Genomic DNA, 130193 nt, shown 5'->3' with positions numbered 1-130193 from the left:
AAAATTGTTTTTGGGGTCTTATTACACATGCAAATATGGAGTTACAATTTTGTTGATCCTTCTCGTGCTTCTCTGCATCGTTTGGAATTATTGGAATTACTGTTAGGATGATGTTCTTACTTGCATTGTCGAGGTATTCTTTGGAAATAAACACAAAACACAACGGGAACAAAATGTCTGGTAGTATACTCGGGTAGAACTCTAATACAATCAGATAGAACTAATAAAGACAGACCGAATTATTAAATTAATTAAACAAAGAGAAGCTATGCACAGCTATCGACTAATTTTAGTGAAATTATACAACCTTACATCAACCAATGTGTCTGAAAAGAAAAGCGTGAAGCACTTAGATTACTTTACGCAAGTACTTCCTTCGTAAATAAATTGGAACGTACTCACCATTATTATTATTATTATAAAATCTGTCGCTATATACCCACTCTGCCAAATCACACAGGTTTAATATTTTTAAATAGAAAAAATAAGCGGCAATTATCCGATATTGTAATTTGCATCAACAAAGTAAATTTAATGTCAGACATTTTAAATCGTTGAAATAAAAAAATATATATTTATCCTTATCTCAGAATAGCGTAATAGCTTAAAAAATATAATCAAATGTGGTCCGGCATGCTGTTTCTTAATTTAGCGCGATCTACATCCTTACACTTCATTTAAATATTTTTTGAAGTAAAACTTCATTACGCACGCTTGACTTGAAGAGTAAACTGGTAAATGCGTGACGAGAGAGTTACGTAAAGTGTGATCGGGCGAGGCGAACGGAGCAAGAGAGAGCGGTGCGAGCACACATTTTATTTCTCTCTTTCTCTAATAGTCAGTTGCGTTTCGTATATCTAAGACACAGTCCAGGCATATTGTGCAGAAGTTTTACTTCAGTCGTGTGGTCTAAAGTACACTCGTTTTTTTTAAACGATCCGAATATGATATAAGATAAGTTTACAATGTGTCTGTTATAATTATGCTTAAGAGTTTATTTAATTATGGCTACCGATACTCTTAAGGTTGTTGCAATGTGTTTAAAAAGTACTGTGACACAAAGACATGAAATTATCGAACTTAAAGATTGTTTATGGAAAAATTACGATTGCAATGCGATTTTCAATTAGTAAACATATGTCATCCGTATAGTCCAGATCGTCAAGCTGTTTTGTCAGACTCCACTCTATGCCTCGACGCTTGCCATTGTTCGCTCTATGCATGATGCTATCCAGTACGATTAGGAACAGTAATGGCGAAAGGAGACAACCCTATCTGACTCCTGCGTAGACTTCAATGTCAGCGGACACGAGACCGTCATGAGCTATCACTAAGGCCTTGGACATCATCATCATCATCATTACAGCCTATACAGTCCACTGCTGGACATAGGCCTCCACAAGTTTACGCCAAAAATAACGTGAACTCATGGGTTTTGTCCATAGTCACCACGCTGGGCAGGCGGGTTGGTGACCGCAGTACTGGCTTTGTCGCACCGAAGACGCTGCTGCCCGTCTTCGGCCTGTGTATTTCAAAGCCAGCAGTTGGATGGTTATCCCGCCACCGGTCGGCTTTTTAAGTTCCAAGGTGGTAGCGGAACCGTGTTATCCCTCAGTCGCCTCTTACGACACCCACGGGAAGAGAGGGGGTGGCCATATTCTTTAGTACCGTAGCCACACAGTACCTTGGTACTAGCAGTTAATTGTTTTCTTTTAGACTTGTGAACAGAGATGAATCCCACTTTTTATTTTAGGAAACAGAAGTAATAAGTATCAAAAGACAAAACGAACACACAAAATAATACGATCAAACTATTATACAATTAATTTTAATTATCAAGTAACAAGAGGGCTGGTGCATTTTTGCCCAGAGAATCGGTATAGCGATTCAACGGGGACATGCTGCCAACTATCTGTAAATATTTAGTTCTTAAGTTGTGAATTGTAAATATGTATTATTGTTAATATTTTATTGTCAAACAATTGTCAGTATTATAAAGAAGTTTCACACTTTACTTATTGATTTACAATGCAAATTTACAAATTAAAATTGCATCACAGCGATGATTGAGTCGCCAGACAAAACGCCGACTTCTTACTCAATTCCTTTACAATACGTGCTACAATGCTTTGGAATCGTTTACCGAAAACGCTCCAAGAAAGCACTTCAATTTATCCTTTCAAGGACAAGCTAAGGAATAATCTTTTCTCCGAAATCATTATATCCGAAGTCAAGGTTCATACCTCTCATAATTTTTGTACTCTCAATTTATGTACTTATGTATGTATTATATATGACTATGTACATGTAAGTGTGTATGTAGTTTAAATGTATTTGTTAAATATGTTTGTAAAGTAAGTATAAATGAATTTTATATTACTAATTTTTAATACATGTATTACAGAACAAGCTTTATTATTGTTATTATTAATCACTCTTGCACTATTGTCCCCGCAGTAACATCGTTTCTCAAGTACAGTTCATCGTTCTCAACATGATTTATACTGATATGAATGCATGCAATATCAATGCATATATATATATATATATATATATATATACATGCACAATAAAAATGATTATTACAGATATGTGTATATACGTAAATATAGACACATATGGGCACCTACGTTTAGTTTGAGTATGTAATACATCTATTCATCATATGTAATACATAGAGTGATCAGCATAATAAATTTTTATTATTTCGTACTTTCCAAACATTACCGACAAGATGTTTGGAATTTATAATCTGTAGTAAGACGATTTACGATGAGGCACGAAAAGTATAAACCGCGGCTATAAGGCGGTCGTCCCGAACTTTGTGGCCTTTTGTTCCCACTGGTCGACTCTCGGGCCCACACGTCATTAGCTCTAGTCCTTACCTCGGCTGTACTAGTAAACTCATTGTTGTAATGAAGTGATTAATCTGCGGTTAATTGTTTTCTTTGTAGTTGTTCTGTTTGTAACTGTTTTCTTTCAATAAGTAAAACTTCTTGATAATAAAATTATTAGTTAAATTGTTTCATCGTATTACTTTGTGTGTTCGCTTTGTCTTTTAATACTTGTCACTTCTGGTTCCTGAAATATATACATAATATACACACGCATACACACGCAATACATACACGATGAAACAATTTAACAATTAATTTTATTATCAAAAAGTTACACATTTTACTTATTGATTATATCTATACATATAAGCATTTAGACCCATTGGCTTTGTAATTCGTATATTATTTTCTTCTCAGGCACAAACATTATTAAAGCTTGTCGGACGTGTAATAAGTGTTAATATCGACTTGTTCCGTGGGAGTATCAGTACCATAAAAATGTCGATTGTTAGAATTATGATGAAATCTGAGCACACTGGTAACCAGCAGGGCTATTCTGTAAATAACCATTTCGATATCGAGCTTCACCTGAGTGACAGCGCTCACTTCGAAAGCGAACCCACTTGACCTTGGTTTGGAATTCTGTAAACATTCGGTACGCACAAGTGAAGTGAAGTGAGTGTCGAATCGAAGAGCGGCAATTTAGAGCTGTGTTTATTTTATCGATATTCTTTTCTTATGACTTTATTTTAGAATATGTGCATGAAGTCAAGTGTCGAATCAAATCTCGAATTGTGATGTGTGAAGCAGTAAATCCCCTTACAGAATACCGATGTCATACTATTAAATGTCAACGTTCCCACGCAACAGGGTTCGACTCGTCGCCGCACAAGTGTGGCGCTACGGGACTGTCGAGTTTTAATGAATACGAATTTGATATCTCACCGCGGATTCCGCTGTCGAGACACGAAAATGTTCTTACAGAATAGCACTACAGTGCCGGATTTATATTTTTTATGAGTGTAGGCCACTTTATTTCTGCCGCCCCATGTCCTTTTTAAAATAATAATTTAAAGGCCTTCTACACGGTCGGGATCGACCGCCCAACATCGTGTCCTTGGTCGGGTTGATATAAAAATGGATAGTGTGGAATACGGTTGACCCGACCAATATTTGGTTGATGTCAACGGCCTTGGTCGCGAGCGCATCTCTCGCGACAGGCTACGTTCGTGGTCGGTCCCGACCATGTCCCGACCGTGTGGAACGCTGTCGGCCGACGCGAGCGCTTCAGTTTGCGCTTGTCAGTCGTCACGGGTAGCTAGTTTAAGTGTATTAACTATGGTCACGGGCGCATGTCATCACGTATTGCAATGGATTCGCAAAACGAACGCCACGAACGAGAGGTTCTGACCGAATTTATATCTTTATATATTGATTTGCCATGTCTTTGGGACATTGGATCCGATTTATACAAAGAAAAGAACCGAAAAACTTCACTTCACTTTATCATAAAAAAGTTATTGCTAAACCCACCTTCTGTTGCTTTATAATTGTATTTGCTCGCAAACGAAAAAAAAAAACGACTTCAATTACATCGACGAGTAATACAACGTAGATCGACGAAAAAATAGTCAAGTAACTACGCGTTATCAATGATTACTCATAAAGTAGTTATCAGATCTCGATAAAATTTATATGTGACCCCATGATAAATATCAGCTTTCGATTAAATTAAAAATTATCAAAATCGGTACACCCAGTAAAAAGTTATTGCAAATTTTCGAGAGTTTCCCTCGATTTCTCTAGGATTCCATCATCAGATCCTGGTTTCCTTATCATGGTACCAAACTAGGAATATCCCCTTTCCAACAAAAAAAGAATTATAAAAATCGGTACATCAAGTAGAAAGTTATGTGGTATAATAATACAATGTAGGTCGACAAAAAAAGCGTCAAGTAAAAACGAATTATTAGATATAACTCGAAAAGTAGTTGTTAGATCTCAAATAAATTTAAATGGGACCAAATGACACAAACCACCTTTCGATCAAAATAAAATTTGTCGAAATTGCTCCACCCAGTCAAAAGTTCTGAAGTAACATACATAAAAAAAAAAATACAGTCGAATTGAGAACCTCCTCCTTTGTGTGAGTGTTTTGGAAGTCGGTTAAAAATGCAAGGAGCCATCGCTTCAAATACCAGAGAAGAACTAACAAGTTGAGTCAACCACCGACCGTGTAGAATGAATACAAAAATTGGTTGACCCGACCAAGGACACGACGGTCGGCGGTCGATCCCGACCGTGTAGAACGCCTTTTAACTAACTTGTCTTCTTTAGCTTTATATAGACTACTCTTTCTAGAAACTGTCTATTCTGTATTAGTTATAGTTATATTAAGCTGTAAGCTATCCTAATAAAATAAAAATAAAATATATATAAACATCTAAGCTCTAAAACTAAAGCACTATTTTAAACAAATATTTTACGATTTTTTTTTCTTTTTTAAACTGTGATAAGATAGTCTGTGTCGATACTTGAAATCTTTTGTGATGACCCTAGAAGTGTGTTGATCTTAAATTGGTTATTACTAGCAGTATCAGTTGCGCACGACCACTTATGTGTGAATCGGCAGCGATAAGAAGTTTTTTATATTTTCTAATAACATGAATCTACTGCTAGCAACTCTTTTAAATTTAATAGCTTTTTCGGCAGTTTTCGGAGGTGAGTTTTGAATTTTTAGTAAAGACTGATTTTAATTTTAATTGTTCTAAATTTAATATCAAAGTGGTTATTATACGTAAACGTGTTGGTCACATTATGTTTATATTATGTTTTATTTGTATTAGATATACCATGTGCGGAGAGACATATTCCAAACGAGTCTGTTGTGTGCGTTTGCAATTCTTCCTATTGCGATGACATTACACGGGAAGTCCCATCGGGTACAACGTACTTTTTTTACACTTCTTCGAAGGTAATAAGTTTTTATATGTATATCTCTCAATTTATGTATGTATGTGTGTATGTAGTTAAGTATACATGTATTTTATATTGTAAAATCCTAAAGAAAATATAATGTTTTTAAACTATATATACGTAAATATGGTTCAATAAGGTTTATATATTGTTTTATATAGTTTTATATCGTAATTCCAAACTTATAAACCGACTACAAAAAGTAAACGATTGTTTCAGTTAAATCAGAAACATATAAAACTGAACCTAATACGGTTCAGTTTTATATGTTTGTTATGTTGTTTTATATAAAACTGAACCTAATACGGTTCAGTATTATATGTTTCAAATTTTATTTTCTGTGAGGTGTATAAAATAATATATGAGGGATTTAACAGACAATCAAAAAATAGGGCTTACACGCGAAAGCCGAACCAGAAAATGCGCAAACAAAAAAAAGGCTTGGTATGCTATCCCTATATATATATTATACGAGTTATTAAATTAATATGATACTAGATAATTAAAAAAATTAAGAATGAAAACACAATCCTCCGCTGCTCATATACAACAGTAATGACAACTTTTATAGAACAGAATAAGGAGTCGAAAGTTTTCTAAACAACACTGGGAAGGTCTTTTTGCGAAACTTAAAACACAGAATGGCAGAATCGTTTATTCTAGCCTTCAAATAAGAGGAGAAGTCGAGAAATTTTATAGACAGCTGTACTCGTCGAGCCACGCCAAAGATAAAAATGGGCCATTGTGCGCAATTTTCCGAAGATTCGATCGAAATCGACAAAATTCGCGCTCGGGAAACATTAAAACGGAAGGGCTCCAGGGTATGACAGAATTACAAGTGAGCTCAAAAAGACCGCAGGCCGACGTGCTCTAAAAGCCTTGATGAGATTCTTTAACACCGTCACTCACCGGGGTACCACGTCAGAAGTGTGATTCAGAAGTGTGGTTGTGATGTTCTTCGAGACATGTGATTGTTCTCTCTTGAAGAATTACAGACCGACCGCACTTCTTAGCCACGTCTATAAGCTGTTTCGAGAGTTGTTGCGAATCTTTTTGCTATAAGACTCGACAAATTCCAACCACCAACAGGGTGGATTTCGAAATGGCTACAGCACCGTAAACTACCTCTATACTGTTCGATAGATTATAAAAAAGACCAAAGTAGCCTCTAGCCTCTGTATAAAAAATGTATAAAGCCTCTGTATATGGCATTTGTGGACTACGAGAAATCCTTTGACTATGTCGAGACCTTGGCTGTCCTGGATTCTCTGCAGAAATGTCATACCGACTAGCGATATATTGAGGTACTGAGATTTATGAACGATGGTGATGCTGACCGTCCATATCCATAATCAACGGAAATATATATGTATACCTACTACAAATAATTTTAATCAGCTATTTGTGTAGACTTTGATTATAATATTGTTGTACCTAAATGTTAGACATATTATAAGTAGGTCTGTTCTTAAAAGTATAGTAGTAACACTGAAACAACAACAACAAGGAAAGTGTTCCTTCCTTGTAAACACATCTGCTTGCATCAAGGTCATGACTACACGTTAGCATATTTACAGTTAATTGATAAACGTGTGTACTTAGGCTTATTTTTAAAAAAAATATTTTCCTGTCTGGTATCAAGTTGTTGTAAATGTATAATAAGAAGTGAAAAAATAATTGTTTTATTACGTTAAGTAATCATGTTCGAAATATAACTTAAAATTAATGATTTAATTAAAATCATAACTTACTTTTTGCATAATAGCCGCTATAGTCTGTTTTTTTAACAAACGAGTAGTGTGCATGTCTCTCGCACATTCATGATATTGACAGAGTGAAATGGGTCATTGTTAGGGGGTGGAGCATTTGTCCTTGTTTTGAAATTGTAAAGACGCGTTCATATTGAATACTTATAAAAATTTACTGTAGAGAAAATTAAATTTTATAATTAATTTCATAAACACATAACAATAAAACTATAATCGATATATCCATTAATACTATGGTATAAATTTATTATGCACATGAATTTATATATAAAATAATTAAGTAATATATAATTCTTGTAATCTTAAAAAATAACGGCATCATTTCCTGCTGATGATTTTTTTATAGACACTAAAATATTTTCTACAACATTGTCGACTTTGTATATTTTTGTTTCGATCTAGGTAGACACATAGCGAGCATTTTTGGCTATCCACTTTAGCTACTCCTTGTAACAGAAAAGAACAAACTTCTTGAATTTTATAATTTTTGCTATTTGCTGCCACTTAGTCCTTCACTTGAGCCCAAACAAACTCAATTGGGTTGAGCTCACATAAACGCATAACGTGGCGATTTTTGAACTTAGCCTTCTCGTCTGCGACTATTTTTTCTAAACGATATTTATTTGCCTAACTAAATCTGAAAGTTACAACTTTAACATTTAAACGTCACATACAATATTTTTCAATTCGTCATCATCATCATTTCAGCCTATTGCAGTCCACTGCTGGACTTAGGCCTCCACAAGTTCACGCCGAAAATGGCGTGAACTCACGTGTGTTACCCATAGTCACCATGCTCGGCAGGCGGGTTAGTGACTGCAGAGCTGGCTTTGTCACACCGAAGACGCTGCTGCCCGTCTACGGTCTGTGTATTTCAAAGCCAACAGTTGGATGGTTATCCTGTTTTATAGGATATGTACATTTATAAAATAATGTTAGAAAAAAAATACCAATAATTATCTGACGGATTTTCCAATCCTGCTGATAGCCCACGTAAGAATGGTAGTCACTTTTGATTTTGAGTGACCGGCATTTACCCACGTCTTATCTAAATAATATATAGTAGTTGCATTTTGTCTGGCTGCCTTTACTACGTCTGATTATTATCGTCGCCATTAAACTATATCTGACCATTCCACTAAAATACTGTTTGTACCTCTTTTACTATAGGAATATCCTAAATTTTTTAGCCTTTTGTACAATGTCGATCTTGACATAGACTGGAAATCAGAATCTATTTTTATAATGTTCAGGATCTTATCTATCGTAGATATTTCATTTTAAAAATAAAGTTTGTGGGCCACATTCCGAACACGCAAGTGATTTCTTTTCTTTTTCGGTCATTTTGGTGGTCCATCTGATTTTATATCTCCAATATCCTTAAAAATTATACTCCGGAACAGATCTAATAATATATACAATATAATGTTTTATTTTTAACCGACTTCCAAAAAAGGAGGAGGTTCTCAATTCGACTGTATTTTTTTTTTTTTATGTATGTTACATCAGAACTTTTGACCGGGTAGACCGATTTCGACAAATTTTGTTTTAATCGAAAGGTGGTGTGTGCCAATTGGTCCCATTTAAATTTATTTGAGATCTAATAACTACTTTTTGAGTTATATCCAATAATGCGTTTTTACTTGACGCTTTTTTCGTCGACCTACGCTCTATTATACCACATAACTTTCTACTGGATGTACCGATTTTGATCATTCTTTTTTGTTGGAAAGGGGATATCCCCAGTTTGGTACCGTCATAAGGAAACCAGGATCTGATGATGGGATCCCAGAGAAATCGAGGGAAAATCTCGAAAATCCACAATAACTTTTTACTGGGTATACCGATTTTGATAATTTTTAATTTAATCAAAAGCTGATGTTTATTATCAGTCTAGCGTCATCGTTCGCGTAAGCAAGATGTCTAGCTTAGTGAAATGTACGAAATGTAATATAGTTATAAACGAAGTGCTTTCTTTTGTGTGCAATAAAATAGATGTTATGGACGAGGACAGTATTTGTAGAATATGTGTGAGTGCTTTTTCACCCAATGAAATTACGACAGCGAAAGATCTGTTGTTTGATTCTGTTGTTCCGAAGTCAAAAAAGAAAATCCGTAAGAAAGAAGGTAAAACGCAAAGAGAGATTGAGGACATCATATGCTTGTTGAAGGATACAGACCCAGAGTGTATTCCTATCTTCGTGGCCAGGGACTTGCAAAAACTACCCCCGGTTTCGTTCGATCATGTAGATGTTACAAGTCTATTGAAAGATATCGTAAAAATTAAGTCAGATATCACACAGGTTAAGGAAAGTTATGTAACGAGTGAAGAAATAACGTTGCTAAAATCGCAAATAGATGCTCTAAAAAATGCGCCAATAGTGAATGATCATCATAAAAATGTCACCATGAAACGTGGAGCCTGCTTAATGAATAGTTACGTTTATGATAGTGGACCCATGGGATTACCGCCCATGCCACTAAATACATTACCACAAAACGTGTCTACAGATTTTGCACAGGGCGAGAGCTCATCACCAAGAATCTCCTCGCAGCCACCTATAAATAATATTGTTGAGGGTATGTCGGGTGCGAGTAAGCTAAAACCTACCCGCACATTTGAAGAGGCGATCAACGGTCGTTTACCCGAAGCGGTGAGTCACTCGCCTACCGAGGTACTAGTGAGCGGACACACGGCACTCGCGGCCGGTCGTAAATCAATGGCCGATATTGTCCGTAGCGGTGAATGGAAAGAGTGTTCTCGTAGTGAAGAATGGAAAGTGGTTCAAAAAAAGAAATTGCGGAATCGATTTATAGGGAAAACTGGGAAAGCTGAAACCGAAATTAATGAAAAATTCAAAGCGGCAGAAATCAGTGTACCAATTTATATTTACAATGTTTCAAAGGAGGTGGCCGTGTGTCACATCCAAGAATACATTGAAAAGAAATCAAATGTTCATGTTACCATAGAAAAAATGAACATGAAAACGAGAAAAGAATATGATTCCTACAAAATTTTTGTACCTAAACACAAATTAGATTTGTTTTTGAGTGATGAATTTTGGCCGATTGGAGTATCGTATCGGCAATTCATCAACTTCGGGCATATAAAACGGGTATTACATAAACCAAATAATGACGGAAAACAACCAAAGGATAATGCATAGTAAACCGGCACATGAAATAATTAGTTTTAATTGCAAATGTTTTAAGAGGTCTATTGAAGGCATAAGATCGCTTTGCCAGTCGTGTGACATCATAACCCTGCAAGAGACGTGGTTGTTGCCCCATGACCTGCCCTTACTTAATACGGTGGACGTGAACTTTGGGTGCACCGGAACGTCGGCGGTTGACGCATCGACTGGACTGCTCAGCGGCCGTCCTCACGGCGGTGTGGCGATCTTGTGGCGTAAAAGTGCGTTTGAAAAGGTATCTGTATTAGATTGTGATAACGTTAGGATTGCCGCCGTTAAATTAACTGTAAGTACTCGATCTATAGTTGTTTTTAGTGTCTATATGCCGACCTGTTCTCATGAAAATTTACCGATTTTTACGGAGTGTTTAAGTGCAATAAGATCTATAATGGAAACAGAGGAGAACTCGGGTGTTGAATCTTTTTATATTTTAGGAGACTTTAATGCTCACCCTAACGAGTTGTTTTTTAATGAGATGATTAATTTCTGTGCTGAGCAAAAGTGGTTATGTGCGGATGTTAAAAATCTAGGAATAGACTCAAATTCTTATACCTTTATAAGCGATGTGCATGGTAGTGTAAGGTGGTTGGATCATTGTATAGTCACAGAGTCAGCTAGTAAGACAATAAATAATATATATATTAAATATGACGTCTACTGGTCGGACCACTTTCCACTTGTGCTAGAATGTGATTTATTTTGTGTAAAACCTAAAATAATGTTACCAAATTGTCGGCCCAATGGCAACAGGGCTAAAGTATTGTGGGGGGAAAGGAATATTTCTCAAATACAAAATTATAGTGAGATTTGTAACTCTAAGCTTAGAGAAATTAACTTTCCGGAAGAAATTACTAATTGTTGTGATAGGTATTGTAATAATTCTGAGCATAGGGCTATTATTGACAAAATATACGACACCGTAATCAACATTCTGTCTGATGCTGCCGCAGCGACGTATCGCAGCAGGTGTCCCAGAAAGAATGGTTACATAGCCGGGTGGAATAGGTATGTCGCAGACTCACACAGAGTGGCACGGCTTAAATTTAGAATTTGGGTGGAACAGGGAAAACCGCGTGTGGGAAAAATTTATGAAGAAATGTTAGAAAGTAGGAAACATTTTAAAAGCAAATTAAGGTGGTGTCAAGGCAGGCAAGAACAAATAAAAATGGATGTCTTGGCATCAGATTTATCGGAAAAGAATTTTGGAAAATTTTGGAGGGATACAAATAAATTAAATATTAGGCCCAGTATCCCCGTAAGCGTAGGGGGTAAACATAATTTAAAAGATATTGCGAATGTTTTTAAAAAACATTTCACGGTGACATCACTCTTGGACTCTGTATCGGGTAGCAATATAAACACCGTGTCTGGGAAATCTGTTCAGTTTTTAGCAAAAGATCTGTCTAAAATTATTACTAAAATGACGAGAGGAAGGTCTCCTGGGCACGATGGCCTAAGTATAGAACACTATAAGTATGCCGGCGAGCATCTGCCTCGTATACTTGCGATGCTTTTTAACTGTAGTCTGGGACATACCTATTTACCAGAAGCGTTAATGCGTACAATTGTAGTACCTGTTGTTAAAAATAAGACGGGTGACACATCTGACACGAGCAACTACCGGCCTATATCGCTTGCAACTACAGCTGCAAAAATGCTTGACAGTTTGCTTAACGGCTGCCTCGGTAGGTATGTGGAACTTGACGATGCTCAATTCGGGTTCAGGCAAGGTGTCTCTACAGAAAGTGCTATTTTTAGTCTTAAGCATACTGTCAAGTATTATACTCAGAGGAAAACGCCGGTGTATGCTTGCTTTTTAGACCTATCCAAAGCTTTCGATTTAGTAAATTATGAGCTCCTGTGGGAGAAGCTGAGGGGCACGGGTATGCCGGCGAAATGTACAGAACTCTTGAAATTTTGGTATAAGCACCAAAAAAATCAGGTTAGGTGGGCGGGGGCCGTTTCGGATGAGTATACCCTTTCGTGTGGTGTGAGACAGGGTGGACTTAGTTCTCCCACCCTTTTTAATCTCTACATCAATCAGCTGATTGAGGGTCTCAGCAGCGTTCATGTAGGATGTTATATCGATGGACAATGCGTCAATAATTTAAGCTACGCGGACGACATGGTGCTGCTGAGTCCATCAATCGGAGAGTTAAGAAAATTACTAGAGATTTGCGAGTCGTATGCGAGGGCTCACGGCTTAGTGTACAATGCTAAGAAAAGTAAGATCCTCGTGTTTAAGGCTGGTAAACGGTTACCGGGTCATGTACCGACAATTACCTTAAACGGGGCAGCATTAAGCAGAGTCAACAAATTTAAATATTTAGGCCACATAATCACTGCTGATTTGAATGATGATGACGATATTGAGAGAGAGCGTAGGGCGCTGGCGGTGAGAAGCAATATGCTCGCACGCAGGTTCGCACGTGGTACTGCGGGTGTCAAGATTACCCTATTCCGGGCTTTTTGTCAGTCCTTTTACTCGGGTGGTCTGTGGGTGACCTACACGCGTCGAACCTACAACGCACTACGTGTTCAGTATAATAATGCCTTCAGAGTGCTGTTGCGGCTACCGCGGTTTTGCAGCGCCTCAGGAATGTTCGCGGATGCACGGGTTGATGGATTTCACGCGATTATGCGTAAAAAAGCATCGTCTCTGCTGCGGCGCATGAGGGCCAGCAACAACAGCATCCTGAGGACAATCACGGCTCGCCCTGATTGTTCTATTCAAAAATACTGGATAGAAACAATGACGGGCCAACTAAAATGATTATTTTATTTTATTTTATTATCATCTTACTAACAATAACTAACATAGATTATAAGTAAATATTGTTACTAACACACTAATATACTATGGATGTACACGTTTTTTTTTTTTTTTTTTTTTTTTATAGAAGAGGGGGCAAACGGACAGTTGGCTCACCTGATGGTAAGTGAAAACAACATCCACAAACACCCGCTACATCAAAGGATTAGCAGGCGCGTTGCCGGCCTTTAAAAAAGGAATATGCTCTTCTTTTGAAGGTCCCTAGGTCGTATTTGTTCGGAAATACCGTAGGTGGTAGCTGGTTCCAAAGAGGGGTCGTGCGTGGCAGAAAATGGCGCAAAAATCGGGCTGTCGTAGACTTCCAGACATCGAGGTGATGTGGATGAAATTTTGAATTTTGACGCGATGTCCGGTGGTGGAATTCTGCTGTAGGTATTAGTCCGAACAATTCCTCAGAACACTCCCCGTGGTAAATACGGTAGAAGATGCACAGTGACCCGACATCTCTACGCAGCGCCAAAGAATCGAGCCGATCGGAGAGAATCTTGTCGCCAACGATTCGAGCCGCTCGGCGTTGAACACGGTCAAATGGAAGGAGCTGGTACTGGGGCGCCCCAGCCCATAGGTGAGAGCAGTATTCCATGTGGGGCCGGATCTGTGCCTTATATAATTGTAGGCGGTGGCAGGGCATGAAATACTGCTTCGCCCTACTGAGCACACCAAGTTTTTTCGAGGCTAGTTTAGCCTTTCCTTCCAGATGACCACGAAATTGCACATTGCTCGATATGTCGACGCCTAGTATCCCAATACTGGCTGAGGCTGTTAGGGGAGTGCCTTCAAATTCGAGAGGAACGACGAAGGGTGATTTTTTTGCGGTAAACGCGCAAACTTGTGTCTTAATGGGGTTGAACTGGACCAGATTATGTCGTCCCCATTGCGAGACTTTGGCTAAAAGAGACTCGATTTCAGACACAAGTTTGTTCCGACACTCATCGACTTGTTCCCGAGAAATATTAGGACGGCCTGTGTATAAGGCGTCCCCGGTGCTGTCGTCCGCATAACAATGAATGCCACTAGTTTGTAACAGGTCATTGATATGCAGGAGGAACAAAGTAGGTGATAGTACACAGCCTTGGGGAACGCCAGCATTGACAGACTTGAGGTCCGAGCATGCACCGTCAACAACGACCTTGATGTTCCTGTCTGTCAAAAAACTGGTGATCCATTTACATAGTTTCTCGGGAAGCCCATAGGATGGTAGCTTTGTTAGAAGTGCCCTATGCCACACCCGATCGAAGGCCTTCGCTATGTCCAAACTAACCGCCAGCGCTTCTCCCTTGCTCTCAACCGCCTCCGCCCATCGGTGAGTTAAGAATATTAGAAGATCACCAGCCGAGCGACTCCGTTGAAAGCCATATTGGCGATCGCTAATCAGCTGGTGCTCCTCTAAATACCGTCGGAGCTGGCAGTTGATTAAGGATTCCATAATCTTTGAGAACAAGGAAGTTATAGCAATTGGTCTATAATTGGACGGATCTGAGCGGTCCCCTTTCTTAGGGATCGGGTGCACCAAAGCCATCTTCCACGAGCGTGGGACAACGCCTAATGAATAAGAGTGCCGGAAAAGACGCGTGAGGACGGGTGCCAACTCAGGAGCACAAGTTCGTAGCACTAACGGAGGGACGCCATCGGGCCCACTCGATTTATTGATGTCCAACGAAAAAAGGGCTTTGCGTACGGAGCTCTGTTGGAAAATTATTTCCGGCATTATTGTATCACACCGAGGGATCGTCGGTGGTATTTTTCCGCTATCATCCAAAGTCGAGTTGGACGCAAAAAGAGAGCCTAAAAGATCGGCCTTCTCCTTCGCGGTGTGGGCCAACGAGTCGTCCCTCCTGTGCAATGATGGTAGGGATGGCTTACAAAAATTCCCTTGGACAGCTTTGGCGAGTGACCAGAATGCACGAGTTCCCGAAGGAAGTCGAACCAATCTCTCCCCAATTCTGCCCACGTACTCCGCTTTTGCCTCAGCGATGACTCTTTTGAAGGACCTGGAGGCAAAGTTATACTCCTTTTTTAATGCGCTGGTCTTTACATCCTGGGACATCGACGCATTAGCCCAAGCTCGGTAGCTTTCCCGCTTATGGCGTGCAGCTATTTTGCAAGGTCGACCAAACCAGGGCTTGAATTTGCCGCCTATAGGCACCGCAGAGAACGGAATAAAAAGTTCCATGGCTTGCAGAACCACTTCGGCGACAGAATCAGCAACGATGTCTGGATCATCCAGCGAAAAGCAGATTCGCCCCCATGGGTAGGATGCGAAGAAGGACCGCATTCCATCCCAATCAGCTGACCTATAGTGCCAAACGCGTCGGCTGCCCGCAAAGCGGGGCCATGGTGGGCGTGTGACTGGCACAGAACTCCGGACCAGACAGTGGTCCGACGAGCCAAGTGGAGAGTCCACGGAAACTACATAGTTGTCCGGGTGAGACGTCAGCAGAAGGTCCAACAGGGAAGGCGTATGATCTTCCACATCAGGGATACGCGTTGGTGATGCTACTAATTGTGTCAGATCATATGCTGAGGCAAAGTCGTAAACAGATCTTCCCGCATGATCGGTTGTACGCGACCCGAGCCACTCGGTGTGATGGGCGTTGAAATCACCAAGTATCACGATCTCTGCGGATGGGATCTGTTGTAGCACGGTGTCTGTAGCCATTTGTATGTGCTCCATGAGTCGATCAGTTTCGTCGTTACCGCTGTGGGACCTATATAGGCAGGCATAGACGCGGGGATGGTCGTCGCTGTCTATGCGCAACCACAGGATGGAGAGGTCCCCACCTTCAAGACTGCCGAGGCGACGAGAGCAGACATCCTCTCTGACGTACGCGCAAACTCCAGCCCGCGGTACAAAAAAGTGTTCTAATTTGTACCCCGGACAGGAGAGATAGGAGGTATCAGCTGGAGAGGTTATCTGCGTCTCTGTCAAAAAGAGCAAGGCCGGCTTCGCCGTCTGGAGGTGGTAGTGGACGGCGTTAAGATTAGTATGAAGCCCTCTGATGTTACAGAAATCCACAGTCATAGTGGTAGGGGACTTCTGCCGTCTGCTCCGTTTACCCCAGGCAGTTAATGTTTTGAGCACAGATTTGCCCCCCCCAGAATTCGCGGGGCTGCCTAGGCTTCTGGAATCAGGTGCAGGTCCTGAGCCCAGAAGTCCAGAGAGGGATTCTCCGGTGCTATTGCGACCGGTACCCTCCTGAGGTAGTCTTTGCGTAGTCTGTGCTGCCATCATGTATAGGGGGGGGGGGAGGGAGGAGCTCTGGTCACCTTACTCACCAACAGGAACACAACACTGCTTGAAAACAGTGTTATTTAGCTGTGATTTTCTGTAAGGTCGAGGTACTACCCCAGTCGGGCTGCTCCATATTTTGAGCAGGAAATTCCTGCTGTGCCCTACCTCAGTTGACACGTCTGAAATAAACGCTTATTATTATTATTATTATTATTATTATTATGTGATCACATATAAATTTTATCGAGATCTGATAACTACTTTTGAGTAATCTTTGATAACGCGTAGTTGCTTGACTATTTTTTCGTCGATCTGCGTTGTATTACTTGTCGATGTAATTGAAGTCGGTTTTTTTTTTTCGTTTGCGCGCAAACACAATTATTAATTATGTAGTTATACCAGTCGGCTGTCTCCTGTATACCTATATAACACGAGCATTAAGTTGCTTACTTTAGGAACAGACGACCGTGGTGTATTGTGTAGATATTTATTTATTTATAACCTAACATTTTGATTAAGTAAAAATGTTTACCTTGTACTCCGTATCAATTCCTATTAAACTTGATATTGTCAGGGTAATTTCAATATGTGATCTTTTCTCTTCAATATGTTACGGAGAGATGCATATCCAGCCCCCGAGCTAGTGGGGCTGAAACTCTTAAGAATAGAGAGGCTCTGGTTGAACATATAAATTTGGCTTTGAAAGAGGTATCCGATTGAGGTTGGCTCTGCCAAATACCAGCTTGCTGCTTTGGATTCTGTGGCTCGACGCGCCAAAAGACTCAGCGGTGACGAACCGCTAGTTAACTCTAGACTTCAAAGTCTGGAACATCAGCTACCATCGGCTATCGGTTACCTGTTTGTCGGTATTTTACAGGATATATTTCGTAGACTGTGCTCAAGAACTATAAAATTTGGTTCCACCATCACCTTACCACCACCGATTTGCAAGGCATCCCATGAGTCTACACCGCTAAGTGGTTGAAATCCCACGATCTTGCACTAAGAGCTTTGCTTTCTCATTCTTAATACGCACTGCAAAAATTTGGAATGCCCTTCCGACTTCCGTTTTTTCAACTAATTATAACTTGGGTATCTTCAAATCAAGAGTAAATAGGCATCTTCTAGGTATGCGCGCACCAACTTAGCTGCATCTTCACTTACCATCAGGTGAGATCGCAGTCAAGCGCTAGTCTATATATTTAAAAGAAGAAATCTATTACAATAAGAATCTTGAAATGATTTAAATTTTAAAATTGAATGTAATTTTGTTTTTCTGGTCATTGCAAAGGGCGCTTAGTACCCTTAAATACTGTATGTCTGCCATGACTCACGCACAAACAATAATATCTTCTGGTTTACTTATTAAAACACGTGCTACGCGCAGGTAGTCGCTGAGTCAAATGAGTGTGCAATGTGCATATAAGAACAGCGTTTGTGTGAAACGGACACTATGTTGATTGCGTGGACCAATAACAACCAAGACAAAAATTTTGAAACTCGTTTGTTTAAAAAAACAGAACGTAGTTTCAGCAGTTTAGCCTATCCGATATAGCTTGTTAAAATATAATCAATGTAACTAATGGTGAGTGATAAAGGATTTTTTTGGTGAAAGAAATTTTAAAATTGGTTCAGTAGTTTTAATGTGTATCCAATAAAAAAAACCTTGGCTCATTTTTAATTTTAAATCAAACAAGTCTGCGCTCTTTTTTTTTTTTCATTTAAACATACACCGTTACATTGACCCCTGTATGCGGCTTTTGGTGGCCCCTTAAATCCGAAGTCCGGATGCACTGTGCCAACTGCACTATAGGTAAAGCCGCCTCTGATCGTAGTATAAATATAGATTTTGTATCTCTTTTTAATTACAGGATGGCTTACGTTTTAAAAAGGGTAGCGGAGATTGGGCATATAATAGTTCCGGTAAGTTTCTTTCAGCGACTGACGAATCAAAAATATAAATAGCTGCAAAAAATAATAATAGGAACTATGTACATAAGTATGTTAAATGTAAGTTCGGTATACTGTATTGTTTTGACAAAAAATGCAATAATCAATTTAAATACTTGAATTTCAGAATTTTTATATTCATATTATCCTGATATTTTTTTTTTTTTTACGTTATTGCTATAGCTTATAAAATATATTCTTTCCGTTTGGATACGCATCATTTTGATTAGTTTTATAGGTACTTAACACACTATTCATACTAAGCAAAAGGTAAGTTGATAACGACACAATTTCATGCGACAAAGTTGTGTAAAAAAAATTTAACTAAGTAGTCGTTAACTGTTCAGACAGAAAAGTTAAAAGCATAGTTATAGAATTTAACAAAATTATGGACATGAACAATAGCTTTCTGTTTCGTACTTTTACTACTTGAATTTTGTATCTCTTTTTTATGATGAAGTTCATGTCCTCATAATAACGAATAAAAAAAAAGGGTTTTCCAGTGGGGTGCAGTCATTATGAAGTTATGCGCAACAACATATGTTTCGGCGATTTATTTTTATGTATATGATTTTTTTTACCACTATTTAGATATGTTGGGATAGGTTAAACAGTCTCGATATACTTATACACAGTTTAGTGATTATCACCGGAAATTAACATACTTTTGTAACTGATAAAGATATAGTAGGTACGTTTGATAAAAGTTATGTAATGTACACTTTTTTATCAGAACCGTGCTGTACGACGACATTGGAACTATTTCCAAATACTACGTATCAGACAATTGAAGGCTTCGGAGGTGCAGTAACTGACTCGGCTGCGATTAACTACAAAAGTCTATCTCCCGTTTTACAAGAATATCTTCTCCGGTAATCATGATGGATACTTACTTGTAAGGTTTATTAATTGTAGCACGTGAAGCGAGTTTTCCCCTAGTGGAACATCGAATTGTAATTTTTGGTGTAACAATTTAATATATTTAAATTATCTAGAAACATTTTGTTATGGTTTTCCAAAGGTAATATAAAGTACTTACGAAATAGTTTCATAAAAAAAATTTATGTTAAGATTTTGTCTTTACTTATTTAAAAAAGAAACTCAAGTACTTAATTATGTAAATACACCTACATACAATCGTCTTTAAAACAGTTATATACCTAGACCTAAAAACTCACAATCCTAGACTTTTGTCTAACTCAAAATCACTAATATACCCGTTAAATAAGTAAAGCAATATTCTGTTGTGTAAGTGATAATTACGTACTTAAAATTAATATAATAATATATGGAGTAATATATCATTACCTACATAGTATAAAACAAAGTCGCTTCCCGCTGTCTTTATGCTTAGATCTTTATAATTACACAACGTATTTTGATGCAGTTTATTTTAGTAGAGTGATTCTAGACGAAGGTTTATACGTGCATAATATAGTAGAGGAACAATGATAGTTTTTGCAACCGGGGCAGGTCGCTAGTATAATATTATTAGATATCGTACTTTCATTCTGCATGCTACTTATTTCTATCATTCGTCCACCTTCTTTCACTGGTTAAATTACCAGCTAAACTACTACTCTAACTATGCCTTATTAGGCTGGACAGGGTAACCCCTGCTATACTGCTTATAGACGGAATATTTTCGAATTAGTTTCTAGGTAAATTATTAATGGCCCTTTATCGCTTTCCTTTAAGTTCTTACTTCAGCAAGAATGGTATCGAGTACAACATGCTAAGAGTACCCATTGGAGGCACAGACTTCTCCACCCATACATATGCCTACAACGAGTTGCCTGAAAATGATACACATCTTACTAATTACACGCTGGCTCCTGAAGACACCATGTATAAGGTACACAACGAACTACTTGTAAAGTACTCTCAGTCATTACTGCACGTTTTTCTTATAAAATAATAATAATGATTTAACGTGAACCTAAAATCATTATAAAAATGATTGTTTAATGATTTGTTTTATTCAAAAATAATCAAGAGCACTTTTAGATCATCTAATATTAATTAATCTAATCTGTACTATTAGTGTACTAGGTACAATAATTCGACGTTTATTTGTTTTAGCACGGTAATGAAAGTAAAGTATAACTATGAAATGAATTTCAGATACCAATGATAAAATCTATTATGAATATCTCAACGGCTCCCGTACACATCGTGGCCACGACCTGGTCACCCCCACTCTGGATGAAAACTCGCCACGAGTATGGTGGTTTCAGCCGGCTTAAGGTTGAGTATTATCAGACGTATGCGGATTATCATTTAAAGTAAGTACTGCTATATCCGTTGTCAACTGTTTAGTAAGTTTTATTTTACTATTACCATCTATACTATTATTAGGTCAGTAAAAAAGTTTCTACGTATTTCGAAATTCAAAGTAATCTATAATATATATAAAAGCGAAAGGTCACTCACTCATCACGAAATCTTCGAAACTATAACACCTACAAACTTGAAATTTGGCAGGTAGACTCCTTATAGGACGTAGACATCCGCTAAGAACGGATTTTACGAAAGTCGACCCCTAAAGGGGTAAAACGGGGGTTGGAAATTTGTATGAAAGTCCTATGTTTTTAAAGTAAGAGACTTGAAATTTAAAATGTATGCTCTATAGATGATAAGAAGGTGTCCAAATAATGTATCTTTAGAAATCAACTCCCTTTTGGGGTTAAAACAGGGGATGGTAGGTTGACTCACTCATCACGAAATCTCCGAAACTATAAAAGCTAAAAACTTGAAATTTGACTGGTAAGTTCCTTATAGGGTGTAGACATCCAATAAGAACGAATTTTATGATACTCGATCCCTAAGGGGATAAAACGGGCGTTGGAAGTTTGTATGAAAGTCCTATGTTTTTGAAGTAAGAGACTTGAAATTTAAAATGTATGCTGTTTAGATGATGAGAAGGTGTTCAAATAATGTATCTTTAGAAATCAACTCCCTTTTGGGGTTAAAACAGGGGATGGTAGGTTGACTCCCTCATCACGAAATCTCCAAAACTATAACAGCTACAACCTTGAAATTTGGCAGGTAGGTTCCTTATAGGGCGTAAACATCCGCTAAGAGCTGATTTTACGAAATTCGACCCCTAAGAGCGTAAAACGGGGATTAGAAGTTTGTGTGAAAGTGTCATGTTTTTGAAGTAAGAGACTTGAAATTTAAAATATATGCTTTGTAGATGATGATAAGATGTTCAAATAATGTATCTTTAGAAATCAACTCCTTTTTGGGGTTAAAACGGGGATGGTAGGTTTACTCACTCACCACGAAATCTCCGAAACTAGAACACCTACAAATTTGAAATTTGGCATATAGGTTCCTTATAGGGCGTAACATCCGCTAAAACGGGTTTTACGAAATTCGACCCCTAAGGGTATAAAACGGGGGTTGGAAGTTTGTATGAAAGTCCTATGTTTTTGAAGTAAGAGACTTGAAATTTAAAATTTATGCTCTATAGATAGTGAGAAGGTGTCCAAACAATGTATCTTTAGAAAGCAACTCCATTTTGGGGTTAAAACGGGGGATGGTAGATTGACTCACTCATCACGAAATCTCCTAAACTATACTGCTACAAACTTGAAATTTGGCAGGTAGGTTCCTTATACGGTGTAGACATCTGTTAAGAACGAATTTTACGAAAGTCGACTCCTAAGGGGGTAAAATGGGGGTTGGTAGTTTGTATGAAAGTCCTATGTTTTTGAAGTAAGATACTTGAAATTTAAAACGTATGCTCTAAAAATGGTGAGGAGGTGTCCAAATAATGCATCGTAATCTATATATATAAAAGAGAAAGGTCACTGACTCACTCATCACGAGAACTCAAAAACCGCTGGATGGTCCAACCATCCAGGATGGAAAAGATGAAATTTGGCAGGGAGGTAGATTATAGTTAGCAGACGTCCGCTAAGAACGGATTTTACTATATTCCACTGCTAAGGGGGTTTAATTGGGGTTAATAGTTTGTATGAAACATATACAGCCTGAAAATAATACTTAAAATGTGGTGTATAGAGAGGTTTAATAAAAATAACTATTAAATTATACAAAATTATGCCTTTTAAAAAGTTACTTAGTGTGAAAAGCATTTCAAGTGACTAAAATAAAAAAATAATTTGTGTTAAACATCTTGATAGTAATACATATCTTCATAACCACGCGGACGTAGTCGCGGGCAACAGTTAGTGTAATATAAAACAAAGTCCCTAAAAGTGTATGTGATCGATTCGCTCAAAATCTACTGAACGGATTTTCATGCGGTTTCACCATGAGGAAGGTTTACGAAACGGCTAAGCCGATTTTGATGAGAGTTTCACTGGAAGTTTGCCGGGAAAAATTTGTGACACACTAATTTCAACGCGGGCGAAGCCGCGGGCACAGCTAGTATTTTATAAAATTTATTAATATAAATTATAATTTATATCTGCCATTTTCTTTAATAACTTGCCGCTATCTTGTATGTAGTACTGAAACAGATGAAAATCTGAGGGTGCAAGATCAGAGTTATATGGTTTATGCATTAAAACTTCCCAGTCAAACTGTTTTAATTTTTGTTGAGAGGCTAAAGACGTATGTGGTCAGGCGTTGTCGTGATGAAAGACCACACCTCTGATCAATTCTGACCGCTTTTTCTCAATTCATTGCTTAAATATCAGCTGCTTACAGTAGAAATCCGAATTGATAGTCTAGTCCAGCGGTAGAAGCTCATGATCCCACAATACACTCAGTCAGTCAGTCAGTCAATTCAGTCTACTGTAGTCCACTGTTGGACATAGGCCTCCCCAAGTTCGCGCCAGATATCCCAGAATCAGAAGAAGAAATGCATCTTTATCATCAAAATTTCCTGACTGAAAAGGCAATTTTGTGCTACTCTTACTGACACCGTATTAGGTCCATAAACGTCACAAATTTTTTTTCGCAGCTTGAGTCACATTTTTCCCTTTTTTATTAAATAAAATTTTAAAATGTATTAAATTTCTTGATTGGATTCGCCCATTTTAGCGGACAGAAAAGCAAATGAAAAATAACGGGAAATTGTTTTTTACTTTCTAATTTCATTATTAAAATTTCACCTTTTCATCGTATAAAAACGAGCCAGTAGCAAACAATACAACTAAAAAGATTTTATTGCAATTTTTAGGACTTTTTTCCCAACCTACGAGTATTATTATAAAGCTCAAGAGTTTGTGTTCGTTCGTTCGTTTGTTTGTTTGTTTGTTAGTTGCGTGCACTTTTTAAATTATAAATATAACGATTTTAAAAGCTTACTAACAATGAAACGACTACAACCAGTTAAAACAAGCACCACTCGTAATTTTGTGGATAAAAATATAATTAATAAATACTAACTACATACATGTATTTTTTTAATAATAAAACTAAACAATTTTCTTTTATTTTCTTAATATTTGATTTTAATTTTAATACTTTTTAATATACAATTAAATCATTTTCCTCATATTATGTAGAATATAAAAAAAGTTACGCCACTAAAATAAAGTGGTTGTGCATTTTAATTTTATTATTTGTGTAGGTACGTTGCGCAAAGCGGTTACTATTAACCACTATACCTTTAATAGCCTTGCGAAAGCATTTTACTGTACATTACTAAGAAAACACAGCCTACTACAATACGTTAATCACACTGTTATATTTTTTTACAGATTTATTGAAAAATATGATCAGTCGGGGATACCTGTGTGGGGCATAACAACAACAAACGAGCCCATTAATGGCGTCTTCTCATTTGTTAAGTTTAATTCACTCGGATGGGATCTGACGGAAATGGTAAAACGAAAAAATATTAACTTCAGTCATTAGTTTTTTATTTCTTGAAAAAACTTCACTGAAAACGATCTCCAATCTAACAATATGGTTACAAAATGGAAGGATTTACAGAAAATAGCAGATTAAGAAAATTATATTATTATCAAATTTAAAAAAAAAACTTCTACTATCAACATATAATGTCATTACATAATTTATATCCTAATCTGCTCAGATCCTCATTGTATTTGGGGTGGCGTGGGTCGGAGAATGGATTTCATCAAGCGGGTCCGCTCTTTGCGTACGACTATATTTAGAGTGCCCTGTACCAACCGGTGATCGCTGCCGGTGTTAAACGTATTAACCACTGAGACATTTCTGAATATTTGCCTCTGCCATGTCCACCGCCCTCGGGACTTTTTCTCGAAAAAGGAGTTCATCAAAAAGAGACCCTCTGATTCGAGGAAGTTGACAAGCTTCTGCACCCTGCGATTCTTGCATCCTAATCCCTGTGGTCCGATAATCAATTCGTTACGGTCTTGTACACCCACTTTAGCGTTGAAATCTCCCATAACCACGTTGTAGAAGACCGAAGTAGTGGCATGTATAACTTTTGATATATCCTCATACAAGGGTTCGATCTCATCGTCTCATCGTGTGCCGAGGTCAGCGAATATACCTATATAACTTTCAGGGAGTATAACCTGTCAGTGAGTTTAAGTACAAAATTTATCAAGCTTTTTATAGATTTATATATGTATTTGTGTATGTATATGTATGTGTACTCGTAAATGTGTATGTATATATATGGGTATATCTATATGTACGTATGTGAATATAATATGTTCATGTCTATGTTACATAACATTTTTGCGCCCCATCCCACACTTCTTATTTAGTCCTCTGCCCAAAGGTTGCCTGGAAGAGATCGCTGTATTAACGATAAGGTCGCCTGTTGCAACTGATGCAAATTCTATTTTTATACATCATTTGTAATACTGTTAAAACCTTGTATTGGTGTGCGAAAGTGTAAATAAAAAAAAGTGTTGGTAAAAATATCTTTATTTAGTGACGTCAGAGTAACGTTATCGGTATCGTTACCAAGCCCTGGTTTTACATGTTAAAAACTTACGGTCTGCAGTATTATCTCTGTGAACCCATTAATTTGTAGGTGAGATCTAAACTTACCTACTTATAGTATTAAAATGTGTACACCTATGAATTAAATATTATTTGTATCACACCAAAAATAAATATATATGTATGAATAATTCCCTTTCATCTTCTACATTTAAGTCTACCTGATCGATGACACTTTCCTCGTATTGTACTAATAAAGATGAAGTTACTGTAAAGAATGTCAATTAGTATCTCCGTTGTAAAAACATTCTTTATTTAATTTTTATGCTTAGGGTAAATGGATAACGAATAATTTGGGGCCTACAATACGAAATTCGAAGTATAAGAACATCAAAATAATTGCTGGCGATGACCAACGAATTACAGTTTATTACTGGTTCAATTTGGTAAGCATATATTTGTTCCCAACATAATATATATTTTTATAATTAATTCAACATCAAGCTCAAGCTGTAATAAAGCCAATAAAGCTGTTGTAATAAAGCCGCTCAAGTAGTAATTCACGGCTAATTGAGTGACATAACCCAATTAAATAAAAATAGGTAAAAAAACTTTTTAAGTTAAACGGTTTTATGTTAAACATACATTGCAATGTTTAAGATAAATGTACTAAAAACCAAAAAATAATAAAATAGATACAGTCGTGGGAATTATAAACATATGCATAGACTAGACTAAAATAAAACCGTGGGGCACGTCAATTGTCTACAAATTATCGACTTAATGTGCGATAGAAGAATCGTTTAATTCGTCGTTAAAATAGGCAGTTGGCCCGCAGACGGTGAGGAAATTACTTACTATTTTCTTGCTCATGGAAATTCCAATAGTTATACACTCCATGTCTCAATTGACGTGCCCCACGGTTTTATTTTAGTCTAGTCTATGCATATGTTTATAATTCCCACGACTGTATCTATTTTATTATTTTTTGGTTTTTAGTACATTTATCTTAAACATTGCAATGTATGTTTAACATAAAACCGTTTAACTTAAAAAGTTTTTTTACCTATTTTTATTTTCTAGTTTTTAGTTTTTATTTCGCATTCTGTTTAATTCATTTAGTGCTTCATTATTGCAAGGCCCATCTTAAATATTGAGGTTGTATAGTGCACTGTATTCTTCTTGTCAAGCCCTTTTATTTGATACCCATATTGGTGGGATTGATAAAAAATTGTTATCAGACATTTGGTAGCGGCGGCCAGCTTAGATTTCAATTTTGCATAGTAAATTGTATTCTACTTGTTGAGACCTTTCATTTGATACCCATGTTGATGGGATTGATAAAATCTAAGGTATCCGCCATTTTGTAGAGGCCGCCATCTTGGATTTTAATTTTATATAGTACATTGATTATACTGGTTGAGCACTTTCATTTGATACCCATATTGATGGGATCGATAAAACCTACGTTATCCGCCATTTTGTAGCGGCCGCCATCTTGTATTTCAATTTTTTATAGTATATTGTATTCTGCTTGTTGAGCCCTTTCATTTGATACCCATATTGATGGGATTGATAAAACCTACGTTATCCGCCATTTTGTAGCGGCCGCCATCTTGGATTTCAATTTTTTATAGTATATTGTATTCTGCTTGTTGAGCCCTTTCATTTGATATCTATATTGATGGGATTAATAAAACATAAATTATCCGCCATTTTGTAGCGGCGGCCATCTTGAATTTATAATGATAATGAATAAACATAATTGTATTGTCACCAAAATCCAAAGTGTATACAAAATTTCAGATTAATCGGTTGACAGGAAGAGGGTGAAATTTGAATTACTAAATTTGACCCAAGAATAAATAATAAATAAAAAATAAAACAAACGGGGTGAGCTAAATAAAACCGTTTAAAAATGACACAGTTCATACGATATACCTCTTTGATGGGGACTACATTGATCAAATCCAGTAACAATTTCCAAATATTTTCTTATTTAACAAAAAAAAAAATTAATACACAAATAATCTCATTAAAATGTCTATTGTTCATTTTTAAACGTTTATTTGACCAGTAAATTTATGTATATAAATACAATTCTTTACAGATGATGAAATATTATCCGAAAGTTCTTGATTACGTTGATGGAATCGGTGTTCACTACTACACAGACAAGTTCGTACCAGCATTTGTATTCGAAACAGTAACGAAAACACACCCTGAGAAATTCATTTTGGGTACTGAAGCTTGCGAAGGTATACATATTACTGGATGATTATAAAACTGTTAGTCATGTTAAAAAGGTACACCGCGGCCTGTTGACCTGACCTGACGACGTGTTGGCGCAACGGTCACGCCACTGGTTTGTGTCGTTTGCACTGGTGGTTGCGGAATCGATCCCCGCACATGACAAACATTTGTATTAGTCATACACATGTTTGCCGTTGTCTGGGTGTATGTGCAGTCATTTTGATCCCCTCACCGTGCCTCTGAGAGCACGTTAAGCCGTCGGTCCCGGTTGTTATCATGTACACCTGATAGCGATCTTTACTTATAGTAGGGAATACATCCCCCAACCCGCATTGGAGCAGCGTGGTGGATTAAGCTCTGATCCTTCTCCTACATGGGGAAAGAGACCTATGCCCAATAGTGGGATATTACAGGCTGAAGCGACATAGGTACACTTACGTGACCAATTGCCGCGGCAAATGTTGAGCTTGAATAATTCAAGCTCAACATCGAGTGAACTCGAGTGAACTCAGAATTTAGCACCCATTCAGATATTAAAGTTGAGGACGGTGCATCACACAAATTCACTTTGTCTCTCATTTCACATTTTTAATGGGATATTTCTTACGATCATTGCTACATCAGTTACCATAATACGTATCTTTTCATATATGTGTGAAAGGTATCTGTTGTACATTTAAAAAAGAATAGGTGCCCGTAGATAGTGTGTATAATTTTTTTAAAATTTATTTCATATGAAGCGATGAATATACAGCTATGGAAATTGTGTGAAACAATAGTGAGACCTGCCCTTAAAGTGAGGTTTTACTGCGCAATTCCCTTTAAAGGAGAAAGAGATAAATATATTTTAAAAGATCACTGTAATTGTTCTTAAGGTATAAACTAGTAAACTCCAGTCGCATCTCGGAGTCGGCGCACACCTTAGGTGCGTTTTGTTAAAATCATTTTTAGAAGGAAAAAAATTTTATACATTTGTCACGTCATATTTTTTTTTTACATTTTAAAGGTTCTGCGCCGTGGCAACTGCAGAAAGTAATACTTGGTTCGTGGACCAGAGCGAAATCGTACATAGAGGATATTTTAGAAGTATGTATGTATGAGGACATTTGGTAACCAATGACAGTATAAAAATCAACTACCAGTTGTTTAATACAATAGTTTTTCCCAAACATGCGTGCATTACATTAAATATGCTATCATTATAAATACTTATTGTACGTTCTTAGTACGTATATGTATGTAAAATCTGCTATTTAACAAGTTTAATGTTTTTCGAATTTCCGTTATTTTGGTATGTAGGTACTGTATCTCTATCCCATGATAATATCGTTTGCAAGAAACATCCTGTTTTACATCTTACAAAATATCATTAGTATCTAGCAATGAAATTTATATTATATGGCGTAGTTATTACTTTTTGACTATTATTTTTAGGATCTGAACTACAATTTAGTGGGATGGATAGATTGGAACTTGTGTCTTGATTTGAAAGGGGGACCTAATTGGGAAGGAAATAACGTCGATTCTCCAATAATAGTAGATAAAGAGAAACAAGAATTCGTGAAGCAGCCTATGTACTACGCTATGGGACATTTCTCAAAATTTATACCACGCGGTTCATTGAGAATAAAAGTTGTAGAGAAGAAACAGCTGCTAAGTTCGTCGTTGCGTCATGTTGCTTTCCTAACTCCGAAGAATACTACTGTAGTTGTCGTTTATAATAAGTAAGTATCAAATATTATTCTAAAGGGACTTGTGTATATTTATAAACAGCAAAAAATAAGTAGATACATCATGTAGTTAGCCCCAGAGCTACATATTTTTAAACGTAAACAGAAACTCGATAGGACTTTTTTAGAGTTTTGCACCCTTGTCAAACTTTTTTACGCCAGTCTTTTGCCTAAGGGTTGGCCTAAATAGTCCCTATGTTAGCGAAAACTTGATTGTTGAAACTTGATTCTCTTTGATGCAAGTAAATTGCTTGCAGTTTAAACGTTTAAATTTCATTTATTTTAACTATTTTGTAGAAAATGAATAAATAAAAGTATTTTTAAAAATTATATTTTTTATACCTACACATAAATCAATTTTATATACAACCTATTCTTAGTTTTGAATAGTAAACAGTTATATCGCGTACGGAAAACACTTCAACTTAGTTATTACTATAATTTAATTTGGCTAGACTACTAGACTAGATTTTGATGCAGTTTGTAGAGGCCCTGTTTTCTACTCCGAGGGCTAAAGGCTCGATTCCCGCCTGAGTTTGGTTTATTATTTATATTTATATATATTTATAGATAGATTTTTATAACACAAGGATTAATTTGTTTACCTTAGGAACAGAGGATCATGTGCGTGCGTGCGTGAGTGCGTGTGTGCGTGCGTGCGTGCGTGTGTGTGTGTGTGTGTGTGTGTGTGTGTGTGTGTTATCTAAAGATATATATTTTAAGTAGAAATTATGTATTAGTGTGAATATTGTAAATAGAAAAATTGTACTTTAAAATGCAAAGTGTAAACATTGAATAGTAAATACTTTTATACTTTTTTAATTATCATTGATCAAATAATGTTGCTTTTTTTCAGCGGTCAAGCTAGATCAGTTAATCTGAAAAATGGCCTCAAACAAAACATATTATATTTGCCAGCACATTCTATTACTACCATAGAATACGCTAATAATTAATTCGTTTGAATACTGTTAAACTTATTAATACAACTATTGATTGTTTGTTTTTATTAAATCATGAGTTTTAACCAATTTTCTTTTTTAATTAAAAACTTCTGTGGTTGTTTTAAAAAGAATGCAATTTTATGTTCTTAAAAATATCGACACTATATATATATATATATATATATTTTTAATCGTTTATTAATTCTCGTGCACTTAATTTGACGTAAAAATAAAATTGATTTAAATTAAAAGTTTTTTATTTATTAACTTAGACATTTAAATGGCGAACATGGCGAATATTCACTATTTCTATTTCCAAAAAATATAAATTTCATAAATAAAGACTAACGATTGGTTATGATATTTGCACAAGAAAGTAGTATGAGATAATATTGGGACTACCCTTCCTTTTACATGAATTACTATACATAACTGAAGCAGGGCACAGCAGAAAATATCGTGCTCAAAATCTGGTGCAGCCCGACCGGGAAACTATCTCGACAGCCTCGACCTTACAGAAGATCACAGCTAAATAATACTGCTTTCAACGAGTGTTGTCTTTCTGAGGTGAGTAAGGTGATCAGAGCTCCTAGGGTGATTGGGTGTAGGGTCGGGAACGCGCTTGCAATGCTTCTGGTGTTTGCAGGCATAGGCTACGGTACAGGTTTATAAGCTATGGTAATCGTTAACCATCAGGTGAGCCGTACACTTGTTTGCCGGTCTAATTGTATTTAAAAAAATTGAAAGTACAAATTTGTAACAGTTTTAATTTAACTTGTGTCTCGTATCAATAGAATAGAATTTTATCCTAATACATTAAATTGGTTGTAAATAATAACAATATATAACGAATATATTAGTTTTTTTTAACTACCTACGTTGATGGTGTTCTCATTTTAATTATCATTGCGGTGAAAAAGATTTATTATATCCAAGAAGCTTATATAAGCTTCTTGCTTGTATCATTTTTGTTTTATATAAGCTTCTTGTATCATTGTTAATTATCTATAAAAATTGAAGTTGTTTTTTTTCCAACAACACTTTTTCAAAGTGACAAATCACTGTCAAGCTGTCAGAATAGTTCGAATGTCAAAATCATATTTTTCCAATTTCAGCTGGTTAAAAATCATCTACCATTGAAAGCTTCTATAAACAATCATCTCTAACAATGGCAAATTCAAAGGACGAGCCGGCTTTCCTTGCTCATCAATGTTACCTAAAAAAAGACTATACAGGTGCATTGAAATATTTAAATGATTTGGAAATTCTCGTGGGAAACAACAACAGTCTCTTGAAACGAGTGCAACATAACAAAGCTGTGGTGGAATTTGCCATAAGTGATATGAAAAATACTGACAAATTTAAAAAATCACTTGCTCAGTTCACAGGAGTTACTTTTCCTGAAGTTGAAATGAAAGATTTAAACGCTCCTTGTTTATTGTACAATTACGCTGTATTACTTTATCATTCACGGTACTACTACCAGTGTACGGTTTTATTGGAAAAATTATTGTCCTGTAAAAATATTAAGGACACTAAACTTCATCACAGAATTATCCTTCTTTTGCTTGAAGCTACATTGTGTCGCAGAACATATGAAAAAACTTTAGAGATAGCCAAAACTTATGGAGAGCCACTTAAGTCCAACAATGAAGTGAGCGATCTGTACGAAAGGTTAATTAGCAGAGCACAAGTGTTCCTCGGACAAAAGATAAATTTAAAACTTGATTCTATTGAAAATGCCTTTATTGTAGCTCAACAAAAGTTGTTAAATGGTGACACAAATGAATCAGCCAACACACTAGGTTTGTATAAGAAAATTAAGTTTAATTATGATCTAAAAAGTCAAGGGGAAGATATTTGGGCAGCGATTAATAACAATCTTGGTGTCATATATTTGTCTATTAAGAAACCGTTTCTAGCTGCAAAATATTTTCAACATGCAGTTAAAGAACACTTCAGGGTTATAGAAAATGAAGACAGTGAGATTTTAATTACATGTAAGGATAGACCTCTGTATGTATACAACTTGGGGCTGGCTTTGTTAGCTGCAAATAACTCAGATGGAGCATTTGAATGTTTAGTAGAAGCTGCTCGACATTATCCTAATAATCCTCGCATATGGCTGAGGCTGGCAGAGTGTTGTGTCAAAAAGTGCTGTAATGAAGAAGCTCAGCAATTTACAGTCAAGAAGTTAGGTAGTGGACCACATACAAGAATTCTCCTGACAAAAGAAAATAAAGAAAAATACTCAACATCTGGTGAATCGTTTGCTATACCTTCACTTTCTCTAGAATTTGCAGCTCTTTGTCTAAGAAATGCAATAAGTTTGCTCCCTGATGAAGAATCTTCATCTGATGTAAGCTCTATTTTAATTCAGGCTCCACCTGGTCCTCCTATAAACTGGAAACAAAGGTCTGATCTAAAGAACTCAATTTTAATTCTCCAAAGTTACATATTTCTTCAATTGCAAGATCCCCTCTCTGCCCTTATGACTTCAAATGAATTACTCAATCAGCCAGATGCAACAAACAGTCAAAAAGCATGGGCCCATATTTATGCCGCTGAAGCTTTGATTAATCTTGATAAAATTACAGAAGCTGTGGATCATTTGCATCCTCCGATGATTCACGATTTAGTTTCAGCCCTTCCAAGCCAAATGCGGGATATGATTGCTGTGTCTGTGTGGGCTAAAGCTGCAGTCTGTCACATATTAAGAGGAGACCTCATCACGGCAAGAAAGATTTTGTTACAAATCAATTCATCTAGAGTTCTCCCACTACAAATGTATTTGGAAATTTGCACAGGAAATATAGAAAACTGCCATACAATTTTACGAAAAATTCGTATCTCTAATGCAACTTAATTGCTGTCAAATGTATGTGTAATATTATGCGACTTAAATGTTTTATGTGTTTTTAATTATATGGTTTTGCTTATATTTTCATTTTATTTCCTGGTGTAAACGGTTCAAACTCAATGGTTCTCAGTAGAATTTTCTCCTGTGCCGTAGTTCCAGAAACAGACACAGTCTAAAAGCTTAAGTGCCCAGATAACAATAACTATCTGTATGGCCAATATAGTTGTTCACTATGAGTGGGGATCGAACCTGCGACCTCAACTGCAACAGCCAGTGCTGTTACCACTGCTCCTATGCATCAGAAAGTTATGTCGAATTTTTGTTAGGATTTCAAACCTTTCTTGTAATTGTTTTAGATAAGCTACTTATATCAATAGCAATCCTTTAAAATAACATTATATTTTCTAGCTCTGCCCAGCAGTCTCACTTCATTTGAGGAATCTATACATATAATAAAATGGTAGGAAAGTCAAAACTGTACATTGAATATTTTTTTAAAAGAATACTTGGGGTGTGATCTACAATCGATACCGAAGCCAAAAATATAGTTTTTAGAATTTTTGTCTGTTTGTCTGTATGTATGTCCGGGATAAACTCAAAAAGTACCGCATGGATTTACTTCAAATTTGGCACGAATATTATTAAGAAGTCGGGTCAACATATAGCCTACGTATTATTACGCTATCACTTACGGGGAACGAGCAGTGAACCTTTAATTCTTCAACGCATTCTGTAACAACGCGTAATCTAACGACGCATATTTGAATGTTGTTGTTATTATGTTAATAATAACCATGCTATAAACTAGCTTCACACTATAAATATCACGCAATATAAGTAACTTAGGCCGATATACCTACTTAATTAAATGAATATAAGTATTATCAAGACAATTTTAAAGCAGCGCCATCTATAAGATTTTTTTGTAGATATGAAATGTAAAGAAGAAACGGGTAAATGAATGTTATTTTAAGAGGTATAATTGTAGGTATTTTTGGTGCTGTATAGCGTTCACGCAGACGACATCGCGGACAGCAGCTAGTACTAAAATATTTTTAAGTGTATAACCCTCCTTCGGTAAATGGACTATTCAAGACAAAACTAAAAGAATTTTTCCTAAGTATAAGGAAACAAAAAACTCTTCAGCTTTATGTTATAGTATAGTATCGATTTTAAGATTTATAATTTTGGCAATACAATTTTGTTTTCCATATTTGTAAATTCGAAGATAATAAATATTAATATCATAAGGAATTACTAAATTAACTGAAATTCTCTCCACTTTTTGTAAATTATTATTTAATATTATTTATAACATACGAGTATCAATTAAAAAAATCGCTAGATAAGAATATTTGCTGTAAGTCCTCCCTCTAGTAACTCTACAACAATGGCCCTTGATTATAAGTTCTGAATTATTCTTCTGCCCGCGGCTTCGCTCGCGCAGGAAACTGATGTATTTGAAGTTTCAAAACTTATAATTACTTTTGTTTTTTTTTATTGGAGTACAACTACGCAGGTTCGAATTGAATAGTCGCCCCATAGTGGCAAAACGGGAGTTCAGAGTTTGTATTGGAAAACAATTTAATTAATTTTTCCATGTCCGCCGTCTTAGACTTCGAAATAACTGCCATTTTCGCAATGAACGTCCCAAAAAACATAAATGACACCCATGTCGATTATTAGGTTTATTTACCCTATTTCACCCCTTAAGAGGTTGATTTTCGGAAAATCACGAAAGACGTAGGTATTTACTTAATTATTTTTGGGACTACTCCTAAGAAGCTTCGAATCGAAATGCCTATATAATATTGTTTCGCTATACAATTTTGAACCACCATTTGATCCCTTTAAAACCTTTAAACCCCTTTAATTTCGAAATATCATTCCTTATTCCTTGTATACATTATAAAGGAAAACTGTGGAAAATTTCAGCCTTTTTGGTCCAAGGGTTTAGGCTGGGCGTTCATGAGTGAGTCAGGACTTGTCTTTTTTATATATGAAGATAATTCAACATTGCAGGAAAAGGTATTTAAGAGGAAAGGATACCTGAGAGACACTTTTGAAAAATAGGTTTTTAAATAAAATATTCCTCTCTGCTGCTCAGATTGTTTTAGGTAGAAAATTATTGACCAAAACAGCGGGGCTAAAAAGGTAATTGTACCTGGGGTATGACTTTAGCTCGCTAGGTCACTGCTTCTACATTCCTCAATTATTAAGCGATAAGACCGCCTGCTATTCTTTTTGAAGTAAAACTTCTTTACGCACGCTTGATTTGGGGAGTAAGCTGGTGAATGTGTGGTGAGAGCGTTACAAAAAGTGTGTTCGGGCGAGGCGAACGAAAGTTGAGAAAGTCGTCTCGTTTTTCTTTATATAAAGAATAAATATTAATAAGCTTACCATTCAATATAAACTTCTAAATTTTAATGTCTAATAATTAAAAGTTTCAACTCGAATTGCAAGTAAATTAAATAACCGTGTGGCTTTATAATTTAACATCTTTGTCTACTTCTGACGAGGTAGAGTAAAAAAAATCTTATATATCAAATTATCAACTGTATTAAAAATCAAAATATGAAATGAATGATGATAAAATGTTGCCTATTTTGTTTATATTCGAATTATTCGTTTATATGACTTCAATTTGTAATCTCAAAAACTGTCTAAAATTGTGGACAATTATGTGAAAAGAAAGTTAAAACCTATTAGTAAAATTAATATACAAAGCAGTGTTTATTTAACTACAATAATATCACTTGGAAGTGAATTTACATTTTTTATATTAAAATGTCTAGAAGATTCATTTTTTTGCTTATTGTAATTGCGGTTTTCGTCTATTTTTCATTAATTTTGTTTATGTTACGTCCGTTGCAAGGATCAAAACACCATTACGGTAATAAATTAATTAATCATCTTGGTATACGAGAAACACCCAGGGTGAGTTGGTGTAAACAATTGCATTGGCGTTCACCGCCATCACCAAACGTGGTTGCGCTCGTTTCATATCCAGGAAGTGGAAATACCTGGCTGAGATATCTTTTGCAACAGGTTACAGGTAAGATAAAGTAAAATCAAAACTAGTTATAAAAGGTGAAAATGTAGTAGTAAATATTCAATACAGTTTTATGAAAAAGAAGACAACAACCACTTTTTGTTCGAACTAATACCACTTCTCCTGTTAAGGAAAAACTTTGGAGTGTATTTTATCATACTACTCTATTGTGATTTAGTACACGCCTCAAAACTATTATGAAATGAAAACATTTATTTCACCATAAGGCACACATTTAACGAACTTTAAAAATAATCATTTAAAAAAATCAACAATAGTAAAAAAATAGTAACAAAAATATCAAGCAATAAAATAAAAATTTACATCTTAAAATTAGGTACATTATAAACTTAAATAATGTACCCAGTGTTATAAGCAACCTTAACCTAGTCGCAATATTTAAGTCACTCAAAGTACTAATGTTTTGGTAGATATAACCTTCCTAATATACTCAGCTTTAATAAATATTACAGTAAATAAAATAAAGTTATATCCCTAGTGTAGGCAGAGAGAGAAAAAAGCCGGAGGAAAAAACTCTTGGTACTCTTTTAAAATTTAAAGTTATACCATGAAATGATCAGGACTAACACGATACAGCCAATCATGTATGACGAAAGCACCACATGCAACCCGCTCACAATACATAATTATATTTAGATTATGAATGTTTGTTTAAAATATATTATTGCAATAGGTACTTCAATTATCATTATCATTTATATTTATCAATTTTATATTTATCAAAGAATTTAGCCACCCCCTCTCTTCCCGTGGGTGTCGTAAGAGGCGACTATGGGATAACAAGGTTCCACAACCACCTTGGAACTTAAGAAGCCGACCGATGGCGGGATAACCATCCAACTGCTGGCTTTGAAATACACAGGCCGAAGACGGGCAGCAGCGTCTTCGGTGCGACAAAGCCAGTACTGCGGTCACCAACCCGCCTGCCCAGCGTGGTGACTATGGGCAAAACACATGAGTTCACGTTATTTTTGGCGTAAACTTGTGGAGGCCTATGTCCAGCAGTGGACTGTATAGGCTGTAATGATGAATAGGTACTTCAAAGTATTATGTATTTTATAATTGAACCAACATAGTGCTGTTGTCAGTTGTCATTTCAATAGAAAATATTTTACTATAAATGAATTTAACTATTATTGTGATATATTTGGTCTACAAATAATTACTTATGTTGGGTTAAACTATTTTTTCAGGTGTTGTAACAGGTTCGGTTTACATGGACTATGGTCTTCGAATGCATGGCTTTCCTGCAGAAAATGTTACAGATGGCTCGGTACTAGTCGTTAAAACTCACGAAGCACCCCCTCTCGAAGCAGCCAAGTTCAAAGCTGCCATACTTCTTATCAGAAACCCTCGAGACGCTATTCTGGTGAACATATGACATTTATATCATCATTACCATCTCAGTATTTACTTTTTATTTTATTTTAAATAAAGTTCTTTATAAATTGCATGTTTGATTTTAAGTTGTTCTTTTGAAATCAGACTTCTTAATGAAAGTAAATAAATCAAAAATACAAAAGAGAAATTAAAGTTATTAATTAATAATTAAGATATTGTTAAATTATAAACATTTAAAAGAATAAAACAACTGCTTCACTGCTTCTTGATACACAGCTTTTTTTTTAAGTTACTTCTTTATACATATATCTAAACCTCACAAAGGGTTAAATATGATGTAATTATGTAATAAAAAAAAAAGAAAACATGTATTTAAAAAGTATATATATATGTATATATTTAATACTTTTTATGTTGTGTCATATTTCAGTGTTCTGTGTTGCAGCTTTTAACAATATGCATCCGCACTTAAATGAAGTTTACTGGTAATTCTTTTCATTTTTCATTTATTACTGCTTTTTATAATTTTTTAATAATGTTTTGTACATACAGGCAAATTAGTCTGTTATTTCTATTTGCCATAACTATACAGAATACACGTGTCAGAAGATTTCGTCACTAGTAATCATTTAAATTACTGCTAGCGTTAAATGGGATTCTAAAATAAAAAGGCTGAATTTAAATCTATGTCTAGCGGTTGTTGTGTGTTTTCAATGATCTGAACCAAGATTTAAATTATAATACATAAATGAATTTTTTTTAAAAGAAAGTATCAAAATGCCATTTGTAATCAACATTTCATTTTTGTTTGATGATCTATAAATTATTTATTTCAAAACATTTTTGAATATCATATCAAAAATTGACCGCTCCAGCGGGATTCGAACCCGCGTCTCCGACTGACCGTGTCGGCGCTCTAGCCAATTAAGCTATGGAACGATATACCCGCTAGAGCGAAATTTTTGATATGATGATTTTAATTTTCGGTTTAAGCGAACCGTGGCGCCGTCTATAGTGAGTTCTTTACAGAGACCCGTAACTATTCAAAGTTTCATATTACAATGAAAATCTTTGACAGGAGACGACACCATGCTATTATTAATACCTACGATTTTATTTTTGTGTTACCCCCACATTAGGAATTCTAAACATTTTTGAATATCATATCAAAAATTGACCGCTCCAGCGGGATTCGAACCCGCGTCTCCGACTGACCGTGTCGGCGCTCTAGCCAATTAAGCTATGGAACGATATACCCGCTAGAGCGAAATTTTGAATGAATTTTGATATGATATTCAAAAATGTTTAGAATTCCTAATGTGGGGGTAACACAAAAATAAAATCGTAGGTATTAATAATAGCATGGTGTCGTCTCCTGTCAAAGATTTTCATTGTAATATGAAACTTTGAATAGTTACGGGTCTCTGTAAAGAACTCACTATAGACGGCGCCACGGTTCGCTTAAACCGAAAATTAAAATCATCATATCAAAAATTTCGCTCTAGCGGGTATATCGTTCCATAGCTTAATTGGCTAGAGCGCCGACACGGTCAGTCGGAGACGCGGGTTCGAATCCCGCTGGAGCGGTCAATTTTTGATATGATATTCAAAAATGTTTAGAATTCCTAATGTGGGGGTAACACAAAAATAAAATCGTAGGTATTAATAATAGCATGGTGTCGTCTCCTGTCAAAGATTTTCATTGTAATATGAAACTTTGAATAGTTACGGGTCTCTGTAAAGAACTCACTATAGACGGCGCCACGGTTCGCTTAAACCGAAAATTAAAATCATCATATCAAAAATTTCGCTCTAGCGGATATATCGTTCCATAGCTTAATTGGCTAGAGCGCCGACACGGTCAGTCGGAGACGCGGGTTCGAATCCCGCTGGAGCGGTCAATTTTTGATATGATATTCAAAAATGTTTAGAATTCCTAATGTGGGGGTAACACAAAAATAAAATCGTAGGTATTATTTATTTCATTTTTTTTTTAATGATTTTATATACATTACTAATTTTTAAATTTGTTGATATATTTAGTTTTTTTATTGGTGTGTAAATTTAAAAGTTTTTATATTATTGTGCTTTTTAGGCAGACTTTAATAGACTTCACAAGGGCCATATAGGGACAGCGCCAAAATCTGCTTTCAAAAAAATAAACAAATATAAAAAATCTGGTAAGTTGAAGACTGTTTGTATGAATCCGTGAATGAATTCAAAATCTAATATTACTTTATTCATGCAGCTTCAAAAGCACATTTGAATCTTTATTTTATAAATTAAAATATACTTATTTCAATGAGTTTATTATACTTAAGAGAATCTACACCAATTCGGGATGTAGATTCTGCAGAGAAAAATCGGCAAGAAACTCCGCACTTACTTTTATGAAAAACTGTCAATTATTATAATTAACCACTAAGTCCACACTTCTACATCATTAACATAATCTTGAACCCACAAATCGTATGTGGGATTTTGTTCTACCTGCAAATACCATCACTTGGAAAGATTTGCCTGAAGATGACTTTGCGCAGTCGGAAACCTGGAATTACTATTGTGTCATTTCTTCTATTCCATTTATGTCAAAAGAATCGATATTTTTGTGAATTTTCCACTCCTATTCTTATAAAATATTATTTCTATTGAGACAGCTTCTATTAGAGGAGGTTCTAGTGTGTTAGGGCACAACAAGAAATATCCTGTTCCAAATCTAGAGCAGCCCAATTGGGGTAGTAACTCAACCTTACAGAAGATCACAGCTAAATAATACTACTTTCAAGCAGTGGCAGTATTATGTTTCTGTAACCAGAGGTACTGGCGGTTATGTACGGTAATCGCTTACCATCAGGTGAACTGTGCCTACGCTCGTTTGCCGACCTACTTGTAAAAAAAGCCTATTTACCGAGAAATGCTATAGGCTATTTTTTTCGCAAATTAACGCGTGTAAAACGGCGGGGCCCAGCTAGTTTTAGTATAAAGTAATATTACATAAATAAATAAAATCTTTCAGATTGGTCAACTTACGTATTTAATCAACTGTCAACGTGGGAGTCTCTCCATCGTCTCTGGCTCAAGAAGTTCTGGGGACCTGTACACATAGTATTTTACGAAATCCTCGTACAGGACACTCGAAAAACATTACAAGGGATATTGGATTTTCTCAACTATACTGTGTCTGAAGTGAGTACTTTTTTAGGTTTTATAAATACGAGTTGATGGATTTGTCTGGTTGGCGCCGTGGTCACAGCAAACGACTGCTGCGCTGATCAGGCATTACAAATGCGCGTTCAATCCCCGCGCATAAATAAATATTGGTATAGGCCATGCATAATATGTTTGTCGTGGTCTAAGAGCTAGTGTTCTTGTGTTGTGTCTATTTGCTTACAATAATGTAGATAATTTATTGATGTACCTACTTTAAGATAAAATATTTATTTGAACAGGCTTTAAAATACCATGCTAAGATTATTCTTATATATAAAATTCTCATATCACAATGTTAGTTACCATAGTCCTCTGAAACGGCTGGATCGATTTTTATGAAATTTTGTGTGCATATCGGGTAGGTCTGGCCAACATCTATTTTTCATACCCCTTAGTTATATGAGGGTTAATAACATATATGGCAAAACAACTTTTGCGGGGTCGGCTAGTTTTAAGTATATAAATGTATAAAATAATCATATAAGTAGATATCCAATCTTAAAGTACGTATAATCACGGCAAAAATCTGCAGTTTTATGTAAAAAGATAATTCTGAATGTACCAGGGCGACATGGACTGCACGCTGGCTAATCAGGAAGGAATTTATAGACGGAAGAAGAAATACCACAATTTCGATCCATTCTCAACTGAAATGTATTTCGAGATAAATAAAGTGCGAAACAGAGTACTGAATATAGTTTCTAATTATATGAAGAAACAAAACCGCACCGGCCTATACAGTAGATAATATATATAAATTACTTATTAGCCAATACAGAGAATTCCAGTTATATTATAAAAATCGAATTTATTACATAATTATACAAAACTAAATGTATTTATATGTTCGGAATAAGTAATATTTCTACTATTAATTGTTTCAGCAAAGTTATCGAATTTATGTGAATAAAATGTTATAATACATTCTTCATATCAAGTCAATAATATATTTAAGAACCAACACAATAAAACTTGAATTAATTATAAAATATAACAATTATTTTCTGTTCAGTATTACAGTAGTAATTATTATTAAATTGCAAACACTATAATTTAAATTAAGGTGTAAAAAAATAATTAGGTACATACTGCAATGTTGAAATAATAATTTTTTAATAAATCTTCATTGTTAATTTAGTGTTGATAGTGTTGTTGTTGTAGATTGCAACAATTATGTAGATTTGTTTGTTCTATTTATTTATGTCTATTGATAAAATATTTGTGCAGAAGAATCTTTTACATAAATTGTAACAACAGAAAATAAACGTACATTTAAGATGTTTAATTATAATAAGAAGAATTTATAAAAAAATGCGATCGTACCAATACTAAAGTAAAAATGAAACAAGTCATTACAATTTATTAATAATGTTATGCTTTATAAAGATTGATTAGTTAATATTGTATTTTAAAATTGATTAAAAGTTAAGTATTTATTAACAAAATTTAGTTAAAGTATTATTTAAATTAAATTATGTGATTTAAGTTAAATTATATTCTAGTGTTACAATATTATAATTGAGCCAAACTATTATATTACAGAGATTATATTTTGTATTTTTTTTTTTTATAAATATATTTTGTGAAATTGAGACGAGTTGTTTTATAGATTAGCAAAATAAAATTATTGTTATTTTCCGCTAATGCGAATAATTGTTGATTATATGTTTATATTTAAGTTTTTTTTTTTTTTTTAATTTGTTACTTAATGTTAAATTGTATAAGGGAGTATTTGAATCAGTTCAAATTGTCATCAATACCTAAAGTTATTTTTAAGCGTCTACGGTAATAGAGGCTCTATCTTCTAATTTTATTATTTTTAACAGACTAAACATTTGCACTAGAATCTCAATGTATGTGTATTGCAACAATTGTAAGAAGGTTTAAAATTCATAATCATTTTTCTTTTATGTTCATATTTCCAAACCAACTTTTAATTACAGCTTACAGCGATTTTTTAGCAACAATTTTATTATCGAATTGAAAATTGTAAGTAACAAAAATATACACTTTGGCCTAATTTTATAAAGAAAACTTATAACATAGTTATGAATTTTCCTGAATTACTATGAATAGTTAGTTGGCCTATTTCGAACGTAGAACAGCGAAAAATAATGATTTTGTTTCTATGAAAATGTTTTAAACAAAAACCAGCTGCTTAGTAATAATTTAGCTAGATTATTATTTAAAAATATAACAAATAAACGACGCTCGATCACCCGATTAGGTGCCAAAATTGTAAGCCCCCGCCAATAGAAAAGTTAGAAGTAGTTAGGAGTAGTCAAAACGTTATTGAAATAATTATTTTGTGATGTACATAGCTGTTTATCGACATCAGAAGTATCAATTAGCCTACGAGATATTTTGATCTAAGTGAGTTACACACACATGTACATTGTAGTATTCAATCGAAGTTATCGATTACACTCAACACAAAAGTTACATTATTTTTGACTGAATTCTACTACTGTATTGTTTACTATTAAGTTCCTAAAAAATGCTTTAATAATCATTATTTATGATGGGTTCTGTAATGTAAATTAATTTAAAATATTTTTTATATTAATACGGAGTCGTACATTAACCACGTCATGTTTCTAGCTACTTTTTAACCAACTACCTACCTTCCCTTGTTGATATCTAAGTCCCTCCCCCCCGTGATGCTTTTCCGAACCCTTCCTCCTCGGTTTTCGAGGCGCACGTGTTTAAAGGACGCCCCTTAATGTTATTTCTAGTGATTTAGAATAGACTTTAACAGAAGGAGATAGAGTAGGCCATTAGGTCCACAATTGCGAACATAAATATTCCATAAATATGGTGGAATTCGATGGTGATAAAGAATAATATATCTTTTTTTTCTGTTGAATACCATCATCTATCAAATAGTGAAAAAGTTATTCGCAAATAGCGAAACAGGCCTTTAGAATCTAAACAATTTAGTTACTTAATTTTTTTATACTACTAGGTCGGCAAACAAGCGTGACATCTAATAATAAGCGATTACCGTAGCAGCCTGCGCCTGCAACGCGTTGTCGACCCAACAATCATAATCAATTTCATTAAACATTAGTCCATTCCTTTGTCCACCGCTGGACATGGCCTTAACAAGTTCGCGTCAAAAATGGTGTGAACTCGTGTGTTGCCCATAGTGACCACGTTGGGCAGGCGGGTTTGTTACCGCAGGGCTGACTTTGTCGCACCTAAGACGCGTCTTCGGCCTGTGTATTTCAAAGCCAGCAGATGGTTATCCCGCCATTGGTCAAAATAAATTAATTGATGTCAATCTTGTGTTATACGGTCTCAACTTGGTGTTTATAGAATAAGGTTTAAATTAAGAACCATCATTTTTTGTATTTTCATTTTGTCGTTTGTGAATAAAATGTTTATACGTACAAAAACATTTTCTTTACCCATGTCTTCTCAAAACTTTTTTCCAAGTGTCGATTTTAAAATTAATTTTAATGTGTATTAATTAGCTGCACTTACTACTGCTTCATTATTTTCTGCCTCTATATATTATCTCTATGTGACCCTAAACGGAAGGACTATGTGGTAGTATAGGATTCCCATATAAAACGACCTTCACCGAGATGTTTATTTGATGAAACATATTTTATATTTAATATGTCAATAAATATATTGCATATGGGTTGCCCAACAAATTTCAGTCCAGGATATGATAAATTAATATTTAAAAAAAATTTTTTTTTTTCAAACATTTCACCGGTTTGATTAGTACTATTAGACAAATTCTACACCAATCGAAAGTACGAAGCCCATAGAATATGCAAACGCTAGGTTGCCTCTTCTTATGCGGTCACAAGTCTCAGGTAGCCAGGTATAAACAGGTATATCGATAGCATTTTGTACCGGTCTGATTATTTGAATTAAAATTAAATGAAATTAAAGATTATTTCATTAAGAACACGGTGGTATAGGGCTGCCTGCGAAAAATCAGTCCCATATTCCTGTTGTCGAATTGTGAGTTAGACTAAATCTAGTTGATAGTAACTAATACCTAATCTGTGCTAGTTGCGCGATTGAATCAACGTCCTTCAAAAAATGCCGAATTGTTCTGTTTTTTGCTGCAAAAATAGATCTGCCACATCAAATTTCTATAAGATGGCATTACCTTTCATATGTAAGTATTTTTTAATCACATTATTGTTGTATACTTCTTTTAAACCTTTTTTAATCTTAAAAATTACTAATGTTATCGGTTGTGTTGTTTCGGATTTTTTTACCAACAAAGGCCGCTCGCCCTCATACAATATGCGGATCGGTCGAGCGACTGATCCGAGTCTATTTCCGAGAAGTTGCTGTCGCCGTGTGATAGTGTTGTTACCGGTTTATTTGTTATAGTTATCGATAAAAACGGAAAGGCAAAGGAGGAGACAGACATATTTGAGATTCTGATTTATTTATAATATTAATTTATTTATGATATTGCGAGCTTAATTTTAATATATACAGTTTTATAATAAAATTGCATCAAATTAAATATAATACAATACTAACGAGTATTACCATATTTTACTAGAATTACTTAGTGTTAACTTCGACTTTTGAAATTTTTGCAGCTTTCCTAAAGATCCAAATTTAAGGCATACCTACATGGAAAAAAATTGTCATAACAAACTAACCTGGACGCCCACAAGAAATTGTGTCATTTGCTCAAATCATTTTAATACCTCTGACTTTCAAGTGTGGAACTGGCAAGATTAATAATGGAAAAATATACCGGCACAAGCATTTCTTTCTTAATGAAAAAAGAAAACCCACAAAAATGTATTCGTTATATTTATAGAAAACTAATCAATTTTAAAAATCGGTAATAGATACAACTGTCACTGGTTTTTAAAATGATATAAACATTTAGTTTATTTTTGACATGATAATTATTGTAGTAGATAATAAATAAAGTCCATCTTTAATCTTTATAATAACTCTACCTTTGTATCACTTTAAAAACCTAATTTTCCTAACCGAGTACTTGAATTTATCGATAATGCGTATCGAGAGCTGTACAACCACGGCTGTAAGCAACTTGTCAGTGTATGCGGCGTGTCATTATACTGTAATGACAAAGAATGTATCTATGTGTGTGTGAAAAATGTGTTTTTTAATATAGTATGTGTGAGTTTCGTAGTGACATACGATTACTTTTGTGTGGGAATTAGTGTGCGTGTTGATGATTTCCCCCCGCAAAAAACGACAGACAGTTTTGTATCGGTAAAAAACGCTATGGCGACCCCTCCATGTTGCTCTTTGATAAGAATAGACATATATTACAAGTCAGTATTTTTAAAAAAATATTGATATTTATGAATAAGCCGTATTTTACTGCTATTAGCTGTAAAAAAACTATAATAAATCAAAAACTTTTATAAAACTAAATATGTTTTATTTCACATTGTATCATTATTCATTGGTCACAAACATGTTCGCACTTCGACATTATAACATAGTAACTCAAAACTTCAATTGCGATATAAAATATATGCAAGTAACAACAATTTCACCTGTTGATAAACAAAACATACAGAGACTCGTCCTTGACATATTACATGTGTCTAGAAACGAATAAAATAAATGTTATTATTAAACATGCAGTTAATTTGTGCCAAACAGTAAACTGTATTTTCATATCGAGATTAATTATAGTTTTTTATAACGATTCAAGGAGTATACTATAGGAAGCTAGTAACTGTTAATGACATAGCTTTCAGTGTCTCACGGATATTATAGATAATTTATCTTTAAACTATTTTACTTCGGTCATTTGAACATTATTATTGCTTATCGTGATGTTTCTTTAACGCCCAGAAGTTCGATTCTTCTATTATATTCGAGTAAAAAAGGTATATCGTCGCATGCTACGTGGTTTTAAGATGTTTTCGTCATATACACGATGTTTCATTTTTTTTTTTGTTTACTTGACTTTAAGACACGAATGTAACAGAAGTATCCAAGGCAGTTGTTTTATTTGCTTTACAATTATTGTTATTAACAATAGTTAGAAAAATTCAACGAGTACTCGCGGCGATTGAATAATCACCATAAATTTAACGTATATCAACATGTTTTAAACTCTCATATACTTATAGTATTTTACAAAAATTATCATCAATATCACAAATTTTAAATTAAATACAAAACTCAATGTTACTTTGCTACAGGATCGACGGTCCACCTATACGTTTACTCCTGTATTATTTATTTAGACAACCCAACCAGACAATTTTATTCAGTGTTAAAGAATTATTTATCCAATATGCTTAAATTTTAATAGGACTGATTTTTAAAACATTACATTCTCTACTACGACTTTCTTTACATAGGTAATTTATATTTTTATTTCGATGTATTACAATTTTGAACTAGTATCTGGTCAGATTGACTTATAAACACATTCGCATCATCATTTTGTTTATCAACTCAAAATATTAGTTACTTAAATATTTAGTCTTATTTTATAATCAAAATGTCTGGCATTCAAATATACACAGCATCAATAACGTATAAACTAAGTCCGATGAACAGACGATATGGACTTAAAAAGTCGATGCTTTATCAATTTTTCTAGCTGTAATATTTGTTTGGCGGTGTGGAACATTTTAGATATGTAAGGAAAACTGTAATACTATATATGGATAAATTAAACATTTTGTGGTCCATTCATTATGCTACATTCATTTTAATGCTATCCCATTATAAGACGATCATACTGGATGCATATTCAATTAAATTTTTACTAGTATGAACAATTTTTAGAAAGAATTACTTTTTTAAAATAACCATAAATAAATAATTATTTAAGTATCATCCAGTACGATCGCTTACACTACACGTCGTGCGTAAATTAGGTCGCCACAATTTTATTTAAATTCAGTCTATTGTGACATTTATTGACGACACGACGATCACCCCACATTTTTCCTTTAAAGAAATTATTTAGAAAAATAAAAACAAATCAGCCTTCGATTTTGGACATCCGAAAACTTGTATTTTATAGTACGCCATTATATACACAAAACAAAATTTAAAAAGACCCTTCAAGTTCTGATCACAATTTTTTAATTCGTTTCGTCCCAGTCATTTAGTTGTAGTTTGTCATAAAAGTAACTGATTAGTCACATTAAAAATTGACATTTATTTAGGGTAGTTAGACAAGTACAATGGCAGAAAAAACTAAATGTCTGCGACGTTTTTGTCCTTTACAGCTTTCATAGTCGATAGGTGCAGTTTCTGACGTGCCGAAGCCGTTGTGTTTATTATATAATAACATTATGAAGTCAACGTATAATTTAATATACATATGACTGACTATTATTTATAATAATTAGATCAACATTTATTGTATCGTCTTTTCATTCATTTATAATAAATAAATACATCGTTACAGAGTTGGAGTAAGTGTCATGGTGTTAAGTAAAAGTCCCCGAATCATACATTCTTAAAAATTAAAAAACAATCTGAAACAATATAAAACGAAACAGTCTGACTAGTACGTTTATACTATTGTATCGTTTTGCCTCGATCCGAACTCGCGTTACGAAAGAGCGCACAGAATGTCTAACAATAGTTACAGCGTCACTATAGATTAAATTTTTTATTTATACTCAATAATGGTTTTTTAGCTTGATTTAAGCAATACATTGCGCACAGCTAGCATAGCTAGATAATATGATTTATCGATCGTCACCGACAGCGAGGTGATGTATTACACCGTCTCAATTATTTATTAAGATATTTAATCCTCAACTTCTAAATCATCTTATTCAGCTCGCTCGGTTTAAACTTGCTGTTTGGTTATGACTTTTCAAGTGTTGTCTTATAATTTTGGAATTTTATTTATATTGTCTACAAGTTAGACATTATTGCTATTCAGTTAGATAAAAAATATTTTTTTTTATCACAATAATATATCATAAATGTTATAATATGATCACAATAATTTTTAAAATAAAAATAAATTTGGAATCTTTAGCAGTCACGATCTCATAAATCTATTTGAAATAGCATCGGAATCAGTTCAAAGGAGTTTTTTTTTTTTTAATTTGCGTACAACAAGACAATAATTAACGAAACATAAAATACACACGTCACAACGGGATCACTATGAATAGTCAACGGGTTTGATTTTAAATTTGAATCGACGCTGTACCGTTTAAATCCGGACTTCGATACGATTTACGAATCGGAAATTTCGTCTCCGTCGAGAATAGATTCTGTACGGTAACGATACAAATATTCGATCGGTTACGTGTTAGCTTTTCGACGCCTCTATATATCTATAGATATCGAGAACCGTCGGTCGCCACTCGAGTGCACTAGCGCTACCGCGCCGCCGGCGCCAGCGCGGCCGCCAGCGCGCCCGCCAGCGCGGCCGCCGGCGCGCCGCGTCACCGCAGGCAGCGCGCGCACACGCGCACGGCGCTCGCGTCGCCGCGCGGGCTCATCTCCGAGCACGAGCTGCAGAAGATGCCGCCGCAGCGCCTGCGCACACGCTCGCTTGTACTTGACGTCTATTTAGGATCACCAGTCATTGTCTAACACTTATTACGTAATAAAGTAAACTTAATCTTAATAAATAATTAAATATGATACAGCTAAGTGTTACAATTTCTTAAGGTGAACACCACGTGCGAAAAGAGGCGTACAGCGTAGCGTAGTCTAGAGGCGTAGCTATCTTAATAACAATTCGTTCATGATTAGCACAATTGTTGTGTAACTTTTTCTATTTTTCCTTTCAAGTTGTTTATCGTAAATAAATGATCGTTATGTTGAATAAAATATTATATTATGTGTGAGTAAAACGAATGGATGTTTTTGTAATGTATGTCCTTAAGCGCTAATTCCGCAGATAAACTGTCACGCAGTTTGGCAAATTAAGAATTAACAAAAGTATTTGGTTCAAAATAACGAATTTATGTATTATTTATCATTATTATCTTTAAATATTTTATTATTCTGTAAAATATTACAATTTCCTTACTATAGTTCGCGTCATGTAAAAAGAACGCTGAAAGAAACTGGAGGGGGTGCGTTTGCGCATGGGTATACTCGCGCACAATTACTACTGTTTTATTTTTTAATTAGGCTTTCACTCGCGGCTTCGTGTAATGGTTATTGGTAGGTACATTAAAAAATACTAGAAATACAAGAGCGAATAATTCGGACTAAATAAGTATAATAATTATCACTTTACAAAATCACTTTTTTTTTTAAACAAAAGCAATAAAAAAATTTTTAGTCATTGAAATGTCGTATTCAAAAATATTAATTATCTGTACTCTCGATATTCGTATCTTAATAGTTTTTATGTGTTTAAAATGATAAATTGATAATTGTTTTTTAGTGAAATAAATAGTAAATGGAGAATTTTGTAATTTAAAACTTTTGTGCGCGATAATATTTTGAGTCGACGTCGAACTGTCCAACCAATAACACACCGGCAAGCATGCGACACGTGATAAACACGCCCGCCCGCTACCCCATACCACCAAATAGACCGATAAATCGCTTCTGCGCAGCTTCAAGGCCAGCGTTCTTTTTACATGACGCGAACTATACCTTACTTTGCTTACTTCACTCCGCCTACAACAGCTAGTAGTGTTTCGCTCACCGGCAGTGGTGCCGCCGCCGTGCGAGCCAGAAGTCGCGGCAGCAGTGCTGGCAGCGCGGAGCTGCGCTGTCGGGCAGCCACAGCACGCCGCGCGCCTCCTCGCCCACCTCCACGTCGGACGCGCTGCCGCTGCTGCTGCTGGCGGCGCTTCCGCTTCGGCTCGGCCCGCCGCCGCGAGCGCTTCCGTCGCCCGCCGGCGTCGGCTGCGACCGCCGGGAAAAAACGTCACGTTACTGTCCTACCGTAACCGGTAACCTTTTTCGTGTCGCGCCACAAATTTATTACTTTTACGTAAAACTAAATTGTCCATCGTGTTAACTTCGTTCGTACTGACGCAGCCCTTTAAATTTGCGTCTCTATATAATTATTTGTTTTTCACATATAAAATACCTGCGCTCGCACAACGGTCTGGTACGCGGGCGGTAGCGACGGTGACGCCCGTCGCAACGCCTCCCGCGCTTCACGAAGTTGGACGCTCAACTCCTCGACGACTTTCTGTAAAATGATGAAATAAATATGTAAATATTCAAATAAATAAATATTTCCAAACAGACGTATAAGAAACCTTAATTTCACATTAAACGTCACTCGCCGATTACAAGTTATCGACGTATGACACGTGTGCGAGTGCCCCTAGGCGCCGCCATTCACCTTCTGGCTCAGTATGATCTGGTGCAGGCGCGCCTGCAGCGGGTCGGCGGCGGGCGGCAGGCCGTCGGGCGAGGCGGGCGCGCGCGCGCCGGCGCCGCACACGCAGCGCGCGCGTCCTCGCCGCGCTCCGCAGCCACACGCCGCGCCACGCCCGCCGCGCGCCGGGGGCGCTGCATCGCATGTACATGTACACATTTTTATTGAATATACGATGATTAGGCGTTCGCTAAAAACTACTTCTTTTGAAGATTACATCCGAAAAATTAATCACAGGATGGGGCAGCAACGATCAATCAAACTATGGAGATCTTCGAATAAAACTATTTCGAATTAAATTTATACAAAAATGGTTCGGAGCGTTGAGTTTAAAAAAAAAAAAGAGAATGATTTCGAATTTTTTTACTTGTCACTGTCTTATGTCTATGACTTGTCTATGAGTTCAAATAAAATGGACGCCAGTTCGATCGCCGTAGCGCCACACAATGGACAACGGTGACAACTATTTAAAGCTTCGTAGGCAGTTGCCTTATATGCACACTAGATGGGGTTACTAAGCCGCGACACAGGAACTGATCAAAATAACCTCACAGAGAATCCACAGTGCACAGTCTTTGCCGTCCTAACGCGACCCATCCAACATGTGTTTCGTCGCCTATACCGATCACCTCGTACTCTAATTGTGTAATATTTTAATCAAATAGCGGTATTCACTCAATCGCTCATCCGATAAGAATTAAAAAAACGAGACTAAATTCGAATGCATATGCTTAAATTGAATACTTATAGCGAAAAGTAGTTAAAATTCGATTCGATTCGATTTCGATTTGTATAATGTATATTTGTCTTTGTTTTTTTAATCTATAATCTATAATATATATAAACGCGAAAGGTCATTCATCACGAAATCTCCGAAACTATAACACCTACAAACTTGAAATTTGGCAAGTAGGCTCCTTATAGGACGTAGACATCCGCTAAGAACGGATTTTACGAAACTCAACCCCTAAGGGGGTAAAATGGGGGTTGGAAGTTTGTATGAGAGTCCCATGTTTTTGACGTAAGAGACTTGAAATTTAAAATGTAAGCTCTATAGATAGATGGTGAAAAGGTGTCCAAATAATGTATCTTTAGAAATCAACCCCTTTTTGGGTTAAAACGGGGGATAGTAGGTCGGCTCACTGATCACGAAATCTCCGAAACTATAACAGTTACAAACTTGAAATTTGGCAGAAAGGCTCCTTATAGGGCGTAGACATCCACTAAGAACGAATTTTACAAAATTCGACCCTTAAGGGGGTAAAAAGGGGGTTGGAAGTTTGTATGAAAGTCCCATGTTTTTGAAGTAAGAGACTTGAAATTTAAAATGTATACCTTATAGATGATGAGAAGGTGTTCAAATAATGAATCTTTAGAAATCAACTCCCTTTTGGGGTTAAAACAAGGGATGGTAGGTTTACTCACTCATCACGAAATCTCCGAAACTATAACACCTACAAACTTGAAATTTGGCAGATAGGCTCCTTATAGGGCGTAGACATTCGCTAAGAACGGGTTTTACAAAACTCGACCCCTAAGGGGGTAAAACGGGGTTTGGAAGTTTGTATAAAAGTCCTATGTTTTTGAAGTAAGAGACTTGAAATTAAAAATGCTCTATAGATGGTAGAAAGGTGACCAAATAATGTATCTTTAGAAATCAACTCTCTTTTTTGAGTTAAAACGGGGGATGGTAGGTTGACTCACTCATCACAAAACCTCCGAAACTATAACAGTTACAAACTTGAAATTTGGCAGGAAGGTTCCTTATAGGGCGTAGACATCCACTAAGAACGAATTTTACAAAATTCGACCCCTAAGGGGGTAAAACGGGGGTTGGAAGTTTGTATGAAAGTCCTATGTTTTTGGAGGAAGAGACTTGAAATTTAAAATGTACGCTCTATAGATAGTGAGAAGGTGTTCAAATAATGTACCTTTAGTAATCAACTCCCTTTTGGGGTTAAAACGGGGGATGGTAGGTTGACTTACTCATCACAAAATCTCCGAAACTATAACAGCTACAAATTTGAAAATTGGCAAGTAGGTTCCTTATAGGGCATATACATTTGCTAACAACGAATTTTATGAAACTCGACCCTTAAGGTGATAAAACGGGGGTTGGAATTTTGTATGAAAGTCCTATGTTTTTGGAGTAAGAGACTTGAAATTTAAAATGTATGCTCTATAGATGTTGAGAAGGTGTTCCAAATAATGTATCTTTAGAAATCAACTCCCTTTTGGGGTTAAAATGGGGTATGGTAGGTTGACTCTCTCATCACGAAATCTCTGAAACTTTAACAGCTACAAACTTGAAATTTTGCAGATAGGTTCCTTATAGGGCGTAAACATCCGCTGAGAACGGATTTTACGAAACTCGATCCATAAGGGGATAAAACGGGGGTTGGAAGTTTATATGAAAGTCATATGTTATTAAGGTAAGAGACTTGAAATTTAAAATGTATGCTCTATAGATGGCGAGGAAGTGTCCAAATAATACATCGTAATCTATATATATAAAAGAGAAAGGTCACTGATTGACATCACGAGAACTCAAAAACCCCTGGATGGTCCATCCATCCAAGATGGACAAAGATGAAATTTGGCAGGGAGGTAGATTATAGTTAGTAGACGTCCGCTAAGAACGGATTTTGCGATATTCCATCGCCAAGGGGGTTTAATTGGGGTTGATAGTTTGTATGAAACATATACAGTAGCAACAAGTTCGCCTGATAGGTTATTCATACTGCAGCCTGAAAATAAAACTAAAAATGTGGTGTATAGAGAGGTTTTATAAAAATAACTATTAAATTATACTAAATTGTGCCTTTGAAAAAGTTACTAAGAGTGATAAGCATTTCAAGTGACTGAAATAAAAAAATAATTTGCGTTAAGCATCTTAATAGTAGTGCATATCTTCATAACTACGCGGACGTAGTCGCGGGCAACAGTTAGTGTATTATAAAACGAAGTTCCCAAAAGCGTATGTGACCGATTCCCTCAAAATCTACTTAACGAATTTTCATGCGGTTTCACAAATGGAGAGAGGGCTTCAAGAGGAAGGTTTACGGAACGGCAAAGCCGATTTTGATGAGAGTTTCACTGGAAGTTTGCCGGGAAAGCTTTGTGACAAAATGATTTCAACGCGGGCGAAGCCGCGGGCACAGCTAGTGTTATATATACGTCCTAAGTACAACTATATTGTATTGCATTGTGTAGTATCTATAATTATATTTATTGTATTGTCTCATTTTCCCCACAAATCAATTTCCCCACCAATTGACCCAGTGGGAAATATACTAATACCCTTTCGCCCAACGGGGAATAACTAATCATTCTTTATTTTACAAAAAAAAAAAAAAAAAAAAACATTCACAATCGTACTCGGTCGTAGTAGCGCTATAGCTGCTAGACCAACAAGTAATGGAGGCACTGACCGGCTCTGCAGAGCGCGCAGGCGGGGCCGGAGCGCGGCGAGGCGGGGCACAGCGTCAGCTGACTGGCCACGACCGAGGCGTCGCTGTCCGAGCTGCCGGCTGACACATCGTTTTGTTTATTTATTATACTGGAGACGGTCCCGGGGTGATCCGGTCGCGAGCTGTCGTGGCTCGAGAGGTCTCATGGAAGTATCGGTCGTAATTCGGTGAACCTCACAACGGTCACGAAATAACGTGAACATTATTAGATCGATATTATTACTAATATTGTGAACCGTATTTTGACCAATAGCAGATCTCGATTGAATCGATCGGCAGAATAAAGTCGATTGACCTCTATAAAATTATATTCCTATATATAGTTACATACCGAAAACAAACAAGATATCGAAGTTTTTACCTTTAATTTATGTATACTATTTTATTGAGGGACTCTCGAGAACCAGATTGATATTAGATTAAAATTGAACCGAATGTTTGATTTCGAAAATATGTCTGTTGAGCACAGTATGTAAGGTGAACTCACCATTCAAATCGATTTCTATTAATCTCGCCACGCTGTCTCCTAAATCGGTAACGTCTGCATCACCGTCGCCGTTGCTGTCGCTTTCGTCGTCGGCGTTGATGTCGCTATTATCTTGGTTATTAACGTTGCCATTTCCGTGGCCATTGAGACTGCCGTTGCCGTGACCATTGACATCGCCGTTGCGCCCACTGATGACACCGTTTTCGTGGCCACTGACGAAGCTGTTTTCTTGACCGTCGACATCATCGTTGTCGTGGCTGTTGACGTTGACGTCGCCGTCGACGTCACCGTTGTCGTTCTCGCCGCGCTCGGTGAGGACCGGAGGCAGGTTGTGGTTGAGTTCGTCGCCGTCGGCGCGGTAGCGGTTGTCGACGGGCGTGAGGCGGCGGTCGGGCGCGGGGTCGCCGCTTCTATGAGACGGCGCCTCGACGTCGAGCCCGGTCAGCGACTGATTGCTCGACTCGGATATCGACCGCCAGGTTATGCTTATATTTCTCGTGCGTGCCGATTCTCTTGCCAACTTTATTCGAAAAAACAATGACAGTTTTAATATGTAGTACTATAAAAAGTTAAATCTTATATATACTATTATAAATGAGCAAGTCTTGTATATATATAATTATATATAATCTGAATCTCGGAAACGGCTCCAACGATTTTCATAAAATTTAGTATATAGAAGGTTTCGGGGGAGATAAATCGATCTAGGTAGGATTCATTTTTAGAAAATTTCGTTTTATCCCTGTTTTTAGGGAGTGAAAAAATATCGTTAGAATACGAAGGTTTTCGGATCTGTCAATTTAGTTACAATAGCTCAGTGGGAAATCGGCCGGTCGGGATCAACCGAGGAGAACATGGTTCAAATCCCCATGTCTCTCATCAATTATTTTTTCTTTTTTTTCTAATTGCACTCGTTATTTTTTATTTAAATAGGCAGTTCTTATTTTTTATTATTATGTCGGTAAAATCGAAAAATTTTATTCATATTTTATGATTATTATTTTTTTACTATTTTTAATTTTTGATTTTTTATATTTATTTATATTTTGTATTATTGTCGGTAAAAAAATATTATACATATTTTATAAATATATAATTCGCATTTAAATATGATTTTTAAATAAAAAAAAAACATGATTTGTTGGAGCGCCTGTCATTTTTTGAGAAGAAATTACTCTCAATCTTGTAATTGTATATTTTGTATCAATTTTTAATTTATCGTTATTTTTTATTGTTATTTTGCGTTAATTCTTTATTAATAATTGTGTTTGCAGGCAATCGAAAAAAAATCGACTTCAATTACATCGACAAGTAATATACAATGTAGTTACACGAAAAAATAGTTAAGAAATACGTATTATCAAAGATTACTCCAAAAGTTGTAATCAGATCTCGATAAAATATGACCACATGATAAACATCGGCTTTCGATTAAGTTAAAAATCATCAAAATCGGTACACCCAGTAAAAATTTATGCGGATTTTCGAGAGTTTCCCTCGATTTCTCTGGGGTCCCATCATCAGATCCTGGTTTCCTTATTATGATACCACTACAACAAAAAAGAATTATCAAAATCTTTTCATAAACGACGACGCTATCCCCGAACATACATTTAACTTAACTTGTTTCCTCCGGTCTAATTGAGTAACCTCGTCCTTTTTTGAAGTCGGTTAAAAAAGACTTCATCCAAACCGGCAGCGAATCATTTCAACTCTCTCTTCTACTACTAATCCTTCACGATTTACTAAAAATACCGAGCTGAGCTCGGTCACCCAGGTACTAAAATTTAAACAAGTTATTCGACCAAGCACTGCACTTGGAATACGTTGACGAACTAAGCGTAGAATGATATTTCAATTAAAATTAAAGATAAAATGTGCCGGAAAAACGAGTAAACGATTAGTTATATACTATAATTACATGTTAGTATTAAAATTAATTTTGATATTGACACGTAGCTAGACAATATCTATATCGACGTATATAACTCACTTCTGTCATGGCGATGACGTCGGCGAAGGGGTCGCCGACGAACACCGGCGGCTCGTCGGGCGTGTTGGGCGTGTCGGACGGCGCAGCGGGCGCGGCGGGCGCGGCCAGCTCGCGCTCCAGCGACGACGAGTTGCTCGCGATGTCCCGCAGCCTGCTCGCGAGCGGTTCCGACTGACGGTCCACCTGCAAGCGTACTCACGAGTTGAAAGCTTCGACACGCGGACTACAAAGACACAGTTTTAGATCGGGGAACGGTCGTCATCGGCTTAACGCACGCCGCCGATCCTATCACGTATAATTGTGTTTGCTCGCAAACGAAAAATAACCGACTTCAATTTCATCGAAGAGTAATAACAACGTAGATCGACGAAAAAATAGTCAAGTAACTACGCGTTATCAGAGATTACTCAAAAAGTAGTTATCAGATCTCGATAAAATTTATATGTGACCACATGATAAACATCAGCTTTCGATTAAATTAAAAATTATCAAAATCGGGACACCCAGTAAAAAGTTATTGCGGATTTTCGAGAGTTTCCCTCGATTTATCTGGGATTCTATCATCAGATCCTGGTTTCCTTATCATGGTACCAAACTAGGGATATTTTCTTTCCAACAAAAAAAAAAATTATCAAAATCGGTACATCCAGTAGAAAGTTATGAGGTATAATACAACGTAGGTCGACGAAAAAAGCGTCAAGTAAAAACGCATTATTAGATATAACTCGAAAAGTAGTTGTTAGGTCTCAAATAAATTTAAATGGGACCAATTGACAAACACCACCTTTCGATTAAAAAAAAAAATTGTCGAAATCGGTCCACACGGTCAAAAGTTCTGAAGTAACATACATTAAAAAAATAATACAGTCGAATTGAGAACCTCCTCCTTTTTTGGAAGTCGGTTAAAAACGATAAAAATATCAACGTATTATATACGCAATTTAAAGGCAATAACAATAGGTCATGCCCAGCACGGGTCGAATCGAAACAAATTGTCGAGCGTTCTGGTACCTGGTCGGAGTGGGCGCGCAGCAGGCGCTCCACGCCGCTGTCCGTGAGCGGCGCGGCCTCGTCCTCCGAGCGCTCCGGCGTCGAGCTGTCCGCCGCCGACAGTAAGTTGCTGGAAGACACCATTATTATATTAGTTAACGTACGTCAACTACGGAATCGTACCGACCGTCATAGCGTTGACGAGCAATTTCCATAACGTCCCGGCCACGAGCCGACGACACGGCGCATTTACAATGAATATGACGATGTTTTAAATTTAATTTCATTATTATTTTCTATATAAAATTTGTCATTTTTAAATATCGCATCGATTAGATTTCACATATTCTAAATGTTTTTATACAACTAAGTCGAGAAACAAACGTAAGGCACACCTGATGGTAAAGCGATTACTGTAGCCTATAGACGCCTGCAACACTATAAGCATCGCAAGCGCGATGTCCTTTCCCCCGTCACCCCAGGAGCTCTGGTCACCTTACGCACCACAGAAACACGCTACTTAAAAGCATTATTATTAAGCTGTGATCTTCTGTAAGGTCGAGGTACTTCCCCAGTCGGACTGCTCCAAATTTTGATCAGGATATTTTCTGCTGTGCCCCAACACAGCAATTAATTTTAAATAATTATGTTAATTATTGAAATAAATCTATTTTTTTTTATAATACTTCGGCTGTAGTAAACGTTACGTACGTTCATATTTACCTAAACAAAACTGTCACAAAACAAACCAATATATATGCAAATAAAGAGGTATATAATTGTGTTGTATTACTCAAAAAGTAGTGATCAGATCTCAATAAAATTTATATGTGACCACATGACAAACATCAGCTTTCGATTAAATTAAAAATCCTTAAAATCGGTACACCCAGTAAAAAGTTGTTGCGGATTTTCAAGAACTTCCCTCAATTTCTCTGGGATCCCATCATCAGATCCTGGTTTCCTTATCATGGTACTAAACTAGGGATATCTTCTTTCCAACAAAAAAAAAAAAATTATCAAAATCGGTACACCCAGTAGAAAGTTATGCGGTATAATACAACATAGGTCGACGAAAAAAGCTCCAAGTAAAAACGCATTATTAGATATAACTCGAAAAGTAGTTGTTAGATCTCAAATAAATTTAAATGGGACCAACTGACACACACCACCTTTCGATTAAACAAACATTTGTCAAAATCGGTCCACACGGTCAAAAGTTCTGATGTAACATACATAAAAAAAGTCGAATTGAGAACCTCCTCCTTTTTTGGAAGTCGGTTAAAAAGAGGGTTTTATCGCTGAAAGCAAATTCTTTCAGACGACTTTCGAATATTGAACAGGGTTAAAATTTATGTAAATTCCACTTATTTTTCGTGAAAACATTTCAAAAATTTAATAAATAAAATTAAAAAAAAAACTGAGTGGTTTCCTTGAATTTCGACTGCAAACCGATTATTTTTAATAAGTAAAATAACTCACATGGCGTCCGCTACTAAGGTGGGGTCACTACTTCTCCTTTGCGTCGTTCTTCTATCTTCGTTGAGCAAGTTATCACATGATCTAGTTCTCGTTATTGAAACTGTAAACATTACACAAATCGATTATTATTAATAACTTACGCAAAAAGAAAATCATCGAGTTTTAGTTACAAAAAAAAATATTTTGACAGTAATTTTACTAAGATATTATTATTACACACAATCACTCTGGTGTAGTGATACGAGTAGTCGCCTAAAAAACCGGCCGATAAATATTATAAATATTCCTTTCCGGTTTGGATGTCTGTCCAACATGGTGGATTAAGCTCCAATCCTTCTCCTACGTGGCGAAAGAAGCCTATTCCCAGCAGTGGGATGATACAGCCTGAATGCATTATTATTACAGCGAATTTAAAAGGATTTTCTTTACATCATGCCTCATAGAAATGTATACTTTTAATCGATAAGCTTATGTTGTATGTCTTTTTTTGTTTTGTTCTACGATTGACCTTCTTTGTATTTAGTCGTTGTTGTAAATTATGTACTATGTGTTTTCTTTTTATATAATTTTAACCTGATGCAGTGTGTTTTCACAAATAAATTTATTATTATTATTATTATTATTATTATCAAAAAAATCATTTAGAAGTTTTGTAAGTACTTATTTTATGCTATACTCCAAAATATTCACTTTTCATAAAAAAAAACATAAAAAATTTCAAAACTTCATGTTGTTAGAAATTTAAACTGCAACATGAATTTTTGATAACAACATCGAAGATTTTCAGAAAATATCAAATATATGTGTTCACTGGACAATTTAAACCAATATTTATTTTGATAAAAGATTTTAAATAAGTCAATTGCATTGTTGTGACCACACGCACACGCACACAATCGTTCGCTCACCATTGGGGGATCCGTTGAGGGACACGTTGGGCGACCCCATAGTAGAGCCGATGACGGGCGGTGGCGAAGGCGCCATGTTCGCCGGGTCCCGCTCGCGCTCGCCGCGCAACAGGCCCCACCATATGTGCATGGCTTTCAAGCTGCCGTCCGGCCAGATCACCTGCGGACGCGCGACGTGGGTAAAATAATTGTGTTTGCTCGAAAATGAAAAAAAAAAAACCGACTTCGATTACATCGACGAGTAATACAACGTAGATCGACGAAAAAATAGTCACGTAACTACGCGTTATCAAAGATTACTCAAAAAGTAGTTATCAGATCTCGACAAAATTTATATGTGACCACAGGATAAACATCAGCTTTCGATTAAATTAAAAATTATCAAAATCGGTACCCCCAGTAAAAAGGTATTGCGAATTTTTGAGAGTTTCCCTCGATTTCTCTAGGATTCCATCATTAGATCCTAGTTTCCTTATCATGGTACCAACGCGCTCGACGTGCAATGGAACGGGCTATGCTTGGGGTTTCTCTTAAAGATAGGATTAGAAATGAGACTATCCGCGAGAGAACGAAAGTAACCGACGTAGCCTACAGAATTAGCAAGTTGAAGTGGCAGTGGGCTGGTCATTTGTGTCGCAGGACCGATGGCCGTTGGAGTAGACGGGTCCTAGAGTGGAGACCGCGTCTTGGCAAACGCAGTGTGGGACGTCCTCCGGCCCGTTGGACCGAGGATATACGTAAGATTGCCGGTGTCGGCTGGATGAGGATTGCGGAAGACCGGGATGTCTGGCGCGAACTTGGGGAGGCCTATGTCCAGCAGTGGACTGCGATAGGCTGAAGTGAGTACCAAACTAGGGATATCCTCTTTCCAACAAAAAAAAAACAATTATCAAAATCGGTACATCCAGTAGAAAGTTATGTGGTATAATACAACGTAGGTCGACGAAAAAAGCGTCAAGTAAAAACGCATTATTAGATATAACTCGAAAAGTAGTTGTTAGATCTCAAATAAATTTAAATGGGACCAAATGACACACACCACCTTTCGATCAAAAGAAAATTTGTCAAAAAATCACGAAGCGAAAAATCGCTTCACCCAGTCAAAAGTTCTGAAGTAACATACATAAAAAAAATACAGTCGAATTGAGAACCTCCTCCTTTTTTGGAAGTCGGTTAATAAACAATACGAAAGGAGGTTGACGGACTCAACACAATCGCACAGCAGCTGCCACACGTGCGCCACGTCGGTCAGTACCTGGTCGTGCGCGTGGCGCGGCGGCGTGTAGAGGTGGTTGCGGTAGGCGGGCGCGCACAGCAGCTGCCACACGTGCGCCACGTCGGTCAGTACCTGGTCGTGCGCGTGGCGCGGCGGCGTGTAGAGGTGGTTGCGGTAGGCGGGCGCGCACAGCAGCTGCCACACGTGCGCCACGTCGGTCAGTACCTGGTCGTGCGCGTGGCGCGGCGGCGTGTAGAGGTGGTTGCGGTAGGCGGGCGCGCACAGCAGCTGCCACACGTGCGCCACGTCGGTCAGTACCTGGTCGTGCGCGTGGCGCGGCGGCGTGTAGAGGTGGTTGCGGTAGGCGGGCGCGCACAGCAGCTGCCACACGTGCGCCACGTCGGTCAGTACCTGGTCGTGCGCGTGGCGCGGCGGCGTGTAGAGGTGGTTGCGGTAGGCGGGCGCGCACAGCAGCTGCCACACGTGCGCCACGTCGGTCAGTACCTGGTCGTGCGCGTGGCGCGGCGGCGTGTAGAGGTGGTTGCGGTAGGCGGGCGCGCACAGCAGCTGCCACACGTGCGCCACGTCGGTCAGTACCTGGTCGTGCGCGTGGCGCGGCGGCGTGTAGAGGTGGTTGCGGTAGGCGGGCGCGCACAGCAGCTGCCACACGTGCGCCACGTCGGTCAGTACCTGGTCGTGCGCGTGGCGCGGCGGCGTGTAGAGGTGGTTGCGGTAGGCGGGCGCGCACAGCAGCTGCCACACGTGCGCCACGTCGGTCAGTACCTGGTCGTGCGCGTGGCGCGGCGGCGTGTAGAGGTGGTTGCGGTAGGCGGGCGCGCACAGCAGCTGCCACACGTGCGCCACGTCGGTCAGTACCTGGTCGTGCGCGTGGCGCGGCGGCGTGTAGAGGTGGTTGCGGTAGGCGGGCGCGCACAGCAGCTGCCACACGTGCGCCACGTCGGTCGCGCGGCACTCGGCGCGCTCGCGGCTCGTGTTGCACAGGAACGTGCCGAACATGCACGAGTGCACGTGCGTCGCCAGCTTTATCTGCAACACGTTTTAGATCAACGCTTCGCTCAGTGTCATGGGGGGATAGGTTGTCGCGTCGGATATGATGGGTCAGTGTAACGTTTTATAGCCTTTGATTTGTTACTTTGATGAAATCAATATTTAGCGATTACCATGTCCATCTTGGTATTCTGACTTGACCTGATCAAACATGTATGGGACAACTTCAAAAGACGAAACCATCAGAGAGCTAAAAACTGCTGATGTTGAGGAGTGGCAGAATAAGGCTTATTGGACAGACTTCCAAACCGGTTGCAGAGATTCATTAAAGACAGTTATGAAAATATTCATCTTCATCATCATCATGTCAGCCTATTGCAGTCCACTGCTGGACATAGGCCTCTACAACTTCGCACCAAAAATAGTGTGAACTCATGTGTGTTGTCCATAGTCACCACGCTGTATTACGCAATTATTAAATAAATAATTTATGGCACACGTTCTTTAATTACTATGTTATTGATTTTTATATTTTTGTATTAAAACTGTACATTCTCTTTTTTTATTTATTTTTTTCTTTATCGAATTAATTTCCAATTCATTTTTTTCCGTAACGGTTAAGCCAATGTTATACCATAAAAAAAATTAATTAAATTCGCATATAATTTTAATGACAAATAAGTAAAGCTATTAGATGACAAAAAGTACTGACGAGGTAGGCTTCATTGAATTCGAAGCTGCAGGGGTACTGGACCATCATTTGGTAAACCACGTGTAGCCACTGCAAAAATATAGGCGAGCGCTCGTTGGGGTCCTCGGAGCCGAACCGGTGTCCGCAGCGGTCTGCAAACTTGTGCCCGAAGTCCAGCCACTCGCGCTCGATGAGCACGCGGAATCCCTGCAACATTATTTACTAAGTCAGTTGTAATAAAATTAAAAAAAAAACAAAGATGGAACGAGCGAGGGCGTGTGTCGCGTACCTGCACGGTGCGGTAGTAGGGGTCGAGGATGAGCTGCGCGGCCGCCACGATCTGCGGCGTGCGGTCCCAGCCGTCCGAGCAGTGCACGAGCACGGGCCTGCCGTTCTCCAGCGCGCGCGCCACCACGCACGCCGCTCGGACCAGGTTACATACGTGCTGCAGCCACAGCGACCGCTCAAGGTTACTGTAATAACTTAAACAGGGAACGCCATTGTAGAGCGTGGACACGTGACGACTGGATCGGACTCTGGGCTCGTTATAAATTGTCACGTAACGGACCCAAAACTCCTTTTGAAAAGAAAATTTTATACCTATTAAATGGTGAAGTTCACCAAATACGATTTCAACTATTTCAAACGGTTACCGACGGTAGGTATAAGGGGGATCAAAATATATTCATCTAATATTGTTTGACTTGTAATATACCACCAAACATTTCAAGAAAAGGTAATAAACATATACCGAAATTTCACTCAATTAATTTCCTTTGTTAAAAAAAAAGTATCAAATGTATAAACGGCTCCATAATCCATCAACGTCGATCATATCGACTATATATGATGCATTAGCATCATTTTTGAGAAATTCGATCTCCGAATGAGGTGAATAGGATTAAAATGAAAATGTATATTCTTTCAAAATGGACAAAAAGAAGAAGGACCGTCTCCAGTACCTCGCCGCCTGCTCCTCGCCCGAGGCGCACAGCGCGCGCATCTGCTGGAAGCTGCGGCGCACGTGGTGGATGTTGGCGAGGTTCATGAAGTCGATGTTCGACTTCTCGTAGTACTGCTCGCACTCGTAGCCGCCGCCGCGCGCGCGGTTGGTCACGGCCGACGTGTACGAGCGCGCGTCCACGATGAGCATCGGCCGCTTCAACTCGCCCTCGGCCGCCGACTGGCAACGTGAAGGACAGATTAACTATCTACTGACAATTGAACAACGAAAACTTTCAATTTCAAATATTTGACGTTTGTATAGTGACTCAACTTTCTGCTCTGGAGGTAAGGGGTTCGATTCCCGACGTCTAATGACACAGACATTAATTGGCTTATGTTAGGAACAGACGACATTACTCATTGATATAGCGGTCCTATACCTGTTCGGCGGGCGGGGCGGGCGGGGCGGCGGAGGGGCCGGGCTCGCCGGGCGCGGCGGGCGGCGGCGGCCGGTCCCGCTCGAGCGCGGTGACAAAGGAGGCGAGCATGAGCTCGTCCTCGTCGGAGCGCCAGCCGAGCCAGCCCACCTCGGGCTGGGCCGAGCGCGCGATGACCGCGCCCGTGCCGCGGTGGCGCCACACCACCGCCGGGAAGCGCCGCATCGCACGGAACCTGCACTCGCACCAATAATACGTATATTATTATATGACCACGATTTACGTTGGCGATTGTCAAAATTGACCGTATTGTATATCGTCGTAGATCGCCACTCCGTTTAAAGTTATAGATTTATGGCAGTATTTGAACAAGTTTCGCTTTTACATTTATAATGTAGTCTAGTAGTAGTGTAGGCACTGCTGTGGTGTAGTGGTACGAGTAGTCGCCTAAAACACCGATGTTTTGCGGATTCGATTCCCGCTTGGGATGGAAATTTATATTTGTATAAATATTTCTTCCCGGTTTAGATGTCTGTACTTGTTTGTGTGTCTCCCCACCCTGCATCGGAGAGCACAATAAGCGATCGTTACTAATCGATAGGAACATATCTGGCAAACCGTAGTGGATTAAGTTCTAATCTTTCTCCTACACCGGGAAAGAGGCGTATGCCTAGCAGTGGAATGTTACAAGCTGAATGCATGTAGTCGTGAATCTTTTTATCTATATAGCGATTGTTAGCGACTGCAAAACGGTTATGACATTAAATTATCTGAATGAATCTTACCGGGCTACGGCTTGCAGTATCTCGTCACTGACGTTTGCGGGGACGATGAGCAGTGGCGGATAGGATGGACAGAGCTTATATTCAGCATTCAGAATCGTCACCCGCCACGCGCCACTATTCAAGAAACCGAGTCGTTCTAGCTACAGATTAAAAAAGCGCTCATGAATATCTCATTTAATTTTTTTGCTACCAAAGTAAAGTTTAGAAGGTTATTATATCTTTTTTTATACAACTAGATCGGCAAACAATCGTACGTCTCACCTGATGGGAAGCGATTACCTTAGCTTATAGACACCTGCAACACCAGAAACATCACAAGCGCGTTACCGAACCTATGCTCAATAACCCCCAGGAGCTCTGGTCACCTTACTCGCCATAGCAGCACAATACTGCTTGAAAGCAGTATTATTTAGATATAATCTTTAAGGTGGAGGTACTTCCCCAGTTGGCTGCTTAAGATTTTGAGCAGGATATTTTCTGCTGTGTCTTACCTTAGTTTATTTCTTTTAATTAATATATTTAAAAAAAAATACAATTTGAATTTATTTTATTATTAGAGAGGTGATTTTTTTTATCTCACATAAAAGTTTTAAATAAGTATTAACTTTTGATTTATTACTATTACTGAATACCGGAATCTATACTATGATTTTAAAATTAACTGTATTATTTAACTTATAAACTTAACATTATTTATACTTATTTGCAAACAATTAATGAATAGTAGTCTAATATGAACGGCAAGTAGCTACCTCAGGTTTGAACCAATGTTGTTGAGGGGCTTGCGACGCCCTCAAAAGTGCTCTATGGACGGACGTTAGAGGTAATTCCCTTGCCCAAGCGGCGTACGCCGCCGCGAATGTCTCCTGTAGAGATCCGATGGGAACTAAAGCCGCGTTCAGTCTTCTACACCACTCAACCGCCTGTTCATTGGTGTCGAACGAGCATCTGTCCAAACAGAGAATTCTAATGAAACACCATTAAACACCACAAGAAAATAGGAAATCAGCAAGTTTTTACGTTTTTTGTAGTAATAAAAACTTTTTTTTTTTATATTTTACTAAGAAATATTGAAAACAAACAAAAAATATATAGTTAAAAAAATATAACAAGAGGTCTTGTCTGTCAACTGTCATTTGTAATGAACAACGTATCTACTTGCTCAACACATTAGCTACTTGAGATCTTTCGTAACATGTCTAAATAAACACATTTAAAGTAGGAATTGTAACACACTATTGGTCATGTGCATTGAAGTTGACGTCTCATATAAAAAAATAGTATTTCAACATTTTCAACGAAAGACTGAACAAAATGCTGCTTGAGATTTATTTAACAATATACTAATATGATATTGTTGTAACGGGACAAAGTTCGTTCTATATATGTATGTTCTATGTTTGTATCTTTTAATGGTGTGCAATAAAGAATATTATTATTATTATTATTATGTATTGTCATTGATTGTCTCTATTAAGTTTTAATAATTATGTTTGCTAGCAAAACAAAAAAACAGACTTCAATCACATCGAAAAGTAATACAACCTAAGTAGACGAAAAAAATTAACAAACGCACTAGTCGCCACTACAATTTTCGAAAATTCCTCTCGATTTCTCTAGGATGCCATCATCCTGGTTTCCTTATCATGGTACCTACCACCTTTGGGATATCTCCTTTCTAACAAAAAAAGAATCAGCAAAATCGGTTCATAAACGACGAAGTTATCCACGAACACACATGAAAAAATATATATATAATATACATATATACGGCCGAATTGAGAAACCTCCTTTTTTGAAGTCGGTTAAAAAAGTTTGCTGTCGTGTTTTAGACATGTTACTATTACTAACGTATTAACGACGGTCGTTTCGGCGTAAATAAATGTACTAGCGCCAAAGTCAATATGTCTGTCTATGTGGGCCTCTTTTTAGTGCATTACAGACATCTCTAAATACAATGTAAATTTCTAAATTAGGACTACAGCTTCTAGCAGCTTAATGCTGGTTAGCAGACCTGTTTGGTCATATCATTGCAGAGTTAATATTTTTATTATTATTTTCTATTATTTTTATTTCGTCTGGTTTAGTGACAATGCTATTTTGAAGTAAAATTATTGTAAGTTGTGATTAAATGAAAATTATTATCTTCCTTTCTTTCCCTAGTATTATTACATGTATTATCGTATTATGATAATACGACTAATAATACTATTATCGTTATAAAAATTAAACAGTCTTAAGCAAATATCTGATGATTGCTAATAAAAGGACATCAGAAATTGTACTAAAAATTTCGAGACAAACGCGACAACAAAAACTCTTTTCCTTTTATAAAACTAATTATAAGTAGGTATATATTACTATAAACAATATAGTATATATTACTATAAACAAATATAGTAATTTACTTTCAAAGTTGTTGAACATAATCATAATTCCTTGGAAACAACAACATGCATCATCACTATATGTATTTGATAGGAAAATTCGTTAGAAACAATAACATGCATTATCAATATATTTGATAGGAAAAATACAAATTAGCTTGTATTTTGATCTTGTTTAGGTCACTTCGTCCCTATTTCTTAGAACTAAGGTACGACAAATAATCCATGTATAGTATTTTTTTAGTACTAATTGACTAAAAATGTGGAAGGTTTTATATTCTTCCGTTTTTATTTTTCTTGTATATGCGTTATTTACATCTACGTTAAATGGAAACGCATAAAAAAAACATTCTCAAGTAAACGAGAATATACTTATAAGTTTTAAGTGTTCATAGATCAATTTCTTTGGGTTTTCAAAGTGATTTAGGTACTTCTTTAATTATTCTTAAAACTACACCACTTATTTGATAATATAAAATATTGCAACAATCTCATAATTATTTCCTTTAATGTATAGGTACAATAGAATGTCACTATGATGACTAAGATGATTGTCACTATGTCAAATGTGATGCTTTTGGTAGTCGAATTGATACAAAAATTATGTTTACACTACTTTTACTTTATAGTGTGATCACAAACAAAAATATGATTTTAAATTTTTTTTTTCAATTTTTTTTTCTCTTTTTAAACGTATTTTAAAAAAGTATATTATAATATCTACAAAATGTATTGGGACGTTATAGCACGACAAGTTGGTACTTACAGGAGTTGTCGGCCGTGTTTACAGATTATAGCCAGGTGAATTACATCGCGGATCTCCAATGCGTCTATAAGACGCAATGGTATAGAAGCTCCGGGTCCGGTACGTCTTCGCGGTTGCAAGTGAAGCCGGTAGTTCGACATCGCTATCGTACCATCGTCCTGCGTGCGGCCCACCCACTGCGGAGAGAGCGCCTCATTGTTATGATAGCCTGGTATTCAAATTGTATCAAATATATAATTATAAAAAAATAAAAAACGGCTATCCTATTTACGACGACACCTTAATACTAAGGAACCTTATATATTAGTGAGAACCTAAAATTTAGAACTTATTTGCATAAATGTATGTGTAATCTATGCCTACTATAAAAATAATAGAAATATAATACTGACGAAAATAAGAGTAAAATAGAATGCGTACGAATAAAGGCATAATTAATTACATTTAGTAGTCATCACATTCATTATCATCACTTCAGCCTATCGCAGTCCACTGCTGGACATATGCCTCCACAACTCTCGTGTTCTTCTCGTGTGAACTCATGTGTTTTGCCCATAGTCACCACGCTTTGCAAGCGGGTTGGTGACCGCAGGGCTGGCTTTGTCGCACCGAAGAAGCCAGCAGTTGGATAGTTATCCCGCCATCGGTCGGTTTCAAGTTCCAAGGTGGAACTGTGTTATATCTTAGTCGCTTCTTACGACACCCACGAGTAGAGCGAGTGTGGCTATATTCTTTACGGCCGTAACCACACTCACACACACACATTTAGCAGTAATCAAGCTTTAATAACAAGTAATAATTATGTAATTAAGATTTTGAAAATATGTACACTTTAATGCACCATATTTTTTCATTTGATATGGAACAAGTACGGGGGTCCCCCGGTGGCAAGCGGTTACCTCTGTTCAACATAGAGCACTCTCAGAAGCTTTAGGTCTTTTCCTAATTCTGTATAACATACAGATAAAAAAACATCTTTTACGTTTTATGATGAGAAATTATTTCATGAATATAGGACGTTATTGAAATTACAAATCGCTTATTTACAGGTAACGCTTAACAATATAGGTATGTACGGTACACACTAAGTACCTATTCAGAACGTCTATATCTATCTTACTGCCACAAGCTGTGAATGGTATTTCAAATAATTACATTATCACTTAAGTAATAATTCTGTGTTAATATTATCATTAATATGACGAAGTAGTTACACGCCACTGACACTAAAAGCTATAAAATTTAGCACTCACAATGGAGATTTGCAGAACTACACACATATATTTTACGCTGACAACACACAAATTCCATTAGCAAAGTTGAAAAGAAAACTTTTAACAGCCAATTACGGATCTAAAAATGAAATAACGTTTTGTTTTTCAACATTTAACGCTTTCAATGAACTTGCAATTAGAATGCATAGTACGAATAGATAAAATCGCATAATTGCGATTCGTTCAACTCGACTCGGGCCTCATATGTACAAATATCTATAACAAACATACTGTAACGTAAACCTTTTGTTTAGCAAATAGATTGTATAGCACATATTTCCATATATATTTTGGAAACGAAAGAGCTATTATTTTATCATATTTTTTACTTTTTTTATGATATTGGCGTTGGTGAATTCTGTGCATATAATATGTTAAAAAATATATATTTTGAGTCTGATCGCAGTGAATGTTGACTTCTGTACTAAAATATTATATATATTTAACATACGTAGTTTTATATAGCATGCAATAAGGCAAAATATCGATACCTTACAATGAGCAACGACAAAAATGGTAATGGTAAATATGGTGTTACATATAAAACATAATTGTACTTTTATACATAATTCTAAAATATTTTATCGTCCCACCTGCACGAACTCGCCACATATCGGGGTGAATCCGGCGTCGAGGTCGGGCTCGTCGTAGTGTGTGCGCACGCGCGGGTATAGGTCTGCGGCGCGGACCCGCACCGGCGGTGGCTCCGGCTGCGGCGGCGCGCGGTACCTTTCTCGTTCGCTCATGTCACTAGACGTCGCTGCCACCTTTAAATAAAACAAAAAAATAATGAATTCTACTTTGCAAAGAGGAATTTATTTAATTCTAATACTATCAAAAAATATTTTGATTGGATATTCGTTCCGCTCTTCTTACGTAAAAAATACATCTTAATAATATAAGTTTTGTAGTAGTAGTACCTATATAAATTCTTTGTTTTTATTATTAAAACGGTCATTATAGCATCGAAAAAATATTATTATATAATTATATTTTTTATTTTAAAATACATGAAGACAATAAATAAAAACAATAACAACGTGCACTATTACTATTCACGTTAGCATAAACAACAATGCGCTGTGTGGCTACGGCACTAAAGAATTTAGCCACCCCCTCTCTTCCCGTGGGTGTCGTAAGAGGCGACTAAGGGATAACAAGGTTCCACAACCACCTTGGAACTTAAGAAGCCGACCGATGGCGGGATAACCATCCAACTGCTGGCTTTGAAATACACAGGCCGAAGACGGGCAGCAGCGTCTTCGGTGCGACAAAGCCAGTACTGCGGTCACCAACCCGCCTGCCCAGCGTGGTGACTATGGGCAAAACACATGAGTTCACGTTATTTTTGGCGTAAACTTGTGGAGGCCTATGTCCAGCAGTGGACTGTATAGGCTGTAATGATAGCATAAACAAATTAAATTTTTAAGTAATTAAAAATGTTTACACTCCATCTGCACAACACGTCGAGAAGAGCTAATATTTTCAAACCTATCTTTACAAGAAATGCGTTCGACTGTGCAACGTTAACGAAATAAAATGGCACACGCGCTCCTTATCACCGCGGACGCTCCAATACTAATTTTAAGGATATCTCAAGTACTTGCTTTCTCCTCCCCCGTCACTAGGAGACAAAGTTCAAATCGCAGTAGACTTGTACATATATAAACATTGTTATATATAAGGACAGTTCATAAGTATACGAACAAAGATTACTAACTAAGACGTAATGGTTTATCAGTCAGAATGTATACAATTATTGTATGCAACGCATTTTTATTATTATGTATAACGTAGAACTGGTATGCAGATATAAGGGAATTATTATTTTTTTATAATTTTTTTTTTGAATTAATTATGTTTGATGTAAGCATTGACATACACATACCTACATATACTCTATATACTATCTTATATATAAAATTCTCGTGTCACAATGTTAGTTACAATACTCCTCCGAAACGCCTAGGACCGATTTTTATGAAATTTTGTGTGCATATTGGTTCGGTCTGAGAATCGACTGACATCTAGTTTTCGTGCCCCCAAGTTATAAGGGGGAATTAATAAGATATATGGCAAAACAACGTTTACGGGGTCAGCTAGTATAATATATATATACCTATAATATTTAGTTTATTCTGTAATGTAATATATGTATATGTATATAAATGTTTTGTATCTAATGTTTCTAAATTGTATCTTTCTTTTTGTGTGCAATAAATAAATAAATAAATAAATAAATATTTACACAATACACACATGGTCGTCTGTTCCTAAAGTAAGCAACTTAATGCTTGTGTTATAGGTTACAGCCGACTGGTATATAGCTACATATTTTTTTTTTCGATAAACATACTTATAAATAATACATATATAAATATATAAATAAATATTTATATTACACCCAGACTCGGGGTGGGAATCGAACCCACAACCCTCGGAGCAGAAAGCAGGGTCACTACAAACTGCGCCAACGGGCTAGTCAAAATAAAGTTTTAATAAGTAATAAATATATAAATGTCGCGGTCATGTTGTGAAATTGATCACACTCGTCTAAGTGGCACTATCTAGAGTAGTAAGTCAAGTGTCAGCGGTCGTGGGTTCGATTTACGGTCGGGCAATTTGTACAATTATTTGTTTCTGGTTTGGATGTATGTACTAGTGGGTTAACGCAGCGTATCTCGAAGATCACGCAAGCCGTCACGCCTAGTTGTCGTCACAAACACCCGACAGTAACAGTTGCTCATGTTAAAGATATTGTCTGACACCTTACAGCGGATTAAGGTCCAACGATTCTCCTATAAGGAAAAGAGCCGTTTACCAACAATTGAGATGATTCAAATCAGTTCAATTCAATAGATGCACGATAGCAAATTTTTTAAAAATAAAACAAAAATACTACGTAGTTACGTGCTTTATTGTAAAATAATCTCAAGATAACGATCCGTGGTGGCTGATAGCGATAAAATCGGACAGATAGTTTCTTTATAGAATTTTTTTTATTACATTACAACGCAGAATTTAATTTATCTTTAGAATATACTTATTATTATAGATAAATCTGAAATTGAAGATTTTATATTTCTAATTTACTTGTTTATTTATATCTTACTAGCTGTGCCCGCGGCTTCGCCCGCGTTGAAATTAGTGTGTCACAAAGTTTTGCCGGCAAACTTCCAGTGAAACTCTTATCAAAATCGGCTTAGCCGTTCCGTAAACCTTCCTCTTGCCAATGGTGGAGCCCTCTACAATGGTGAAACCGCATGAAAATCCGTTCAGTAAATTTTGAGCGAATCGATCACATACACTTTTAGGGACTTTGTACACTAACTGTTGCCCGCGTTACGTCCTCGTGGTTATGAAGATATGTATTACTATTAAGATGTTTAACGCAAATTATTTTTTTATTTCAGTCACTTGAAATGCTTATCAAACCGAGTAACTTTTTAAAAGGCACAATTTAGTATAATATAATAGTTATTTTTATAAAACCTCTCTATACACCACATTTTTGGTTTTATTTTCAGGCTGTATATGTTTCATACAAACTATCAACCCCAATTAAACCCCCTTAGCGATGGAATATCGTAAAATCCGTTCATAGCGGACGTCTGCTAACTATAATCTACATCCCTGCCAAACTTTATCTTTGTCCAACCTGGATGGATAGACCATCCAGCGGTTTTTGAGGTCTCGTGATGAGTGAGTCAGTGACCTTTCTCTTTTATATATATATAGATTACGATGCATTATTTGGACACCTCCTCACCATCTATAGAGCATATATTTTAAATTTCAAGTCTCTTACTTCAAAAACATAAGACTTTCATACAAACTTCCGACCCCCGTTTTATCCCCTTAGGAGTCGATATTCGTAAAATCAGTTCTTAGCGGATGTTTACGCCCTATATGGAATCTACTTGCCAAATTTCAAGTTTTTAGCTGTTATAATTTCGGAGATTTCGTAATGAGGGAGTCAACCTACCATTCCCCGTTTTAACCCCAAAAAGGAGTTGACTTCTAAAGATACATTATTTGGACACCTTCTCACTATCTAAAGAGCGTACATTTTAAATTTCAAGTCTCTTACTTCAAAGACATAGGACTTTCATACAAACTTCCAACCCCCTTTTTACCCCCTTAGGGGTCGAATTTCGTAAAACCCATTCTTAGCGAATGTTTACGCCCTAAAAGGAGCCTATCTGCCAAATTTCAAGTCTTTAGCTGTTATAGTTTCAGAGATTTTGTGATGAGGGAGTCAACCTACCATCCCCCGTTGTAACCCCAAAAGGGATTTGTTTTCTAAAGATACATTATTTGGACACCTTCTCACCATCTATAGAGTATACATTTTAAATTTCAAGTCTCTTACTTCAAAAACATGGGACTTTCACACAAACTTTCAACCCCCGTTTAACCCCTTAAGGGTCGAATTTTGTAAAATCCGTTCTTAGCGGAGGTCTACGCTTTATAAGGAGCCTTCCTGCCAAATGTCAAGTTTGTAGCTATTATAGTTTCGGAGATTTCGCGATGAGTGAGTCAGCCTACCATCCCCCGTTTTAACCCCAAAAGGGAGTTCATTTCTAAAGATACATTATTTCGACACCTTTTCACCATATATAGAGCTTACATTTTAAATTTCAAGTCTCTTACTTCAAAAACATAGGACTTTCATACAAACTTCCAACCCCCGTTTTACCCCCTTAGAGGTCGAGTTTCGTAAAATCCGTTCTTAGCGGATACCTACGTCTTATAAGGAACCTACCTGCCAAATTTCAAGTTTGTAGGTGTAATAGTTTCGGAGATTTCGTGATGAGTGAGTGACCTTGCGCTTTTATATATATTATAGATTATAGATTATAGATAAGATTAATAACAATTAAGTAGTTGATATAAATATATTTTACATAATTACTGAAACTAAAATCAAATCAAACTCAAGTATTGTTATCTAATGTTTACGCGAATTTCACTGATTATAATGAAACAGTTTTTCATGAAAACGGGAAAACTCGTGTGACCATAGTTGCTGTAAAGTATCCGAAACATAGGACATGTAAAAGACCTAATAAACCGCGATTAAATCCGAAAAAGTTATTTCAAAAATCAAATGTTTAATCATCCTTATAATTAGTACCTTTTTAGTATTTTACCTTGATACGTTTTCTTTTTCAAACGACCCTCAATCGTAATTGCATAATATATCAAGTTAAATGTTGGGTAAATGTTAGGTTTAAATAAAAAAAATAAATAACTGAAAACGTTTGAAACTATCAAAAGGTTAGAGATTAATGGTTACGGTTTAATATATAAAGTTTAATTAATCAAATAAATATATTCTTTTGGTATTAAAGTTTTTTCAATTAAGGCGATCAAGCGAATCGTCTAACCAGATATTTATTTCAAAAATAACAAATATAAGGCATATTGTTTGCTAGTGTTTGTTAAAATTTGTAAAAAAATAATCAAAGTTCATTAAAAACTAAAAAACAAATAATAATAATCTGTTGAACATACCGAGTTACAGCCCACAATCCCTACTAGGGTTTCATAAATTCCTTTCGCATTAGCGAACTTGTTTACTAAAGAAACGGGAACCTTGAATGTCTGCTAACAAGCCAGATGTCAAAACTCAACGCAAGAGGGGGTGTTTAGCTGAGATATGATCAGGAAATACTCTTTTAATTAAAGATTATCACGCCGGGTCTTGTTGATGAGTTGATTGTGGGTTTATTACTTAACCCCGACCGCATGGCCTAATTTATTTCAAAACCAAATTAAGCGTAACTAAGTAATGAAACTAGCTACTTAAAAAGCCGGCCAAGTGCGAGTCGGACTCGCGCACCGAGGGTCCATACAAACAAAATAATTAAAAATATTTTAATTATATGATGTAACTAAACATTTATGCTTTTCGCAATTTTTCTTTTATCTGTGCTATAAAGACGTTGCTTCGTACCAAATTTTAAGATTTTGAGTTCACGGAAAGTACCCTGTAGCTTTTGATTTGCGAGAATCGAAAATTTGCAGCATAAACGACTGTATCTTTTGATTGTGTTGGCTTAGAAGTTTGATTTTTTTACAGCTCTAAGGGACAGTAGACCTTGAGTACTTGATATGAATTTCAGCTTGATACCTCTACGCGTTCCTGAGAAAAAGGGGCTTGATAGACAGATAGACAACAAAGTGATCCTATAAGGTTCCGCTTTTTCCTTTGAGGTACGGAACCCTAAAAACTAATTAACCATCACTTGTCAAAGCAAAAATACACTTTAAAGATATATTTTTTTTCTGTAATCATATATCCTAAAAGAGAATTCAGAGAAATCCAAGGCTGATGATGTATTGATAAGTGATGATAAATAAGTAAGGTCACTCACAAGGTGATTGATATATTTAGTAAACAAGGAGTCCGAAACATTGTATTGATCAAAACAAAATATATTAATAACTTGTATGTGTTTGTTATTAATATCGGGAATCATGTCACTTTGATAGATAAGGTCACATGAGATCAAAAGTACTAGGTTAACACAAGTAACGATTGTTGTGATTTTTGTGAATATGATAAAAATATTGTATTATTCCAGTTCAAATGTATGATTATTTTTTTTTTAATAATATGTAAATTTATTAGTAATTCAATTTAATTCCTGCGCGGTTTCGCTCCTGTATACTGGCGATAACCAATCAGAATCGAGTGCGATTGTTATATCTTACTGATATCGTAATTCTACAAGAAAAATGGTGAAATAATTTTGAATACATAATTATACAGTTATAATATATTTTTCTCCTATTGTATAAGCTTCTGAATTCTAATTCCGTGTGAATTACCAACGCGTGGTTCATTGAAATTATTTAAAGAACAAATGCAAGTATTAAGTACGGTAATCAAGTAGTGAGTCACGAGAGTGGAAAAAGTTTCATTTCAGTGGTATAACCCTTCAAAGCAAAAACTTATCTCTTTGTAAAGAAAAATAAAAGAAGTATCACAAATGAAGAGGGGTTACACTAGCACAGACCGGAAAGTTAGCGGTCACGTCGGTTATCATGTCATAGTGACTATTCAAAAAGACAAAGTCATCAGTGTTTTGGATTTCTTTTGTCATTCATCTAATATGAAAATGTGAAGGTAAGAAACTAGTAGTTGTGGACGTAATCACTTACAGTTTATTTTTTAAATGTTATCTCTGCTTTAATAATGTCTATATCTCACTATTTCTTTCGGTTTCAGTTTTGATATTCGTCAATTTGGTTGACGTTTATGTTTCTTCTTCAAGATTGTGAGAGTTTTAGCTAACATCGTCATCCAATTTCTAGTCATAGCTCCCAACTACATTGGGCTGACAACCCCTTTCCAACTTTACCAACTTTTCGGAAGATCTAGCAACTTTAGTATCTCACTCCTATCTACTACTTTGCAAAAAAAATTATCAACTACAATTAATGTACGGAATAAATAAACCAGACAAATTATTTAGTTAATTCATGTTTAATTCGTGTACGCGGATTGTTGACGGAAGTGTGACGTTAGGTGGTTATTATTGTTTTCTTTGTTAAGCATGGCAAGAGGTTAATAGTGTCACTGTCACAGCGAATTCTAAATAATCGTTCCTAAAATTTTCCTTACATTAATACATCATTTATGATCCGCCGCTTCCCTCTTATATGACTGAAGATAGAATTTTGAGATATATTATGTAAAAATTCCGTCTGCAGTACACAAAATAAGCGACAGATAGATTATTGTTGGAACCAGCCGTAGACTGGTTGAAATGATAAGACGATGCTTTAAGACGATGGTTCACATGCTCTCCGAGCCATGGTGGGAAGATTGAGGAGGACAAGCGGGCAAAATAAACTTAAATATTTAAGCACTATACATGTACAGTCATATAATAAATTAGATTTAGTAAAAATCTATACTTAGGTAATATTTTTATGTTTCGGGCCCTGTGACGTTATTAAGAGCCATTTCACAATTTTACGCTCTGCAAGTTTAGGTAAATTTGGTTGTATCGCGCGAGTCGTGCGAGCCGCGCGATGTTTGTGCTAGTACGTATAGTGTGACAACCAAAAGACCATCGTGATCATTTTCTGATGTATAATAAAAATTATAACTATGGTATAAAATGTTTTTTACATAATTAATTTGTTAAAAATTTCAAGTATGTTATATAACAACAGTCTATAAATTTAAAATAAAATTAAAAAAATCAATTTTATGAAACAATTTTTTTAAATTGATTTAGTTTTTTCAGTTTACGAATGAATCTAATATTTACGATATGAATAAAAAAGCATTTAATGACATCGACACCGACAAACATATTAATTAACAAATAACAAGACAAACAGATTGAAATGCCTATTTGTATTGATAGTGTGAGAAAAGAAAATTAAATTATACATTTGTTTACAGAAATTATCATTATATTATTTTACAGTCATTTTCGTAATATGTTTATTTTATTTATATTTTATTATGAAAGTATCAAATGCGTTTTATCCGCTATAACAACAGGCGCTTGGCGCGTGTGAGCGAAAGAGACGGCTGCGCAGAATTTGGCGTGGACCTTACCTCTAAGAGCGCTAGCGCTCGACTGATTTACCGGGCTTGATGCGTGGCAATATATACTATCTTTTTATTATTTAATATAAAATGTATTAAAAATAATTACATCTTTTAATTATTTTTTTTGTATTCCTTAATGATGTAAGTTTACTTTGATGAAGATAGTTCGTTAAAATTTCTTAGTTTTCTAAGAGAAATATCGCTTTTAAAATTGTACTTATTTGGAAAATATTCGTAACTTTAAATTTTTTTTATCGTTTAATAGAGATACAAATGGAATAAAAATCTATGATAGTGGACAACAAAATTATATTCCACATATTATGATATTTTTTTAAAATGGTTTCAACGTAGAGGTTATTGAAAAGTAGGACTTCAAAGTATACATTGCGACCGTTTACCCAGGGAGGAGGCTGATGAAAAGGTTAATAATTTTATACACATAATATAAATCAAAATTCTGATCTGACTATGGACTACAACAAAGGTTGCTCTATTATATTTCAAGAATATAAATTACATTATTGCATCCAACACTGAGATTAACGACGTCAAAATATTACAATTTCGCGGATTGTTACCGATTTTTGTGAAATGGCTCTTAATGTGACTACGAAACACAAAGGAGAGTTGTACGTTACGAGCTTTGTCATTATAATTTAAATCGGTGTTATGGAAACATCTGTTCAACGGAAAAGCGTCACATGTGTCGCTTTTACCAAGTCACGAATACAAATAAATTATTAACGATTTCGATAATATGAAACCTGAAACTACGTCAAAAGCTACAAAGCTATGTAAGTAGGTCTCACGAAAAACATATCATTTCAATTTTTTGACATATATATAGTTTGCTAAAAAATAAATAGGTCACAATCTAGGAGGCACGTAGTAATACAAAGTAGGTAATTTATTAGAATGTGTGTTTTGTAGAATGTGTGTAGTCTACTTCCTCATAGTCACAGACCCAGGGTTTTCAAAGTTACGACCTACAAATATAGTCGTGTAGTTATATCCATAAAAAAACTTGATTTATTTAAGATCAATCTAGATAATTGCAACGTTTAATAATTTGTTATGATTGATTTACTAAAATATCCTCATTGTGAATGTTTAGAAAAAAAATTAAATAAAAAATTATGTGGTGTCATGGGACACCAGGTAGGAACGAAGTTCTTTCGGATAGTATAGAAGATACACAATTTAAAAAAAATGTTGAATTTTATATCTATTTTCTAGTTCTTGATTCTTTTTTTAATTTTGTTGATTGGTTTTTAATTAAGTACATAACAGTATTTAGGAAATTTAGTATGATATAAAATAACAAATACCGTAAAATAAAATAAATCAAACAAAATAATAATAATACAATAAAAAAACATGTGTCTATTTACTTTTGTCGACAGTATAAAATTACATAAATAATTTAAAAAAAGTTTACTAGTAATAATTTAGTTTTACAAACGTAATATTATACAGTCGTGTGAATGATATTACGTCACTTCCGTTATATATTTTTCTTAAGGTTTTAGTATCACATTTTTTTCAGTTCGGTCGCCCAGCCAAATTTCAAGCCTGCCGTAAGGAACTTCGTTCCAAAAATATTTATCCGAGTGAAATATGATATAGAAAAGCTTAATACTCCTTGTGTGCAGGAGAGTAAAAATAAATTATTTATCGTTGTGTCCATTGTTATAAGTATTCTTTGACGGTTAGCAGGAAAGTGGACAAACCACTAATTGCAAATTCATGCGACGTTTCGATCCTTTATTGGACCATCATCAGGCATCTACAAAATACAAACATTGAAGAAAAATTTTCTTTGTCGTAAAAATAAATATTTTGTTTAAGCTTTGCCATTCCTAGTACCATGACCTTTATAGGAATGTAAGTCTACTCATAAATGAGTTAAAAGGCAATGCAAGGCCGCCTTCTCTTTTATGCCATATTTTTGTTCCTAGATAAAAGTGGGTATTAGTTTGAATGGTCAATAATTATTTATTTTTGCAAACTGCGCTCAAGTCTTACACGTTTATAAGCTATATACTTCACATATACGTGTTGATTTTCTTTTTTTATAGTAGGCACTTACGTACAGTGTATTACTTAATTTATGTAAATGTAAATATTTATTGTATATTATTGAGATAACGTAAAAAGTTTCAACGTCGAAATCGGTATTACAACCTTGACGAGTACATTATTATCATTTAATAATTTTGTTAGTTATTGAAGAATGGATTACTAGATAGTGATTTATTTATTTAATCACTATCATTCCAGCCTATTGCAGTACAGTGTTGGACATAGACCTCCACAAGTTCGCGCCAAAAATGGCGTGAAATCATGTGTGCTACCCATAATCACCACGCTGGGCAGGCGGGTTGGTGACCGCTGGTCTGGCTTTTTCGTACCTAAGACGCTGCTGCTCGTCTTCGGCCTGTGTATTTCAAAGCCAGCAGTTGGATGGTTATCCCACTAGCGGTCGGCTTTCCAAGGTGGTAGTGGAACTGTGTTATCCCTTAGTCGCCTCTTACGAAACCCACGGGAAGAGAGGGGGTGGCTATATTCTTTAATGCCGTAACCACACAGCATATGATTTATTTAATATACATATAACACTATACACATAATTGCATAGTATTTAGTAAACAAAATCTTTTTTTTACAAAATCATTGTACACTATTTGTTTATTTTCTTTAGAAAAATATAACAGTAAGCCAAAAAACATTGAGGCACATAGCAACGGGTAGGAAGAAAGACAATCTATCTTAGTGAATACCGAACCGTGTTATGCACACTAGTTTATAAAGAAAGGGATCAAGAAATTCTTTTGAAGTAACTTACCTTAACTAACAAGCTATATCATAAAAATGTTAAAACGTTTTCTCCACAAAGCTATTTGCAGTTTACTGTTTCTTAATAATAAAATATTAGATATATAAATAAATGGGAATTCGTTTACTCATCTTGTTACTATCACGGAAATAAATCTGCGCAATCACCGGGGGATAAAGAATAAGAGACAAAGAACTCTGAACAAAGCGAAAATAAACCTTCTTAAAGTAGAATTAACTAGCGACCCGCCCCAGCTTCGCACGGGTGCAATACTGATACTAAATATAATACAGATGTCTTTATTTATAGTGTAAAGTTAGCTTATAGCATGGTTATTAACATAATAACAACAACATTCAAATATGCGTCGTTAGATTACACGTTGTTACAGAATGCGTTAAAGAAATAAAGATTCACTGCTCGTTCCATTCGTGCCAAATTTGAAGTAAATCCATGCAGTACTTTTTGAGTTTAAACCGAACATACATACAGAACAGACAAAAATTCTAAAAACTATATTTTTGGCTTCGGTATCGATTGTAGATCATACCTCAAGTATTCTTTTAAAAAAAATATTCAATGTATAGTTTTGACTTTCCTACCATTTTATTATGTATAGATAGGTGTAGTGTTATTAACAAATTTATAGCTTCAGAATAGCTTCTAGACGCTAGCTTCTAGTACTCATCTAACTCGAAATCATGGTGATCAAATATACCTATGTCAGAATTTCTTCCAAAACATGCATGTTTTGCAAAGTTTGGATTCAATAAAATTTTAACCCTTGACTGCATAATATCGGTTCACTACTATGGGTATTATGGAGGAGCTCTTTGGAAATAAAAGCTAAAGGTATTAATACTCATACGTTAAGTTGCAGCAGATTTCAGCGTCAATGCGAGTGAAATCGGATGAATCGTTTATTTTATTGTTTATTGATACATTGTACAGAGATTGACGATTATCGTTATCAGTCAATCGCCGTCCAGTGTCGGCAGTAAACCTTTCGAATTGCTGTGCAAATGTTCAATTGTCATAGGGAAGATCGACTTGCCTGAAATGTAGTTTTTTATTTTTTAGAAACAAATCCTAATCCTACACTAAAACTTTAAAATAAAATTACAATGATGACGTCGATGATGTCTATTCATATATATTTCAAATAAATTGCAACTGCTTGTTATGACTAATTTACACATAAATGACTTTATTTCGTTTTGTCTTTAAAAAAAATCAATGTCATTGTATTGTGCTGTACCTATTTCTTTCCGACGAAAGTGAAACGGTTGATTGTTTTTATTCACGCTATGCTAACGCTGTTTTACAATTTCCACGACTGCCCTAAAACGTATTACCATTATTTTTATATTCCTATTCCATCAAATCATTATTGGAAATAACCATGTAAGTACTACATACATTTGTACTAATATATTAGGCTAAACACGTAAATATTACTCTGCAATAGTTTAACAGGTAGCAATATTCTGAAATATAAATATTATAAAACTTAGAAAGTGCACGAATTTAATCTTATCAACATTATAAGGTATCTATTTAAAGTCTTCGAGTCTAATTGGCTAAACATTCCGATGTGGTGATGCAACGTGGCGCCTACAGCGTTCACGTAAATGTTTTAAAGTACAATATACACATTACCCTATATGTGCTCACAGTTATTATTTTGATGAAACGGAATTGTCATGTAAATGGTATATGGATAAAGATCTCTATACGCGTACGTATTTAAGTTTATATCTGCACATACCTACATATATGTATAAACTTTTTATTAATTTCACTGAATTGGAATTATATTTCGAGAATAGTTTTTGTATTCGGGCAGTACTATAGTAACGCTTAGTACTTTATTGATCGACGAAGGTAGCGTTAGATTAATGGAACACTTCTTGCTCTTACCTCTGCTGATTACACCATTCGTAGCGATTCGCAATTCACACTGGAGCAAAAATGCTAGTGATTTTGATTGGTAGCATCATTTAAGGATCAGTTTAGAGCTATGGAGCATCAAGTAAACTGAATGTATTTAATGATATTACAAACATCTTCGCTCTGGTTTTGTGGTACGCGTAGTCAACCTTAATGCCGGTGTTCACTGTTTCGATTCTGGGTGCAAGTTCTGTTACTTAATTTAAACTAGTGAATATCGTAACTATACTATCTAATAATAAGCTAGTGCTATAAATTATATACTATATTCAATACTATATATATATACTTTCGAGTTCTTATTGGTTTCCTATATCCCTTATAAGTGTCAAGTATTGTTCACTTCTTATTTCGTTAAATATAAAATTACTTCCCCGCTGCCACAATATTACTTCACAATAACTTTAATATAAAAACTTAAAGCCTTTTGTAATTAGGAAAACTATTGAACAATTATCTCAAACATTAAATTTACTAGCGACGTTGAGTTCATTCAACTGTATTTTAATGTACGCTTTATTTAAATTCAAAACAGGCTTACAGGAGAGTAGTTTATGTTTAACACGCCCGTGGGTTTTTTTATATTACATAGTTCTGTGTTATTATAAACTAAATTCCGCTATCTAGTGATAATATATAAGTAGGTGATGTCTCGGGGAATGCCATGTGGTTCTGTAGAATTCCTGAATTATTAAGTATTTCCATGTTAATATATTAAATTTTGCTACATAAAATTAAGATACTATGGCTACAGTTAGCCTATGCGTGGTTGAAAGGATAAGAAAGTTCCACTACCGACTTGGAACTATGGAAGACGATGGACGGTGGGATAACCATCAAACTTCTGACTTTCAAATACAGAGACCAGAGATGAGCAGTAGCATGATCGGTTCGCATGATTGGTGTTATGACTGGGTGGGATAAATCCACTTTCGCACCAAATATTTCTTACCTTCTGTTAGGGACAGCAGTAGTGAAGTTGGAGTAGTGGATGCTAGGAATTACTGGGAACCGAGAGGCAGCCAACAAACCATCCTTGCCTACGTAAGGCGAGAGAAAGGCTTTCCTAAGGATTAGTCAGTTTTGTGGTTCGTCAGAAGTCCTCGATAATGACAAGGCCATGAACGCCTCTGACAACGTTGTTTTGAGAGACATCAACGTAAACAAAGTGAGAGTAGAAGACCGTGACATATTGCACGGCAGGAATCGCAGACGATAGATGCTAGTTAAACTCGTTAAGTCGAAGGGGCTTTTTCGATTTGATAAGAGAATTGTATTCAGATATATCTAAACGGCTTATAGGTTTTACACTAAAAGAATTCATCGACTAAGGCACACTGAATATATGCATTCAAAAGAATCGAGCCAGCTTAATGAAACTTACCCTCCCAAGTAGGTACAATGTGACTCTGAACAGTTCTAATAGGAACTGATTTCAGTTAGCCAATTAAATTTACTGGACACCACTAGCAACTTGGACGAGATGACTAACAACGTTGTGAAGGTGGTGTGTAAAATGAATCAGTAGACGTAGTAGTAGTATCCGTCTTTCATCCAATACATTAGATCTAATGAGGCGGGGGTGCGAGATACCTTCTGCTCAAAAAGCTTCGCCAGAACAGAAGACTTTTTCCAATATCCGTCAGAAGCCAGTTACAGATTCCAAAACGTTCATCTTGATGTTGAGAGACTAGTCCGCAAGATCACCGTCATTCAACATACTGTGGAACGGGCTATTCTTAGAGTTAGTATCTCTCAAAGACAAGATCAGAAATAAGATTATATCCACAAGAGATCAAAAGTAACCCACATAGCCCGTAGAATCCGTAAGTTGAAGTGACCCTGGGCAAGTCACGTGTGTCGCACTACTGGTAATCGCTGCAGCAGACGTATTCTGGAGTGGCAAACGAGTGCTGGCTATGTAAAAGTAGTACGAGACGTCCTGCGGCCCGCTGGACCGATTATCTACTTAAGATCGCCCGCCGGCGGAGGCTGGACGGGGATTGCAGACAACCAGAAAATTTAGAACGAACGTAGGGAAGCCTAAAGTCTAGCAGTAGACTGTGATATACTGAAGTGAAGCGAAACTATGTATTTACTAATTGTTAGCGGTCATCGTCATCAATCAATTACAACAATAAGTAATAATTTATAATTGCTTGGCACATTTTACCAACGTTTAACATACTCCTGCTCCTTGGGGGGATTGGGTATTGGGTCGGCAACGCGCTTGTGATGCTTCTGGTGTTGCAGGTGTCTATAAGCTACGGTAATCGCTTACCATCAGGTGAGCCGTACGCTTGTTTGCCGACCTAGTGACATAAAAAAAAAAAAAAAAAAAACTCTTGTTTTTCACTCAAATCGGTTTAGAACTTTAGATAGTAATTGTATTTAAATTATAAGAAAGCTATGTAGTTAATAATAAAGTTAAAAGGAGCGGTATATGTTTATCATCGTGAATGGACGTTCCGCCCACAGATGTCGCGTTATCTCGTAAAACGACTACGCCATAAAAGGACAAGTCACCGAGCTGTACTTTCTATACTGGATTTAAATGCAAACATTTTTAGTCGATACAGTCTCAAAAATATAATTCACATATTCGACTAGCCCGTTGGCGCGGTTTGTAGTGAACCTGCTTTCTGCTCCCGGGGTTGTGGGTTCTATTCCTACCCCGAGTCTGGGTGTAATATATATATATATATATATATATATATATATATATATATATATATATATATATATATATATATATATATATATATATATATATATATATATATATATATATATATATATATATATATGTATTATTTAAAAGTATGTTTATCGAAAAAAAAAAATGTAGTTAAACCAATCGGCTTTTACCTATAACACAAGCATTAAATTGCTTACTTTAGGAACAGACGACCGTGTGTGTATCGTGTAGATATTTATTTATTATTTATATTATTTTAATGCTCGTTACAATACTTTTTATAGCCTTCGAATAAGAATATAACATACCTAGATGTTTATAAAGGCAAAAATAAATTTTTGAAATGTGATATGTGCAATTACGATAGTAACAATATATAAAAATGTTTAGTGGAAAACTGATAAGTGCCAACTCTAAACGATATCAGCTGTACTCAATACATAGTTAAATAATTTTACAAGGCTCATTTCATTTTCAGTAAGTTTAAGAATGAATAACCTACAAAATAGAGTAACAGAAACTAAAATAAAAACGAGACAGAAATAACAAAGTTAAGGGATCTTGTCAAAATTATTAAATGTTAAATCTTATTTTTTTGAGTTTTAGAAATTATTTGTTAAACTCTAACAATTTCATATTATACATTTATTATCTATTAATAGTTACTATTAAAAGAAAATGTAAGTATAAAAACCGTGGTAGGTAGTATAAAAACCTAACTACCGCTGGCCGGCAGTCACAAAGTTTACAACACCCGACAAAAATAATAATGCTTAGTGCTACACTGCGCCACAATTAGATCTGATTGTATGTATTTGTATTGGACGGTTAATAGTTAAATCCTCATAGTTCAGCGACCTCCCCTATTTGGTAATGTTACAAAACTTACCCGCCAAGGAACGACGAACATACTAGAGCGTTTTATCGATAATCGATAAATATTTTTAGTGGATTTAAAGTCGTATGTCATAGCGTTACGGGTTAAATTAGCTTAGACATCGTTTAAGAACTTAATGTACTATAATCATTCGTACGATGAACAGTGTTTATGCTTTTTAAACTCGAGTGACGTTTACTACTTAGTTTAAAATATGACGAAGAGTTTGAACATTTTAAGACTAATATGTATTAACTATACTAGTTTTGCCTGCGACTTTGTTCGCGTGGAATAGTGACTTTGGTTAGCATTTTTTAGCTATATATTTTGGTTTATTTTAGATTTTAAACACCGTCGTTTGGGTATTTACACGTTTGACGTGATTTTTTAAATTACCATAATATAATATAAAATGGCATATGATCCGATTGACATGAAACAAATACTAAATGTTAAGTGAAGCTTACCACAATATATTAGTGAAAACCACATCTAAATCGGAGAAGCCTTTTCTGAGATTAGCGTGCAACACTAAGACAAAACGCACAAACAAAAATTCTAACAATCATTGTTCTGGGTGCTATTTGCGTTGATAAACGTCCCAATAATATTTTTTCTCATATGTCCTCCATGTAAAAACAGTGATCCGTTACATTTTTATTATATGTGTTGATGTATCAACCAACCTTGCAATTAAGTAAGAATAATAAAAATTTCCTTAGTACGTGTTGAATTGTTTTTTTTTTTTTTTTTTCGCAAAATTACAATATTATCATTCAACTATAATTGAGGCCAATGGAAACACCTGATATTTACTTGTAACATCTTATTGGTCTGAGCGACACCTTTTTTCTTTTTACGCCTATGTAATTAAAACTATATTTGGAAAGTTAAAACTAAATTCGACATCGTTTTCGTTATGTATCCTAATGGTTTAATGATCCTATGGAAAAGGATCCTAAAAAAAATTCCAGGTGGATGTTTACGAAGACAGATTACATTAAAAATAAACAGCATAAAGCAAATGATTGTTCTATGTAAGGCGTTGCTTTGCTTCGGATGGACTTGATTGGCCAAAAAAGATCATAAAAAAAATTACAACTTTTAACCAATGAACATTACTACAATTAGCGGTTTTACGCCACGTCCGGTCATACAGTTGAATATTCATTCAATGAATTGTGTAAATTAATAACTTAAGAAAATATAAGTATCTATCATGGTAGGTGTGTACAAAAATAAATGGATTACCGTACGATTTTACCTGATTTTATATTTACGGTCCCACTCTGTTTGCGTCATTGTGTCAAGTTTTTGTTATAGTCCATTGAAATGTTACATTTTTTTGGGCTTAGCGTGCGTAAGAGCACGCAATTTTATTTTTTAGATATGAAAGGGGGTAGTGTAAAATTAAATCCCAGTTTGTGGGGTTGCAACCCTTGTCCCACGGCCGCCATCTTGAAAAAGAGGTTCAAATAGTTTTTATGGTTTATCTGCCAAACTATAAGTATCACAAAAAAAAAATTACATTTTTTGTTGCAAATAAAATTATCTACAACTTTTGTTCGGAAAGTTTAGTCGTAGAATCATAAAAAAGAAAAATTAAAAGCGAAAATCCAGAACCAGAAAAATAAAAAAAAACGAAACCCCAAATGTAACTTTTCAATGGAGTATTATACTTTAAAATTGAATTACCAAATAACAATTTGGAATACCTATAAATTCTGAGAAGTATTTTACTAGTCAATGAGTTGAATAATTTGTAATACGTTGAATGTAATGTCTCTTTTTACTGACTCAAGTTCGTTCAGACTCGTTCGATCCGGAATTTCAATTATAAACAAAACGAAATAAAATATAGACCTAAGAGATAACCGTAGTTTCATCGCATATCTTTGCGAAAGTCAGTTAACCTATGACAAATTCGTTTATATTAATTCGTTTTATTTTAATACAACAGTTTGCTTAAACAAACAGCCTGTAGAGTGATGTGTACATATTAATTTTTCTCGTTCGTTAAAACTCTATCGTTAAAAGCTCGTTTTATCTAACGTTCGTCGAGCGATTGCCGACGTACTCGCAAGGACGTTCGACAGTTGGCCAAACGCGGAAACGGCAGCGAGCCCTCTCCACTTTCACAACGTCACAGAATCGTGTCGCTACGTTAGCGTTATGAAAACACACCATGCTCGCTACACTGATTACGTGTTGTTTCGTAACTATCAAACTCTTTTGAAACTAACCTTCCATCTTGATGAGCCTTTATTTATTTTTAACTCATCAATCACGGAAAGTTGACAAGTCGCATTGTATCATTATGCATAACTCGATCAGACGTCCCGTTTTTACCGGGACCGTCTCGTTTTTCGGTTGTGTCCCGATGTCCCGAAAGATAATCCCGGGACGCAAAAATCCCGATTCCCGATCCGAGTCCCGATTTTTGAAATGACGCGTAAATATTGTGTATTTAATTGGACAATATAGTACTATAGACATAATTAAGCTAACTCAAAAACTATCTTGCTCAAATTTAAATGCAACTACACGACAAGCAATAGCTTTTTAATAATAAAAAAATCATTTTAATTGGTATATCAAGTAAAAAGTTATGACGTGACATATTGATGACATGACATATGATATAAACAACTTCAATAATATTTTAAATTTTACCACGCTAGTGTTAATGAAATATTTTAAAAAACAGGTGCAAATTAATTGCAAATATTTAAAATAATGTTGCACGAACCTAATAGTTGGAAAACGACAGTTTCAATTTTCGTTACAGCCAGAGCTAATCGAATAAACCTCTTTAAAAAATGTAGTCGCGAACTTTGTTATTGAAATCTAATTGAATTTTCGATAGTGACATTCCTACTACACACACACATATATATATACATAAACCAGGTTTCAACAGTGTAAATCTTGACACCGTTAAAAATAGGATAGGAGTTGTAACCTAAGTAAGAAAATATCTGAAACTTGACCTAGCTTCATTTAATGTTTTATAGCAAATCAGCAAAGTTTTAATTTATCGAAAGCATTTATTTATAAAAAAAACAACATGATTCAATCATGTTGTTTTTTTTTATTAGAGATTCACCTATTCATAGATCAATATACATATATCATAAATATAAAATATATGTAGGGCAGTAAGACGACGAAATATTCCATAAGCGATTATTTGAAGATATAAAATGTATAATGAATCTTAAAAACAAGTAAATAAAATACTGTAATGCATCTGTTTGGTGTACTCGTAAGTAAATGTGTAATAATAATAAAAATACTCATGAGTATTACAAATATCACATATCTGAGTCCTAAGCCTTAATTTTAACAGTACTCCGGAAGGTTCGTATAATATTCACGTTAGATTCTTACTGCTATAGTTTATTTCTTTGTAACAGTTATTTGCGGCGACACTAATTTGTTGTTGCTATAAAAAAATTGAAATAATAGTAATGTTGATTTTATTACGAGAATCGGAGAAGATTCTAAGACATTGATTGTTGAAGTAAAACCTCTATGCGTATTGTTACGCGGCATCTCCCGGTAGTCTTTTTAAAATAAACACACGAGTTGTTAAAATATTGATTAAGTTTACTATATCGTCCAAACACTAACAGTAACTGTCCCTAAAACACCTCACTTTCCTTTTCTGGATAAAAAATATATATAGTGACACGCTGGATGGTAAACGGCAACTGACTCGACCGCATGGAAAATGGAAAAATTAAAAGGAATTAAAATAGCGGCGTCAGCACCAACCGCGAATTAAACCTAGGTGTAACAGTACGCTTGACATCGGGAGTAAACTAGTGAATACGTGACGAAAGCTTTAAAAAAGTGTGATCTGCCGATCAAACGAGGGTTGAGAGGGAGATATAAGTTAGATGGAGCTAAAGAGGTTTTACTTCAGTCGTGTGGTCTTAAGCACGCTCGTATTTAACACGTAACATTTATAACTTCATACATTTTAACGCAATTGTGAAATACTGATTGTATTTCGTTAATGTTTCGCATGTTGAAAGCGTTAAAGTTAATTGCTAACGTAACGTAAGGAGAATGAACAAGCAGGCGTAGAACACGCTTACACATAACGTCGTGTACGTTTATCACTAATTAATTAGTCAGCGAACCAAATCATAAGAGGTTATGTCTTTAGGATAAACGCCTCGACAACGTTCCAATTAGTTTCAATAGAGTCTTCTTTGTGAAGAATGAATCACTGTGACGTCGCGTTCATCAGAAATCATCTCGTTTTGAACCCCAACTGTATGTAGTGTGTATCAATTTATGTCATTTAAATTCAACTTAGCCGCGACGAGAATAACACAATGACAAAATTAATGCCATCGACAAATCAAAAACATCATTGACGTCAATGATAATTTCGTTTTAAAATTCGGTAAGAAAACCGTGAATCCACTTAAGTATTCTTGAAAAATCTTCGAACCAAAAATCCTAAGTCTATAATCTGAGTTTGGATTATATTTAAACTATTAATGTACTTTGCATTATTCAAAAGAAGGAGGGAAATGGACTTTGGTATAATAATTATGTTTACTCCTTTATTTATGCTAATAAAAATATAATTAAAAAAGCTTAAAACATCAGTACACTTTTTTTTTAATAAAAATTTAGGTCCTTGAGCTCACTAGTGCATTTGTTTTGTTACTGTATAACAAAGGTTTTTTATTATACCTACAGCGTACAATATGTACTTGAAAACACACATCCCTAAATCCATCTTCTAATTTTCAAATAATACTCCAAAATTTTCAAATCAACACGAAGTCAACACTACAATATGTAAATATATGTAAGTGTAGAGAACAATCAGTAGCACAACACATTTGTGCGTATACGTGTTTGAAAAGTGAATTCAGTTTAACACTGAAATAATTTCTACGTCTAATATTCGTTAAATTAAAAAACAAGGTTATAGCATTTTAAGAGCAGAGAAAAATAAATAATGAAAAATTACAAATAAGTGTAGACGTTTAAGTAGTTAAAGGGACGCATTTATGTTCACGAATGGATACACACAGACGTGGGAGTTGGAGCCAGGTCTGATGTCTGATTAATTATCTTTCAAGGCAAAAAGTAATTTTCAGCGGAATTGTAAATTTATTCATAATTTTATGTGGCTGGTCGCTTATTTCCGTGGAACGGCTTTATATTTATATGTAATTAATTTTAATTTTTATCTGATTTTGTACTAATTATAAAAATAATGACTTAGACTGTTATTTAATTGAAAAGAGCATTTATTATATAGCTTTAATCCAGCACCAACTCCACTTAAATTGTTAAGATAAAGCATAAGTACCTGAGTGACCGAGCTTAGCTCGGTATTTTTAGTAAATCGTGTGTTTTGGAAATCATATTTAAATACGAATTACATATTTATAAAATATGAATAATATTTTTCGATTTTACCGACATAATAATAAAAAATATGAACTGGCTATTTAAATAAAAAATAATGAGTGCAATTAGAAAAAAGTAAAATAAAAATAATAATCGATCTGGAAACATGAGGATTTGAACCGTGGTCTTTTAGGACCGGCCGATTTCCCACCTGAGCTATTACAACTTTATCGACTACTGCGAAATTTACCTTCGTATTCTAATGATATTGTAGCCATTTTTTTATTGCCTAAAAACAGGGATTAAATGACATTTTCTAAAAATGAATCCTAGCTAGATTTATTTATCTCCCCCGAAATCCCCTGCATACTAAATTTCATGAAAATCGTTGGAGCCGTTTCCGAGATTCAGATTATATATATATATATATATATATATACACAAGAATTGCTCGTTTAATAGTATAAGATAAATAATATACTCGTACTAATTACACAGTAGGTAAACGACAACTTAAAAACGACAGTATACTTACGTACTACTTCTTTAGTGGTAGTGGATGGAGGCCAGAAGGCTAAACGTGGATTTACTCAAACTTCGTGGGGACTTATAGAGTTGTTCTAAGATGTATGGCCAGTGGTAGGAAGAACTTTTAGTCAATCACAAAGAAATAAAAAGCGCGTCAGATATTAATAGTATATTCGCCCTATGTGTTTCTGATAACGGAAAAATATTAAGATGCAGGCATATTAGTATTTTTCGTGCGTGGTGGGTGTGACCGTACGAAGTTATAATTTTTTTTTCAAACCGTGAAGGAATTTCCCTGTATTTTTTGTCAGTTTTTTGGGTCAGAACGACTAGAATATCGAGATGAAACGATTGTACAACATAATAATCTAACCCACTCGAATTTTTTAACAATCGACTTTTAATACTAATCTGGTCTTTTGCAAGTATGATTGGAATACTTCACAAAGTGCAGCAAGGTTCAAGCATGTTCTATAGAGGTATCTCTATAGAACATGTGTTCGAAATTTAACTATTCGTAAGCAAGATGAACCGTTTGCTGAATACAGCAACCGGCCTAAATCGGCATATCTTCATCGATAAGTATAAAAATTGTCGATAGCTCTTCTTTTTCACCTACGCAAATAACAAGTTTCTTATATAATGTTACCTGTTTATATTCAGGCGTGGGCGGTCGCGGATACTTCGAAGCGAGGCGTGCTCCGGCACCACAGCCCTGCGGGCCTGGGGTCTCATCTTCCGGATAGTACAGATGTACAAAATCCTCAGTATCGAGGAACGTGTTGATCAGCATACTCCGATACAGATAAAACTAACTTTTAACCAATCAGACTTTTTTCACTAATTTAACTCACTAACTAAGGAAGCACGGTGTCTTACAACGTCCAGTCTAACGTTCCATTTTCCAATGGATAACTGCATGTTATACTAACTGTATAATAATAAATATGTTTAGTTCATTACACTTATATAAAATCACATTTGCACCATAATACGATGACACTGTCCTGTAAATAATAATAAAATTGAGACAAGGAACACTCGGGATGGTACCACACCACAATATCAAAACGTGAAGTAGCATGTTACAAAACACAACGAAATCTTAATAATGTTACGTGTTGTTTCAATAATAGCCTCACAATTTCAAAAATATTATCCGACCTTTCTTAATACGTGAACAACTCTAGATAAATAAATACGACATACTCTTTAAATAGCTACGAACGAAACGCTAATAGAGATAGGCAAGTATTTTAAACACACGATCTATATTCATGAAGTGACAATCTACAAATACGGCATAGCTTTACAGTACGATGGCGGTAAAAAAACAAAATATAGGTTTAAAAATATTAAACGCAATCAATGACTTTTAGGAAAAAAAAAACGATTAATATATCTATTACACTCTTATTTTGAATGAATAAATATCCTAACAGGAATTCTTGAATGACAATAACTCGTAAATATCGTACGAGTTAACAATACGTGATTGTTGTGAATCAGTGTACACAGCACTGCGGTTCTTTGACCTCTCGGGACAGAGTGCCATTTTTCATATAATTACTAAATAACTCGACGCCCCTAATCAGGCTTGCGTTACTTGCCCCATAATATGGTTATGTATTGCCACCGACATCACTATCGCAAGCGAAATTGTGATCGAATAGCTCAGTATAAGCGATTGTTTTTTTTTTTCTTAGGTTGATGAAAGTAATGAATCTGAAGAAGTATTTAGTCTTACATATTTTATAACCACAATTTAATGTTTTTATCAATTTTTGCTCATACTACAATAACAATGTATGCATTTCACCTACTTATTATAACAAATTTAGCATACAAACAGCATTTGAAGAGTTTATTTTATTTAGCACTTAACTTTTCCAATATTTGTATTGTTCGTGTACTAACGGTTCAGTGCAGTAAAATTTTAGATCTTCCGATCCGGATTTGAACAACCTATGGATTATAGATAAGTCTAGATAGTTACAGTATAATGAATTGCACATTAAAACCAGACTCGTGTGTATGCAATTTAGTTGAATTTATCACACTGAAATCACAATACGCGTTTTTATTCATTCTCAAATAACGCTTTGGGAAACATTTTGTTTTTCCTGTCCAAGTTACTGCTTGCTTACTCTGATAAAAAAAAGGAATAAGAGGATAATCTTTCATATAATACACACACGCAGAAACATTGTCTATGTTCGTTTAATTATGCGCATTTAAATTGAATAGCTGTTATTAATTTATGAAATTCAAAAATATTCAAAGTAAACGTTAAAATGTCAACATTTAAATAGTGTAACGAACTTTGTTTTTACTTCAACTGTTTTAAAATGCGTTATATTATGTAACTTTTATTTAAGGTTCTACGATAAATAACGTGTTTATTTAGGCAGTTACTTTACTTACATATAAACTAATACACTTCAGAATTATTATTTAAACGACTGAAAATTACGCTTTCTTTCCATGATACTTTTATGACCAAAAAAATCCAAGTATTTTTTTTTTTTACAAAATAAATTCAAAACATTTATCTCATGTTGAACCAAAAGGTTATAGGGTCATTGCGCCTGTTCGCGTCCACTTAGTGCAGTTGGCAAGTTTGAAGAAGAAAATAAAAATGTCCCCGCACTAATTTCTATGAAAAATTTATTTACTGTGTTCATTATATAGTCTATTTAAAGATTAATTTTCAGTTTTGTTCGAAACATCTTGTTATTATTTTATTTAAATACAAACTTCAGAATTAGGCGATTTACCCAGTTTGCGTCCATAAAATCCAATTTGCGTCCACCCGCTGGACCACTTCGCGTCCACCAGCTTAGAAAAGGAATAAAGAGGTGATATTTTTAGGATAATGTAAAGAGAGGTTGGATTTTAATAATTTATTTATTGAAGAATTATAGTTATTTAAAAATCAACATATTAACATTAATAAATCACTATAAAGAAAATAAAACACCTATTTATTCTTCTAAACACTGATAGAACTTAAAATTAAAAAACAAATTAGGTACCCATGTATTTAGTAAGTAAATAGTAATTCCACCTATAAAATTCAACAATTATCTGTTCTGTGAATTTTAAAGGAATGTAAGCAATCTAAAGGATCAGCCTGCAATTACAATCACAGCAGCCTTTCGCAGTCGACTACTGGACATAGGCCTCGACAACCTCACTCCTGTGTTTTGCCCATAGTCACAACGCTGGGCAGACGGGTTGGTGACCGCAGGGCTGGCATTGTCGTACTGAAGATGCTGCTGCCCGTCTTCGGCCTGTGTATTTCAAAGCCAGCAGTTGGATGGTTATCCCGCCATCGGTCGGCTTTATGAGTTCCAAGGTGGTAGTGGAACTATGTTATCCCTTAGTCGCCTCTTACGACACCCACGGGAAGAGAGGGGGTGGCTATATTCTTTGATGCCATAAGCACACAGCACCACAAAGATCAGCCTTGATTAATAATTATGGAAACAAAATACGAGGTGGACACATATCTCCATTCGCATTAAATATTAATAATACCGTTATGTTTTCTTCTTCGTTACTTGGTTTTATTTGATACTAGCTAGCTCGGTTCTGCCGTGGGGTACTGCAAATAAGCTCGGTCGCCGCTTTCGTTGTAGATACCTATCGGGTACGCTCAAATCTATCCACTGCAGTAACCCTGGATTATTGACAACACCGCGGAATAATTTTAAAATATAAGTTGCCAGAGCCAGCTCTCTCCTAGTCTCCAACTTGTTGTATCCAACCATGCCCAAAACAAACAATGTTGGATACATCAAGGGATACAAGGGATACACGCCATTAAGCCTAAGGTAAAGAAACCTGGTGAATTTATTTTGAATACGTTCCAGCATGAGACTGTATTTGACTTCATGTGGAGACCATACTACCGCATTATACTCAAGCTGACTTCTTATTAGGGCATCATACAGTAAAGAGATTGCTTATTTTGGTATATGTACCGTGTATAAATCAATATGCATTTAGTAAAAAGCTGTTACTTTAATATTACAAACAGACACTATAATTTTATTTATTTGTGTAGATAAGTTTTGTACCCTCTTGGTCTGCACCCACTGATTTTGTCCAATATCGGAATAGCATATTTTTTGCATAGGTGCTTGTCTTACCGATTTCTTCTTCTCTTGGATGTCATGCAAATCTTCTCTTAAATCTTCCTCTGTGTGTGTTCTTTTTTCCTTCTTGTTTCTTATCTGCAAAGAACTCATCTTAAACAGAAAAAAAAAAAAATAAGAAAGAAATTACTTATTTCATTCAAAGTAGAATAGGTAACTTGTAGTTATTAGTTTTATGTATTAAACTTATAGAATTAATTTAAGAAATGGACGCGATTTAGTTTTATTATTAATCCCTTTAGGTATAGTTTGCGTCCATTGCGGACGCAAAGTGGAAGTTTTATAAATTCGGTGTAGTAGTTCGCGTCCACCTTATTTTAACTGTTAACTATAAAAAAATAAGCAAATTCATAATTATTATAATTCCTTTTATCATAACCAACGCCTAGAAACAGCTATGTATTCAAAATAGACATAAAATAATAAAAGACTTACCTTCAAACGAACCGCTGCCCACTATTTTCTTCTCATTATTCCGTGCCTTCGCGCTGTCTTGTTGAACAGCCCTCACTAACTATTTTTTTTACCCAGGATTGCTTGGACGCACAGAACTTTTGTCTATGCGTGCGTGCCTCTTATACATTGAGGTATTGTCGGTAATTACTTTTCGACTTATTGGTGTCTTAGTATACTTAATTTCGAGACTTTTGAAAGTGAGATCCGTAAAATGGACGCGAATTGGGCGGTGGACGCGAACAGGCGCAATGACCCTAGTTAGTAATAATCGTATTTAGTTTATTCTTAAAGTATGCTTCCTCTAATAGAAACTTAAATTCCGGTACTAAGATGTCAGGAAATAAGTAGTAGGAGATAATATATATAACCACCACGCGCTCGTAGTTGTTTAACGGACGCGCGCTCCAGATTTCGAGAATGTCGGCGACAAAAATGCGGTCACCGCTTGCCGACTCTTGGGAGACCACTAGTTAAATAGAAGTCAAATAGTAAATATAATAAATAATTACAATCTAAGCTACGATAGTTTATTAACAGATTTGGTGCTGATGATATCTTTTGTTACATTATTATCAAGTTGTTCTTTCGAGAATACATCTTATCAAACATATTATTGACTTTAGCAGACATTTATTTAATTTTATTTTGATTTATTTGGAAAAAGAACAGTGTACAGACACTTATTACACAAAAGATTACACAGCCGTTTTAAAGCAAAACCGTTAATTATATCTGGAGCGCGTAATAAATCGATATATATCACCAATATATTTCTAATACTCGACCAGGAGATACTTTATCTTACTCTCTTCGGGACACAATGGAGTTGACTTATCCATTTAACAAATCATTAAATAATTTAAATCACGAATTGCAGCGCAAGCGTTTAAAAAATAGGGAACCTTCTTCATTAGGAAAATTAATAGTATTAAATGAGAGATTAGCCGACTTAGCCTTTAAGGCTGTATGGCTATAATAAAGAATTTAAAAAAAATGAGAGATTATTCGGTAAGTTTGCTTGTACAAATCAGTCTGCGTAAGCAATGTCTAGAATTTTTAAACACGCATCATTACGATAATTTGGAACTTTTATACCCTACTTACGTTACGCTATAAGCTACAACAGATTATTTAACGATTGTCAATATTTTATCTGTTATTGACATCCAATAAACAACAAAGTTCAAACAAAACGGCTACTCAACATCACTTCCTCATTATCTAACAAGATTGCATTAATTGAAAAAATAACTACTTTATTTATAATACTTCATAATAATACAATAAATCAGTTAAGAGAGACACATAAATCTTATATATCGACTAGCCTGTTGTGGCAGTCTGTTGGCCTTTCTTTCGACTCCGAGGGTTAGGGTTCGATTCCCGCCTGAGTCTATGTACATTTATCGAAAAAAGAAACCGGCTAAGTGAGAGTCGGACTCACACACACAAATATTTTTATTATATGATGTCACTAAAAATTTATGCTTTTCGCAATTTTTCCTTTATCTATAAGTTTTGATTTTCTTGAGACTGATTTTGATTGCGTTGGCTCAGAAGTTTGATTTTTTTACAGCTACAAGGGACAGTAGGTCTAATGTCCCTTATTTTATATTAATTTCAACTTGATACCTCCACGCATTCCTGAGGAAAAAGGTTCTTGACAGATACATGGACAACAAAGTGATCCTATAAGGGTTCCTTTTTTCCTTTTAAAGTATGGGACACTAAAAAGTAGTTATATCAGCCGGCTGTTACCAAAAACCAGAATTAAGATTAGGAACAGACAACCGTGTGCGTATATTAAAAGATATTTATTTATTTTAATATTTATTATATTAATAAATTATATGTGCATAACAGTAATAAGTTAGAGACGTTTAACTCTACTTATTTATTGTATTTACGTATAGGTACTTCAACTAATCTGTGCAAAGATAACGTTGATAGCGCTATATTTATTATAAATTGCAGAATGTAATCAGAGGTTACAGAACTTGTTAACGACCACGGAGATTAAACTGGTGTTAAATATAAACTCGTATAAACATAATCTATACTATAGCTTATAAACTCAGCAGAATCTACATTTATAATCGACGGTGGCTTCACATTAACCATAATTTTAAAGACTAATTTGCCAGAACGTTTTTAATATCACGATCGATCACGATTCAGCCTGTAACATGATGCTGGGCATAGGCCAGTTTCTCCGCATAAGAGAAGGCTTGGAGGTCAATCCACTGCGGGTTGGTGGACATATTCTCTATTATAACAACCGGGACCGACTGCTTGCTTACATGCTTAGCACGGTGGGGAAAATCCAGTTGGACAGACAACCAGACCGGAAAGATATATTTGTACAAATACAAATATCCATCCCGAACGGGAAACGAACCCGCCATTGCCGGTGTCAGCACTCACACGGTACACGTACCACTACAACAGAGCGATGTTTTTAATATACCAAATATTGTTTCAATATTTAAGTAGCATCAAATTTGTCAGATTCGGTTCTCAGCTGCAATTCTATATAGAACAAAAGCCAATCAGTCTCTCAGCATAATCAAAACCCCATATTTGGTACATTTAATATTAGTTAATCGGTGTGGAAACATTCTGTAAGCGTTTTTATAATGTCGTTAAAACTTCTTTTCAAACATTGTGATTAATTATTTGAGAATCATGATGACACCAAAATAATTGACAGCTGCCAGTTGATAAATAGAGAAAAAAAGGAAAGTGATTACTTTTAAAATACTTCAAAAACGTTAATTCCTCCTGGTAAGCAAAAAGTAAAGAAATATAGCTATCTACTAAAGCTTCTCAGTGTTTTTATTAACAGTTCCCTTTTGATATATAAACATAATAAACTCTGCTGTGAAAATGAAGTTTTTATATTATGTTTACACTATATGTATACCGAGTGTAATTAAAATAAAATCGCATTGTAGGTAATTATAATATTTTAAACAGTAAACCGTAGTTTCACACAGCCGCACCGCAAGCGACGTCGACCAGTTGCATTCACTGTTCTCACATTACGTCCACATTTCTTCACATCACGAACAAACACGGAAACCTAACAATGGTACAGAACCAAAAACTGACAGTAGTTTCACCCGCAATTTCAACGATTACATTACAATACGCGTAACTTTAAACTGTCACTACCGTTTTACGCGTATCTCTTTTACTGGTATGAAATTTCACAACGTATTCTAAATATACAATGACATTACATGATATAAAGTTTCTCATTCATTTGCAACACAGGCAAATATTTGATATTTTATATTGATATTAATACACTCTCGTGATTCATATATGACGTTCCTTTTTATATTGCGAGATAGATAAAGGAGAACGGCTGACTCGTACGAGTCACTTACGCAAGGACGTACGAGTTGGTTTAAAGTATAAATAGTTCAGCAAATACTAACATCAAAAACGAGGATGACGATGAGCCAAGGTTTATTTTTTTGTGATATCATTATTCGTGTTGACAGTTACGACGATGAAACTCCTAAAGGAAAAAAGTGTTTGAGTTTACTGTCCTCTTTGATTACGTCAGGGCTACCGTAACCAGCAAAGTCAACAAGGATAAAGTAGTGTATATTAATTAATAATTGTGTTTATTGATGTGTACCATTACGCCAATTTTGGAAGATGTGTATACACAAAAATACAGTAGGGTCATTTCGCCTGTTCGCGTCCATCGCCCAATTCGCGTCCATTTTTCGGGTCTCATAGATAAAAGTTCCTACATTTTTTTTTAAATTAAAGTAATTTAAAGATCTTGATAATTAAAGATCTCGCTTCGAAGTAGGAGAAATCAGGAGAAAATCCATTCGAATGGATCTTTTTGTCAAAGTTTAAAGGCCTGTTTCACCAGTTGTCAATAACGCTATTTGACGGATGAAGGTATCCGACAGTTAAAAGTTTTTGATTTATTATTTTTTACCATTGAATCCTAATATATTTCTATTCAGATATATTAATATCAAAGTTGTAGTTTATTAATTGAGGAGAAATAGGTAGGTCCTGATGGCCTATTCTACTTCCCGCTGTCAAAGTCTATTTGCATCTCACTCTCTACCAGCGTCTGTGTTTTCAGAAAACTATAACCTGGGGATCTTTAAGTCGCGAGTGAATAGGTTATATTCTAGGTAAGCGTGCTCCAACTTAGACCGCATTTTCACTTATCATCAGGTGAAATAGTGTCAAACGCAAGCCTATCATTGTATAAAAAAAATAAAAAGAAGTAAAAAAAAAATATAAAAAAAAAACGTCATTCGTCAAACAGCGTTATGCACAAGTGGTGAAACATGCCCTAACAGTTCCGCTAGACGTGACCTTCCTCACATTCTCACGGTGAGTACCTAACATTGAGCAATTGATTGGCCTCTAAGGTATCGCTTAGCAATTACAATAAAAGTAAAACACCATGTTAAATTCTTAATGAATGTTTTAGCAATATGTATGTACTGAAGGTTATTAATTTCACGAAACAACAACTATCAACAAATATTTGTAAGTTACATCATTAAAATTCCTTTCCGTATAATACACGCATAATATATTAGAGGAACATTGATAGTTTTTGCCACCGTGCGAACCGGCGGGGCGGGTAGCTAGTATTTTTTTTTGATAAAATCTTTATGCTTTCTATGGCTTGTTCAACAAGAAAAAAATAGATAATAGTAGCGTAAGAGTAGTTAGATAAACGTCAATCAATTCGAAGCGCATGTGTTATGCTGTAAATAACGTGACACATTTAATCCGTAAACTTATAACTAGCCGGTGACAGAATAAGGTCGGATATCCGTGTGGAAATCACGTGACTTCGTAGTGATAGCCTATTGTTCCATATGCAGTTTTTATTAACTTAAAAAAAGACTTCAAATTAAACGTTTGATAATAATATCTAGCAAAACAATAATCTATAATATAAAAATATCATTTTTAAAAATAACTTAGTCTAAATCAAAGAAATTTTTTATTATATTCCACTAACACAAAAGTAAATTATGATAACGATTGAACAACTCGGATGACGTGAGCAGTCTTTATATACTGAACAACATAATATTATGTTATATTAATTAAATACAAATAGTGTAAAATAATTAGATAACCGTATAAACAGTTCATCAAACTATTAATAGAACTGCGTGCGTATTAATGAACTGCGACCCTTTCTAAAAATGCGTAAAACTCGTTATTAAAATGATAATTTATTTGTTTACGGCGGAAACGGACTGCATATTATGTGAAAAAAATGTGATATTCAATTTCAGCGAGAAACTTTACAAAATTGTTTAGTTGATGCAGCCTAAAATTGTACTAATATAAAAAAAGATATAAATAGAAGATGACAATTGGTTCGAAGTGAAAATTTAAAAATAGATGGAAACTTAACTGAATGTAAATGCTTTGGCAGAGAAAGCTGACTTGGCATAGCGCCGCACACATTCGTTGCAACTCACGTGAACATTAAAGGTCAGACAGAAAACCTTTAAAATATAGTATAAACAAATGCACATCCGGCAGAGAGGAGGTTTTGAAAGATAGAAGACTATAAACATAAGGAACAAGATAAATGTCATTGTCAACTTGTTTAAAATAAGTCAAATATAATTTAAGATAGGAAAAATAAAGTAACAAATACTCGGCAATAGCAAACAAAGAATATTTAATTTTTATTAAATATTTGCGAAAATAAACAGTAAATTATTCGATATATATTATATAACATTTTATAAAATGAAAATTTTAAATATAGATTTTAAGTTTTTTTTTTTTTCTTTAACAACGAAGGTTAAAAAATAAGAACACGTGATGCGGTACATGCTAACGATTTTCCTATTTCACAGCTGTGACGCCGTAGACTTGCGCAGAGCTTAGGCACACCACGTGGCGGAAAAATTTACTATACCTTGTTTTAGGGTTTTTTATTTAATGTTTTTTTTTTTTCATTCAATTACTAATGTGTCCATAAAATTATAATTATTTAGTTCATTTGCACGTATGTGTACAATTTATTTTAATAGTTTTATCGTTCTGATATTTTAGGTTCACGATCAATTTTCAACTTTAAAACGGAATTTAAGGAGGGTATGAAATCCATAAAAATGGGTACACCCGTCAGACATGCGCACCAAATGCGATTGGGCCACGTGGCACTCTCCCGTTGCATAACCTTTCCCTAATGCGACAGCGTCTGTGAGACCATGTCTAGACGGTTACAAGTAATTTATATCATATTAAACCGATTAAAATACCACCTGAAAGTGTTCATTAAAAATTGCAACTTTGTCCTTTACATGGTTTTAATATCTACCTACATACTCTATACATGGATTAGCATTAAATTAAAATGGAACAGTAATTTTTAATTACAATATTTTTAACAGTGTAGTGCCGATAAGATAATTATGAGATTTATTTACCTATCTACTTTTAATTCAATAATAGGTACATTTACATAAGATTATAAATTATGTCACTGTTGTTAATACATTTTAAATTAACTTAGTTTCAATAATATGTACAATATGTACTATCCGTACCATAATATTCGTGACCTCAAAACGTCGTATGAACTACTACAATGCGTCAGACTTTAAAAATACATTACGAAAATAAATATTTATATTTACTTTTTACAATAAATAATATGATATTATGGATTTATAATAAAATGTTCTAAAAATAATGGGTTTAATATTATTTTTGATAGTTATTAAAATAACGCGGTTTTTTTTTTATTAGATGCTTAACATTACAAGATTTTTATTACCTTAAAAGATTTCAAGAAGAAAATGTCGTGAAAATGTGACAGGCTAGCCACGCCTGCAGGCCTTTCGGCCCTATAAATGCCATAACTTTCTATCTACATTTAAGAATTATTGAGACGCCGAGATGAAATATAATATACCTATTAGCTATATGTTATTTATCCGTTATTATACCTATTTAAGAAATATAACAGTTTATAAACTATAAAACTGCTCATGCTAGTATTTTCTATATGAACAATTTGAACGTCGTCGTTTGTAGCTATGATGAAAAAAACAAACAATTCATTGAGTGTTTGAAATGATTAGCCAACGTTTTGCAGAGCCAGTGACCTCGGACCAAATTGTACATATTTCGAACAAAGCAGCTTTTTTTACGAGAAACATTTAATTCTAAAATAATACAACAATCCGATGAAGACCATTTACTTACACTTTTTATTTTTAAATAAGTAAGAGCGTCATATCTAAATATTTAGCAAATATAAATCTGATGTCATATTAAAAAAAAAAATCCTCACAAATTAATACTACACTTGACATTTGTTGTGGTTTAAGACGTAAATACTATACTCGGTAGACATTGAACTAAAGCCCGCCATAGTGTAACGTGGACGCCACGAGTGCGCCATGCCGGAGTTTGGTATTTACTCATACTATACTGACTTGTGTTACTCCGGAATTAAAATATATGCATTAAATTAATTTTTGGCTGCTATAAACGGTAACATGATTATAAACTTGTATTTTGTCTACCACCACCGTATTATGAAGTCATGTGCCGACCACGTCAAAGCAGTCGGTTGGCCATACTATAAATTCCATTACGGACTGTTACGGACCTTACAAATCTAATCGTTTCCGATGACACTTTACAATATAATCCATTTATACTTGTCGGAGACTTCACAAAACCACAAATATGAGAACTGAATATTAATAAGAACGCGAATAATATGATATATATCCATATTATATCAGATGAATAGCGGAGTCGCATAGAAAATGCGACGGACACGGACGGCAGCTGCGGGGCAACTGGAGGTTGGAGACGCGAGGAGGGTGCCGAGGGCGAGAGGAGGGTGCGGGCCGTGGGTAGCGTGGAGCGCGCGGGGAGCTGGCGCTGTCTAAACCGCGCGTCTTTTGATATGACGCTACCAGACAGTAGACTCTAAACTAGAGGTACCCATAGTAAATTGTGCAACGTAAGCGCTTGCGTACTCGCTTACCTCATGACTCCTCGACATTGGTAGCTTTTGCCTTTATAAAAAACCCATTCATCAAGGGTACGAATCATAAACATCAGTCATTTCCATAAGCATTTTTTATAAATAATAGATAATGTAATTACATTAAGTTATTTGAAGTAATCTACTATAATGTCTATGCTTTTTCTTTGCTATAATTAACAAATTTATAGTTATATTCTGTCTGAAAAATAATGTAATAAAAAATAATTATAAAGAAAGTAAACGAAATGCTAAAAATAAATGAGGCAAATAAACTAAAGGTCTTTTATATACCTAATAGGAATATAAACGAGATTAATAAAAAGTTCTAAAAATATTTTTTAAACGGCTCAGTGCTGCATCACCTATCGAATTATTCTTTGTGGAACTGCTCATTACAAGGAAGTTGTCTTTATTCCATAACTGATAGTACCTCATACACATTTAAGAATAAAAGAAAAACAATATTATTATTTTTTATTTTTTTTGGTCTAATTATCGTAATAACAAACTGGTTGCAACGTTAATATCAAATTATTAACAAATTTAGCACACAATTGATAATTTTAGACTTTATGGGAGTAAATGTGACATGTACAAAGAAAAAAAAAATCTTTACATTTTACTATGCTTAGTTAAGAGTCATGTGCGTACTGAAACTTTTTTTAATGTTTTCTTTAGCAGAACAGTAACTCTTAAAAAGATAACTTTATAGATTTATGTATATATATAGTAAGTATATGGTTTTTAAATTCTTTACATTTTTAAATAATTAAAAAACCATTATTGTTTGAGAATTACAGAACCTCGTTAGACCTATGAAGGAAGGAAGCAATAACAAAGTTAATGGGCAAAATATATCACTCAAAGTGCAGATGTTGGCTTCCGGCTCTCTTACTCAACAAAAAAAATATTGTAGCTACCTGAGAGTATGTGAGTGATGTATTGATCACTTATTACTAGGCTATAACAGTAATTTAATAGTATCATTAAATTATCTTTACGGGAAAATATTACATTCTAAAAATAAATAATACATAAAAAATAACATAACATTCGATTGAAGGACAGGAAGGTAGGAAACAATATTTAAAAAAAAATCTTTTCGGACAGTTATAGAGCCGGTCTTGGTTACTCTTTATTTTGGGTACGAGTAAGGGGTTTATTTTATTTTTAACGGACTTATTTCTCTCGTGGATGCAGCTGCATGTTTTCAAGGATGTCTCGATTACGTTCATATATAACTTCCGCAACTGTGTCCAATTATGTCCGCGTGTCCATTTTCATAATGACGAATTTATTCTACAATGGTTATTTCGTTTTTTTTTTGTCGGAAACTATTTACCGCGTGTTTTGAAATTTTACACGATTGTCTAACAATGGCAATTATGCATGGTTACAATATAATGGTTCAGTTTAATTGACAAATATTCTATCCTTGAAAATGTGCTGATTGTTTTTTTAATGTTATTGTTTTAATGTTTACTCTGTACAAATGATTTTAAAAATGACAACGCTGTGTTATTTTTGATTTCAGTTTTTTTTTTTAGTTATTACATCCATCATTTACCAATAGTCAGGGTCAAGGACTACATTTTAAATAGTTGTATAATTTATAATACAATTACTATCAGCGCAAGTAGTCCCGACCTAAATAACGGTAGCGTAATGAGGGTATTCCATCGCAATGTGACAGGGATCCATGTTAGATAATATTTGGCAATCTTAACTTTTAGATGTTATAAACGATCTAGTGTAGAGGTGTCGGAGACACCTAAACACTGGCGACCGTGAGCTCGTTTCAAGCTCAGGATGGATATTGGTACCATCATCACTTCAGCCAATCGCAGTTCACTGCTTGAAATAGGCATACAAACCTCCGACCCTATGGCCTACATGGAGAACAGGCACATACCCAGTAGCATCACAAACTCAATCAATGAAAACTTTTCGATGTCACCTTAACTACAAACTATACATCTTGACATCCTACTATGCATATAGTTAGTGTCGATCGTAATTGATTCCTAATCTTTTAAAGTTGAACAGTAAATACTAGTATAAACAGCAAATAATAACTAAAAGTATCACAAATATAATCTAAAAGTATAAAGATATTCCAGAAAATAAATTATAACTCACGTTCAACATCGCTTGAAAACTAGTCAATTAACTAACAATAAGAGAAGGTATCTTCTATATCTATATAAGTATTTGTAATTTATGAAACAGTTTTTGGTATCAAATGAAAGTTTTAAATCTTTGAACTGCTTGGGAGAGATATCTATTGACAAACGTCCTTTAGCATATAAATTGGGGGAAAAAAATTAAGCGTATGTTTATATTTGCAAATAGTCGTTATTCCCACAAAAACATGACGTCTTGTTCCTGCAACCGTTATTTGAATTTCGACTAAGATATGCAGTTTAAATTATTATTGAATAAATAAATAAATAATAAATTCTTTATTGGACCAAATACTTTACAATTTCTTAACATGAATGGAGTATTTACATAAAAATATTATTATATACAAATTTAAAAAGCTAACCCTCTGCTTGCGAAAATAGGGGAAGATATACTATGTATTTCTTTATTTTAAGCTGTACGTTTACAATATTTGAAAACATTATGAACAGGCCATATGTTTAAATGATTTAACTATGCATAGGTACATCAGTTGTTTGACGGCTTATTGAAAAGATAAAAATAACAAACTTGCGCAATGATTCGCAGCAGTCAGTAGTTGCATTATTTCCTAAGATAATAATCATTGCGGTAGCTGAAAATTATATTTTATATTTTTACTAGATCAAAATATCTCTACAGCGTTTTTATCAAAATTTAAATCACTGCTTTAACACACTATGAAAGGTCTTTGGTATTTATAGATTAGTTTTACATGGGCATCCGGGATTATAGCGTCATTCAAAGCGAGTTTCAAAATGAGACCCGCGGTAAGTAAAAGTGTAGATAGTGACCATGAAAGTTCAATTTTATTGACCATTTTTTACTATAGGTCTTTCGATTAAAAAACAATTCCATAAAGTTTGGTTTGGACAAAAATACTTTTTCTATTCAAACCACTAGTTCCTGAAATTAGCGCCTTTAAACAAACAAACACACTTTTCAGCTTTATAATATAAGTATAGATGTATAGCTTAGCTTGAGCCTGTAATACCCCACTGCTGGGCATAGGCCTCTTTCCCCACGTAGGTGAAGGATTAAAGCTTAATCCAGCATGCTGCTCCAATGCAGATTGGCGGATATATTCCCTACTATAAGTAACGATCACTATCAAGTGTACATGATAACAACCGGGACCGACGGTTTAACGTGCTCTCCGAGGCACGATGGGGAGACTCACAAGGATCGAACAAACACCCAGACCACAGCAAACATCTGTATGACCTTTACAAACTCTTACTACATGTGCATCTCTTTTACTACATGTGCGGAGATCGAACCCGAAACCGTAAGCGCAACAGCCACAAATCAGTGCTGTGACCGTTGCGCCAACGCGTCGTCGTAGATGTATAGATTTAGTTATTCCATATCTATCTGGGCGGTAGGGCCCTACTAGCGCGCGGTAAACACGGGTTTCGCTGCATAAATCCCGATTTTGCGAGAATTCCGGGATAAAGTAGCCTATATGTTGTTCAATAATCTCCCCTATCTACTAGTGAAAGTCCCATAAAAATCGGTACAACTGTTCCAAAGATTAATCCGGACAAACAGAAAGACCGACAGACAACAATTTTAAAATCGTTTGTTTGTCTTTTAGTATCATGTAAATAACTCAATGCACACATAAAGCATTCGTACTTTGAAATCACAGACAGACAGTTCAATTTTATTAATCTATAATATATATCTATAATCTATAATATATATAAAAGCGAAAGGTCACTCACTCATCACGAAATCTCCAAAACTATAACACCTACAAACTTAAAGTTTGGCAGGTAGGCACCTTATAGGACGTAGACATCCGCTAAGAACGGATTTTACGAAACTCGACCCCTAAGGGGGTAAAACGGGGGTTGTAAGTTTATATGAAAGTCCTATATTTTTGAAGTAAGAGACTTGAAATTTAAAATGTATGCTCTATAGATGATGACAAGGTGTCCAAATAATGTATCTTTAGAAATCAACTCCCTTTTGGGGTAAAACGGGGGATGGTAGGTTGACTCCCTCATCATGAAATCTCCGAAACTATAACACCTACAATCTTGAAATTTAGCAGGAAGGCTCCTTATAGGACGTAGACATTTGTTAAGGACGGATTTTACGAAATTCAACCCCTAAGGGGGTAAAACGGGGGTTGGAAGTTTGTGTGAAAGTCCCATGTTTTTGAAGTAAGAACCTTGAAATTTAAAATGTATGCCTTATAGATGATGAGAAGGTGTCCAAATAATGTATCTTTAAAAATCAAATCCTTTTTGATGTTAAAATGGGGGATGATAGGTTTACTCACTCATCACGAAATCTCTGAAATTATAACACCTACAAACTTGAAATTTAGCAGATAGGCTCCTTATAGGGTGTAGACATTCGCTAAGAACGGATTTTACGTAATTCGACCCCTAAGGGGGTACAACGAGGGTTGGAAGTGTGTATGAAAGTCCTATGTTTTTGAAGTAAGAGACTTGAAATTTAAAATGTAAGCTCTATAGATGGTAAAAAGGTGTCCAAATAATGTATCTTTAGAAATCAACTCCTTTTTGGGGTTAAAACGGGGGATGGTAGGTTGACTCCCTCATCACGAAATTTCAGAAACTATTACACCTACAAACTTGAATTTGGGCAGGTAGGTTCCTTATAGGGCATAGACGTCCGCTAAGAACGGATTTTACGATATTCCACCGCTAGGGGGGTTTAATTGGGGTTGATAGTTTGTATGAAACATACACAGCCTGAAAATAAAACTAAAAATGTGGTGTATAGAGAGGTTTTATAAAAATAACTATTAAATTATACTAAATTGTGCCTTTTAAAAAGTTACTCAGTTTGATAAGCATTTCAAGTGACTGAAATAAAAAAATAATTTACGTTAAACATCTTGATAGTAATGCATATCTTCATAACCATGCGGACGTAGTCGCGGGCAACAGTTAGTGTATTATAAAATAAAGTTTCCAAAAGTGTATGTAATCGATTCGCTCAAAATCTACTGAGCGGATTTTCATGCGGTTTTACCATTGGAGAGAGGGGTCCACCATTGGCAAGAGGAAGGTTTACGGAACGGCTAAACCGATTTTGATGAGAGTTTCACTGGAAGTTTGCCGGGAAAACTTTGTGACAAACTAATTTCAACGCGGGCGAAGCCGCGGGCACAGCTAGTCTATAATAATATATATAAAAGCGAAAAGTCATTCATCACGAAATCTCCGAGCCTATAACACCTAGAAACTTGAAATTTGGCAAATAGGTTCTTTATAGAGCGTAGACATCCGCTAAGAACGGATTTTACGAAACTCGACCCCTAAGGGGGTAAAACGGGGGTTGGAAGTTTGTATGAGAGTTCTATGTTTTTGAAGTAAGATGCTTGATATTTAAAATGTATGCTCTATAAATGATGAGAAGGTGTTCAAATAATGTATATTTAGAAATCAACTCCCTTTTTGGGTTAAAACGGGGGATGGTAGGTTGACTCACTCATCACGAAATCTCCGAAACTATAATAGCCACAAACTTGAAATTTGGCAGGTAGGCTCCTTATAAGACGTAAACATCCGCTAAGAACGGATTTTATGGAAATCGACCCCTAAAGGGGTAAAACGGAGGTTGGAAGTTTATATGAAAGTCCTATGTTTTTGAAGTCAGAGACTTGAAATTTAAAATGTGTGCTCTAAAGATAGTGAGGAGGTGTTCAAAATAACGTATCTTTAGAAATCAACTCCCTTTTGGGGTTAAAACGGGGGATGGTAGGTTGACTCACTCATCACGAAATATCCGAAACTATAACAGCTACGAACTTGAAATTTGGCAGGTAGGTTCCTTATAAAGTGTCGACATTTATTAAGAAGGGATTTTATGAAACTCGACCTCTAAGGGGGTTAAACGGGAGTTGGAAGTTTGTATGAAAGTGTTATGTTTTGAAGTAAGAGACGATATTTAAAATGTATTCTCTATAGATGATGAGAAGGTGTCCAAATAATGTATCTTTAGAAATCAACTCCCTTTTGGGTGAGGTGGGAGATACAGTAAAAGGCGCACAAGTGTTCCGGACAACGCTCTGATTTATTCTGCATACATATAATGAAAATACATGTCTTATAAACTAAATGTTACTACACTACACCACCGGGGCAAAATAAAAAAAATAAAAATTAATTACATAATTAAGTTTTTTTTTTTTTGTATAAGCATATAATGTAAATATGAAAAGTTTTAATAAGTAAAAGTAATAGTAATAAAACAATTAGTATGTATCTAAATATAGTATACAATAATTTGAAATGATTTAGAAATAAACATTAATTATTTATCTTTTACAAAAAGTTTTGTTCTATTTTTATGAATAATTTCAATTTTATTATTTCTCAAAATTTTTACATTCGGTTCCTGCTCTTCAATAACTAAATACGGGCCATTATACAAGGTATCTAATTTTCCTCCTGTTTCATTTTTTACTAATAACATATCATTTGGTTTGTATTTTATTTTATTTACCTTTTTATCATATTTCTGTTTTCTTTTCTCTTTAGACTTTAACAAATTTTCTCTCGCATCCCTATTAGCTGTCTGTAACCTGTACTTTAATTCTAAACTGTAATTGTCTGGATTGTATAAAGGTTCAATGTCAGAAGAAATTCTACTAGGTATTTCACATGATTTTCCAAAAACTAACTCGTATGGTGCATATCTTGTACTTGAGTGAATTGTATTATTATATGTAAAACACCAAAATGGTAGCCATTGGCTCCATGTCTCTGGATGGTTATCACATTGTATGCGCAAAAATGAACCTAAATGTTTATGTGCATTTTCAAGAGAACCAATAGTTTGATGATGGTATGCAGTAGAACTTAGTTTTTCTATATTTAGTAACTTACAAACCTGTTCCATTGTATCCGATATAAATTCAGTTCCACGATCCGTAGTGATGACCTTTGGGATTCCGAACCTTAAAATGAAATTATTCACAAAATTCTTAGCTATACTTACCGTTTCCTTATTTCTAAGAGGATATGCCTCTACAAATTTACTTAATTCACATTGTATTGTTAATATATATTTATTATCTTCTAAATCTCTATCTAATGGACCTATTATGTCTAGAAAAACTTTTTCCAAAGCAGAACTAGCTGTGGTTGTAATAACTAGGGGTTCCTTAATATGCCTAGAATGTTTACTTTTTTGACATTTTTCACACTTTCTAACGTAACTCTTAACATCATTTTCTATTCCTGGCCAGTAGAATTTACGTTTTATGTTATTTACCATTCTGCGAATCCCAGCATGTCCGCTTGTGGGTAGCAGATGATAGTCATTCATAATAAATTGTTTTTCCTCGTCACTATCTATTCTTTTTATACCTTTCAAAATACAAATCCTTGGACCGTTATATTTATTTTTACTTTTTATTTCTTCTATAAGACTCCTTATAAATAACGCGTTATCTTCTTTCTTTATAATGCATATTTCTCTAATTTCTAACTTTTCACATATTTTCCTCAATTTTTCCACAAAAACGTCTCGCGTATAATGTGCTTTAAAATCAAGGTTAACATATAATATATTTTTATTTTTATTAAATGCGAAACATTCAGATTCGACATCCATATATTTTTTCTCTTTCATTTTTCTTAGTTCTTTCCCTTGTATTAAACTTAACTCAACTGATCCACTCGGTATTCTAAGTATTTCCACAACACTTGGTTGATCAGGCCAATTGTTCGGGTCAATACTTGGAATATCGCTTATCATTCTATCATCTCCACTTTCATTCTTTCTTTCTGCCTCTTTTACTTTCTTAGCCTGTGCTCTTGTTGTTACTGCTAATAAACTTTCATTCATAGCTTTCAAATCTTGGGAAGTCATACTTATTCGCGATAAAGCGTCCGCTATTACATTTTCTTTACCTTTCACGTATACTACTTTAAAATCATACTCTTCTAGTGCTAACCGAAATTTTAAAAGTCTACTTGAAGGGTCTTTTAGTCCAAATAGGTATATAAGGGGTTTATGATCCGTCATAATAGTAAAAGTACGTCCAAATAAATATGGTCGAAAATATTTTACACTCCAAACTATGGCAAGTAGTTCTTTCTGTATAGTTGGGTAATTTAATTCAGCTTTATTCAAAGGTCTACTAGCATATGCTACAGCTCTCATGTTATTATTACAAAGTACTGCACCTATTGCTGTCCCTGAAGCATCAGTTTGTAATATAAATTCTTTTGAAAAATCAGGGTATTGTAGAATGGGTGGATTTATTAAAGCATTTTTCAAAATATTAAATGATATCTCACACTGTTCAGTCCACTCATATTTGACATTCCTCCTACAAAGTTTATTTAAACAATTAGTTAATTCAGCAAAATTTTTAATAAACTTTCTATAGTAATTACACATTGCCACAAAACGTCTCAACTCATCGACGTTCGTCGGTATTGGGTAATTTTGAATAGTCTTAATTTTGTCTTGGTCTGGTTGAATTCCTTTAGAGGATATCGTATGGCCTAAATATAATAGTTCTGTTTTTAAGAATTGACATTTACTCGGATTTAGTTTGAGATTGACTTTACGTAAGCGTTCGAAAATTTCTATTAAGTTTTTATTATGTGATTCTAAATTTCTTCCGAAGCAAACACAATCGTCTAAATAAATAAAACAATTTATATAGTTAAGACCTGACATAGCTACTGACATGACTCTAGAGAAAGCGCTGGGACTGATCTTTAGCCCCATAGGTAGACGTTTCATTTGAAACTGACCTGTACTAGTTGTAAATGATGTGATTGGTCTAGATTCGGGTTTTAATGAACATTGATAATATGATTGACTTAGGTCTAAATGAGAGAAATAAATTGCGCCTGATAACGAATCCAATATCTCTGTTATGTTTGGTAATGGAAATTTATCATCCTGTATTACTTCATTTAACTTTCGATAGTCTATAACTAATCTCCACTTTTTATTATTTTTGTCATCTGATTTTTTGGGTACTAACAATATCGGACTGGACCATTCACTTTGTGATGGTTCTATTATGTCATCAGCTAACATTTGTTTAATTTGTTTATCTACTTCAGGTTTTAAACTATGTGGTAATCTATATGGTTTTATATAAACTGGATTTACATTTCGTTTCAAATTAATTGATTGTTCACACAAGTTAGTAGTCGTAAGCTTATCACCGGGTAAATAAAATATGTCAGCATACTTTGAACAAATACTCTCTATGCTGTTACGTTCACTTGTACCTAAGTGATCAAGTTTCAAAGATTGCAACAATGTTTTTGCACGTGTAGAGTTCGAAGTACACTTATCAAAAGAACAAACATTATACTCTTTTAATGGTAATAGCTGAGGTTGAAAAATTGGAATAATAATTTCTTTGTCACTAGTATTCATTAATCTAATAGGTATTATGTTATTTTTTGGTTTTACTATTAAACTAGCTAAAAATAAATTTTCTTGTAATTCTTCCTGTACAATCACACTATCTTCTTTCACATCTGAATTTAACTTTATATAATGAATAGTTTCGCATCGTGCTGGTATCGTTATATAGTCTGTACATAATTTAGGTGAAGTATATAATGGTATCTGGCTTTGTTTTTCATTTGTTAACATTAATATATTTTTCTCTAAATCGATAATCGAATAAAAATTGTTTAGAAAATCTAACCCAATTATTCCATCTGATTTACAAGGTAATTCCTCAAACAAATAAAATTTGTGTTCATAATTAGTTCCATCTAACGCCTGTAAAGTTAAATAAACATAACCCTCTGAGTATGTCTTGCCACCTATACCGTTAATGACTATAGGGTCTTTATGTATCGGTGTATGTTTCGATAATATACTACTACGAATAGCCGATAAAGATGCACCGGTATCTAGTAACCACGAAGATTTTTTTCTATAGATATTTAAGAATATGTATTTTACATTGTTTTCGTAATTTAAAATATAATTTTTAGTCCCGAAAAAACTGTTTCGGTTCAGTAGTTTTTTCTTCTTCAAGTTGTACCGAACAAATATTTTGCTTACTACGGTTACCGCTACTATTGTAAACTCGACGGGGACCTCGAGTCGGGGTCGAGTGGTTTTTGTTAGAATAATATCCTGAATTATTATAATTATTTTTAACATACATACCTGTACGAGGGGTATTATTGAGATTGTTGTTCCGTCCACGATGTGAGTAAAAATTAGTTTTATTGGTTCGTCCGCCTCTGCCTCTTTGGGAAGACCTATAGTAGGGGATTCGATTACCTCTTCTTTGCGCGTTGAATATATTGTTAGACGATGAAGGTTGTCCCAACTCCTCGTCTTCAGCAGCACGGACTGCATCCTTCAACTCGGAGTAGTCTCGAGCTGATATAATTGTGCTGAGTCGCCTATTACGTAATCCATCTGCAAATCTTTTAATCGCTAATTTTTCATTAATAGGTCTCAATATCTCACAAGCCTTCGGGTTTCCGTTGCTCTGTGCTATAGTGAGGCCTACAAATAACTCAGATAATTTATCTCCATACTCATGAATTGACATATTATTTTGAGATAAGTTATTTAATTGGCTAAGTATCGCATTTGCTGATTTTTTTGTTAATAAAGAATTTCTAATATCATGGATTAAGCTCTTTACATCACTATATTCGCTTTTTAATTTTAATTTAGCACATTTAGTTAACCTGGTTTTTAATACAAATGAAATTAATAATTTTTTCTGTGTGAAATCTACAAGATACTCATCATACATTTCAATTCCGTCAATAATTTTTTCAGTAGTTTCTTCCGTATTATCCATTACGGGAATTAAAGAAGTAGCAGTTTTTAAGTCGAACCTATCCATTTTTGTTATTTCCGATTTTTCCATTATACTATCCACACAATTAATTTTGTAACTTAAAATTTTATTATATACTAATTCAATGCGTTCTAATATTCCATAAACATAATCTTTTAATTCAACTTTACATTTTTGTTCGTTAAAAATATTAATAATATCTTTATATTCACGAAATAGTTTTTCAGCTTTTACAATTTTTTTTATTCACATTACCTGTATATTGTAATCTTCTAGTGGGACCTAATTTCCTTAAATCAATTTGAATTTCACTTAACTTATTTAAAATAATTTCTAATTCTTTTTCCATATAGTTTTAAACTTACAGTCAATATTACACATAGTTCTTACATATTTTACGTAAATATGGTATGAAATCTATACACAGAAATTAACAATAGAGGGGAAGGAAAGGTTTTCACTTCACATATTTTCACTTTTCATTTATATTATTATTACTTTTTAACTTTTTACTTTCACTATTCACTTTTCACTATACCGTATCTCCTCCTTCAGCGTTTGTAGGGTTGAATCTGCCAGAAAACCTCTGCCGAATTCTCGTAAAAAATTCAGACTGCATTCTTTTTTCTATCCATTTCCTTTCTTTATTTCTCCAGCTTTTCCATGCCAAGTAAACCATAGTACAAATAAAAATTATTAGGGCCACGGTGATTAAAATATTACTCGTTTTTATGTTACTTTCGATTTCTGTAATTCCTCCAGTGTTACTCCCTGCAGCGGCATTCTGCGTTATTAATATTTCCTTATCTTCGTTTTTCGAGTAATTTTTCCCCATATTATTTATTAATTAGATATAGTTTTAATGGAAGTCTCACTTTATTCACTGCTCGTTATAAATTATAAATTCTTTAAAAGTTGCACCGAGGCACACTGGAATCCGCCGCGTTTGCGTTTTGCGCCGGTCACCCGACACTCGCAACCGCCACGGCATGGCAGGGTCGCCATGAGGTGTGAGGTACGGGGAGATACAGTAAAAGGCGCACAAGTGTTCCGGACAACGCTCTGATTTATTCTGCATACATATAATGAAAATACATGTCTTATAAACTAAATGTTACTACACTACATGGGGTTAAAACGGGGGATGGTAGGTTGACTCACTCATCCCGAAATCTCCGAAACTATAATAGCCACAAACTTAAAATTTGGCAGGTAGCTCCTTATAGGACGTATAAATCCGCTAAGAACGAATTTTACGAAACTCGACACCTAAGAGGGTAAAACGGGGTTGGAAGTTTGTATGAGAGTCCTATGTTTTTGAAGTAAGAGACTTGAAATTTAAAATGTATGCTCTATAGATGGTGAAAAGATGTCCAAATAATGCATCGTAATCTATATTTATATATAAAAGAGAAAGGTCTCACTGACTCACTCATTTTCGAGAACTCAAAAACCGCTGGATGGTCCATCCATCCAGGAACCATGGACAAAGATGAAATTTAGCAGGGAGGTAGATTATAGTTAGTAGACGTCCGCTAAGAACGGATTTTGCGATATTCCACCGCTAAGGGGGTTTATTGGGGTTGATAGTTTGTATGAGACATATACAGTAGCTATAAGTTCGCCTGATAGGTTATTTATACTGCAGCCTGAAAATAAAACTAAAAATGTGGTGTATAGAGAGGTTTTATAAAAATAACTATTAAATTATACTACCTGTGCCTTTTCAAAAGTTACTCAGCGTGATAAGCATTTCAAGTGACTGAAATAAAAAAATAATTTGCTTTAAACATCTTGATAGTAATGCATTTCTTCATAACCATGCGGACGTAGTCGCGGAAAACAGTTAGTGTATTATAAAACAAAGTCCCCAAAAGTGTATGTTATCGATTCTCTCAAAATCTACTGAACGGATTTTCATGCGGTTTCACCAATGGAGAGAAGGCTTCAAGAGGAAGGTTTGCGGAACGGTTAAGCCGATTTTGATGAGAGTTTCACTGTAAGTTTGCCGGGAAAACTTTGTGATACACTGATTTCAACGCGGGCGAAGCCGCGGGCACAGCTAGTTTAAATATATACAGCAAGTACAGTAAATTATCGTAAACGTTTATCGTGACACAATTCCATATAATTACTGTCCTTGGTACATTTAAATGTTAAAATTAGACTGAAAATAATGAGAGTCGTTTTTTTTCATAGGTATGGTTTATACACAAATATTAGATCCGAGCAATAAATAATTGTGTTTGTAGGCAAACGAACAAAAACAGACTTCAATTATATCGACAAGTAATACAACGTAGGTAGACGAAAAAATAGTCAAGTAAATACGTATTTTCAAAGATTACTCCAAAAGTTGTAATCAGATCTCGATGAAATTTAAATGTGACCACATGATAACCATCGGCTTTCGATTAAATTAAAAATCATCACTACAGCCTAAGCAGTCCACTGCTGGACATAGGCCTCCACAAGTTTACGTCAAAAATAACGTGAACTCATGTGTTTTGCCCATAGTCACCACGCTGGGCAGGCGGGTTGGTGACCGCAGTACTGGCTTTGTCGCACCAAAGACGCTGCTGCCCGTCTTCGGCCTGTTTATTTCAAAGCCAGCAGTTGGATGGTTATCCCGCCATCGGTCGGCTTCTTAAGTTCCAAGGTGGTTGTGGAACCTTGTTATCCCTTAGTCGCCTCTTACGACACCCACGGGAAGAGAGGGGGTGGCTATATTCTTTAGTACCGTAGCCACACAGTACAATTAAAATTAGTATAAAGTTATGCGGATTTTCGAGTTTCTCTGGGATCCCATCATCAGATCCTGGTTTCTTTATCATGGTACCAAATTAGGGATATCTCCTTTCCAACAAAAAAAGAATTATCAACATTGGTTTATAAACGACGGAGTTATCCACGAACATACATAATATATATATACGAGTATATACGGTCGAATTGAGTAACCTCCTCCTTTTTTTGAAGTCGGTTAAATAATAGAGCTTTTTGTACCGATACACCAAAACGGGTTATCTAAAATCGGTCGGATTAAAGCTTTAAAATTAATAAATAATCATCTTTATAATATTTCCCGGGTAGAAAGACAGATTATATTTAAATTTTCGGTACGATTAAAGACACGTTTATTACTTACTTGACTATGACGTTTTCTCCAGTTTTTCCTCACAAATAACATGACATTATACGTATATCATTCGCGAAGACTTAATTTATAGATAATCAAAATGTATAGTGCCCGGCGATAAGTATTGCACATCGATTGTTAAGTAGAATGGTAAAAGTTGAGGTAGAAATTTGTAAAATTCTAAATAAAGTTACTCGGATTAGTTCTTATATCTGTGACATTAGAAGTTATTGTTATTGTTTCATTTTCACAAGTCTGTTGTAAGCTTACGATGTTCCCAGTCTCACGGCAAATTTTACATATGAGTGTTGACTTATTTATGCTTTCATTTGAATGAATACAATTATTTCGTCAACACGAGCTTGGAAATTTAAACTTATTAATTTTAATATTTTACGTATTTATGAAATAAAAAATTAATGTTATAGAACTACAACATCGATTTACCACTTAAACAAGGACAATGATGATAATAAACTAAATTTTAAAAGAAAAAAAAAAAATATCCAAAAGTTATAGCAAAAATCTCGCAACACCAAAAATGATATTAAAACTAAATAAAAATATGAAGCTAGTTATACATATTGAATAGTAATATGCAATTGAGTTTTTAAGAAAGTTTAAGAGCGAGAAAAAATTTAAAAAAGTACGCGGTATGTGTCACGTAGACAACTTGTTCATTTAGTAGGTGAAGGGCACGACGAGCTGAAGCGTTTTTAGTGAAACCGCCTTAATTAGATTCGAACCAGTATATAAAGGGTTCCGTTCCTGTGTAACATATACACACACAATTAAATACGATATATTTTAATATAGTTTAAATAGTAAAAAACTATATTAAAATATAGTTTAAATAGTAAAAAAAATAACTGCTCTTATCTATATTACAGGTAGGGCACACCATCTTGCTCTACGTCTAAGGCAATTCTCTCTCTCAACTCTACTTTACAGAAGATCGCAAATAGTATTATTCTCGAGTAGTTAGTAGTGTTCCTGTGGTACGAAAGTTAGGCAAAGCTTTAGGGGAGGACTGGGGCTGCCCCCGGAAGCAAGTTCGGCAATGCTCTTGTGACTCTTTATTTGGGAGGCGTCTATAGGCTCTTACTAATAAGAATGAAAATATAGGCATATAGCCTATAGAAGACAATAGTATAAGAAACGCAGGTATACGAGATGGTTAGACGGATAGCCCCGGAACCCTTTGCTTGGTCACGTAATTAAGTACTGTTGGTGTATGAGACAGTGAAAGTATTGTACGTTAGATGGTAATGTAATACTTGTTTCTTACGTACAACAACGACCGACAACACAAAGAAGAGCAATGCGTTTTCAGTCATCCTTTGATTACTACCGTGAACGATATATTATGAAATATTGACTATTTCCGAAAATTTAGAGAAGCACTTAGTAAAGTAAAATTTTAAATTAGAAAAAAATAATAGTTATACTTTATAGAGGCTAATTTGGATAAACTATTTCGCCATTAAATTTAGGCATTGAATTGTATAGAAGTTTCTAGCATTACACAGACCGAAAACGGGCAGCAGCGTCTTCGGTGCGACAAAGACAACCCTGAGGTTACCAACGCGCCTGCCCAGCGTGGTGACTATAGGCAAAACACATGAGTTCACGCCATTTTTGGCGCGAACTTGTGAATGGCCTATCCAGCAGTGGACTGCGATATACTGATGTGTGTGTGTGTGTGTGTGTGTTCTAGCATTATATAGACGTTATCTGATGCCATAGTATGACAGTTACTGGACACGAGCCTCTGAGCTTTAATTATGGACTTGGGACGCCACATTAAGTAAATTAAAGACAGAATCTGTATCCGACAAATTAGACGTAGGCGCTAAAAACATGACCTTGCTGACCAGACATATTTTACAGGTGCTTATGACAAAAATATAATGTAGTAGGTTTACAAACTAATACTTGAAAACAGAGCTTATTTTGATTTGATACTTGAGTTTATACGGACACTTTTACAGTTAATAAAAGACGATATATAACATATTTTTGAAAATGAATTTTACATTTTAATAGCTAAATATTATAATTACTTCTTTATTAAAATAATATACACGATCTCTATTTATATGCTTACATGCCGTAACTTACCTGCTTTAGAATTTTCACCAATTCTTCATCCTAATTTTTTTTAACAAAAAAAAATTTCGTACTTACTCTCGCATCTATCCACTAATCACGACTTACCTGAAAAAAAAGAGAATAATTTAGATCACTACCTCGAACTTCTTTATTCAATTACGTAGAAAGTACAAATATGTCCACATACATAAACGGTCGTCTATGACCAAGGTAAGGCAATTTAATGCCAGAGTTTAGTTTTTTCTAAAAGTACATCCCTTCAAATAATACGAATACAGTTATTATGATCAAATGAGAGTCTTCAAATCTAAGTATCTCTTGTATTTCAACTTTTTTATCCATTTTGATCAGATTTTTATGTTTAACATGTCAACATGTGTGTGTTTTATCAACATTTACTGCATATTTTGTCTTGATAGGGTGATGTGTTTTAGCCTAAAACGGGTACCAAAAAAGGCTTTAAACTTAAAAAAATCGTCCACGATTTGTGAAGTCAAACATTTTCCAACTTTTATACCAGATCTCGTTAGATTAGAAGATTACAGATAAGTTGACGACAAACAACAATATATGATCTTCCAGAGTTAGGTACATACCAAGAAAAATTTAATTAAGAATGATTGTGACAATTAAAAAAAAATCCTTGCACTGCTTATGTTGTTTGTTAAATATTATCAATTTGGAAATGAAATTTAACAACGTTTTCAGTGAAAATACGAAATCTTAACCGATTTTAAATTCTTGTGAGAATGATCTTTTTAACTACGTACGACTCGTCGACGTAGAAATAGAAAAAGAAATTGATAAAGCTATTAACAAAAAAAAAAATGTTATAATAAAATTCTAACTAAATTTTCTTCCGTAAGACTGGCAAAAGATAAAATACCTAAACATAGACTTGTTTGTTTTTTTTTTAATTACTTTATTTATTTTAATTTAAAAAATTTACTCTATATCTATACAAATAAATAAAATTGCATTGTCTGTTTGTAATATAAGAATAACCGCTTTTTGCCGGAGCCACACAGCAGACTGCGACTAAGGAATAACACAGTACCATTATAACCTTGGAACTGTTAAAGTCGACCGATGGCGGGATAACCACCCAACTGCTGGCTTCCACACAGGCCGAAGACGGGCAGCAACGTCTTCGGTGCGTCAAAGCCAGCCCCGTGGTCACCAACCCGCCTGCCCAGCGTGGTGACTATGGGCAACACACATGAGTTCACGCCATTTTTGGCGCGAGCTTGTGGAGGCCTATGTCTAGCAGTGGAATGCGATAGGCTGAACTGAGGGTACTTTTTTCAGATTTTTTATTTTATTTTACAACTACTAACAATAAACTAAACAATAACTATTTTGTTAAATACCACGCGGACGAAGTCGCGGGTACAGCTAGTATAAAAAATAAATACTTTATTTGATAATATCACTTACACAATTTTGTAGCGCCACAGGTTATCAACGCACCGCGATAAGCCTTATCAATAAAAATGAAACGCCTACACGTTATGCATTCTAAACGTAGGTTCGATATTATACGAATATTTCTGATAATTACATCTAACATTACTCTTTACACATATTACTTAATTAATTTAATTAGGGAAATAGTTCAGTACTGCACAAAGCGAAAAAAGAAAAACATAAGAATTTTCGATTATTTGTATTTTTCAAAACTTAGCAACCAGTAGTACTGGCCATTTATATACTTAGTCTAAAACAGTGTAAGTATGTATTATATTTGTGTTTTTTCTTCGACATTCGTTACCATTACACCTAATGGACCTATTGTTGATTTAACACTTAAAAAAACATAATATATCTATTATATATTATAAAACCGACCGATAAATATTATATAACAGATATAGACAAGTCGCTAATAGAAGAGGCTTAAAACCACATCGTGCGAATTTCCGCGAAAAGCTCTCTCCGTAACTGTGGCCAGGCGATAAAGTGAGCACTAAAATATGCACTTATCTCTAATTCAACACGTGGAACAAATTTTATTTATACATATTTTATATTTAAAAAATCATCACTACAAATTGTTGAGCATAAAGCGTAATATAGTCTGGCACGGGGGACTTATTCACTATTAGAGATGCCATTAGCAAAATCTTTTAGTTGTAATCAAAAGAATATTGTTACAATTTGGTTTGTGTAGCAAAAAAAATCTATTGTATCTTAATTTTTTTCATTAAGCTACTCAACCTGACGATTTCACGCGTGTAATGTTTCTAAACATCAAAAAACCGACTTCAATTATGTCGACTAATAATACAATGTAGGTAGACGAAAAAAAAAAAGCAAATACGCATTATTAAGATAATTGAAAAAGTACTTGTCAGATCTCGATTACATTTAAATGGGACCACATGACAAGCACTAATACCTTTCGATTAAAAAAGAATAATTATGAGGTAACACATATAAATAATACAGTCGAATTGAGAAGCTCCTCATTTTTTGAAGTCGGTTAACAGACAAAAGCTCTTTAGTTTTATTATATTAATGCAAAGTGTTGAACTTATTTATTTTCATATCATATTAACGTGAACTTTTCGTGTTCAGCTAATAATGCTTTGATACAATGTTATAGTTTGATGTTTTAGTTTTTTGTGAAAGCTTATATGATAAAAAGATTATTTAGGTATTATTTTTTACCAAAACAGAATAAACATCAAAATAAAATTGATATGTAATTAATTTTATAAATTTTATGAATTTATTATATTATTATCAAAAGCCGACCGATGGCGGGATAACCATCCAAGTGCTGGCTTTGAAATACACAGACTAAAGACGGGCAGCAGCGTCTTCGGTGCGACAAAACCAGCCCTGCGGTCACCAACCCGCCTGCCCAGCGTGGTGACTATGGGCAAAACACATGAGTTCACGCCATTTTTGGCACGAACTTATGGAGGCCTATGTCCAGCAGTGGACTGCGATAGGCTGATGTGTGTGTGTATTATATTATAATCGAATTGCAATATACTTTAATTTTAGCTTATATATAATTGGAGTTTATAAATTGTATTAAACCAAAAGAGATTAAGTAAAAAAAAAAAAAAAACTAACTAATTGTGCTATAATCAAATAAACACTAATGATAATCAACAAAAGTTGGTTTTATAAACACGTCCCAGTCACGAAAATAAATATTTGTAAAGTTATTTAATAAATATACGTGACGAGAATAATATAAATAAAAGAAACAACATCAACGAGAGTCGCCGACCTTTATCGCGATAAGCGTCCTGAATGAGCGATCAAGGTGAAATTGATTACAGATAGGTATTTAATACTTGATATACCTTTTCTATATACCTTTCTTACATTTACGCGTGTATAAAAATTATACTAGGAGTATATTTACATGTATTTGTATTCGTACATAATGGCCGTGCGGTATGTGTGCAGTAATTTTCAATAGGTAAATGCATACCAAAGATAAAATTGAAATAAATAAACGTTTCACACTCAACACCAACGGTCAGATGAAAATCCTGATTTAGAAAGTCAATCCAAACATAAGCATCAGTATGTTCTATACAAAAATTTATCATGAATCATATTAATTTCTTTGTATTTCTTGTAAAAAAATAATAAGGTTTTTTTTTATATATACAGAAGAGGGGGCAAAACGGGTACCTAGTTGGCTTACCTGGTAACCTTGGTAAGTGAAAACAACATATCCATAAGACACCCGCTATATCAGATTTTAGCGGGCGCGTTGCCGGCCTTTCATATAGGAATATGCTCTTTTTTTGAAGAAACTGCTTAGAGGTACTTAAAAAAACTCATATAAATAATTGCGACACTGCACTATAGGCTTAGCTTGCTAAATTTTGAACGATCTCAAAAAATCGATAAGCAGTGAAAAAATACGATAAATATTAAGTAATGAGAATTTTATTCACCCTAGGTTGAATATTCAGATCGCAGTATCTAATGTTTAGAGAGTTAATTACACTGCACAACAAAATTGCAACTTTTGTCTGATGAATGAATTTTATCACATGATGTTTACTAATTTGACTTCACTAATTCTAAATATACCCTCATTTGTGTTGTGACAGTTCTTGTTTACGAGTTATAGCTTCCACTAAAAATTCACTGTGTTACACTGTTAATTTGTTGATAATAATTAATTAATTAAGTTTTCTTAATATAATTTGATATGGCATCGTCAAGTCGAGTTTGTGTGAATGATCCGAATCATTTTTGTTTCATTTGTGGAGAGTATATGTTTAAAGAATATGGTTTAAATGTGACAGCGTTCGTAAATGAGGCTTACAAAAATTACTTTGGTCACCCGCTGGAAATGAAAAATAAGCCTTGGATTCCGCAAAAGGTATGCAAAACGTGTGTTGAGTTTCTACGTTTGTGGACAAATAAGAAAAGGAATAAATTTCGGTACGAAACCGCTATGATCTGGAATGAACCCGTGAACCACCACGACAACTGTTATTTTTGTTTGGTGAACATAACTGGCATTAACCGAAAAAATCGAGCCAAATGGGAATATCCTTGCATACGGTCGGCACATAGACGTGTTTTGAGCCCTAAGATATCACCTGAACCTCAAGCTGATGTACCACAGGAGGAGCCTATGCATTTTGAGGCGAAAACTGACAGTAGTGATAGTGACTTTGAATGTGACCTGGAAACACCAAAACCACTTAACCAAGGTGATTTAAACGACCTTATCAGAGATCTGGGACTGTCAAAGTCTGCTTCAGAAATTTTGGCTTCTAGGCTAAAAGAAAGAAACTTAGTAACAAAAGAAACTAAAATTTCTTTTTACCGCACAAGAGAACAAAATCTCCTCAAATATTTTGCTGAAGAAGATGACTTCGTATTTTGTAAAGATGTACCTGGTTTAATGGCTGCAATGGGATTACAAAATTACGTTTCTAGTGAGTGGCGTCTATTCATAGACTCATCGAAACGGAGTCTAAAATGTGTTCTCTTACACAATGGGAATAAATTAGGGTCGTTGCCTATTGCACATTCTACAAAAGTAAAAGAAGAATATACAACTATTGCTCTGGTTTTGGACAAAATAAAATATGTGGAACACAACATTATGACAGAGATTGAGAAAAAGGCATGGAATGAGTTTGTTTGGCTTGTTCAAATTTTTTTGGGAAATAAGAAAAGTTCTGACTGTTCTCAACACGTCGAACAACTAATGAGTCACTTTCAAAGGCTTGGATGTAACATGAGCATCAAGTTACACTTTCTCCACAACCACCTGGACTATTTTCCCGCCAATCTTGGGGATCTAAGTGAAGAACAGGGCGAGCGATTCCACCAGGACCTTCGTACGATGGAGGAACGCTATCAAGGCTACTGGAACGCACACATGATGGCTGACTATTGTTGGAGCATTCAGAACAGCTCTCTACCTTCAGCTTCAAAAAGGAAATCAAATAAAAGAAAGTTTTTTTCAACTTAAAAACTAAATAAAATAGGATTATCTTTAAATATATAGTGTTTTATTATAAAAAGACCTATGTGTAATATTTTTTTAACTAGAGCTGATACAGAAATTTCAGTCACAGATTTGAAAACGTCATTAACAATTGGACTAATATCATGTAACATAACCCAATCATCAGACATGCTGTTGTGCAGTGTTATTTAATTAATACTCGTATAAATTTACTAGTTTCGCTTTCTGCTTCCTGACCACTCGGTTTTATCTTGGTAAAAGTAAAATTGAGTGATAAAAGTGAAGCAGCCTGACCAAAATAATGGAGAAAATGTCTTATGTCTGCCATTATCTTTTCTACGAGTATTACTAATGCATCTGGGCTTAAGAGTCTATTGTATGACAAAGTTAGGTTGAGAGATTAGAAGAGAGAGTATACTTTGATTATTTTTAGCCTCTTATTTTAAGTTCACTTCCTATACTTAAAACTTTATGAACTTAAAATTTTTCTTTTAAAGTGTATAATATAATGTTGAATAAATTACTACATAAATAAATAAATTTCATCAATTTCGCGCTATTAAGATTTTATTAGCGTCGTTGTGTTTCCGGTAACAAATGTTTATGGTGTCATCTTGGTTACGTCATTATATCAACTCCCTTATGGTGTTTTTGTATTAATATTTTTATTTTTATTTTCTAGGTTGGCAAACAAGTGTACGGCTCACCTGACGTAAGCGATTACCGCAGCTTATGGAAGTCTACACACCAAAAGCTTCGCAAGCGCGTTGCCGACTCTCTGACTCAACTCCCCCCAGGAGCACTGGTCACCTTACTCACCAACAGGAACACAACACTACTTGAAAGCAGTATTATTTCGCTGTGATCTTCTGTAAAGTCGAGGTACTACCCCTACATTTGACAGATATTTGTATTGGCACTATACAGATATATAGATGGCTGTCGTAGTCTGGGGGTTTGTGCTTGTGTATTGTGTATGTTTCCGGACTCCTCACATGAGAAAAATCCCTACTGGGAGCCATTGAATGTGAAGCGATTATTTATTTATTTATGTTCTGCCTCTAGATAAGACTCGTCAGGTAATTTTTGATGTCCCATTTGTTTCCTCTCCAAATAGGTTTACGAGTTTGGTTTACTTTGACGTTGGGTATTATAGTTTGACCCAACTTATAAGAAAATTCACATAAGCCTGTTATCTAAAACGTCCATAGAAATTTAGCACTTCCGGAATTCGAAACGGTTTTGAACTTGAGAGTCGCAAACTTGGGTTTTTGATACTTAGATGGATAAGAAACACAGTTCAAGCATTGATTTCACCGGCCTTGATTGATGATACTTGGCAAACATGAACCTTTTGTAAAAAAAAGGCGACCTCTCTGGCGTAATGGTGCCTGTGCCGTGTATGCCCAAACATTATTTTGACGACGCGTTGGCGAAACGGTCAGAGCACTGGTTTGTGTCTGTTGCACTGGCGTTTGGGGGTCGATCCCCGCACATGGCAAACATTTGTATTTGCCATACAGATGTTTGCCGTCGTCTGGGCGTTTGTGATTGTGTATTGTGTGTGTATCTGTACCCCCGACACAGGAGATAATCCTACTGGAGGCCGTTGAGTGTGAAGCATTTATTATGTTTTTGCGTCTACTGCGTGAATCGGACTTTGGCCAATTATTGTATTAGGCCAGACAACACGCCCATGCCTTATAACGTATCATCTATATATATATATATACATAAAATGCATCAGGTAATTTTCATGTCACCTTATGATTTTATGAAATAGCATGATGGTCATTAGGACTTTGTTAATTGTCCCAATTGAAAACTATTTTGAGTAAACTATTTCAGAGGAAATATTATAATTAAAAAACAAAACATTTTCTGCAATGGTTTATAAAATACATAGATATTGTAGTGAAATGAACATTTTATCGTAGTATGTACTTATTTACATATTTGTAACAGCAAACTTTTCTGAAATAAATTAAAAGAATGGTTTTACAATAAGAGTTCTTTAACTTTTATTATTAAAATCAAACAAATTGCCTTCACCTGATACCTAATAAACTTTGTTTTGAAATCAGAGAAACGATAAAATTCAAACAACAAAGACAGAGTACATTGTTTTGTATTATAAACTCTTGGACCTTGGCTTAAAAGCAGTTAAACAGATTTTCCGTTCCCGATTTGGCGTTCCCGAATTGAGTCATTGTAATCAGTGTAAAGACAAGAAGGAATAGCAAAATTGTAACTCTGAGTTTTCGACTGCAAAAAGTAAACGTCCCGAACCCGCAACCGCCAGCGCAATAGCCGCAAACCAGTGCTGTGACCGTTGTACCAACGCGTCTTCATAAAATTATAATTAATCACTTAATGATAGTATTGTATTTGTGTATTCTTTTAAACAATATCGGGTATATTAAACCCAACAACAATAAGAATATTTATTGGACAAAGCTAGCTGCAGCTGAAAATATCAGTAATTTCATTTCTTCTATGCCTAAGACGCATATAGATGTAGAGTTGTGGAGACAATTACACTACAAAATAAAAAATTCCAAATATCAAGGCTTAGGCTGGAGAACCGAACTAACCCGCCAGAAACATATTCGTAAATTTTCGCGACATCTATCTGTACAAGATTAGTATCTCTCTCAGTAAGCTGAAAATCTAGCCAGGTAACTGTTACATAAGACTCTTTATATTAAGTGACGAAGGTCGTATATTAATAAATTATGAGAATGGGAAAGCAATGGCGGCTATCAATGACAATTATTCAC

The 130193-nt window shown here is 35.2% G+C and overlaps 5 protein-coding genes across 5 annotated transcripts; 4 read left to right on the top strand and 1 right to left on the bottom strand.

Moving 5' to 3' along the window:
• The first annotated feature begins 9501 nt into the window (after positions 1 to 9501).
• LOC123663686 lies at positions 9502 to 10749 on the top strand. The gene has a single exon (XM_045598354.1). It carries the CDS (start codon positions 9502 to 9504, stop codon positions 10747 to 10749), a length of 1248 nt encoding a protein of 415 aa, XP_045454310.1.
• Positions 10750 to 17365: 6616 nt separating this feature from the next.
• On the top strand, positions 17366 to 30830 carry LOC123663685 (lysosomal acid glucosylceramidase-like). The gene is made up of 11 exons (XM_045598353.1): positions 17366 to 17416; positions 18713 to 18764; positions 19525 to 19663; positions 20490 to 20646; positions 20916 to 21076; positions 24470 to 24593; positions 25985 to 26098; positions 27763 to 27910; positions 28912 to 28991; positions 29340 to 29629; positions 30492 to 30830. The coding sequence occupies exons 1-11, from the start codon at positions 17366 to 17368 to the stop codon at positions 30589 to 30591; spliced, it is 1416 nt and encodes a 471-aa protein (XP_045454309.1). The 3' UTR covers positions 30592 to 30830.
• An 834-nt stretch (positions 30831 to 31664) lies between these two features.
• Positions 31665 to 33518, top strand: LOC123663170 (CCR4-NOT transcription complex subunit 10). Its single transcript, XM_045597866.1, has one exon. It carries the CDS (start codon positions 31748 to 31750, stop codon positions 33443 to 33445), a length of 1698 nt encoding a protein of 565 aa, XP_045453822.1. The 5' UTR covers positions 31665 to 31747; the 3' UTR covers positions 33446 to 33518.
• Positions 33519 to 36217: 2699 nt separating this feature from the next.
• Positions 36218 to 41811, top strand: LOC123663684 (WSCD family member AGAP003962; the record flags this gene model as incomplete). The annotated part of the gene is made up of 5 exons (XM_045598352.1): positions 36218 to 36494; positions 37706 to 37881; positions 39949 to 40033; positions 40870 to 41039; positions 41629 to 41811. Coding segments are annotated over 5 exons (891 nt in total), but the record flags the coding sequence as incomplete, so codon positions are not given.
• Positions 41812 to 49468: 7657 nt separating this feature from the next.
• LOC123663683 (myotubularin-related protein 4) lies at positions 49469 to 94112 on the bottom strand. The gene is made up of 20 exons (XM_045598350.1): positions 93719 to 94112; positions 70811 to 70984; positions 68944 to 69119; positions 66543 to 66738; positions 65791 to 65930; positions 65063 to 65240; positions 64586 to 64782; positions 63913 to 64105; positions 63645 to 63830; positions 62801 to 62971; positions 60709 to 60868; positions 59801 to 59900; positions 58340 to 58448; positions 57329 to 57511; positions 55336 to 55855; positions 54810 to 54989; positions 51343 to 51512; positions 51097 to 51186; positions 50692 to 50894; positions 49469 to 49562 (listed from the first exon to the last, which is right to left on the bottom strand). The coding sequence occupies exons 1-20, from the start codon at positions 93860 to 93862 to the stop codon at positions 49469 to 49471; spliced, it is 3564 nt and encodes a 1187-aa protein (XP_045454306.1). The 5' UTR covers positions 93863 to 94112.
• Positions 94113 to 130193: the final 36081 nt, after the last annotated feature.

This window comes from Melitaea cinxia, chromosome 20 (genome assembly GCF_905220565.1).
Source record: "Melitaea cinxia chromosome 20, ilMelCinx1.1, whole genome shotgun sequence".
Classification (NCBI taxonomy): Eukaryota; Metazoa; Arthropoda; class Insecta; order Lepidoptera; family Nymphalidae; genus Melitaea; species Melitaea cinxia.
The sequence above is the reverse complement of the archived record's forward strand: the minus strand, read 5'-3'. Positions and strand labels throughout refer to the sequence as shown.

What these genes read in the sequence shown, in the direction of transcription:
- LOC123663686 (XM_045598354.1), top strand. Translation starts at nt 9,502, where the DNA reads ATGTCTAGCTTAGTGAAATGTACGAAATGTAATATAGTTATAAACGAA.
- LOC123663685 (XM_045598353.1), top strand. Translation starts at nt 17,366, where the DNA reads ATGTTTACCTTGTACTCCGTATCAATTCCTATTAAACTTGATATTGTC. An exon ending in CTGAAGACACCATGTATAAG is followed by an intron (nt 20,647 to 20,915) that starts GTACACAACGAA and finishes AATGAATTTCAG; the next exon opens with ATACCAATGATAAAATCTAT. An exon ending in ACATAGAGGATATTTTAGAA is followed by an intron (nt 28,992 to 29,339) that starts GTATGTATGTAT and finishes TATTATTTTTAG; the next exon opens with GATCTGAACTACAATTTAGT.
- LOC123663170 (XM_045597866.1), top strand. Translation starts at nt 31,748, where the DNA reads ATGGCAAATTCAAAGGACGAGCCGGCTTTCCTTGCTCATCAATGTTAC.
- LOC123663683 (XM_045598350.1), bottom strand. Translation starts at nt 93,862, where the DNA reads ATGCTGATCAACACGTTCCTCGATACTGAGGATTTTGTACATCTGTAC. An exon ending in GGCGAGGAGCAGGCGGCGAG is followed by an intron (nt 64,106 to 64,585) that starts GTACTGGAGACG and finishes TCCCTGTTTAAG; the next exon opens with TTATTACAGTAACCTTGAGC. An exon ending in CCTCAACGGATCCCCCAATG is followed by an intron (nt 59,901 to 60,708) that starts GTGAGCGAACGA and finishes TAATGTTTACAG; the next exon opens with TTTCAATAACGAGAACTAGA.